Source organism: Leuresthes tenuis, unplaced genomic scaffold (assembly GCF_036924035.1).
Source record: "Leuresthes tenuis unplaced genomic scaffold, fLeuTen1.0.hap1 SCAF_7, whole genome shotgun sequence".
NCBI lineage: Eukaryota > Metazoa > Chordata > Actinopteri > Atheriniformes > Atherinopsidae > Leuresthes > Leuresthes tenuis.
In genome coordinates this window covers 23097869-23219764 of record NW_027325361.1, presented here as the reverse complement: position 1 = coordinate 23219764, position 121896 = coordinate 23097869, and the positions used below count along the sequence as shown (strand labels likewise).

General features: G+C 41.6%; 5 protein-coding genes across 9 annotated transcripts in view; 3 read left to right on the top strand and 2 right to left on the bottom strand.

The window, feature by feature from the left end:
* Nucleotides 1-1602: 1602 nt before the first annotated feature.
* Nucleotides 1603-38025, bottom strand: prdm5 (PR domain containing 5). Of its 2 annotated transcripts, XM_072388738.1 has the most exons (17): nucleotides 37805-38025; nucleotides 37023-37106; nucleotides 35398-35520; nucleotides 34021-34186; nucleotides 33702-33879; nucleotides 32270-32362; nucleotides 32018-32139; nucleotides 31282-31361; nucleotides 26716-26800; nucleotides 26470-26627; nucleotides 25972-26065; nucleotides 21904-22064; nucleotides 19677-19770; nucleotides 11025-11110; nucleotides 5756-5860; nucleotides 2620-2823; nucleotides 1603-2437 (listed from the first exon to the last, which is right to left on the bottom strand). In XM_072388738.1, exons 1-16 carry the CDS (start codon nucleotides 37901-37903, stop codon nucleotides 2659-2661), a joined length of 1893 nt encoding a protein of 630 aa, XP_072244839.1. In that variant the 5' UTR covers nucleotides 37904-38025; the 3' UTR covers nucleotides 1603-2437; nucleotides 2620-2658. The 2 variants fall into 2 exon arrangements, with proteins under 2 accessions (XP_072244839.1, XP_072244838.1); XM_072388737.1 differs by having other exon boundaries at nucleotides 1603-2823.
* A 14834-nt stretch (nucleotides 38026-52859) lies between these two features.
* On the bottom strand, nucleotides 52860-62934 carry ndnf (neuron-derived neurotrophic factor). The gene is made up of 4 exons (XM_072390017.1): nucleotides 62483-62934; nucleotides 56663-56857; nucleotides 56233-56357; nucleotides 52860-55052 (listed from the first exon to the last, which is right to left on the bottom strand). The coding sequence occupies exons 2-4, from the start codon at nucleotides 56854-56856 to the stop codon at nucleotides 53656-53658; spliced, it is 1716 nt and encodes a 571-aa protein (XP_072246118.1). The 5' UTR covers nucleotide 56857; nucleotides 62483-62934; the 3' UTR covers nucleotides 52860-53655.
* A 22154-nt stretch (nucleotides 62935-85088) lies between these two features.
* cpeb2 (cytoplasmic polyadenylation element binding protein 2) lies at nucleotides 85089-99147 on the top strand. 4 transcript variants are annotated; one of them, XM_072390013.1, is made up of 11 exons: nucleotides 85089-86482; nucleotides 87805-88074; nucleotides 91595-91685; nucleotides 93395-93445; nucleotides 94380-94403; nucleotides 96459-96632; nucleotides 96750-96839; nucleotides 97054-97172; nucleotides 97281-97395; nucleotides 97533-97714; nucleotides 97965-99147. In XM_072390013.1, exons 1-11 carry the CDS (start codon nucleotides 85550-85552, stop codon nucleotides 98190-98192), a joined length of 2277 nt encoding a protein of 758 aa, XP_072246114.1. In that variant the 5' UTR covers nucleotides 85089-85549; the 3' UTR covers nucleotides 98193-99147. The 4 variants fall into 4 exon arrangements, with proteins under 4 accessions (XP_072246114.1, XP_072246116.1, XP_072246117.1 ...); XM_072390015.1 differs by lacking the exon at nucleotides 93395-93445; XM_072390014.1 differs by lacking the exon at nucleotides 94380-94403 and having other exon boundaries at nucleotides 85090-86482.
* Nucleotides 99148-105602: 6455 nt separating this feature from the next.
* On the top strand, nucleotides 105603-109962 carry c1qtnf7 (C1q and TNF related 7). The gene is made up of 3 exons (XM_072388736.1): nucleotides 105603-105794; nucleotides 107365-107601; nucleotides 109234-109962. The coding sequence occupies exons 1-3, from the start codon at nucleotides 105773-105775 to the stop codon at nucleotides 109860-109862; spliced, it is 888 nt and encodes a 295-aa protein (XP_072244837.1). The 5' UTR covers nucleotides 105603-105772; the 3' UTR covers nucleotides 109863-109962.
* An 863-nt stretch (nucleotides 109963-110825) lies between these two features.
* Nucleotides 110826-121896, top strand: part of cc2d2a (coiled-coil and C2 domain containing 2A) — a 15675-nt gene continuing 4604 nt past the window's right edge. The window contains exons 1-24 of the mRNA XM_072390010.1: nucleotides 110826-110980; nucleotides 111117-111198; nucleotides 111413-111466; nucleotides 111648-111728; nucleotides 111840-111990; nucleotides 112386-112477; nucleotides 112662-112763; nucleotides 112844-112924; nucleotides 113008-113202; nucleotides 113308-113464; nucleotides 113555-113691; nucleotides 113792-113923; nucleotides 115736-115945; nucleotides 116090-116196; nucleotides 116274-116414; nucleotides 116603-116759; nucleotides 117745-118019; nucleotides 118131-118308; nucleotides 118409-118562; nucleotides 118693-118840; nucleotides 120004-120142; nucleotides 120254-120457; nucleotides 120578-120670; nucleotides 120760-120851. Of these exons, the coding sequence (XP_072246111.1) occupies nucleotides 111461-111466; nucleotides 111648-111728; nucleotides 111840-111990; nucleotides 112386-112477; nucleotides 112662-112763; nucleotides 112844-112924; nucleotides 113008-113202; nucleotides 113308-113464; nucleotides 113555-113691; nucleotides 113792-113923; nucleotides 115736-115945; nucleotides 116090-116196; nucleotides 116274-116414; nucleotides 116603-116759; nucleotides 117745-118019; nucleotides 118131-118308; nucleotides 118409-118562; nucleotides 118693-118840; nucleotides 120004-120142; nucleotides 120254-120457; nucleotides 120578-120670; nucleotides 120760-120851 (3032 nt within the window). The 5' untranslated portion in view covers nucleotides 110826-110980; nucleotides 111117-111198; nucleotides 111413-111460. The remainder of the gene's footprint in view (nucleotides 110981-111116; nucleotides 111199-111412; nucleotides 111467-111647; nucleotides 111729-111839; nucleotides 111991-112385; nucleotides 112478-112661; nucleotides 112764-112843; nucleotides 112925-113007; nucleotides 113203-113307; nucleotides 113465-113554; nucleotides 113692-113791; nucleotides 113924-115735; nucleotides 115946-116089; nucleotides 116197-116273; nucleotides 116415-116602; nucleotides 116760-117744; nucleotides 118020-118130; nucleotides 118309-118408; nucleotides 118563-118692; nucleotides 118841-120003; nucleotides 120143-120253; nucleotides 120458-120577; nucleotides 120671-120759; nucleotides 120852-121896) is intronic.

Genomic DNA, 121896 nt, shown 5'->3' with positions numbered 1-121896 from the left:
TTTCTCTGGTCAGTGGAGGGGAAGGCTACCTGTTGCTGGGCAACGCCAGCCAAACACAGGGGTCAGACAAGCGTGTCTGTGCCATTCCTAACGTGACAGCGGTTCGCCATAAACCCGGGCTGGCGTGATAATGATACTCCTGTGCAGTGGGCGGGGCTGGCGTTCGGCTCTGTGGACGCTGGTCGGGGCCCAGTCTGGCCCACACTCACAAATGGGGAGGCAACACAGGAAACTGGGGCTTCCAGTAAAAACATGTAATTAGAAACACATTGACTGGGAGCTTTGGCATGATACATCCGTCAGGAAAGCAGAGACACACGCATGCAGGGATGCACGCGGGGTTTATGAAAGGAATGATTGAAGTGAACAACCATAACAACGGGTCGCTGCAAAAGTCCCGTGATAAAATCAAATGTTGCGGGACTATAAGGGAAAAGCATGGAAACACGGACGGTGACAGGCAAGAAACGTTGATACAGACAGAAGCTTAGGAAAGCGCAGCGATGATCAGAAGCAGGCACATCTCAACACTTGGTCTGTGCTGTCAGTCACTTCAGTTTGACACGTGGTGGACAATGATATTGCACTGTTGCAATTCTCTACTTCCCCCTTCTGTTTATAAGATGCCATATAAATGCCACTGTGTTTGAGAGTGCGTCAGTATGGCCAAAAGGGCCTCACCACTAAAGAGCAGGCAGCTGGCAGCACAAGCTCAGCGGGCAGAGCGGGCCTCAGCAGGGCCGGGTGGCTCAGGCCGCGCCCTGCGCTTCCATGCGGTGAACCGAGCTCCAGAGGAAGGGCAGGTTAACCCGGCCGCCTGTCATGTAAGAGTCGTTGCAAATCATGTTCCTCGAAAAGCCCGACTGAATCCCAGGGACATCTTGCAGGCTTTGATTTCTGCGTTATGCGCTGAACACCCGAACATGAACGCCCGAAATGAGTTAATCGTTGAACAAACAGCACACGCTCAAAACTGAAAAGAAAGACATACTGTAATAGTTATGTTTCTAGGAAGCCAAAACCACACATGGCAAGATTTAGTGAGTTTGAACAGCAGCCCGTGTGATGAGAATAACTCTCAGCCCTCCCACTTCAGTCCATCACTGACAAGATTCTCACAGTTTAATCCGGAGATACCGGAGAGCCTCTGTGGGGGATGGATGTGAGAAGAAGTCCTCGGTTCTACAGAGAGAAACCATCAGAGGCACTCTTTGGTGTGTGGCTTTACAGATCAGGCGAGTGGTGACTGTGGTCTCAGAAAAAGAAAAAAAACGCCTTAATTATCCTTCGTTCCCATCACACTGCCAACCTAAGAATAGGGTTAGATTAACAACAAGAGCTGAACGCTTTTAATCAACTCTCAAAGCCATTTTTTCCCTTTGTACCCCCTTTCCAAGGTCAACAGTTCACAAACACAAATTAGAGTGAGTGGAGGAAGCATGGATGTTTGGTAAGTGATGGGGTTTTATACATTTCAAAATACAAAAGTGTGAGGGGACAATTCACAGTTTCCACATGAAGAATAAACAGCTGGGAAATGGGGATTAGAGGGGAACTAAATGAGCATGAATAGAAAAAAAGGACAGAATCGCACTTCTGATGAAATCCATAAAATTCTGTATTGAACAGTGATTAATATAAAACAACATTAACACATACTGGAAAGTACAACGTGAAAACGCTCAGCAATTCCTTATGAAAGTAAACAGAGACAGCACTTTGGCTTTTCTTCTCATCCGTAGTTTGGGACACATTTCTCCACAAACTTGTGACAAAAAAACAGAAACATCCTTTGAGCTCCACCGGTTTCCATACAGTAAGTCATGGGAAAGGTTTTCATAACTGAAGCCATACATCTTAAGCTAACGATGAAGGTCCAACAGCTGCATCGGCAAATGCTACCGAAAACAGACAAAAAATACATGAAATTTGGGTCTAATTCAACTATCTTGCCCCTACGTAGGTGTAGAAGGCTGCATGAAAGACTAACGACGGCATGTGTATACTATCTGAATATCACGTAAAACAACAGCAGAAACCTGTGAGCTGTGTCAGATGATGTAGCTGGTTGCTTTTTTCAGAGCTCCAGTTCTCCATCTTCAGATCAACAATACTGTTAGGTTGCATGCATAGTATACTCCTTCAATAATTAAATACGACTGAAGATGCCTAAAGGTGTGAACACGTGGAACACAAACAGGTAGAACTAAGAAAAAGTGCCCTGAAAGGTTTTTTTTGGTCGCAGGTTTTCTTCAACATTTGGCAACTGTCCACAAATGTTCAGAAACGTCTTCAAACAACAGTGAAGGAGGTCAAGTTGAGACAGTCTGACGTTCGGTGACACTGATCAGCGCTGAGGAGGAGCGGAGGTGAAATGGAAGACATTTCTGTGAGCAGACACAGTGGCTCCAGAGGCAGGTCCAACGTATCTGGAAATCTGTTCAAATATCAAAAAACAACACGGCTACAGTATGATGAAAAAAATGACAAATGTACAATCTATGTTTCAATTTCAAAGCGCTCGCCTTAATGTTTCCCATGTTCTACATGTGTCTGTTAATGGCCACATTTCTGCTATCTATCCATCTGTGTATACGGTACGCATGTACTTTACTGAACTTTATCTGAGGAATCTCATTTGTGCTCCTGTAATTGGCTCTAGCTCTCCGTCTCCCCGTGGACATTCTCCATATGTACTTTGAGGTAGTCGTTCCTGGTGAACTTCTTATGGCACAGCTGGCACTCTGCCATGGGCCGGTTGGGGTTGTGCGTCAGCTTGTGTCTGCTGAGCATCTTCTTCAAGCTGAATGACAGGTCACACACCTTCAAAACACAACAAACACTGGGTCATTTCAGTCAGAATAACGAACGTGCTTTATTTCAGTCTCATAACCACTGACTTTGTTGGCCAAATTCGCCTGCTGACTGCAGAGTTTAGGCTTATCGCATACGCAACCAATGACGCAGACTGATTTGTGAGCAAGACACTCAGTGATAGACATTCGCTTTTTTTCTCTACCAAAAGTGGGAGGGATTTCTTGCAAATTTAACGTCCATCCTAAATGAGTCATTTCATGCTGTACAAATGACTCCTCGCCCCTCCATCAATCAGGATAATCCACCATTGGCTGGCGCTCAGTTTTGACATAAAGCTTTGGGAACTCACAGCATGCGTCCTCCTCGCCTCTATCTGTGAATTACATTCAGAGACTCTAACAGACAACATACATCTGTGGGTGTACAGCATAAAACATAAGCTGTGAAAGACAGCTTACGTTGTGCGACATCAATAGTTTTTCTGGTAACTTACTGCAGACATCTTCATTTATCTGAAACCCTGTTGTTGCTGTGCATGGTTCAGCTATCTTCAGCTCTTGTGTCAGTAAAAACAATTGAAATTTTACAGCGTAAAACAGTGAAAGGAGCAGAGGAGAGAATGGCCTCGGCCTCTCGGTGTAACCCAGATGTTACTGGATGCTTCTGCAACATTTTAATGCTGTTAGGACAGACGCTGCTGATCGCCACAGCTCCGTCAGCTCATCTGGAAAATGTTCCTCAGAGTGTGCAGCCCTTTTGTCTGACTCAAAACAAACCCCCAAAACAGAATCCATGTGTTATTTCTATTTTCTCTATAAGTTTAGACTCACATTAATTGCATGAATATGTCTCTTCCAAAGCTGGGAAAAAGAACATATTGGGATATCGTTGGGAGACACTTTCCGGTGACGCTTCACTGACACTGATTTTAAACTACAACTGTAGATGGTTCTCTGGATATATGTGTCCAGAATCCAGAGTCTGACTTTTTAAATTCTAAGAATTATTATATTCAGTATTGTTCATGACTGACAGTCCAGAACAAAGGTGTTCAAAGTCTGCCATGTTCATTGATCTTCTTTCTAATTATTTTCTTTGACTTATTCTGCAGATTAATTGAGTTTTGAGTTTGTAAGGTTGCCATGGTTTCAGTTAGTTGGCCATTATCTACTAATCCCATGCAATTAGATGGTTACCCTGAGTCCTCAAGATAGTCAGATAGTTGTGAAGAAAACTGATCGGAAAAGGGAAAGTGGTTTCAAAACAAAGAAATAAGGAATAGTCGGGAGCAAACATTAACCAATTGAATCAATAAACTACTGGCAGAGGAGCCAGTTGATAAAATCAAACTTTGCTTGTAGCCAGCTGGAAGGAGAGCTGTAATGTTCTCCAAAAGCTGCTCTTTGCTTTTCATTTCTTAATTTTTCTGAAGGAAAAAAAAAAAGCTGCAATAGAAAAAAGAAAAGAAAGAAAGGAGAACAACAACACATGTGTCAGACACACTTTTTAGTCCCTTACATCAACAGGTTTAAAGTAAAAGGACTGGCCAGGAAAAAATAAAGAAATGAATACTGCCATGGACATCCACTGGAGGGAAATGGGGAACCTTTTATCTCTGGGAATGTCTGGGACATCATATCATATCTGGGAGGATGCTGATCAGTCAGTTTTCTTGACTCAGGCAGCTGGAGAGTCGTGTTGATTTTAGTCTTCGCCAGGTCAGGCGCACTTTGTAAAGTTTTTTTCTTAACAGATAAAACCACCTCAAACAAGTTTTTTAAACTTTCCTAAATGACATTTGCATCAAAAACAGCAACAGAAATCCAGCTGGTGTGAACCGGCATCACACCTAAAACCCACCTGTACCTGTCAGTGGAAGATCCTGATTGGTCCAAACTCCTGTGACTTTGTCGCAAATGCATAGCCTGAAGCCTGGCAACATGGATTCTGTGATAATGATGATTATGGTGACCTTTCAAAGAAATCCAGCTGCCTTGTAAGGTAAACAACTTGGGCCATGCTTTTAGCCTGTATTTATTTACATATTGATAAACTGGATCCACTAAGTATGCAGATTTGGCTATTGGCAGCTCCTTTGTACAATGCTATTATTAATAAGCGGGGAAATATCAGTAAAATGCAACACTACAAAAGAGAGGTTTTTTGGGGGGGACTTTTCCAAGATCTGAAAGTAGACTCCTGAATTTATTCACGATGAACATCAGAGATAATGATGTCCTTGGAAAATGTTAGTCACGCCGAATATAGAAAACATCTGTGGGTTCAGATTTATCCACGCTATGACTCCCAGAGGTAGTATCTTACTGACATAACTGTGTTAGTGACTAAATGTGAGCCGTGCTTAAACCATCCATTTCACCTCACACACCTTCCTCCGTCCTAAACTCTGCAGCATAAAATTAAACCAAATACAAAATGACAAGAATCTCCTGTCTAACTTGTAGCGACTGGTCTTTGCTTTATTTTTTATCCATTACAATAAAAAGTTTAATGATTTAGATCAAATTTTATTCAATTTAAATTGAAGAGACTTTAATAAACACAGTTGCGGTATCTAAATATAAAACTGAGAATTCAGAACAATGTGTTTCCAATTTTCACAAATGGTGAAGACATTGTAAAAGTTAGTTCTGTCACATGTTCCCTCCTCCGGTCTCTGAGAATAATTATTACTCCAGCAATATTATAAGCAGCATTTAATGCATCCCTCTGAGTCTCTCAATGCGTCTACATGAGATCAGCCCACTCTGCCCCTACAGAGAAGCAAGATCCCTATCTACTTCTAACCGAGCTCCGCATCTGGCCTCGTGCCGGAGCTCTGTCACATTCACACACACACGCAGGCAAAAATAAGCAAGAATCAAGGAAAGATAGCGTCTGCTTTTAGGAGGTAGCGTGAAGGCAGATGGAGACTCACATCGCACTGGAAAGGCTTCTCTCCTGTGTGCGTCCTCATGTGCTCGTCCAGTCCTCTTTTCTGGCTGAAGGCCTTGTTGCACTCGCTGCATTTATACGGCTTTTCCTGCAGCAACACACAAGCACACGTACACATGCACTGGATTTAAAAAGGGCGCCCCATCTGACCGTGCACAGCAGAACTTCCACACAAATCAATCCCCCAGTTTTGATCACATATGGACAAAACCTGGAGGAAAAAACTGTAATGACACACACGTGTTCGTGCAAACACACAGAGCAAAAACAAACAGGCACGCACAGAACAGAGGAGATGTGGAAGTATCCCTGCAGCACACACTCATTCACTTTCACACATACATGCTCTCTCACTTAACACCACAGAGGTCTCCCTGTGTGTTTCTGAAGATATGGAATGAAAGCCTGCACAGCCCCTGCAGTTGGGAGGAAATGGCCAGCATAGGGGCCATCAAAAACACATGGATTCCTAAAAAGAGAAAGGAAAACAGAACAGAAAATCCTTTTGAACGTGTATCAGTGTGCTGGCACTGTGGGGCTGTAGAATATCAATCCTCTGTCTCCACACCTCATCAGTTTACCAAAGAACATTTCCTCTGTGCCTTTTAGAGGCCTGTCCCAGAGCCAGTCAAAGCTTCTATCTCTCTGTTGGTGTGTTTTCACAAAAATCTCCACTCCTTCATGAGTGTGTGTGTGCATGCACAGTGTGGAGTGGAGTGGGCGAACAGTAGGCGTGTGCTGCTTCGTCTGAGGGGAAACAGTGCTGACACCTGAAAGACTTGAGGAGAAATGAGAAGGAGATAGCAAGGGACTGGTTCCCAGTGGCACTCTTTGGGAAGCTGTTTTTGACAAGTCTGGCTGATAGCAGAGGCTCTACCCATTTTAGGCTTAGTTGTCATGGGAACAGGGTGAATGCAGGAAGTAAGGGTCCTGGGAAAGGCGCTATCGTGTGGGCTGGGCAAGGAGTGCCCAGTGACACAGGATACAAAAGGAGGTAAAGATCAGGCTCACTGCATGTCTGCCTGTGAGGGGCTTTAAGGATGCAACTGTTTGTGTGGATGTGACAGAATAAAGGGGGACAATGGAACTAAAGCCTTATATGTGAGAGAGAGAGACCCCCACCCCCCCACACACACACAGAAACAGATCCTGTGCTGATCAATGTAATGCAAATTTCAACTTAAATCCTGAGCCTACACAGGGATCATCTTTTTCGATCAAGAAAAAAAACAAAAAAACTGTGAGGGCTTAACGTTTAAAGGTCCCAAAACACATGGATGGATGTGGGTGATGGGGAATACCCAGAATGCATCACTGTGACCCCTGGTAACATCGAACATCTGTACCTGGTGACCTTCACTCTTCAGCAACTGTTCAGCCCCCGACCTGTGACCTGACCTTTCCTCTGAATCTGACCACTCTCCACAAAGAACACATAGAGAAATGTGAGGATGGAGTCTTGTTTACTCACTCCGGCACAGAAATATCTTCTCATATGACATGTTAAATATGCAGGCATTTGTAAAGCAGCACGCCAGCAGGAAGTTGCTGTGCACCATGAGCCTTCAGGCAGAAATCAACAACCAGCAACACAGTCAGTTCAAATGATTTTTAGACATTTGAGTGGTTGGTCTGCCACTTTGGTCTAAATTGGAATACCTAAACAACGATGATTTTATGGTTTCTAGAATGATCTGATCACGTTGTTTCTGGTTCCACCTTGAAATGGTTTCATCTGATAACAAGAACAAGAAAACTGACTCTCTTTAACATTTCCTTTTGATGAATCTCTGAATTACTTTTTGTCCAGAACCAAAGATCAAAATATTAAGCTTGTCCAGCTTTGGTTTATGACTAAATTATTTTAAAATGGAACACGTTCTCATCAGCCTGGAACAAAACTGCTTTCACATATGAACACTGGATATTTCCTGGAAACTGTGCGTGTAATTTGGTCTGAGCTTTCTCTGCAGCTACCACTAATGCACACACTTCACAGCAGGAGATTGTGTGCTGGAGATGCGCTCTCACGGCTGGAAATACAAGGAAGCTGAATCTGAGTAGAGCGTAAAAGAAGCAGGACATGAATGCTGTTTTGTTAACGAGGTGCATTTGAACCAACGGCATCCAGATCTTAACCCCCCAGGGCCTTTTTTCCCCCCCATGAGCTAAAAGATTATTTCAGTCTTGGGTCTATTGCAATTCCTTTGAGGTCTAAGGTTCAGGGTAGGTTAGACAATTTAGGTCCACTGAAGTGTGTCACTCCACCCCATCAGCGCTTGCCGTAGTTTTAGCGCTGCCACGCTGAGCCTGCAGTAAAACCAGGAATCTGTAGTATTATATCAAAACCTGTCCATGGTCCACATACCATGTTTGGGGTTTTATCTGTCTTATAGCATCACTGCCGTGAAAAAATCTAAGATTAGTAATTCATTGTTGGATTCCACTGCTTCCCTGCCACAGTCAGAACAGCCTCTCGGTCTGGAGCTCACTCCACCACCACAGGTTGCTGTCTTCTTGGCTGTCTCCCACTCCGCAGCAAAAATACAAAGAAGTACCTCAGCTGCAGGGTTTCAGGTGGTTTTATTTGTGCCTTAAAGCACAACTACTATTAAAATCTGATTTAACTGCATTATTAACACAATCTGAGCTTTGTCTCCTCATTCATTCTGGAGGTCCCATAAAGAATGTCAGTTGGAATGTTGTGTTCACGAACCGTAATAAATATTCCTGAGGTACAACTTAAAATCAACTGATTTTATGAGCTATTGCAAATGTCAAACCTTTAACAGAAAGGTGGAAATAAAATGCTGGGAATACACAACAAATTAGAAACGTTCAGCTGTGCAAGCCCCACCCCAAAGAGTCAGGATGATCTTAAAAGTCCTACCAGGGTCCTTTTTGGGGCTGAAATTTCTCCTCTGGAACTCTTTTTAGCCCCTGGTTTCTGTGGTTGAAACAGATGGGGCCAAGGAAACACAACCTAAAAAAACACTAGTATTTATGTATGGAGCAGCAACTCTTACCAGCATACGTACTCACTCGCAGTAAAGGCTCCAGAAGGTTAGCTGCTACATTAACAGTGTCAGTCTGCACTTTTAGGGTGGTGTAGCTAGGAAGCTGACTGAAGTTCTCTAACACCTCCTCCAGAACATTTCAGGATTGCAATACATGTGTGAAAATGGCTGCAGAATACCTTGCTCAGTAGCAGATAGCAGAAGATGTTCTCTTCACTAACTCAAAGCAGAAAGTTCAAGGGATAATTGACTTGATATGATAATAGCATTATGACACCTGAGTCAGGAAACAGACCCACCATCATGGATTAATAATTCTACATCGCTGTTAAGGGCTGAACTATAAGTTCTGTGTTTGAAATAACTGTTCTTGGAAATAATTCTTATAAACTGTGTTTGAAACTAGCTTAAACCTGGCCCAAAACAATCAATTAGCTTCTTTTTCAAAAACAAATGTCGGAAATGAGACAGATGTAATCATTTATACTGGGGATTTAAAAATATTTAAACATCCAAAATGTCAGCAGTTCATGTCCGCATTAGATGTGTTTTTTCTTTTCCTTTGGTTCAAAAGGGAAGTTGTGTGTTTTGTGGTATAAACACACAAACTCCAATCGCATCCACCTCGAATCATCTGTTCGTTAACTGTGAGCTGCAGCTACTTCGGCCAAATGACATTGTTTTTTTCTCAACTGTGACTTCATCTGGCTCTGCTGTTTGTAACTGTTCAGCCCATGTTTCAGAGCACCGTGAGCAAAGGCAGATCTGGGAACATTCGGAACAAAACATCAGTCAGTTTAATCAGCAGCACACCAGGAAATTATACCTGCCTGTTTCTACAGAGACACGGCAACCTGGGCAGGACCTTCACTATCCGCTCACTGTAACAGCAGAGCGCTGCACTCTGCTCAGCATTAAAAGAGAACAGAGCTTTGCAATGAACTGTGATGACAGGCCCTGACTGTTAGAGTCATCGCTGATGACGGAGTTCTGTGATAAAAACAGAAGTGACACAGTGACACACATACCCAAAGAGCCCACAGAAAGTGTCACTTTGCTGAAGAACTTAGATGATTTGAAAAAGTTTCTTTTCTCCATGCCGAACACTGCTGCACTTTGCATTTACTTTACATGTTCAACGCGCAGTTTTTGCTATGAAATTCTGCTTCCTCGCACAGTTCATAAAGAGTAAAAAGGTGAGAGAACGTTAGAAGCCAACACTGTCCAAGTTAAATGCATTCGATTTAATTCCCACCTGTAACGGATGTCTTTTGTGTCAACCCATAAAACTGGAACACAAAGTGAGAACTAGCAATTACAGTCATTAACTCATGATTAAATGTGAAGGGAGTGGTGCATACGTGACCCAGACACAGAGGAGTCTTTTTGTTTCTAACAGGTGAAGTGTGCCAGTTTCTTCACGCACGCTTTTTTCTAAAAGCTCAACCATAACCCACCAGATCACACGATAAAAATCTGTGGGTCACCTGGTACAGAGTTTGAATCTCTTTTCATCTTTCTCTGCTCTACCTATTCGCTGTCTTGCCATTTTAATCAGTGTCTGAATTTGGCAGACACACTAAATAATAATGATGTTTGCACTGACACTCGTATATCTTTATCTATCGCTTTATTTAGCTTTTAAGGTCAAAGGGAATTTCATATGGTCAATTATAGTTGCTGCGATTCAAGGCTGATTCATGCTCCAGCAAAGATCAACGTATACAAACTCAGAAAGAATGTGCAATATGAAAAGTAGAATTACCACTTCCCGGTTGTATGCCTTCATCAAGTCCCCAACTCACATCATTCATTTCTTTCATGTCCACAAACAGTGGTCGGTTTGATGTCCAGTGGCAGAAACAGCTGACTGCTCGAGTGGTCGGTCATGTCACTAACAAGATCCCATCAGCACTGGTGTGCTTTAAGAGTTCTGCACTAACTCACGTGGGTCACAACTCCTGTTTGACAAAGGTATCTGGCCTCGTGTTACTGTTTTATACAAAACATAATGACGCCACAGTGAAGCGGACCGTATAAAAATGCTGTTGCATCATTAGTTTTTCTTGTTGGACATGGAAGGAAGGACGTTTAAAACCAACAGAGCAGCTGAGAATCCGACAAGGCATCCATTTTCAACTCTACCTGGAACGGATATGTTTTGTGTCATCAGATAATACAGGAACATAATGAGAGAGCTTGAGTGATACACGGACAAACAGAGAGAAAGCCTACCCGGGTGTGAGTGCGGATGTGCATCTTCAGGCCATCGTTCTTGCTGAATGCTTTGTCACAGTAGGGACACTGGTATGGACGCTCACCTGGGAAATGAAAAGCATTAGTGTGCATGACACAAATAAAACTGAAACTACAACATAGAGGAGTAAACTTGTTTTTAAGCTCAAATCTAGATCTTGGAGATATAACAGAAATGTATGAATGTGGCCACGGGCCCACTCAGAAGCCTATAAAAACATCAAAAAAGATTTAAGCTGTATACTAATTCACAGGCAGATCCGCCTCTGTCCCTGTTTCCTGATGTAATGGAACACAAACTTGACCTAACCTCCAGTGGAGCATGTATCATTCACCCAGAGTTGTTTGTGTCCACACATTGACTTTCCGCTGCAGAGCTAAAGCTTGTATTGGCTACACTTGGTGGCTCTCTATCCGAGCTTCGACTGGCTAACGGCACTTTCGAAAGCAATCTGGCTTCTCCCGGCTGGATCAAAAACAATCCAGCCAAAGTTTTGCAGATCCTATCTGATCCCACACTGCTCATGGCAAAGAGAAAGTGACGGGCTGTCAGTCAAACGCTCCACTGACACATGGATCTGTTTACCGTGTTCTGATCAACAGGCTAGATAAGAGCCCCTGAGTTGATTACTGATCTACACAAAGGAGGTGAGGTAACAAGCTATCGGACTGTGCTGAAATGAAAGATTTTGATGAGAAAATTCAGTAAAAAAGTTGACCCCAAATATCAGGATTTAATCATTTTAATTTTGTTTTATACTGTAAAGATGAGATGAATTCCTGTGTCCAGAAAGCTATATTTTCTAACGCGTCAGGCCTCATGGGGGCCAGCTACTCTCTGCTGAATTGATCTATATGCCTGCAGGTAAGCACTGTGCAATTTAACCAAAACAGTTCCAAAAATAGAAATCTAAAGCTACACACTGTTTCTCATTCCTTCAGTAGAACTATCTAATCTCTTATCCTCTTTACAGTAACATAATCTGTCTTCAGTGACTGAGTGTTGAACAGGCAAGCAAGTAATTTTATTGGTGGGGGAGATGTGTTGCCCCTTTAAGTAATAAGGTTAATTAGCTGTGTTTCCTTGGGATTCAAAATGTGAAGATGCTCATTAGAACAGAAAATCCATCAAGGGAACATATGAGAACAGTAATATCAGCTCACTGCTATAAACACAGTTGTGTAGGATGAACATGTCTCTCCTGTTTCTCACATCAAGTCCACGTCTGGTTAAAGGGCCGACACGTGAAGCCTTGTTCCAAGTGCACAGTAAGCATTTAATGGACATTTTTTATACAATTCTATTAAAGGTTGACTTGCAAAAACTTATGCTCAAGAGCTTTATCTTGACACTTTATATTTATGTCCCATAAACCGTGCGTCTGTCAACAGAAAAGCTACAACAGCTGTCATGTAGCAGATATACAAGTCGGGGTCTAAACCCACCATAAACCTCCCACAAGAGGGCTTCAGAGGAGCACAGGGAGGAGCAGTGACACCAAGTAATAAAACCTCTAACCTCAGTTTAGTGTGGAAAGGGTTAACATGACATATGTGGCCTGATCGTACATGTGCACGAGGACAGCTCGACATTCTGTCCCTAACCCCCCGCCACCCTGCACAATTTCAGCCTCTAGGAGGCCTTTTGTTGACAAACAGGAAAATCTGAATCCCAGATGTGTTTTGAGAAAGAGGAGAGCAAATCCTGTGTCTTATGTAGCATGTGTGGTATCGGGTTAAGACTCAATGCTAGCCTTGGGGAGTCCTGGAGAAGGCATTAGTGAGCTAATAGCACTGGGGCGCAGTGTGCTAGGGTACTCTGCGGCTTGGAACACATCCCTTCCAGGAGCTGGCTATTGTCAGTTAATACCAGCCACACCCTGCCACACTGAGGCTGCACACCAATCCACCTACTTAACCTATACACTCTTCTGTTCTGAACATGTGCGATTCATCCAGAAAATGCTAACAGAAAATGATGGTATTCAATATTCTGAGGGAGGTCAGTCATAAATATAGTCACTTTTAGTGCAAATAACCAGCACTTAATGAGTTGTGTTCAAAAGTCATGGCTCTTCTTCTGTTCTGGCCTGCTTGGAATAAAGCAAGAGCAACTCAAATAAGCAAATGCTACTTGGAAACTGTAATTGTAACATTCCTTCATCATCGGTCTCTGTTATGCGTGTGAGTGTCTGTTCTGCTGAGTGTTACTGTAACTAGAAACCCCCCACTTATTCCCCAGATTGAGCCAGATTGTTTGGGGATTATGAGGGGTGGCTGCAGCACTGAGCCAGGGCTTTATGTGTGTGGAGATGGTAACTGATTTAGCATGTGCTGAAACAGTACACCGTCTCTTTGACCCAGGGTGTCTCCCCCCACCCCCCGCTGTGGCCCTCACACTCCTGGTCTGCTAATCGATCCGTTTGGCACCCCTTGTGTGTCGTATATGTGTGCACATACGGCCATGTGTCTGGTTAGCAGATGGTCGGCTTTGTCGTTTTGCCTGCTGCACAGCATTCGAGTTACGGAGAACTCTTTGTAGCTTCGGGGCTCCAGTCTGAAAGACATTAGCGCTGTCCGTCAGAAATTAATTCCTGGCTTCCTCCAGTTCAGGCAGACAGTGGCCCTCCACTGTCCTTCTCTCCACCCTGTGCCACATGCCAGCGGGGGCCATGGAGGTAACGTGATAGCAGCGTTCCGAAGATGATAAGACATTGCCTTTGATGAGCCCACGGTACGCCCAACAACTTTTACACTTGACCTTTCCATTATAGCCAGGGTCTCAGATGATTTCGCCACTTCCTCAAACAATTCCTTACACAAGTCTGAAGTCGCCGGTGTATGAGACAAGTCCGTGCCCGGGCCCTGCCACACATGCTGCACATGTGAACCTGACATATCTCAAAACCAAATCCTCCATATAAATCATGCATCTCAGCTCCCTAAAGCAGTTAAAGCTGCAGCGGCCAGGCCCCATTCATCAAAGAAGCAGACAATAATTCAGTACATGGTGATTTTGCTTTACAAGATTGTAACCATGACCACAGTTAAGACAAACAAAGTCATCTGTATGTAAACAGGTTCAGTGATTCCAGAGTTCTGCCAGATGTCAGTCTGGGGGCAGCTGTTCTGTCTTGAGTTCACATAAAGCTACAACTTAGCTTTAAAAAACACCAAAATATGGCTTTTTAGAAGAACCACAGTAAATGACACTGCCAACCAGACAGTTAGTGCAGCACAGTGTCAGGAATAGGTGAAAAACATTCATTTTACACTGCTCCTCCATCACCTCTTTTCTCACTTAGACACTGATATTTGCACAAAGAACAAGAGTCCTTTTTATCTCGTGCCACAAAACAGTCCCAGCAATCCCACATAAAGCACACGCCGTGAAATGCACACAGAATATTAGTTTTCTGCCAGCGCCATTTATATAATTAGACAAATATTTCAAAATTCACATGGCAACGATTTACTGATGTTAAAGAGCTACATGTAGTACATAAGTGCAACACGAGCCTGTGGCTTGTTGAGGTACATATCAGAGCAAATGTCAGTGAGCCACCACTCACTCAACACAGCGTCTGAAGAAAAACAGACACTGGGATTTCCCCTGGATGTATAGGATCTAGTGAAAACAACCTGTTAATAACAGCATATAGGGGTTTTAATAATTATTACCTGGCGGCCCAGACCAGTGAGAACTCTGCCCTTTGACTGTATCTTTGGGTGCAAACTGTACATGTGGGATACTGTAAATGCAGTGTTTACATGAAGTAGCATATGGCTTTATTCAGACATGACAGGACCTTTTGTGGAAAGAACCACATGTGAAAGTAGCAGCGCTGCAAGGAAACTGCAGCAGTATGAAACGTTTCAGTGGTCACTGATGGACTTGGAAGCTTAAATTGCCTTTGAATCCTGATGTGATCATGGGACACTGGATCTCTTTTTTTTTCTCTGGAGGATCTTTTTTACATTTTATAATCAGTTCTACTGTTTCCAAGTCAGGAAATCCTGATGCCTCACACTACTGTGTAAAAATAAATGGAAATACGGTCTGTAAGGCAAAAACAGTGTTTACAATCCAAACGAGCTTAAAAACCAATATTTGGTCTGAACACCTTTATCCTCCAACACAGCCTGAGCCCTCTTAGACAGCTTTCTTGCCATTTCTTTTAGTAGTCTTCAGGAATAGTTCTCCAGTCTTCTTGAAGGACATCCCAAAGCTCTTCTTTGGATGTTGGCTGCCTTTTGTTCCGTTCTCTGTCAGATGATCCCACACTGCTTCAATAATGTTTTGGTCCGGGCTCTGGGGAGGATTCATCCCTCCATAAGACCTGTTGCCACTGATTTTCAGTCCACTTCTTGTGTCATTTGGCATAGCTCAGCCTTTTCTCCCTGTTTCTCTTCCTTAAGAATGGCTTCTTGACAGCCACCCTTCCATGGAGACCTATTGTGATGAGGTTTCGGCCAACAGTAGATGGATCGACTGAAAGTCCAGATGTATCTCTCAGGTCTTTGCTGGATTTCTTTCCTATTTAGGCTTGCTCCTCTTATTTTGTCCTCCCAGTTGAATCCCTTTTTTGAGGAACACACCGCACACTATGCTGAGATATACCAGGTTTTCGGCTTAATCTCTTTGGGAATCCTTCTGCTGGTGCAAAAATACTACTGTATGTCTATCATTTTTTTGTAAATCAAACGAGAAAAAAATCACATGTCTCTGCAACAGGCTGCAAGTGTCATTCAAATTTGTTCTATTTTTTAAGTTATGTGTAGACACAACACTGGTTCAACCCTTGAGTTGAGTGTTTTAGACTGAATATTGCATAGGTCAGTGCTACTTCGCTTCATAAACAAAAGACATCCTGAAAATGAACCAAAAGGTCTGCCAATGTCAAAAGAATAACTTCAGAAGTGTCTGGAGAACTATTGCTCAAGACAACTTCAAAAGAGCACCAAAAAGTCGGGCATTTTGGAAGCTAAATACAAAGAAATGAAGGGCGGCTCAAGACTTTTCCACATTTCTGTCTGAAAAGATTCTTTGAGTCAGCATTCAAGTGGGGAGAGCGTTTTTTTGCTACATATTCAGTTATTCCTCCGTGCATCTGGCAGCGACTAAAGCTGAAAACATAACAAAGGAGACACCTGGTCTCATTATTCTTGAGGCTGCCTGAACCAAATCGCACTGCAAGAAAAAAAATGTTTTTATAAGGTGATCTGATATGCAAAGAATCCCCATAACAACCTCCCTCAAATTGGCTCATTCACATAGTTTCATAGTTTACTGAGTGATTTTATTTTCCTTGAGCTTACTAGATAATACTGCATTGCACATTTCTTTATGGAATCTGTCTGATCTTTCTCCATGCAGTGAGGCTTCTCCAAAAACTGACAGCATTCACTACAAATGGCTGTTGTGTTGGGGCTTACTGTAGGTCCTGTGTTGCTTTTGACTCTTTCATGCCTGGCGACATAAAGTGAAATTGATACAACAGACTTCAAATCACCCTGTCTCATATTGTTCAGTTTGCGGAAAAAGTGTCTTTACATGTTTATCCGTTACAGTGATCATTTTGTACAGGTAGCTAACTCTATACGTTTACAAATGTTCCTTTTTGGGCGACTGAACATGTGTAAGCATCCTGCAAACCCGCTGGCCTCATCGCAAGTGAAAAAAACACCGCAAAGCTTAATTTTTCCAAGGCACACACCAGTTTGTTGTAACACAACTCGTGGGCTAACGGCGATCATTGCTGCCAAGATGACATGTCCTATGATGTCAGTATGACACGGAGTCACTGGGTTCTGTCAACGTTTCCCTTGGAACAAATCCTTTTCATGACCCCACCATGGTTATTTGCCGCATCATGGCACATATGGTGGGAAAATCTGCTCTCACTGCGCTGCGATGTGGAGGAGGAGATATCTGCCGCATCACGGGGCCAAAAAGAATCGTTTAGAAAATGATAGAAACATCCGTCACGACTGCTGAGTTCCACAAGGTCTTCCTCCAGCTTTTTGACAGCTTCAATTTTATGGGTTGTCTGTGATCTCATAAAGGCTGCTTTCTGAGAACACGCCAGCCTTTGTGGCACTACATCTAATTTGTTTGAGCTCAACATGATGTTCTAACCAAATGAAACTGAAACTAAATCCAACTCAAATACACAGTACATGCCTTCCCTACTGCTTAATGCTGTCGCATTGATTTTCTTTCAAATTTCTCTTTAATCTGCTTCACACTTTGGCCTTTTTACTCACCGACTTTGCTCATAAAGCTCTATTGTGTTAGGGGTAAAATGATAGGGGAAGGAAATCTCCGGGGAATTCTTACAAAGTCCTCAGTATTTAGCGGGTAAATAATCAATGCTGACTTTTTCCTGTGAAGCAGGAAGACAAACAAGATCAAGCTTTCCTGTCTGCCATCCAGCGAAGCTGCCGATTTAAAGGCCTCCACCTCGGCTGGTGGCCTTCTGTAAGAGTGCGTGGTGTGAGAAGCAAGACGGCCTTTTTAAGCTGGCTCTTACATTAACAGGGTCATTTTACAACTTGCGAAAAGTTAATCTCACAAGCTGCATGTCCACTGATGAGTAACATGGGCTTAAATTACTCGTCACCGTTTGACAACAAGGTGTCAGGGGTTGTCGCTCAGGGAACGACTCGCAATGCACATCTGAGCTTTTTTTTCCCCTCTCTCTCACAGACACACACACACACACGCACACACACACACAAAATCAACAAACAAACAACAACAACAAAAAATCCTGACTATAGAATGAGGGGACAGATTTACAGCCAGTCAGGGTCACAGGTCATCCGGCTGGATGCTTTCTTGGAGTAGGCTTTTCTTTATTTGCTCCTTTCTTTCTTTTAGGTGTCCCTTCGGCTCCCACCCCTCCCCCAACATTCCTCCCTTTTGTTTATTCCATATAAATACATTCAGACTGGCCTGTGGACCACACTGGTATACATTCTCTCTTTCTGTTGGTTAGTCCCTCACACATACACATGTACGCAAACACACACATACACACAGATACAAAGGGAGCTGTTGACAAAGCGTGGTGGTCTTGTTAACAGACCACCACTCAATACGCGTAAACATTTTGACACACTAATCTTACAAGTGGCTGCAGGGTATCTTTGATAAGTTCTCATAAATACTGTTGAAATCATTTTGGGTTTGATGGAGCTCTAATGAGGCTGACCGATAACTCAATGGAGGGAGACGTCACAGCAGGCAACATTTACTGAGACTATGAGACTTACGGCAGGTGAGTCTGTAGCCACAAATGGAAAAAAAAAAGAGCAAACAAGACAAGAAGAAGAAGTTTAAGAGGCAGTGAGAAAAAGAGGAGGTTGAGCAGAGAGACAGGAAGAAGAAAAAAAGAGGGACAGAAGCCAAGAAGTGGCAGTGTGGCTGTGCCAGGTCTCTGCACCAGTCTGTTGGTGAGGAGACGCACAGGAATTTGTAGCTTTCCAGTTTAAGGCAGTTTAATGAACATCCAGGGCTCTATTTTTGTGGCGCTGCAAAGGCCGCCGCAAGCTGCGCTGCAACATTTTCTAACATTCTAACGTGCTCCATCCATTGATTATGGTTTGGTTTTGCTGTGTGTGGCAAGATGGTGGACGCAGAGGTGCATTCAGATGGAATTTGTACTTAAACGCTGTTGTCAGGGCGTTGATACTGTGCTGGTTAGGATCAGGTCTGTTTGTCATGCTGAGATGATGATACTTTAAAAGAATAGTTCATTGTTTCGGCGAATGTATCTATTTCAGACCGGATGTTGTATCATCAACAGGAAGAAACAGGAAAAGCAATAATACAACTTAAAGGAGACATCAGACCCTAAAGTCCTTTTCTTCCAACAGGTTCTGAGTACTCAACAACCTTTAGCACACAGAAAACTGATGCAAACATTCTTGACAAGCATTTTTATTCTCAAATACTTGCATTTCCATTGTAGACAGTTTGGTGAAGGACAGCTGGTACTAATTGCTCTTTTAGGCACATTTTTGTCGCCGGTCACAACTGGTTCAAGTGTTAAAACATCGCACCAGCCGTTAATGTGAATACATCAGCCAGAAACCACAACGTAATCCCTCCACCGCATATCGACTCCATAAATCCTGAACCTCAGTTCTCTTGACTGTTGCTTCATTTCTAAATGACTAACGATAAGAACTGTTGCTTAAATGAACAGAGTTTTACTGACGAGTTTATGGTCGACATAGTCCTGCATTCAGTGACAAATGGGAAATTGGAATTTCCCAAATCAGACCGGAAGTCAGTTTTCTTGCTGGGATATGAAATATTAAAACTGTTGGAGAACAATTAGTTCATTTGTTTCTTATGTTAAGGGAACGATATAACTAATGATAAGAAGAGAAACTCTTAATGATAAGAGAAAAATCATTCTACTTTCAATGCAGTGTGAGTTAGTAGCAACTTTAGAAATCCAAACAAATACTCCCATGCACAAACAGCTCTCAAAGATGTCCTCTTTAAGTAAATTGTACTCATCTGTTGATTCACTTGTGAGCACTTGATGGATATTTGCCAATATGCAGCTGCTGTAAGGTGGATTTTAAAGAGGCGCTGAATTATCGAAGGCCACTAACCTGTATGGCTGCGGATGTGAACCCTTAGTGTGCCGTTGCTGGCGAACTTTTGTCCGCAGTACGGGCAGATCTTCTCCTTTTCCCCCGTGTGTGTCTGGTTGACAAATGATAAAACAGACGTGATGGAGGTTAAAAAAACAAAAAAGCATTCACCCTCACATCGTTCCTACATTTCAATGTGTGATCTTGATGGCTTTCAGGGTCAGAACGTTAACTTGTCGGATATTTAAAAAAAAAGAAGCTTTTTAATACCAAATCCTTAGATAAGAATTCATCCAAACATAATCACGTTTTTTCTGAGGTAAAAGCAGTCCCAGAATCTATATTTCACTTTGTTCTAGCAACTAAAACTAGCAGCATTGCAGCCTGTATCATGCACATCACAGTGAATGGAGATAAACATCAGCTCTCTGGATCAGAGAAGACAAACAGGCGATGAAGCTTTAACAGGGTCCAGAGCCCTTGGGACCTTAAGGTTAGGGTGCAAATATGCATTCATCTCTTAATCCTGCACCCCCCCTTTTTTCCTCTCCTTTCAGTTCCAAACAGTCCATGATGTTGAGCTCAATGGGCCCATAAGGGCTGCACATGAAGCTCCTTTCCTTCCCTTGCCTTGTTGAAATTAGCCTCTGAGTTCCTCCTCCTGGCCTGCTGTTAATTCTCCAGAAGATTTGAGAGTATGAAAAACTCAAACTCAGAGCGACAGTTTCAACAGCAGTACAACAATACAGGAACACCTCCACTCAGGGCCCCCGTCCTTCCTACCATCGCCCCAATGTGTCCCTCTGACACCTCGGGTGTTTCGTTACAAAGCCCTCCATCCACACTCTCACTCACACACACACACACACGTTCACACAGAAACAGATACGAGCACCCTAACAACCACAAACTCACACACCCTCCCACACACAACAATGCACAAACAAATCCACTTATACGAACACATGTGTCCCAGATGGAATAAAGTTGTTGGCTGTTGTTTGTACAACCGAGAAAATATCATTGGTGTGAAGCAGACAGTCAGGGGAACGCTTGCAATTTCACAAAGAAACACCACAAGAGTGTATGTGTGTCTATATATATATATATATATATATATATATATATACACATTTGTAACATATAATTGTAACATATATGTCTATCTGCTCAAAAAAAGCTTATTTGTTCCGTCTTCCAGAGGTGACACTATCTTGTACAAAGTGCTACACATACAATCTAATGCTTGCAGATGGATGCTGACACACACTTACACACCCTCTCATATAACATGAAGCCAGGCTCAATGAGGAGAAAGCATTTACTGTAACACAAGAGCTCTTCTCGAATTACTCCGGCCTGTTCTGGCAGATATGTGCAGCATTGCTGCTGCACATCCACATAGTGTGTGACATCTGATGTGACACAGAAGGATTAGAAAGCATCAGAAAGTCTACTTTCCAAAATCATTCAAATTCATCTTACACCCTGAAATCTTCTTTTCTTTTTCTAAAAACTACATATGTATAAAATCATATTTCAGGTGAGATGCAAATGTTTACTTTTAACACAGAGCAATAGTGTCAAAGTTTGCGTTAAACTAGATTTAAACAATATTGCAGTCAAAAGGCAGTTAACTATGCCGTGTCAAAACAGCCAGCGAGTTGTCATCTCCTCGGCAACCTGACTTTGATCAAGGACAGATCTCTCAGCGGCTTCCAGAAACCGTCGGCAGTGAGACACTTCAGCATGCCTGCTTTCGTCCTACCGCTCTCAGACATTTTCTTTTGCTGCGTGCCAAGAAGCTGCTTGGTTTCAATCTTGATCCGAAACCACACCGGACGCCGTCAGATTTAAAGCTCATAATCTACAGAGAGATCTGTTTGGGGGCTTTGATACCCTGCGGAGCTAATGGACTAACTGCCATTTCTAATCGATAAAGGAATTTATTTCAGATGCGTCAATAGTCAATGAGACAAAGAGTAAGACAAGATGCAAATCAATAGAAATATTTTAGTAGAGGGTAAAGCTGTCATTTATTTTCCAGCAAACTTTGTTTAGCAGAAGACTGGTGATGAAAAATCAAATCATTTTTTGCCTTAAAGTTCAACCTTAGGTTTCATAAGTTGTTTTCTAACTTTTCTACAACAACACCAATTTTCTCTGAACTCAATTTCAAAGAGACTGCAGACCTGTAATCACTGTGTGTGATTGAGGCCGGCTGGCTCGAGCCCTTTTCATTCACCTTCTTGTGGCTCTTGAGGACAGAAGGAGTGACGAAGGCCTTCTCGCACAGGTCACACTTGTACTTCTTGTGGCCGTCGTGCACCACCTGGATGTGGACGTTGAGCGTGTCCTTCCTCTTGAAGGTGGCGTCGCACTGGTCACACTTGAATGTCCTCTCACCTGCAGCAAGGATAGAGCATCATTTGTGGGAGCGACTTTCTCTCAGCCATTGTTGTGCTTCTAAACACACAACCATCACGCACAGCAAGACGGGACCCAATTTCACTGCAGTGATTGTGTGGACAGAAAACTACATAAAAGAGGGTTTTTTTGCACCAGACAGCCCACACAATGGTCTTTAGAATGGTCTGGCTCTGCTTTATTTCTGTTTAAGTGTGAAAAACATGCCCTATTTATTAATCATTCCACTGAACAGCGCTGTAATGCCAGTCAGACTGTCCGCAGACGCATTCATCAGGGCACAATCTCAGCTGTTCTCAGAGTGAAGCCTGATGTTTCCTTCACGCCTCTGCTCTCTGCCTCCACACAACAGCCTCTATTGTTGAAGAGTCGATGTTTCCATTATATGGAGATCATTCAATTTCCACAGAGTAGTTTAGTTTGGAGGCAGCAAGTGGCTACAAGCTTGTGCTCGTTCTCCGATTACCAAGAGTGATGATGGTCAGCTCAATAAGATGGAACAGCAGTGGAAGCTGAGGTTCACTGTGTTTTCAATCAGCCCCGAACATTCACTTGATGATAATTAATGTCAGTGGCACCCTCACAGACAGATTCCATTAATATACAGCTTCAGTCTGATATTAGGCCATGTATGCTCCTACGCAAACGGGGACAGTTACACAAACACACACATGCACAGGGTTATCCTCAAGATCTTAAAATAGGGTTGAAACACAGCAGCTGACACATAAATGTGCAGCGCTTCATGCGGGAACCACACGTGCTGATTTGAGTGTGAATGTTGCAACTTGTTGCACTCTATCTGAATGCAATTAAAGGTTACATGTCCAACCAAATCAACCAAAACAATATCCTAATCACCTGAAAAATAATGTATTTTAGGCACTTTTATCAAACAGTTGTGCCATTGTGAGGAAAATTCTCAATCTCTGTCAGCTAACTAGGGTAATGTGACAGTACAATCATGGTATAACAGTTTCTCACTGATTTCAATCACTATTACTTGGTCTAAACTTGCAAATTCAAATTGCAGTGAGAAATTCCTCTTTTGACTCCACTCTCATTTTTGGGAGTTAAACGTGCACACAGAGTGGAACACGATCAATTATCAGCAACCTTTGTGGGGTTTCTAAAGTGCAGATGTGCTTCTGTGAGCTCAGGTGCTCTTCCAGCTTTAGAGACCATTTTATCTCATGGTGCAGTAACTTATTAACAATTTATTTAAGTCTCTCACCTACAGTAGAGTGAAATTTCACGCTTGATCCCAAAGCCCCAGATACACTGTCTAGAACTTGATACATAATACAAGAGCTTGTATTATGTTGCCTGCCGCCTGGGACAGCGGCAGGAAATGCCTTGAGCTTTACAATCTCTTTTGTTATCTGGCTCAATTCGAAGACTAGAGCTGCATCCTGCCAAGCCTCAACCGCAGCTCGACTGTCCACAGACAAAGTTTCTGACAGAGTGTGTCAGACTGATGTCCTTTTGGAGAGAAACTGTGTTGTTAATGGAACTGGGTAAGTAAGGGATGACGGCAGATAAAAACATAGGACTATCGGCAATAAAACTCACTCAGCTGGTTTTAAAAGTAACAATTCTAGATGACTTAAGGAAAGCATATGGACACGATGACTTGGGTCATTTTTTCTAACACTGCTTAAGCTAACAGTCATCAAGATAGTAGGGTTTGTTTTGGTGTTCTTCAGTTTCAAATTCTGAAAAATCTGCATTCAATTCAAAATAACAAAGCTAAATAAACCATCTTGACATTTCAGTCCCTTTTAAACACACAGCCAGGTCTGAATATAAATATTTCAACCCTGTAGAACTTTACAAAAATGTCTTCCAGAGAGATTATGTTCCTTTTGAGACGAGAAGCAACACATTCTTCCTCTTACAGAACAGTTGAATTCAGAGGCAATTACATGCATCATTACACCATGGAAATACACACAAGAGTTTTGCAGCTGCAGCCTTTCCTGGTCTGGTACAACCAGAGCCATGTGGTAGCTACTGTTTGCTAATGCGGGCTAACTTAAAGCTGGGATATACTTTACATCTTCAGACTGATAGATTTTGTACAATTTACAGTTAAAAATGAATTGAAACAATAACTAAATCTATCATATATTTGCCAGAAAGTTCAACCCAAGTCTGCAATATATCTCTTTATCTCATGTTTCCTGTCATAGTGAGCTAATTGGAAGGCCATCCCACCCATTTAGCTCACTGTGTTCTGATTGGCCAACCCCTCCGTCAGCTCTCGTCAGCAAGAATCATCATTACTGGTTGCTCTATAGAGGTAGCTATACATGTACGTGTTTGTAGAGAGAGAGAATCGGGCTTGCAGGGCAATCCCAGTACCGGCAACAACTGCATCCACGGAAAAAGCATGTTAGAAAAGGAAGATGGCATTATTAAAAAGAGAGCCAAAAAGACAACATTGGCACATCCTTTCAGCGATGGAGAGATCTCAGTGATTCCACTGAACTGAAGCTGGATCCTGAGCCGACATGCTCTTCTCCTGGATAGGCAGGCCTCTAACGCCACATCCTAGTGATTTCCAAGTTTGTACTAGTTGTTTATTGCGAGCTGATAGCTACAATGAGTGTCAGCTGTTTCTGAAGGAATAGTGTTCTGTTGTCCACAAGCCAAGGTTATGCTGCTGTGGTGGATAACGTGACATTTTTCCTCACGTTTAGGTCACAAACATCAGAAAGTCGATCCGCGGTAATCAATCTAAAATGATCTAACCCTATATAAAGTATCTGAAAACAACATGGCTGTATTTATACGAGAGCTCCCTAGTGTGATGTTACTGTGATGAATTCAATACATGACCGATGAGCATGTCTGCTGTCCAGAAAGCTACACGTTGTTTTTTTGACCAGTTTAGTTATCCCAGTTATCTAATGACATGCCGGAACTATAGTCAAGGGTCGCAGTTTTCACAATCATTTGTCAACAGGATATGTGAGATAAACGCTTTTTCATCTGGGGCTTGGTATGGATCGACCCATCATAAGACTGTTTTTGTACCAGGGTTGCAAGCAGCTGCCTCCAGTCAGCTGTAGATGGATCAGCTGAAGGGCCAGATGCATCCCTAAGGTCCTGTGTCAGGTCTTTGATTTTGATTTAGATTTTTTTTTCTCCAGGATATCCCTTTTAGATACTGTTTTTTTTTGGGGGGCCCTACACTTCTTTTGCCCTCCACCTGTTTTTGTTTCTTTACTTTTTTTAAGGACATACTGCACATCATGCCATGTTTTCAGCTAATAGGTTTTTGGCAATCTTTTTGGTTGCTAAAATACTATTTTCTGTCTGTGAACTGTTATCTTTGGCATTTTTTTGTAGATTGAACTAAAAAAAAAATGGTAACAAATTATGTTTCCTTGCTTCAAGGTGCTAGTAAAAGTGCCAAAAGAAGGAATTCAAAGTTGTTTTTTTCAAAGCAGTTTGTTATACGTAGGCACAACACCGGTTCATTCCTTGAGTCAGATGCCTTTTCATGCTTAAATGGTTCATAGGTCAGCGTTAAGCGGCTTAAACATAAAGACAAATTCCTCTGAAAGTGGTCAGGTAGGGCAGGGCTGAAGTCAAAATAAGAGTTAAAAAAAAAGCAGCCAGTAACCAAAAAAAAAAAAATAATTGAAAGAGCTTCCTAAAGCCCTGAGAGTTATTGCTCAACACAACTTTAAAAGAGCAAAAGAAAGTCTGGCTGCATAGAAGCAAAATATAAAGAAATGAGGGCAGTTCAAGACTTCTGTACAGTACTTTTAGGACACTATAACCCAACATAAAGTAAATGTCATATAATCCCAAAATGTGTGACATGGCCTCTCTAACTTCCCAGTGAGTGTCGAAGAACAAAGAAATTGATACTCACTGTTGTGGATGAGAAGGTGGCGCTGTAGAGAGAAGGGGGTGCGGAACAGCGCCTTGCACTCCTCGCACTGAAAAGGCCTTTCTTCAGAGTGCGTCTGCAGAGAGAGCAGAGCAGCAGTGTTCAGCATGTGTGTGCTGAGCTGCCTCCTGCCTCAGCAGGGAGGTTAGGGAAGCTTCATCAACTGGCTCCACTTCCAGCTCCGTCTGTTTACTTGATGAAGATGAGCAGCTTAAAGGGTTTTAGTTCAAAATGCCTCTGTCTATCTCTTCAAATGACACCTCAATTCCAAAAGTAAACAGAACCTGAGGGAGGCGGGAGGGCCACCAACAAGACAGTGATTGATTACAGCCTGACAAAAGGCGAGCTTTGAAGTGACAGAATATCTCCTTTAAAAAAAAAACGTTAACAAGCTTGTGGTATAAAGACGATAATTACAACTCCCACTTAACTGCAGTAACAGATAAATGGATCATTTGGTGCGATGCAACATTTGCTCACCTTCTTGTGGTTCTTGTAGACGTTGCGGTGAGCAAACTCTTTCCCACACAGCTTACACTTGTACGGTTTGTCCTCGCTGTGGATGATCTTGTGAGCCGTCACCTGGTCCAATCGCTTGAAGGATCGGCTGCAGATCTCACAGGTGTACGGCCGCTTCTCTAACGAGTGAGAGATTAAGACAGATCCTTTCTAGTAAACCGCCATGACACACGAAGGATGCATTTGTTTGCTGCCGCATGCTCTTACCGGAGTGTGTGATCATGTGGCGTTTCAGCTGATTGGTAGAGATGAACTTTTTATCGCATGCATGGCATTCAAATATTTCATGTATCTACAACACAAAAGCAAACAAAAGTGAGCTTTTACACTCTGGTCTGGCTGATCTTTTTTTAAAAAAAAAAGAAAAACAACTCTGCAGAAGTTCGAGGACAACGGTCTGCGATGGTCAACTGAAGCTAAATCTTGTCTGTTTTCATTAGACTGATGTCGACACACAGAAAAGCAATTAAAGTGATGAAAAGTTTCAATCCCCTTTCTGCTTCGCAGCATACTTCCAATAATTGCACACTGAATAGTTCCCCAGCGCACGGCTACAATAGCATATGCTAATGTAACGCAGTATAATCTTGTCACAGCTGCTTCTGCAAGAGCTTGTTCAGCTAAATGATGATAATGGAAGCTCTAAGCCTCTTTTGAGCTAAATTGTCATTATGGAAAGTTTGATTGCTCCTCTGCGTGAAATATACTTCATGCTCCGATGGTTTTGATTGTAGCTATAAGAACATGTCATAAACGTGTCATATTTATAATAACACTTTAAGTTTAAGTAGGAAATAATCCTTTGATACATCCTGATGTTTGGTTGGAAAAAAGTAGCTTGTCAAAACTTGATGTGATTGCAACCTAAATTAGGGAAGCACATTCTGCCTGTCTGATTTCTATTTTCTAACAGACAATAGCTCAGACGTAGCGTGTGATTAGACTAGAATTCCGGTCTTCTCGGTTCATGCCTTGGCCTGCAGTGTCAGTCAAGGTGCAATCAACATTTATGTCTTTCCAGACTCTAATAAAACACAGCATAAAAAGGGAATTTAATAAGATCTTAAGTCAAGCTTGACAAATAAAGCCAACTGTGAGAGAACACAAAGTTGTTGGTGTTGATTAATGTAAAAAAAAGGGTTTTTTAGAGGCCACCATGACATTAAAGTGGAGCTGTTTTGCACATAAAATGTATACTTCATCAGACATTCCCATGAAAATTTGGTCAAAATTAGCCTTTGAATTTTTGAGTTATGCCCAAATATGTGTTTTATGAGGTCACCAAATTCTTTCATCTTTGAGTCCAAGTGGATGATTGCGCCAAATGTGAACAAATCCTCTCGTGGCGTTCCAGAGTTCTCCTGTTCATAGAAAGGGATGTATGCACGGAAGGACAACCGGAATACTATATATGTGTTTAAAATCCCATCCAAAACCATTTCTTACATAATAGTAAGTCTGGCACATAGACACTTTAGTAAGCCACACAGAAATATCACATATTCCCTTTCAAAGAGATCTGAAACAGGAGGATATTAACTCACAGGCAGGTGAAGTAGGTTAAATGATTCACAACGTACGTCACAACTTCCAGGCTGCATTAAAGGTGAAATGTCATATATTATATATCATAGCATCCTTTTAACTGATTTTTCAGGGCATATATTTGGGTGTCTGAAGTCAATACGAACTAAATTAACTTTTTGTTTGGGGCTATTCAGGACCGAAAAACATGTCATCCAATGAGCTAATCAGTCTGGTTGTGGAAACTCTGGTGAAATGTTGCTCATTTATGCAACAGTTCTTAATGTTGGCTGCTAAAAACGTCAACAAAACACAGAGGAATGGAACAACAGTGAAGTCCAGAGTTTATGGAGCCGATATGTGACGGCGGAATTACGACGTGAGTTCTCAATGGTGTTATTAACTGGGAAGCAGCCGTTACATTCTCTGCTGTTTTAAGACTTTGGGCCGGTTCAACACATGACTCGCAATAAGATTGTGCCCAAAAGAGGGATCAGTAGCCCACCAGCTGCCCCTGGTTAAATGCAGATGAAAGAAATGCAAGTATTCAAGGATAAAACTGCCAGTCAAGTATTTTTCTATCAGTGTGTGGTCTGAGCTCTCAGGCTATCTACTGTATGCTCACCCATAGAGACCTCAGACGGACCCTGAGGAAGAGAGGGACTGAGCGGAGTCGAGTGAGCCAAGCTTCACCCTAAAATGAACTGTTTCAATAGAATTGTACCTTTTGGAAGAGAAATGAGCTGCTGTGCAGTCTCTTTGTCTTATTTTGACCAAAGTATGTCTGAAACATTGCATTAAGGAGGGTCAAAAGGGCATATCATGTCTCAGTGAAATGTCACACAGTTTGTGGCCTGATGATAAACAAGCTGACGGGGACACAATAATGTCTGTAGGTTAATCTGGATGATAGATTCTGCCAGCAGAAAATTAAACTCCACCGTTCTCTGTTTGAATGAATGTTAATGACCGACACACAGGAAGATATATTACATGAGACAACCTGAATACTAATATAATGCCCAACATTATCCAAAGTGCTGTGCTAAACTGGATGGAGAGCAGAAGGGATCACAACGTTGACAAGAAAATTTGCTCGACTAAAATGAAGCTATTGACCCGTCGTACTCAAACATAAAGAGTAATCATAGCTCTGAACACATTTCATTCAGTGTTAGATATTAAATCCAGTAATTTACTGTAGCAGACAGCAACTCACATTTTAAATCAATATATTTCTGTCTTTACACAAAAAAACCCCCAAAGACTGTTCAACAAAAAATATAAAAGCAGGTTTAGATGCTGGCAGCAGCAAAGACTGATTTTCTGTCTGGCACTTTGGTCCAACAGACTCTGCCTTGAGCTCTATGTGAAAAAAAAAAGGCAGCTTCCCCTCTCATTCATCTGAGAGGGGCAGCACATTAAGGGTGCCAATACTAGGGGTCGGAAAAACAATGCTGTCTCCAATGGTTTCCTATGGTGATTCCCAAATTCCCAATGGTTTGAAGCATGATCGCTTCACTTTTCCAATGAGACTGACATAACAAGGAAAGAAGGAAAAAAAACAACCCAACAATATTTGGTTCTTACACAATGATTCGGATGGGGGACTAATTAAGGGAAAAACCAACATAAGGTCTCTCGGTAAGGTGCAAGGTGCCACCTTGGACACCCCAACAGCTTTAAATGAATATTGGCATTGATTCGACAAGTCTCCAAAAGTCTGCCGGAGGGATGGAACATCATTTTTCCACAAGATATTCCCACATTTGGTGTTTTGATGAAGGTGGTGTAGACTGCAGGCTGACGAGTCGGTCCAGGATCTCCCACTGCTGTTTAACTGCGTTGACTGTGGTGGCTGTAGCATCTGAACCTCTTTGTTCTATCCATCAAACCATTCAGTGAGCTCTCAATGCTACATCATCCCTGCAGCAACATCCATGTCTCCATAATATAGTAACTGTTGACAGACTGTTCCAGCTGACACAATCAGATCACTGCGCTGACATCGTCAGTACGCTGAGGAGGAGCCGCTCTTATGTTTTTTCTTTCACTTTCCACCAGTGCACAAACATCCCAGTCACCCAAACTGTCGACTTTAATTTCCAAACCCTGATTTCTGTCTTTCCATAAGTTGGAAATGCAGATGTCATCTCATCCCTACTCCACTGGAAACACCAGTCAGTTGAGCAGTCTCTGTGACTGAAGCGCTTGCCAAATTTATCTTTTCCTCCTGCAATGTTGATACTTAATCTGAATCAACTGGGCCTGCTCAGCCTTAATCTATTACATGCCTCAGAGTATGACTGTTCAGCTGAGTCATGGAGTGCACCTTTGTGGAACCATCTGCCTTTGCAGTGCTTCTCCACCCATTTACACAAGTTCATCCCTTAATTTGTCACTGATTTGACTGTTTGTGACCAAATGAGCAAATCTCTCATCATGAATATGAATAAAAGGTGAACTTTGACCTTCAAATTTGCCAGTGCCAGAGCAAAGGAGAATGGGAGGGCAGGAGCAAAAAGTTGCAAACTGTCATGTGGCCGGTGCCACTTCTCCGCTGTTTAGTTTGCGATCGTCATAGCAAAAAGTTGAATCACCATTCATACATGTCAGCTACATTAATAATAATTATTTAATGCTATTAATTTAATAGCAGGTAATTACAGTGAAATTACATGAGTGAGCAACAGAGGAATGTAGCCTGGAAAGGACAAGTCGAACGCAAGTGACTAAAAAAGCAAACGCATGAGCTGAGAATGAGACGATACGCACAGTAACAAAGCAAACAATTATCTGTATGAGAATAACATTCAAACAGCCGTGTTCAAATCTGCAATCCATCAATATGAGGGAGAATTCTGACGCCAAGGTTAAAACCTTATAGTCTGCCAACAGAGCCTCTTAAATTTCACAAGACCTGTGGGATGAGCTAGTGAAAAAGAAACCATCCCTCTGCTCTGTGTCACCCAGAATACATTTGCAACAACTTGATCATAAAGAGGGAATAAGTGAACTCAGAAGCACGTGAAGCAGAGGAGAATGTGAGATGGAGAGGTTAGACCGGGTTACAGAAACAGAGGAGTATGATGGATACCACCGTGCAGCAGAAAAAACAGCACCGAAGAGACGTCTCTGTAAAAATGGAACATGCAAAACTGCGCGAGCTGAGTAAGTCCTCGCAGATCCCATGCAAAGTATGTGGCTGGGATTAACTGAGCCGTGCAGCAGATGTTGTACAAGCCTCACCTTTCTGTGTTCCTGAAGATTCAGAGAGGAGGAGCACTTTCTGTTGCATATGGTGCATGTGAGTTTCCGTCGTGCGCTCCCTGAAAAATTCAAAAGAAGACGATTACAAATTACAAATCCCATCTATCTATGGAACTGACAACGTCGAGCAACAATTTCATGAAACATAATTGCAAATTAAAGGAAAACTGCCGGTAATAATCACATGCTCTGTGATCACACCATTTAGGGACCAGTGACATCCTCCATTTATCTCCATCTAAATTACACGATCAACATCTGTTGCGTCTGACCCACTTCCCCCCCGCCCACACACAGACACACACTCACACACCCGTTGTCCTGACCACGTTTGGGAAAAACATAAAAGCTCAATCGGCCTCTCAGAGTCTTAATCTTGGCTTGATATTCGATTCACATGTGAGGCTGCTCAGATTCCCACTGCCCTACATCCCATCGTAAATAGCTATGGAAGTCCAATTATCCGGCAGTCTGAGCCGCCCCAGAACACGCAGGTCAGCAATTATCGAGCTCAAGTAATTAGAGATGTGTCTTAACATTACCGAGGTTTTAACTGATCAAGGTCGCTGCAGCAGTTCTTTGAGTGCCGAGGCTGCTACTGGACAATCATATTCCTTATCCTAGGTCTTGAAAATACAAAACACCTTATGCTTGTGAATGTGTAACAGTCCTCACAGAGAAAAACAGCAAATGCAGTAAAGACAGAGATTCCAACCTGTGTGAACGTTGCCTTTATGCTTCTTCAAAGCATCCTTGCTTTTGAATCTTTTGCCACAGCTCTCTGCTTTACATATGAACCTGGCATCTCCTTTACAGGCTTCTTTGTGTTGTTCAAAACTGTGCACATGAGATAAAGAAGAAGAAAAAGCAGGAAATTAAGCAAAAGATTACGGTGCAAGAACGTATTGTAGGGACTATTTAAGCAAATTCACGTTGTTCTGTAAACATGTTGGACGGTGCATGTTACCTTGATTCTGAACTGAAGCTGTTGTGGCACAGGGAGCACTGATGAGCTTTAGAGTCACCTGATGGATCCAGAGACTCAGAACAATGCAAAACACTGAGGAAGGATTCAAAATATAAACAAATATGAGGCCAAATAGAAAAACCCAACCAGTAAAACAACTAAAACAATTAGAAATAAAGAATCAACTCTAAAAAGGTGATATTTTGTGACGTTTTTCTGCAAATTTTTTGAAAAAGGAGGTTTTCCAGAGGACCAAGTCTGAGTACTTTAACTTTAGCTTGCCTGTCAGGAGAGATTCTGGTTCAGCAAACAGAGCACACTGACCACTGTCTACTGGAGGTAAGACACTGATTGCTCATAAGTGCTGCACACAACCCCACATAAATTTTTTTTTAAAAACATCCCTTTTGTACAAAAAAACTGTTAGATGAAAAAAAATACTCCTCCTCGTACTAGAGATGGCCACCATATTAGCATTTAGACTGAAAACAAAGCAAAACAGTAGGCGCTCAAAAGCCCTCTAACTATTACCCATATTTAATTTGTTTAGTTAGCACAACTTAATGACAAATTTACTTTAATATGTAATCTGTTTGATTCTAACTCAAATTAAAACATTTCAAATGCAAATATGCTCCATACAAATGAGCTGTTACCTTCCCCTTTAAGAAGTTTGCATTACGGGGTCATGACCCTGGGAAGGGAGACAACAAAACAGACCCGCAGCTCAACTCACAAGCCTGAGTTTCGTAGTGCCTGTCATCTATAAGTTGTTCACCTCATTCAGTGTCTCCGAGGTGGAGATAAAGACCTGACTGATGCAGAGTCGTGAAATAAATCCGTCTTCCACATACTGGATTTTTACTGATCCACACAGTAAAAAGAAAGTTAGCTGCCAGGCTTTAGTAAAGACAAACACTGCTAGAAGCAGCGCTTTCTGAAATCGTTACAGTATGTTACTCTATCAGATAACCAGAATACGACAATCACTTTGCTGTGGACGTGTCTCTCACAAATTATAAGGGCTAGCACTGACAGTGTAAACATTAGCTTGGCTGGGGTGTGATATGTCATCAGCTGGGTGTTTATGGAGGACAAATGTAGGACTTTCCTTGGCTATGCACAGTGACACCGCTAATTATCCACAAGGCATGACAACAAGACTACTAAGCTAACCAGCTGCAGGCTCAAGTTATGAGACTGATGTCAATTAACTCATGTCATTCACAGCAAGGAAGTAAGTGAGTGCTGTTCCCAACTATGACTGACTTCTGCTTAACACATTATCAAAGTTACCTAAGATACCTAACAGACAATCTGGAATCTACATTGGACTGATTTAATGCATTCAGGCTTCTCAACAGCTTAATGCCGACTGTTATAGGAGAAAGTTGACCATTAAACCGGTCAAGCGATGTAACAGTAAACCCACTGGCGCTGCAGAGCTTGTTTGACGGGGAACTTCTTGCCACAGTTCCTGCACTTGAACTCCTTCTCCTCTGTGCTGGGTCTCTGGTGCAGACTCTGGAGGTGAGCAGCCAGGATCTCCTCGCTGGGAAAACTGCTCTCACACAACAAGCAGGGGTGGTCCTCCTTCTTTATTACAAGTTCTGCAGATATTTGGCGCACACAAAGAACATGCCACGGAAATGTGAGAGGCAGCTACAGCAGTTTTCTTTCACGTGGGTGTCATAGATTGATTAATTATGACTGGAATATTCAAGAAAACAATGAAGGACCTTCCACGGTACCCATTTCTACAAGGTGCTTGGCCTCTTTACTGTTCTCATCTTCATCTTTAATGACTTCTTCCTCCTCTTCCTCCTCCTCCTCCATATCACTGTCCAGGTAGCCTATCAAGAGCTCCGTGTCAGTCTCTATGTCATCCACAGCCAGGTAGAAGATGTTCTCGCCATCCTAGCAAATAAAACTTTGGTTATCACACAATGAAACGATGCTATGGAGCACGGGCAGAAAGACAAAACACTCTGACCCACTGCTAAACCAGTTCCAACCTTTTGACCAGGCGCACTGCGTAACTATTGAAGTTTGAACTCTGTCCACCCGGACAGCAGTCGGTTAAGGTCTGATTGAGGCCACAAGTCAAAGGCACAAAGCCTTAAAAATGTGTTCATTAACTTCCTTGTCCTTAAAGGTCATGTTAATGAAATCAAAACGTCATTTTGTTTTAATTATGGGATTCTAAATGTACATAAATAATGATTAGGAAGAGGAAGGCTAAACAATAAATGTCATTGTTGATGAAACGCAGAGATTTAACTGCATGACCTTTAAACAACCAATCACTTTGTGTGTTTGAGTATTAATGGCAGGAACTTGGCCCTTAGACCTGAAGTGGTCATATTCTTCCCCTTCCACTTCTATTTTTCTTCTCCAACATAAGAGAGCAATCCTTTTTTTTAATCTTTTACTCACAAGTGCAACGGGGTGAAGTTTCCCAGATCCAGAACGTTCAAAAATGTGTATGAATCTTCATTTTCATGCTTATAGGGACTCGTACACCTGGCTAACCATTGTTTAACATTAATTCTAATTCTTTGGGAAAGAAAAAAAAAGAGTAAGAGAATTTCTCTCCTTATCCAATTTTACACCCTATTAACACTCATTCGTAAAGATTAGAACGCTTTAAACATCTGGCCACCGAGGGACCGGAGCCAAAGGGATGTGTTTTGCAACATAATTGAACAATAAGAATCTTTTAGCAAGCAATTTTATTTAATGGGTTTTCCCCTTTTAGCTCTAACCTATTTTCATAATAAAAACAGTCATAACTGTCAAGCGTGTTTACTTTCCAGTTCAATTTGTGCGGTTGCAGACTGGTCTTAGCCCATGCTATTATCCACTGTGTTCATTTTCTCACAATTACTAAAACTCACACAATCATGTTGTGTGTTTGACTAAACAAACCCCCCAAAAAACAACCCCACTGCTTTCTTTTCCACCTTCCATCTCGCTCTGGAGATTTCCGTGCCAAAAAGAGATTTCTTGATTTGTCTTCTCCGACAGATGTGCGTTGCCTGTACTATTTATCCTTTACTTTTTCTCTTTTTTAGGGGGTGAGTGGGGTTAAGTCTGAGGGATTCATTGTCCACAGAGTGGAAATGTACCTGAATTGCTGCCAAGTTCTTCTGCTCTTGTGAAGGCGCCTGATGGACAAACCGCAGCCAGTTGGCATGGCGAGGATTACTTGCATCCAGAATATACAGCACATCTCCTTTACTGCCACGGACCTAAGAAAAAAAAAAGTAGTAACTGCAAGAGCTGTCAGAAGTTAGCAACCGTTTCTTCTTCTCTCGTTCCCTTGAATGTTTGTCTTCTCTTGAAGTGTGCTGGCCTCGCACATGAACACCTACTCACATGTACAGCTCTGAACCTCACAATGTGACGGCTACAGATAACTACATGACTTGTCTTAGTGGTTACCATCAGTGGCTTCTCTTCATCATGAGATGAGAGTTTGTTTATATCAGCTGCGGCGGCTCATTGATCTGCAGCGTAATGAAATGTCGCCTTTATCACAGAGTAACAGAGAACATATTACATGTGATAAAGGATGCGCTTTCCGCTGAATTGCAAAAGAATGCTCATTTCCCTCTGTTAATTACAGCTGCTGCTTACGTGGCTATAGTTCGTTCTAAAGAAACTTACAAATGTTCCACGACTTTAGTACAGCAGTCGCAGCCTTCAAAGCGGGCCTTTTACGGACTCAAAAGATAAATCCGAGCGGTTGCAAGATTACTAAAAGGGAGCGAAAGTTCTGCTGCACAGTTTAGTGTTTCTTCCTGGACTGTTGATGAATCATAAATTAATTCTGGACTGCGTTTCCCAATCCTTTTAAGTTTGGTGCAATTCTGTATAAACTGATGTCACGAGGCTTCAAACGGCAGTTTACATTAAACGGTAAACAATGTTTTTGGATTTATATACCGTCTGCTGTCGTAAATGTAAGACGAGATTTGTAACTACCTTCTCACCAGGTAAAAAAATGTTTTTGCAACCTTACATTGAACCCTTTAAACGCACAGACACTGTTGGTCTTCCTTTTTGTGCTCTATCATGTGTCTACGGCATCCCAGAACAGACAAACCAAACACTGTCTCAAATAGCTTTTTGTGTGTGTGTATTGCAGCCACCGCAGCTTCTCCTGCATGCCTGGGAGGGGGGACTGAAGTTCTTCTTGACTGAAGTTTAAGAGCTAAGAAGGAGCCAAATGTACGCTCTCCAATATTTTATTACATCAACAGCATTTTTTCCATTGTCACTGGCGTTTTTGGAGCTAGAAGTGACCTAATTTACTCAAGTGGGCGGAAAGGGAGAGTGATACTTGACATGTGATTGGACAAAAAAAGGAATATTTCTGAAGAATATCTATTTTATAATGAAAGTTTTGTTGTTTTTGTTTTAATGGGAGACTGTTGGAGCCACAGATGCTTTAAGAGTCACTCCCTAACAACCGTCGGCACTATTTTACATTTTGTTGGCTTCTCTCACAGGAACGAGTGATTCTTCCGTCTTTTATGCGCAGTCTACTGTCTTTACTCTCGCTGTATCGTGGGAACTTTAAATGTTTGATCAAGCTTTAGAGGTGTTACATGAATGGCCAATTAAAAAAAAATGAGGTCAACTTTGAATGAGACCTTCTAAAAAAAAAATCACCACCTTCATTCACTCTTCCTCTAAAGGTGTGTGCCTTGAAATGTGTTGGAACAATGCAGGATGCGTGTGCATTCACCTCCCACATCAGCCTGGTGTCGGAGCTTTCATCCAGCTCACTGGGCAGCTTTTTCTCACCAGCAAAGGGGCCAAACTTTTCTCCCTTGAAAACAAACAGAAGGATCACTTGCCTTTATAAAACATACTGGCAGCCAAAATTAATTATACTGAAACATAATACACCTCAGCCAAGGACATGACTTCTGCACTGCTGATCAGTGTTGAGTGGCAAATAGGCACGCCTACTGCTTGATGTGACATGTGAGCACATCCCTCAGTACTGGTCATTTTTATTCCTCTGACCTTACAAGGGGCGTGCTCAAAATGTGTAATTCATGTTGAATTCATATTCATCTTCAGCTAGTGTTACATATTTGAATGACAATGCGAAAACATCCCGCCTGACAAAAAGCCCAGTGGTCCAATGAAGCATTCCATAGCTCCATACGCCTTTCCCTAAACATCTGACGAAACTGGGACAATGTGTAAAGTTCGGAAGAATGACGTGAAAAAGTTCAAATCCCTCATATAAATCTAACGTTTCTGTGGGTCCACGAGACCGACGCCGCGCGCCTGGTCTCTGCCGACATTAATCCACGAAGTGAACTCAGAGAAACCACTGCAGTTACTGTAGCTACGTGGCACTTAACGTCACAGAAGCCTTGGGTTGAGACTGAGCTTTTGACAGCGACTGCAAGGGAAAAAGCGACCAAAGAACGTTTCTAACTTCTAAAAAGTAGCTCTGAACGCTTCCGGCGATTAACCTCGGCTTCAAAGTTGCCCCAGTCAAAAACAACAAACCTTTTTCACTCGCCTCGCCGTGTAAAGACCGATTCCATCCTGGACCTTAGACGATTTCAGAGAAAATCTGTCTGGCACGTACATACCCAACATTGTCATCACTCGGAAACGTTTCCTTCAATGACAAATGGTTGGCTGTGAGGTATGTCAGCGGAAGTGAAAAAGCATTGTCAGTTTAAATTTCAAGCGGATAGTTTCTTCATTAAGCAGTCCAGGTTGAACTTCTGTTGCTCCTGCTGTAGGAAAGCAAAGCGGCGTCCTGATTGGTCCAAAGTTTGTAACCAGAGGCTACCTTTCTGTCGTACAACACGCTCCAGCCTGCGTTTCATTCAGGCTGCTCTGCCTGCCTGTTCAGGACGACAGCCTCACTGTGCTACAGCTATACGTTGCAATTTGTCCCGTAGTGGAAATTTAGGCCAATAGAACAGCGATATAACACTTTACACAACCCTATTTCGAGTTAAACTCTTGCATTCATAACTCAAAGTGGAAACCTGTCAGAAAAGTCCAATCATAACATCAAAGGTTAACTGTGACATAGTGGCACAAAGTATTCAATACATTTTAATTAAAATGTTTTAATAAAAGTTATTAATAAAACCATGGCTGATTGAAGTGGAGGACATCTATAGAGTGAATTTAGACTTAGGCAATAGCCTGCTTTATTATAGGTAGAATCTTCATTTTTACACTCATCGGTAACTCCAACTTTCAGATGAGAATCCATCCATCCATTTTCTATATCCTCTTAATCCATCGGTCGTGTCACGGGGGGTCTGGAGCCTATCCCAGCGGTCATCAGGCGGGAGGCGGGGTACACCCTGGACAGGTCGCCAGTCCATCACAGGGCCACACAGAGACAAACGAGACAAGCAACCACACACACGCTCACTCTCACTCCTAAGGACAATTTCAGAGACGCCAATTAACCTAACATGCATGTTTTTGTCAGATGAGAATAGTACAGTTAAAACATACAATATGTCCCATTAAAAATGAGCGGATTAGAGGAAGCATAGAAAGTAAGAAAAAACAATCATTCAAAAATTGGAAGTAGGCTACGTTAGATTTATACTCATGATGGTCACAGCACTTGAGTAAATGTACTTAATTTCAATTCAACCCGTGAGTTTTTCATAGATATTGCATAGAAAGTCGCTGGCTCTCAGCAACCCTGCAACTAACAGGAGGCAGGGACAAACATGTTGTTAAAATAGTTGTTAGGTTTGTTATTGTCTGTTGAAATGATCTGTGAAGTAGTATACATTGTGTGACTAGTTGATTGATAAAATACAACAAGGTAATTGTTTATTGTAAATTGTTCTTTAAATATACTTAATTCATTCTCATTTCCCCTGAAAAAGCATGTATGAATGAATGAATGAATGAATTTATTTATTTATTTCAGACAATTACCACAAAAGTGATTGGTAAACAGTATTTACAAAAAGAACAATCCCAAACAACATATACATATTCACCAGTATTAGCTCAACATTGCATTATATATTCATATATAAATTTGAACATAAATAGAAACTAATAATATAAACAAAATTCCCAATTGAATAATCTTGTAAGTATGAATACCTTCATATATGACATTAATTAATGCAAATTGTCTGAAAGGGGGTATGAAGAAGTAAAACTTAAAATCTACTGAATACATAAATGCAAATGTACAAAAGCTGTCTCTTTATCTATGATTTGGAAGCTCTGAAAGCAAACTAACGCTACCATATAACATAATTTCTTATTGTAGATTGTAAATGGCAACTTCTCGATGCCCTCCATGGATGTTTCAGCTCAAATCCAGACGGGAATATCAGAATGAACACAGCAAACATGCACTACAACAAATATCGTAGCAGAATGCGCCTGTTAAGTAGATTTCAGATTCATTGCCTGCTTATTGATTTGACACATGATTTAGTCTTTAAATCATAGGCTCTGTGAAAAACGTATTCCTACTTGTAATCAATCTATCAAGTAAGCTTCAGTTTGATGCAGATGTCCACTTGCTCATCTGTGATGAGCTGGTATCAAAATAGTCTCAGAGGCATTACTTTACCTTACCTTACCTGATCATCACCTGTGTTCATGTTTAGTAATATGATCTGACATGACACCAGTATATTTAGATATGGCAGGAAACAAGCAAAGCTAAAACAGCTCCCCTTTACAACATCCATCCATTTTCTATACCCGCCTAAACCTCCAAAGGAGAAGTGTACAGAATTTGTAGAGTCATTCCCAAGAAGTCTTTGATGCCTTTTGTTGTCAGAAGTACAAAACTATCCATCCATCCATCCATTTTCTATACCCACTTAATCCATCAGTCGGGTCGCGGGAGGTCAGGAGCCTATCCTAGCAGTCATCAGGCAAGAAACGGGGTACACCCTGGAGAGGTCGCCAGTCCATCACAGAGCCACACAGAGATAAATGAGAGAAACAACCAGACACACACTCACATTTATATTATTCACAATTATAGAGACACCAATTAACCTAACATGCATGGTTTTTGAAAGGTGGGAGGAAGCCGGAGTACCCGGAGAGAACCCATGCATACACAGGGAGAACATGCAAACTCCATACTGAAAGGCCCCAGCCAGGAGTTGAACCTGGAACCCTCTTGCTGTGAGGCGACGGTGCGAATGATGCAAAACTAGAAACCTTCAGTTTTTGGTTTGTAGATTAAGAAAGAGAATAATTAAATTGCAAAATGTGGAAAACTTGGATGAGGCTGAAACTATCCCAAAGTCACTTTCAGTTAGAGTAATATGAACATGACCTAATGTTTTTTTTTGGTTAAGCCAGACAAACTTATTATTTTACAGGATGAGAAAACTCCTTATTGTGAACTCTCCAGTACAGTTCTGAAGAACAAACTGAAGAAAATGGATGGCCCAGGCTGATCATCATTGCAGATGCAGACTCGTTAATTCTAGGTTATTACACAGGAAATTGTTGCACTTAACTGCGTTCATTCAATTCAAACTACCTCAGGAAACCACCATGATCAGTTTCCCCATTTACAATTAGTCCCAAATCCCTTTCAAAAACTGAAATGTTGTGTGTCCCATTGTGAATTTATTGGTTTGCTGCCAAACCTTGAAACTGTCCACTCAGCAGAAAAGAGAAAAAAAAAATCACTAACAGTCTACGGCTGCTGGAAAGGATGGTTCTTGTGGTTCTGGCCTAAAGAAGGCAGCACATCAACCACGTGAACCAAACCTTCCTACAAGACCCTCTTTGATTTAAATGGATAATGACACAATGTAATATGCAGTCTTGGTCATCTTACTTTTAAAAAGTAATTAGTTACAGTTACAAACTACTTCCCCCAAAAAGTAATTGAGTTAGTAACTCATTGTACCTCATTGTAAGAGTAGTTACCGTAATTTTTGGACCATAAGGCGTACTTAAAATCCTTCAATTTTCTCAAAAATTGATAGTACGCCTTATAATGCGGTGCGCCTGGTTGTGCTTTCTGACCTAGAACTGATTTTATGTGGTACACGGCGCTCAAAAATCTGTCAAAATGTTTTAGGACAGCCTTGGTAAGCAACGAAGCTGCACTGCTTGATGGATTGAGCATTACAGCCACCGTAGTCACCAGCCTCGCGGAGTAATACGATCTGTGCTTCAACATTAAGGTGTGTACATTAATTCATTCATTTTCTAAACCCCCTGCCCTAAAAATGTCTCCTGTTAAGAGATATGCTTACAAACCGGATTTCAAACTCAACGGTATCAGTCACGCAGTACAACAAGTGAGTTGAATAAAGTTTGACTTATCTGAGTTTTGTTTAATTTAATGCACTTTAGCAGTCACAATTGATATTGCAGCTTATAACCCGGTGCGCTTTATAGCCCGAAAATGGTAGTTACTCAGAAAAGTAACTGTGACGTTATTTTTCATGTTCTATACGCTATTACGTTCTATAACATCTTTAACCTTTATAGTAGCTGATTGAAGAATAAAAACAGTATTTTAGAACATTTGGTATTTATTTGAACACAATAGATTGCAGCCTGCCACTTAGCAGCAGCAGCAACAAGTGTCATGTCTTTTTTCCTGGGCATAGCGTGCATGTTACATAAACAATCTTGCCTTTACTTAAAATGGGCGAGAAGTACTGTCAGTACTTCCAGTTTGAGGACTTGTCGCTGTCTTGTTGTGTTTGGCAGTCAGAGCATGCAGTGAGTGAGACAGCGTGAGCCACCCAGCCAATCATCATCGCAGTTGCAATGGCGTCATCATCCCAACCCCTGCTCTCTTCAGGCAGCTGATGTGTGGCCAAAATCTGACACCTTGCGCTTCATTCAACCAAATTGTACTAACGCGCCACTTCACATTCTCAGTAACTGGAACAGCATTGCAACGGTGGGAAAAGTAATTAATTAGATTATTCATTACTGAAAAAAAATAATGCCGTTAGCAACGCCGTTATACTCTAACACCGTTATTACCAACACTGTGTCCAACAATATGTCACACAATGTAGTTCATCTGTGGTGGAACCTACCTCATTGTAAGACCTGGTAAGGACCAGATTATTCTTTTATGATGTCTTGACATATAAAATCTTCAAAGATAGTATACTGTCTTTTCCTCATGACTGTAAGTCTCGCTTTATGTGGAAGGTTTTGGTTACGCTGCCTGCTCCAAAGAAGAACCATGAGGAACCATCTTTCCCAGCAGCCTTAAAACATTAGTAAATTTTGGTTCCTGGGCTGTTGATTGAGCTGTTGGGGGGGTGAAAACCTCTGGTTTCCAGCCAGTTGGCATCAAAGCTCCTGTACACTGGAAAACAAATTACTGGGGTTGGGATAAAAAAAAATAATAATAATGTTAGTTAGATTTATCAAAGACCATAGGGCAAAATAATCAGTCATAATTTATTCTCATGATCACATCTCCCAGGAGAATTAATATTTAACCTGTGGCTAGTCCCGTGAAGTCAGTGGCAAAAACCATGTGACACGGATACAGGAAATGACTCATTTCTGAGCTGTGTCTATCAGTACACTATGGTTTCTGAAAAACAGATAAACTGCAGCCGCGACTCCTGCTTCCTAAGTATATTCTGAGAGTTTTGAGTTTATGGGTGAGTCAGGAAAATGATGCAGATTGTTTTTCCTAAGATATGAGAAATGCACGCATGTGACATAGTGCATGTGAGGTCTCCATCTGAAACAATAATTAATCCGACACATGCATTTTCTTAACCTTGTATACAAACTGCATCAGAACCTCTTCACATACCACAGGATGTAAAAGAACACACTAATATTATTTTCCCATTGTTTTGGAAATTGGGTTGAATTCTGTATTTCATTCACATTATGTTCAGATAGTACTGCATTTTTATTTATTTATTTTTGAGGGATAATACTCAGTGAGAACATGGGGGATGCTGGTTTCTTTGCTAACAATATGTACTTTTATTGAGTATGACCAGCAATACTGTTCTGTTCTCAAGAATAGTCCCTCTGGGAAGGGGATGTCCTCGAGAAAGTGATCCAAGTTGATTTGGCACATCAACATTTCAAAAGACAGAGATGAAAGAGTACAAACTAGAGGGGAAAAGAGTCATGACTTGTCCAATTAAAAGCATGTAAAGTAAAGCCAGATGGCTTTTCCTCTCTAAAATGATTAAAAGTATAAACAGTCAGCAATGAATGTGATTTGAACGCACTGTTGCAAAAGTGCTGAGACTATCAGGCAACCAACAGACCTCACATGAACTCCGTTATATTCTTTCTATCTCCGCTCACCTTGATTTGTTGACTTTCACCCTGAGAGATTAACATCATCTCTAATCACTGATTGTTTGTGTATATTCCGTTTTCAGACACCTCTTCAACAAATGTTCCCTCCTCTTTAATCAGCAGTGTGTCAGCGTTCTATTGCTGTTGTTTACTGTGTTTATAGCTTGTGTTTATGCCAATGGCTTCCTGTTGTGTTGTGGCCCTTTGCCTAACTGCTCTGTGATTGGTCCAAATCACAAGCATTGGTTGAAAATTACGCCAAAGACTGGATCACGATGTACATGTTTACATCAGAGTCAATGAGCCAGTGTGACTGAATGTCCCAATTGCTGTTTTGAAATAGCTTACGTCTTAAACTAGTGGTAAACGTGTCCTTCTAGGGATTTCTTCTTCTCAGACCACAACTGTATTTGAGCTGCTGTAATCAGTTGTCTGGAGTCAGATTCTTTTTTTTTTTTTAGCCAAGCCATGAGAGAGGGTTACACTTGGGCGACAAGCCTGATCACAGGTCCTAGAGGGTCTTTGTGTGCATCTTCCCCACCCATGTCCTTTGTGATCCATTTCAGTGTTTCCCCGACTCTTCTGTCAGTGACTTGGCCTGTCAGGGCAGGACGATCAAATGTCATGACCCCTTTTTTCCTCTGTACCAAACCCTTTAACTTTCACTCAGCTTTCACTAAAATTCCTGGATTATCCCCACCACCTCTGATCTATAACACCTGCACAAGAAGCCACACATATGTCTTCTTTGAAAGCAGGGAACCCATCACATAACAAAATACTATAATAATCTAGCTTTGGTCATTTTAAGATCACAGAGGTCCTGCACTGGTCAAACTGGCAAATTGGAGTGTTTGGAGAATCTAAACATGTTTGAGTCACAAACTGAGAAAGTCAGGCATTCACTGTCATTTACCAAATGTTTGACATACTCTCTTTAAGCTCATACATACAAGTGTATGACTGCCAAGTGTGTCATTTAAAGATGAACGCCTCACATTGGTAAAATAAAACAACAGTTTTAACAAAGAGCAATGGTCCGACAGTAAGCCCTAGATTTACCAATCTGACATGTGGTATTTGCATGCCATGCAACTAGAGAGAAAGGCCATCACGGTAAGTTGTGCTTCAGAGATTCTCCATAACCCTCAGCAATCCCTCAAAACTGTTTGGTCTGAAAGCAGCTTATGGGTCTACAGCCCATTCTTTTACTAAGGCATCAAATTTCACAATGTTGTCAGGACCTTTTGGCAAACGCTCTGAAGTCAAAGTTTCTTACCAAGAACTATTTGGGATGTCGTCTGTAAAAAAGGTTTAAAAAAAGGCCCCTCAAAAAAGTTGATTGGATGAAGCATCAAAGTCATGAGTGAAATTCAATCAGTCAGATGAACCAAGCTTGACTCTTTGAAGAAGTAAGTAAAGAAGTGTAGTATAGAATGCAAATGAACATGAACATTTGCATTCCAATTCAGATACTGACAAGATGGGTAGTATAATGTCTTTGTTAGATTTTGGTAATAGACATGCCCTCAGGAACTAAAACTAGGCTACTCGTTTAGGTTTAGGAAAGAATTTAGGTTTGGCTTGTAAACCTAAATTTGCCACTTCATAAGTTTACTCTTGTACATCAGATTTTGACACAGAAATTTACTGTTTCATTACGTTTCCAGAGTGCACTCTCAAGAAAGTATGTGCTTCTGACTCACTTTGAAGTATACTGACATTTGTTATGCACATTTTCCAGGTCTAAAACTGTCCTGAAAACGCCAGGGGCGTTCATAACTTTGATTTCCTGCCCCGCACTACAGCGTTTTGCTTTATGGTCCGTTGAAATTTCTGTAAGCTTTTGATGGTACTTTTGCAGCTTCTGCAATGTGGCAAAAAATAATTTGTAGGGTTGCACATTTGCTGGACTCACTTTGCACTTTGTGTAGACAGTGAAGTTACATCCCAAAAACTGGAGGGGGTGCTTAAGGGCAAAGAATTAGCCAAATTCTCGAGCATCACTTTAAAATCAATGCTAATAGTTTCAAGTGTGCTTAGTCTCAAAAGCAGCACATGTGAACTGGTACGCACAGAACAGTATCCATGAGTGGAAAGCTGTTCATGGGAGGGAGAATTTCTTCTCTTCAAGACCACAGAACAGTTTTCATTAGCAGAAAAGCATGTTTATGAGGGAGCATGCCTTCTTTGTATCATCATATCAGTTTGACCTTTCATAACTTTGAGGCGGAGACAGTGTCTGAACAACAATGGTGGAACCAACGAACCAACTGATACAAACGAGCAAACACTGATGCATGAAAGACTTAGAAATATGGGATAATGTTTTTTTCAACAAACCTTTTCAGTTTTTTTGGATATTTTTTTACACTGGCTTTTAAAAGGGAAACAGTTTGAGCCACAAGCTTGCCGTCCTAATCAGGAAGCAAGGAGTTTGTTTATTTCCTGATTACACAGGTCAGACACTTGATGGAGGCGGAGATAAGGCAAAAAACATGATGACGGAAGACCTCATCAGACTGCGATTAGGGCATTAATTAGGGTGTTAATTTGAAAAGTTTTCAGTTTTCCAGCTTTATACTCCACATGTAACACTGCAAACAGGGTTTCTGAATGTCTTCAACCTGGATAGAGCCAAAAAGATATTTTGTATAATGTTTGTATGTGGACGAAAAGAGGAAACACATAGGAAAAAAATAGCTTCCAACATCTACGATTTGCAATGAAAACACTCAACACTCTAAATGTCCACATGTTGTATTCTATCTTGCAAGAAGAAATTTAGAGATGAGAGAAATGGTATGCTCTTAATTTTAACTATGGAACTGAAGTCTATCAATGACAATATCAAAACCACAGGTTCAAACAGCAAGAGTTGTATAATTGGTACATTGGTTTGTGAACTGCTGTTCTGAAGCCTTGAGTTTACCATTTGACTGTTGCCATGTTGGCCTTTCTGGAGCCAGAAGTGACAATATTTGGACAGGAGGGTTGGGGCTGGAGAGAGATCCAGCGGTGATGGTGTTTTTTTAAACTAAAGGTTTGTCTAACATGATTGACACATCATAAGCCATTACCTAATACATTGTAGCAGAGGAGTCATGCATGTTTGAGCAGAGTCAAAGTTTGCAGTTGCAACAAGGCAAGTGGTGAAAACAGGCAGGGCTAATTTGCAAAGTTAAAATTCCCACATGTTAAGGTATGTCAAGGTATTCTGACACCTTAAAGGATTGTTTTCAAGGAAAAAAACACTTCTAAATATGCCATTTTGATCAACATAGCTGAGTTTTAACAGGTTTAATAAGGGAAAGGAGGAATCTTGGAAAAATATCTTTGTGGGTGTGGACAAGGCCAAAGACGTTTAGATGATCAGCCCTACAGGTTGAAGACGTAGAACCTGAGCATACCCATCTTTGGAACAGACCCACTCGCTGGCTATGCTGCCAGTCTCCGAGGGACATAAAATACAGAAACCACAGTTAGGACGTGGCAAAGGGAAAGGATTGCATTGAAATAAATACTTTCAGTGTTTTTTTTCAAAGTAAATATTTTCACTGGGGGAAAACCTCACTTTGGCAAACATACAAATGGTTCCATACAAGATTTTCCAAATGGATGTGTGCATTTTTCTGAAATCTCCCAAACCTGATACTGTAGATTGAAGGGCCAGACCACCTTTTGTTTCATGTTTCACAAACCCCTGCAGTCCCTCACCACAGCTCCTTTTTTTCAAGGCTGTCGCTGAATAGCCGGCAAACCATTTCCTGAAGCTTCGAGGCCACTGGATAAACGATGTTTTCATTTGACAACCCTAGGTCGCCACTATAAGGAGGGTCTTCAGAGGGAGCCTTTTGAAATTACTGTACTGATGAAGCGTGAGAAATTACAGCCACTTAGATGTGATTTTATGAGCACAAGAAAGCGGAGGGACCACCCCTAGGCAGCTCAGGCGAGAGGGAGCGATGGCAGTGAGTACACAAACACACGGCCCTGCATGTGCACAAGACTATCACATACGCATGTCAAGACCCACACACGCATGCACAGAAATCTTGTTCAAGTGCAGACATATCAGCAGAGTAATTTCTTTACCTCAAATGTGTATCATGTGTACAGGATTACTTTAATCTGGTGATATGATGATATGATAATAAAAGTGACCTTAAAATTGAATATACAATGGAATCAAATGAAAGTTCAGGAGCCAGTCAGTGTTTTTATTCCTCCACCGTTTGAGTTATCCTAATGGAGATCGGCTGAGACGAGCAATGCCCTAGGGCCACTGGTCCCTCTCCACCCTTCCTGGGAATGGGCTCTTGGTCAGGATGGGTTTGGAAGGAAGCCTCAGATTTTTTGCTTTGCTCTCTGGTAAATCAGAGCTGTGTAGAGCTGGTTTGGACCTGATCCTCAATAATGATCTCTCCCGAGAGCAGCTGAAGTGGAATCATTTTCATTTGGTATACTCCTTTCTTCCAAGATGGGGCTCCCTGTCTGTATGCAAGATTTTAAGTCTCATGATTTCGTTTTACATTAATTTCTTTGGAGATTTCTGCCACACTGCACCAGTGTTAGTATGAATGGTTTGATTTAACCGCCCTTTAGTTTTGTGCCGTCCCCATATATGACAAAAGTCCTTTAGTCAGTACAAAGCATTTTGCACACAAGTGGTGACCTGCCTCTCTGACACAGCATTTTTGCACTTTACTTTCTGTCTGTTTACTGTCTGTCTCTATTTGGGTCCTATTTGAGCCTCTGCTCTCTTTTCATGAATTCTATCCAAAAGTGTCACTCATTTTTCTATTGAGCAGCAAGTTTATTCACCCACATATACACAAAACACCCACAAATACCAACTGCAAAAGCTTACAAGGAATGAAAGAGTGATGTCTGAGCATAGTTACTGTAAAGTTTGTTAAGTATTTTCTTTTTTGCATCGCTCCACATCTGCTGTAATGCATTAACAATAGTTTGGAATTTTGCCAAATGCCCTTTTTTTGCTCTGTCTTGAAAGTTAATTCAAAAGATTTATCACCGTCATCTTTCACAAAATGCAAAGCTAAACATCTTTCACTTCTTAGATAGAGGTCAAAATGTTCATTAAAAAAAGCTTAAACAAACAAGAGAGCAAGTAATGAACATGAGAGGTACTGGTGGGCAGATTTAGGACAGAGCAGGGTTTTATCGTTTCACTTCTGTTCTTCAAACCAGATTAAGCTAACTGCTACCTAATAAAGCTAGCAGATATATTAGCTAGCACATACGGGAAACATTCAATGCAAAAATTCCCCGAAGGGGCTGATCATCATGGGGACAATAAGCTAATTTCTCAAAATATTGACCTGTACATTAATATTTGAGAATAATGATTTCCATGTACAAATGGGGTTCAACTGAATTCAATTCAGTTTATTTATATAGCGCCTAATCACAACAAATGTTATCTCAAGGCACTTCAATGACATAGTCCAATTCAAGCCGATTAGAGTCCAATTAATTGTAATAGATCCAATTAATTGAAAGTTATATTAAATTTAATTCAATTAAGGGTTAGGGTTACATAATAGTAAGTGACACTGAAAACACAATCAATCAGCCTGACTTGGCCCTTAGAATGGTGGCAAAAAGAAATGCTTCAGGGATCAAACCAAACACCAAAGTTAACAACGTTAAAATATATGTATTGTAGAGATGAGAGAGAACCGGCTCCCAGTAGTTCGATTCTGTGGAATTGTTAATCCTCCTGCCTAACGATCCCGTTTATAGGTTCTGCTAACGTCTGACGCATTTGCGCGATTATGTCATGTGCGCGCTTCGTATTTTGGCTCAAAATGTTTCCAACACGGCGTCGAGGCAGAAACACACCAAAGTTTGGTTATATCTCACCAAAAAGGACAATACTAGGGCCAGTTGCAACACCTATAAAGGTTTGATCACATCAAAAGGGCGAAATATCTCTAACATGCTGAAACATTTGATCACAGAGCATGCAATTACTTTGCACAAATGTAAAGTCTTTGACAGCTGCTAAGCGATGTCAAACTCTTGCGGGGAGCTCATGGCACCACGTCTTCCATCTCAAAAGTCCCAATAAAACTTCCAGGTCCTGTTGATTGTAATAATGTTAGCGACATACTTTATGAATGCTTTCCATCTGATATTAACATTTAGTTGACGAGGACTGCAAGAGTGAGGCAGGCTCTTGCTCACAAGCAAAGCCATTTGTACTATATATAACTGGATGAGAATCGATAAGAAAACAGATAAGGAACCGAATCGATAAGCGATATCCATAATGGAACCGGAATTGCTAAATTCTTAACAATTCCCATCCCTACAATGTATTGTGTAAATCTTTACAAGAAGTGAAATGGGAGTAATTAAAAACAATTGGTATAACTTGAGCTGCAGGCTAGCAAATTTTTGGGATGTTGCTTCGCCCTGTTTTTAGTTTTTGTGCTAAACTAAATAAACTTGCTGCATTTACCATGGGGAGCATATTTCCTTGTCAAAAATTGTTTAAAGTGCTTCAAAAGCTGACTTGTTTCCATGATACACTTCATTGTTCATTTTTGGTAGGACAGAGCTGTGATGGTAAGTTGGGTTTAGTCACTAAAATTATCTTATTGGTTTTAGGAACTAAATCTTGTGAGATAGCTTAAGGAATATTTACACTGCTTTTATTATATATATAGTGACACTATTTTACTCTTCTTTCTGTGAAACTCAGTGAAACCTTCTCTAGAATCACAAAAGGAACTCATACATAGGCTAGCAGTCATAGTAAATTAAGACTTTCTCACCAGACCTCCTTGTTTAGAGCAACACACTTATAGGCTTTCTCAACCCTACCTATCTTTTCTCTTTGAAGTACCTTCAGTTAAAAACCAAACTCCAAATTTTGCTAGAATTCTTTGACTTGCTAATTAGCCAGTACAGACTTGGACACAAACCAGCAAAGAGAAAAGCCAGACATACATCAGTGCACATGTGTACTGAGCAGTCTCAGGTACAAAGAAAAGTTCTCAATGTCTGATGTGGCCAAGAAAAGCAGCTGTTTCTTAAGAATTGCCATGCTTCCATCTTGACACTGATTCTGGGTAGCTTCACTCCGATTTACCACCACGACTTGCTGTCATTCAAATGCTCTCGGTTGCAGGAAATGCAAGGAGGCTCCACCTGGCTTCCATTAACCTGTCGTTGCCCTGGAACAATGTGGAGGAGCTTTCAGAGAGCTGTGGGAGTGTCATGGGTATCCCCGTAAACTGCCACTAATAAAGCTGGCCAGACCCACTCAAATGATATCCTACATGTGTGAAGGATATCAGCTGTGAAGCTTTTAAAAACGGCCTGCTCTCTGGTCAACTCAAGAGGTCTAGAATGGGGGAAAAACAATGTACAGACGCTTCCATTTTTCAGCGTGCTTCAGGACATCATCTCACAAACAGTCGTGCAAACATGAACATACAAAAAGAAACCTCTATCTGAGAGCTAACCATCTGCAGAACTAACTCTGTTTATCTTTTGTGTAGTAATGAGTGTAGTGCTTTGATGTATAGGTTTTGTATATATGTGTGTGGCAGGGCAAGGAGTGGAGTCAGACATGTGGGACCATGTCATACCCATAAGTGGTGGAGTAATCACAGCAGTGCACGGAAGAGTTTCTTATGATTTCTGGTGGTTCTTTTCATTCGCCACTAGTTCAGATTTAGAATGCTCAGTGCATGAAACGACAAAAAGTCATTTGTGTATGATACTGTTTTATGAATGTATCATAAATATAATATAGAATCTACAATGCCTGGGCTTTGAGCTCAAACTATCTTGATGGCCTATTCCAACTGCGCGCTATATGAAGGAGGAAACACACCTAAAGCTAAATGATTCTAAAGCTCCAACTCCAAAGGTGTCATGATAAATGCACTTTACTCAAACACGTATACAGATATTGAAGATGTGACTTTATGAACCGGTTTTTAATAAAGTGAATATAATCTATATGGACTAATTGAATTATCATATTCTTGTTTTTCTAAGGAGAAAAGCTATGCATGAACATATCTGCATGTTAACTTTGAATGTAACTGAGTTCTTCGTCTGACTAGGAGAGGCCTAAAGAGATGTGTTCAATGTGTTTCAGCAAAATAACAACAGTGTGAATGATCATTCAAATAAAATTAGAAAAGAATCAAATTTTTCACAAACAAAACTCTAAACAATTTTGTTGGCATAATAAAGACATAAGTAAATATAGACTTATGGTGGATGATTTTATTTAATCTTTCGGATTACTTTGTTATTCAGCATTTTTATCACTCGAGTTAAATATTCTTTTTTATCATCGTTACTGTGCCATGCTAATTATAAAAACAACAATAAGTGAATTCTAGTAGTTGTGGTTGTCAACTCTGAGTAAATTAAAGTCAATAAATGATTATTGAATGAAAATATCACTATATGTTGTTTGTTTCAGTAAGGTTTGCTTTAAAATGCTGTTGTTTTTGCCTTGGAATAAAAAAAGAGCAGGATATTCTCTCTGAAATTTTTTTTGGATCACATTTCAAGTGATTCAGGTCAGCCTTATTTTCACATTGTAATGTACCCTGCTTACTAGAAGTTACAAAAGGATTGCATTGCAAATCGTGTATAAAATAACACAAATATTGTGGGACTGGATGTTGCTAATGGGCAAATATTTAACTCCCACCTCATTACACAGTGGATCTCAAATTCTCCTAAGAAAATGAAAATAAAAATGATCAGTTAGGCTGTATATGACAGGAACATTTTCAACAGATTATGGTAAGAAATTTTCAGCGTTGTTGACCCCTTTCATCAGACCTGTTATGCTTCCTATTAAGACACTGATTTGCCTAATTTCAAGTATCAATTTACAAATAATTACCAGGGTCTACAGTCACATTACTATATTTAATCACAGCCAAAATAATCTAACATATCAGTGATGTTACTGTTTAAACCATGCCAAAACAAGTTTTCAACTTTGCAGCACTTTCATGTGCATGAATGCTATGCTTTTTCACTTTCATCTACACATAGAATTAATGAGTCGTGGATCTTGGGCAAAAATGAAGAAATGCTCCCAAATAAGGAACCCAAATAGGCACTTCCCATAGATCTATGAGAATGCCAGACTATCAGTTCTGCTTGTGCAACCTTGCTTTAGGTGTCTGACTCTACAGACATAATGGTGCAGTGTGCTTGTTCATCTCAATTGTGAAGTTGACTGCTTGGCAAAAGAACATGACACCCAGGGTGACACAGGGATTACTTGTTCTATATTTAGTCTTTATGTACATGAATATTGGCAGGACAGCTCTGTACATGTGACACATACACACACCCGCGCGCACACACACACGCACGCACGCACGCTCACACAGACAGAGCGATACAGTGATAATAACACAGATCTCCAGCACAGAATACATTTACAAGATGAGCTCTAGAGCAAACACTGGCTGCGATACATAAGGGAATGTCTGAACTACGATAAGTTCCTCATAAAACTGGAATTTTCTTAGAACAGTTATTACTGCCATCAATAAAACCGACAATCAAAAAAAGATAGACGAGAAGTATAAAATAATTTAAATTCCTCCTAAAACATGTAGCGAATATGCAGTGAGCGATCTATACAAAGCGGGCAGCCACTGGATCTCCTCCAGCCGTCGTGATCTGTAACTGAAGGAGGTGACAAATATGACAGACAAAAGCAAATGTCATGCAGCAACAAAGAAACGTACGAGATGAAATATGATCCTCTTCGAAGTTCTGCCTCCCGAGTGGCAACATGATGTCAAGATGACAAGCCTGGTAACAAAGCAGCTCACGCTATGGGCCACTCAGACGTGCCACAAAGAAATGTAAACATAAATATACAGGTTGATATCTCTCTCTACAAACAGTTCAGTCACTGCCACAGGCTCACCAGCTGCGTGAGTAGTCAGTCTGTATACACTCCTTAGTAGAATATCACTTAGTGTTAAATAAACTTATTTAATATATTTATATATTTATATATATAATAAATTTCTTCTTTGCAGAGTCATTTAGCAGTATTTCCTCGTTTTCACCAGTTTGCTCTGGTATTTCACTGAGTGACCACTGTGTCCCACCACATAAACGTCCAGCAGGTAGGTCTTGCCCGGTTCCAGACCTGTGATGGTCTCTGTGGTCACAGCTTTCTGCAGGTTCGGGCTGTGGAAGTACTTGCACAGGACCTTTTCTGACTTCCTGCGGGTCTCTGGCCCGGCACATTGATTTTGCTCCCGGCGCCGCTGCTCTTCGCCGTAATTGTCGGCCACCTCCTTGCGGTAAATGCAAAACTTGTTGCGGTCCTGCGTGCCCAGCCAGGCAACCGTAACGGAGGAGCAGGTGCGCAGTTTGTCAAAGGCCTTGATGCGAGTATCCTCTGGAAGAGAAGGGAAAGGCTGCTTGCTGCTGGGTCGTGTGGTGGCGAGCAGCTTCAAAGTGGAGGCCCCTTTTCGGCTTCCTCGCAAGCGGATCAGATACTTGGCTTTCGGCTTGCCCCGTAGCTGGAACTGCCGTACCCCCTCCACATTCTGAGAGAGAACCAGCTTGCCATCACGTCTCACCTGTACCTGCACTGCATCCAGGCATGAGTGGACAAACAGAGTAACCCTCTGGTGGGAAGACACAGGAGCAAAACGCAGAAACTTGCTGCCCTTTCTCTTGATAAAGACGTCTGATACTTTGCCATCCTTCAACTCCAGGGTCTTCTGACGAGCTTCCTCTTTAGTGCGGGCAAAAGTTCCTACGTATGCTGTGCTGGTGTTGGTGGCAGAATTCACAGCAAACACATCAAAGTAGTACTGTGTGTCTGGTTTAAGGTCTGACACGGTGAAAATGTTTTTATTGCCAATGCACACCTTCTGAATGTCTGATACTTTGGGCTTGGCTGTGTACGCCCGTGAGATCTTGTTACTTGTGAGGCCTCTGTCCCTGCCAAAACCACTGTCAGGGGGAACGAAGCCAAAGTGCACAAAGTCAAATGGGCTAAAGTCTCTGCCGGGTTTCGGAGCCAACATGAAGGTATCATCAGCACTGATTTTAGCCTCAGCGGCACACATGCTCTTGAAATTGTGCTCTTTGTTGATCACCACACAGTACTGAACAGGCTGACCCATCAGAGAGCCTGTTGGTGTCGGCTTCCAGGCCAGCGTGACAGTGGTGCGGCCCAGTGCGGTCACATCAACACGGGGGTCGTATGGAAGCTCCGGATAGGGCTGGTCTGACTCTGGTGTTGTGGTGGCGTACACCTTGAAGTTGCTGTCTTTCTCAGTGGACAGCAGCTCCAGCTGGTAGAGACCAGAGGGCGTGCTGGTTGCCACATAGGACTCCACATCGTTCCCCTTGTAGGTGAAGAGCTCCGTGCCCTCGTCTACAGTCACCTGCTGTTTCTGCTGGTCCAAAGGTTCAGGCTCTCCTGGAAAGAAACACAAACACGCACAACATGAGCTCTTTGCTTAATATAACATCCAAATTGACATTACCAACCTTAAAACTGCAGCCATGGCTTTCAAATATATTTTATGTATTATTTGTCTTTTATTAATAAAAAATGTACCCCCCAAGTTAAGAATGTTTAATGCTATGAGATCATGATGAAACTCAAAGCTTCATGGTTGATTAACGCCCTGACATTGCAGCCCTGTTTTTATACCAAACATCCCAGAGGATCAGAGGCCAGCATTCACTTGGTCTACCCGGGGAAGCTGTGCTACAAAGAGGCGCCTTGTACCCTCTATGTGAGAGAGACAGTCGAAGTTCTTACTTCAGCTTGAGCAAGAAAACATAATATTATGTTTGTCAACTAAAGGGTGTTCTCTGTGGTGTTCTAAAAATTCATGTTCAAAGATCTACTCCCACTGGAGACATCTAAGCAAAAGGGCTGCAAAGGCGGCAAGCGGTTCCCTGCCTTAACCTTTGCTGCAGCCCATCTTGTGAAGTCAGACTTACTGTATGCAGCTGGCACTCTGTGTGTTGAGGTCATATTTGTCATTACTCTTTCAGTTCAGGATGAATTCTTTTCTCTTGAGGCAAGACTCGAGTCAACTCAGCAGTGCAACAACCCAATAAATCATTGGGGAATATTTGATCTGACAAGAGCACAATTATTAACACACACACACACACACAGGTGCTTGTGTATTGACATTCAAATATATGCTCACATCATACATCTATGCTCTAAACCACTGCTTTAGTCATCTGGCAAGATCTCATGTGCTGAAAGGACAGCCTCCAGATGGAGAAAGTTTTAATGTGAGGCAAAAAGAAATGTAAGGGGAAAGAGGAAGGAAGACAGACAGACGGAACAGCAGAATTTACCTTAAGAAGACCAAGACAGCTTAACTAAAGGGATGTAATGGCTTTGATTCAGTAGACTGACTAGAGTACAGCCCTTCTCTGAAATTATAGACGTCAGTTTGGGCCGAGTCAGACCTCATTAGTGGTCAGACTAGACACTACGACTGTGACTTAATTAAAACCTACCAAAACACAAAGCCTTACATCACCGTGTAGGTTAATTGTGTGGGGGGATAGTGATATTTCCACATAACATGTCATTAACCTCTTCCATTGCTGCCTGATGTCAGTTATACCTGATCCCTCTCCACTGGACTCCTCTGGCAGCTCCTGCAGGGTGAGTTTCCACTCCAGAGGAGCATCACAAGGTGTCACTGTCACAGACAGGGGTGTGTTGTCTTCTTCCACCACAAAGTAGTACCTGATAAAATAATAGGTGCCATATGAACACTGATATAGTTTGATGTTAACCTAAATATTGTGCATGAATGAGTATATGCATGATTTCAGAATTCTATGTTTTTCACTTGCCTTGTGCATTGACAGACTATCTCATCTATTATTTAGTTTCTGTCTCAACATAAAAGGTCATATTACAAAGAAGCACCTGATCTTTTTTGTATTTGCAAGAACAGGACCTGAGCTTTTTTTTTTGCGGTTAGGACTGTGGTCAGTTTTAATCACCAGAATAATGTCATTCATTCAGTCTGTCTCCAGTGCTCTTACCTTTTGGGTGTGTCCCTGAAGAGGAAGCCACTGATCTCGGCTCCATCTGGTATGACAGAGGAGTCATGGAACAACGATTTGTCTCTGATCTGCATCTGAAAGAGCCCTTCATCTCTTGTAGGCAGCTTTTGGGCCAACGATCCCAGCCCCAATAGCATCAGCAGCACCGAGTTCCAACCTTTACACTGCCTCATTCTGAAATACACAGATAAAAACACTTAGATTTAATTAAGAATATAAATATGCTGGACATTTTGATGTTTTTGACTGGTTAAAAAAAAAGTCTTCTATACCTGTGTCAGAACAGTAAACATACATTTCTGGTCATCAATCAGTCAGCTTAACTGGGAATGAAAGTTAAACAAGTAGAAAGAGTCCATTATGGACACTTCTAAAATGCACAAATGTACATGTTATATCTTTTTTAGTTTAGCTGCACCCCTGTAAAACCATCGTTTGTCATTTAAAAAAATATTTTTTATACTTTTTCTACAAATGTGTTCATTTGTGAGTGTTTAAAGTATGAACAAGTACATATTTATTAAACACCAATTAGAGCCTGGCTAAGCTAACTGGCTCCAGCCCAATATTTAACATATTTTTACAAAATTGTTTGTTTTTATTCATAGCTAAACATGGCACGACCAGACCTTGCTTTCAGTGTTAGCATGCTAAATTAAGCTAAGCTATTCAGAGTCTGGTTGCAGCTCAACATTTAGCAGACAAACATCAAACACAGTTCTCATTTTCGCAAGTAACTCAGTATGAAATTCATCAAGGGTGCTTCAAAAATGTTAAACTATTGTGTTTTCAAAAAAAAAAAGCCACTGGCCAGTTCAGCTTTGCAGTGATAAGCTAAGTGACTACTGACTATAGCTAAATATGTTGGAAAGATGTGAGATATGAACATTCTGCAAGAAATCAGTTGAGAAAATGGTTTACTTCTGCTTTAAAGCACAATATAAATAAATAAATATTATTTGCCAATGTGTTCAAAATGTCTATTTTTTGGTCACTTAAGTTCTCAATAGCATGTTTAATCTTTTCCCTCATTTGAGCATTCGATTGCAATTTTCCATACCGCCGTAATCCAGTTCAGGGTCACAGAGGGGCTGAAAACTAACCCAACTTCCATCAGGTGAGAGACAAGGTACATCTTGGACAGGTCCCCAGTTTTCATTTTATTATTGTCAAACAAAATGAGTTTCCTTCTGAGTTATGGCTATTTGGAATTACCCAGTTTTTAATAATTGCCTTTCATTTTTCTCCATTACAAATCACATTTCATGTTGAAATGTATTCTTGCCATACTTTGCTTTTCGTTTAACCCTTATTTGACATGTAACAAAACCCTCATTATAACAAATCACTATCTGCGAGTGAATGAGACAGTGAGAAACATAAAGAGAGTGAATGAGTATCCCTAGCCACATAAAGGAAGGAGGGATTCGATTTAAACAGTAAAGTGTAAAGGAAAAGACATTGCTGAGTGCCCCAGGGAACCACACTATGGTATTTCATAAAACTCTTAACATAAAATCCCCCAATTCATGTCGATTAAGTTTTATTGATGCTAATATAAAAATGTTTGGTGGTACAGCCCACAGTTGGAGCTGCGCTCAGGACGAGGTGCAGCTGACCGTGCCTGAGAACCTCTCACATATCCCCTGTCTATTGATTTTGCCCCATTGATTGCAGCTGATGGGAATGCCAAATCCCTGGTGATTTAATCAGTGTAATGATGGCAGATTAGCCAGATACTTTACTGCCATTTACTGCAAGCAAGATGGTGTCCTTTTAATGACCCTTCTCCCTCTCCCTTTCCCTGCTCACCCTCTGTCTCTTTCTGTTGATCACAGTTTTTTCATCCAGCAAATAATCTCTTTCACACTTGTGCACACATACCCTTCCCTTTCAGTTCCTCTTTACATTTGTCTTCCTTCACTACCTCCCTAAACAAGGAGAGATAAGTAAAACCTGAAGACTCAGGCCTGGATTGACTTTCACACAACAAGTGTAGGTTAATTTCTCCATTATGGACCTTTAAAAACACAAGCAAGGGAAAAATCCCTTGACAGCTTGTGTCAGTGTCTTGGTCTCTGCTGTTGTCTGAGCCAAGCCTCCTGTCATACCGCCAGACATCAGAGAGTAAAAGAAAAGCTGCCTAAGTGGTACTTTGAGGTTTGACTCACACAGAGAGTTGAGATCCTTATCGCCTCTGCTTAACTCATTCCACTTCAAAAAACATGTCAGTCAGAACAAAGACGCAGCTATTAATACTCAAGACAGCTCTAAGGTGGTATGTACATAGCTGCTCAGAGCTGTCTTTCATTCCGAACTTCTCAAAACACCCCACGAACGCAGCAACACAGCCTCATCTGGCTATGGTCACCGCACTGATGTCACTACCCCCATACACCAAGGGTTTTATCACCCCTGTCGTTAGCACATTTGATGGGTGCCTTCAATGTGCTCCTCATATATGACACTTCTGCCACACATACTGAAGCACTCAGTCCCTCATACTAGTATTCTGTCTATTGCAGATAGATGACATCTGAGTATCAGAGCAGCTGTGCTGGGTCGCCGCTCTCACACGGACCTTAGCAGTGTCAACACGGTCACAGAGCCTGCACTGGAACTGCTTTGACATGCAGGCCAGCACTACTCTCATGCCACACAGTTACCCCAGCCAAAATAACACACTGAAATAAACTGTATCTGGAACACATAAAATTTAGTGTTTAATTAGAACAGGGAAGAATGTATGATTACATCCTGAGGACGGGATTATTTTGAGTTAGAGCAGCCTGGAATCGTGTGAACTTTGTTTTGTGGTTGCTTTTTATCAAATTATTTTAATGTTTTTGTTTGACTTTATTGGGATTTACTGAGGATTTTGCATGGAAAACCTCTTGTATGTTCTAACTGGCCAGCTGTAGAACTGTAGAAAACTGCATATATTAAAGGACCAACGCAGCTCTTTACAGTGTGTGGAAACAGTCATAAGTTGTTTCTTTTCCCATAGCTCTTTTTTAAAAAATCAAGTGCACAACAAGAAAAACCCAACAATGCCCGCAAATCCTTCTGAGGAATGGCATCCTATCAACAGAATTTCTGCTTTAACAGCTTTGACCCAGCTCTAATTTGGGGTCATTACAGGCAAATCAAGTGCAAAGCCAAAACACAATGTTCACACTTTGTATCTACATCCCCCAGATGGATGCAATCTTTTCAGCGACAACAATCCACTCCAAAATGAAAATAACTCACAATCCGCCGAAGATTAAAGCAAGTAAATATCTATTACATGCTACAATTTTCATCCACCTGATCTCTGAGTGCACGTGTGTAAAGAGTGTGTTTCTAGCAAGAACATACTGATTACAGACACACAAATCCCATTTGTGGGGTGCTCCTGAACATAAGACAGACCACATCCATGCATCTCCAGTCCTGCCATGCGTGAATGTACGTATGTGCCTGTGCGGATGAAACTGCCCCCAACCTCCTCTTTCTCCCTTCACTTTGTTTAACTGGCCTCCTTCTCCTTCCCTCCAGCTCCATGTCAAGATGGATAAGCCTCCTGCCTGCTGCCACATGGAGCTCATTAACAGAACAGGAGGGAATAAAAGACAGTTTAATTTCAACACAAATAAAGAGACATTTCAGATTCCACCCAACAAGACGCCTGGCATGGGCTCGCAAGACCTAAGCCTCAGTGTGTTTTCTTAGAACAGTCTTGGGGCAGATTTATGGTGAGTCCTCGGTAGAGTTCTATCACCGCTGTCACTTCAGGGCCAATGTGGGGATTACAGTTTAGGGGGACCTGGAGCCAAGCAATAGAACCACACAGGTCCTGGACCTGTGCTATAGGCAGGCCAAACCAAATCAGGTCTGGATCTCTTGGACAGTTAAACACCTCATTAACGAGCTGGTAGAGACTGTGGTAAGAGCTCTGGTCCAAAAATGAAGATTTTTTATCTGGTGTTAGCGTGTCCAAACCATCACATTCCTCATTCCCACTCTGTGCGTAAGTCTAAATCATCACTCCGGACCTGTCACCTCGCCATCCACAACATCGCTGGCTGTTTGAGTTTTTGAGCTATATCCACATCATTCGAACCATGAAGCCTGGCACAACGGCATCGTGGAAAGGAGAGCCTAGTTTGCTAACCCTCCCCTCCCCTCTTCGCACCCTGGACATTGCTTTTGCATCCTGGAATGTCTCTATGAAGAGGGTCGGGTCGCAGGGCCGCTCTCTGCGTAAAACAACCATTCAGATGGAATTGAGGGTGGGGGAGTGGCGGAGGCTCTGACTGATGTGCGGGCATTGTGACTGTGAGGGTGATTATAGATTACAAGAGAAAATGCCCCCCCTCGCCTTCCCTAATGGGAAAGTCATCCACCCACTGCCCATCATGCGGGGGGCACACACGCACTGAGCCCCGGCTGCGTCGTGGGAAACGGGTCCATCGTGATCCGAGACGTTGTGCTCGGCTGAAGCCGAGAAGAGGAGCACAGAAAGCCTGTTCAGAAGTTCTGCTTGTGTCCGTCTAGGGGAGCATAATGAGGGGCTTTGCAAAGTGAGCGTGCTAGGGAGAGGAGGGGGGAGGGGGGGTAAGGAGCGCATGGGATATGATGAATAATTTAACGAGGAAATTAAAACCTGCGCGCTGACTCTGGATATGTGACAAAAGACAGCAGCGCGGAGTAGACTGTATATATACAGTGTATACATACACTGAAGCTTGTCACCTCTCAGGACGCAACCGGCTGCAGCTACACTGGTGGAATTCTTTCAGGCAGAGAGTTTTCATATGCAAATCACGGTTTAGTTACGGTATGCGACGCAGACCTTCCCATTTCAAGACTTTTTCCCCCCTTCTTCTTCTTCTTGTTCATGATTCATTCTCCTGAGAAAGTAGAAGGGAAGCAGTGAGGCTTCACCCGGCTGCTAAATACAGTTATTCAAATCCTCGCTCCGGGTTTGTCTCATTAAGACGCCGACTGAGAGGCTCTGACATAGACCGGATGAGGAAAACAACAGCCAGCACGAGCTAAACTGTGCTTTTTAATTTGAACTAATAAAAAAACCCCACACATATATATGTGTTTATATGTTTTTTTAATTTGCTTTCTTTTTACAAATGTTTTGTATATTTACGTCTTAGTGTTCTTAGTTTTCATTTACATAAAAATTATCCTCAGTAGGCGCTCCGCTGCTCTCCAAGAGGGCCCTTACAGGTGCGTAAAGCACCCACGAGTGACACGGTGACACTCAAGCCTGGAGAGAAGTGTCTCACTTTGCAGTTAAAGTTGCGAGTGAAGAGTATAGCTACCAAACATTGGGCAAACATACTGTACAGATAAAATCTGTGTCACCTCTGGGAGCATAGGGACCGTCCAGGTCTGAGGCTCAAACGCAAAACGATTTCCTAAAGTTTATCACGACCTCTGCACCGCGTGTCATGGCTATAACCACAGCCAAGAAATAAAGAAAAGCCCAAATAAAAAAAAGAAAAGAAAAAAAACCGCATGCGAGTTGAGGCTTGATTGAAATGTGTTAGAAACTTCCCGGAGTTGTAAACCGCAAAACCTCTTCTTCCCCTCAGACGTTTCAAAGGAAGAGTCCCGTCGGCTCTGATCTTACAGAAGGCTTTTATGCGTGTCTTTGAAGAAAAAAAGAAAGAAAGAAAGAAAGCCTCAAAAGTTTTTTTCAAATTCAAAATTCTCTTGAATCTCCGGATCAGACGCTAAGACGCAATAAGGAAAACCGTGCGTAACATAAAACATGATCTTTAGAGGAGACAGGCTTACCTCTCGGAATATGAAGAGACGGAGTTATCTGAAGGATGCTGCCTCTTGTCGTCAAAACTCCTCTGAAATAAAAGAAAATGAAAAAAAAAAACTAAAGCGATTTCACGGGAAAATTAAAAAAACAAAACCCTCCGGTCGTCCTCTGCGGGTGTCCGGTAGTTCCCTCCGCTTTTCACGCGTGTTGCTGGTGCCTATCAATCGGATTAGGCGACTGCTCTGATGCGTGTTTGCAGTTTTCTTGCGGATTTAACTGGTCTCTAGTGGGCAGGAGCGTGTGTGAGAGAGTGTGTGAGTGTGTGTGAGTGGGTATCCCGAGTGCTGGCAGTGCGTCCCTCCCCTGCCGCGCCGCTGCTATTGAAACCTCCACTGGATTGGAGGCAAAACTGGTGCGAACTTCTTCTTCTTCTTCTTCCTTTCACTTGAGACTCCAAGGCACAGAACCAGCCCACTCCTTCAGGAGCACGCCACAAAAAAAAAAAAAAAAAGAAGCCAAACAAGGACCAGACAGAATGTTCCCTTCTGGCCCTTAAAACGTCAGGCGGGGAGGAAAGAAAAAAATATTCCTCAAAGATGATAAAATCATATTAAATTTAGATCTATTTGATTTGGAGGAGTGTGTCACCAGAGTGTTAATATAACGTTTATGTGTTTTTTGGGTTTTTTTGTAGAGCGGGGTTCCCCCCTCAGAATTTTATATCCTCGCTGTTTACTCTGATGCTCCCTGGAAATTATTGGTTTGAGCACTAGCACCCTTCCAGAGTCACGCAACCCTCGGGGCTATATGGCGCGCAGGCAAGTTTTATCACGGGCCCTGATACCTGGGAATAAGTGTGTGTGCGCGCGCACAAGCTGCAGTCTTTGCTCTTTCACACAGCAACCTTTCTGCGAGCAGTTGGAATGTGACACACACAAGCTCACCAACACAAACTTTTTGACTGATCAGCCGCGGAAATTCCCAGCGAGGCATCGTTTGTGTTATTGTTGCCTATTCCTGTGTTTGAACCCTGCGAAGTAAATGTTTATCCAAGATAAGAGCCATTGACTGTCTCAGAACTGAATTGTTCCCCACACATTTATGGCTTGATTGGGGACCGCCTATGATGAGCAGGTCATTTGGATTTAGGGGATGCTGCTTCGTGCCGTTTCCTTTGCAGGAGCACCGTTTCTCATGTGGCGTATCCGCAGATTTTCACACATCATCAGGCTGCAGGTTGCGTACAGCTTCCTGCTGGACTAAAGAGGCCATCTTCATCCAGCCTGTAGGTTGGACTAGTCTCACCAACAATACACCAACTGTGTAACATATTTGCATGGACCCTAACCACAAGTGGTGTTCTAATAACAGTACGCATCTGAAAACTGTGGCATCCACCAAAGAGAAAACAAGTCATGACATCATTTCAACGGGTAAAAAGAAAGCAGGTAAATGGAGAAAATGTAAAGATGCACTGGCAACCACAACGTTGTGTTCTGAAGATTTTAAAATTCATTTGCCAAAACTTAGAGCACTGCTATTGGATGTGAACTGGAAGCAGTGGCACAGTATTAGTACAACAGCGTCATCTAGTGTTTGCAAGGGTAAAGTCAGCTTGTGCAGTGTTCAGTGTGTCCTCGTTGAGTGGAGTTTACTCACTTTTCTGGGTGTGTGAAGTCCTTACAGATCGGGACACAGGTGAAATTAACCCTTTTTTTTAAATATATATGGATCTCTGAAATTGGAACCTGTTAAGAAATTGTGAAAAAAAAATGCAGCTCCTATTCCAAAAAGTTGGGATTTGTTTCAATGTAAATAAAAAAAAAGAATGCAATGGATTGCAAATCTCATGAACCAACATTTTATTCATAAAATAAACTAACAAAAACAATGTTTCAAATGATGAAAGTGAGGTATTTTACAATTTCATGAAGAACATTAGCTAATCTAAAATATAATGGCAACAAGTTGGGATGGAGGCAACAGAAACCTGGAAAAGTAAGCGGTACTCAAAAAAAGGAATATTTTTGAACTAACTGAAGTTAATTGCCAACAGCTTGGTAACATGATTTGGTACAATAAGAGCACTTTACAGAGGCAGAGTCTCTCAGAAGTGGATAGGCAGATGTTCAGCATTCTCTAAAAAAAAAAAAAAAAAAAAAAACTGTCTACAAATTGTGTCTCAATTTCAGAATAATGCTTTTTCAACCGAAACTGGAAAGCCTCTGAATATTCCATCATATGTGGTACATAAAATCAAAAGATTAATTGAATCTGGAGTCATCTCTGTGATCAGTACTGGATGCCCATGATCTTCAGGCCCTCAGGGGCACTTCATTACACTGTGTACACCACACAGGCATGATTATGTCATGGAAGTCTCTTTGTTTTTCAAAAAACATGCACACTGTGTACTCCAGACTAAAGAGGACACCAGACTTGCTTGTTATTATCTTTTAATTAAAAAGCCTGCATCTCTGATGGTGTGGGGCTGCATTAGTGCCTATTGAACTGATAACTTGCACATCTGGAGATTTCCCTCTGTCCTTTCTGTTTGCCACATAATCTGCAACTCATAATTGTTGAAAGAAAAGAATACTAAGCTTTCACGTAGTTATTTTAGCCCACTGGATTTAGTTTTTCTACCTAAATGTCTATGTAACTTCCAGATAAAAGTGTAGTCCTTTTTAGAAACTGTGACCTATTTTAACTTGCTGGTAATGTGATGGGTTGTAAAATGTTAAACAGTTATGATGTGCCAAACCATCTTTGGTCCATCCAGATAAGCTTACCGAAGATTATTGACAAAGTGCAGCATCCAAGGTCCAAATCACTTCTCTTTGGTTTATTAAATTTAATGTTATTTTTCTTTCTGGAAAATAGAAACAAACGCTTTTGATCTTCTTGGGCTTGAGACTTGCATGCAGGTATGTGTGTGCTTGTGTTTTGTCGTGGGGTTATTGATGATTGGTACTGCTGTGACCTCAGAATCTGCCGACTTGCAAAATATGCCAAATTAAACGTGCTATTAGTAACACCACCGAGTCGTGAAAAAGAATCCACTCTGGGGATGTGTTATTTCCACAATAACCCAGTTAAGTGCACACACACGCATACACACACTCATGCACTAACCCAGCTCCATGCCAGAATGTTGAAATGATATCTACATCAAGAACAGTTTGGTACAGGCGTAGGGAGCTCGGGAAGAGGGAGGTCTCTGCGCTCTTCTGCAGCAGAGACTGAAAAATCATGTTCTAACAGACTTACAAGGGGAAAAAAGTGCACCACGCACATTTTTTACTTTTATAGAGTCTGAAACATTTATGCTCTTTTATAGCACAGTCCTGTTTAATACTTCCACTTATACAATCACACTGTATGCACAAGTGGCAAAACTTTATAATAAGGGTATAAATTGTGTACCTGGGAAATCTTTAGTCAGTGCTTCACCCATGATGATTTAATGCATGCCATAATTCAGGATAAATAAGTCCTGTTTGTCACAATGAACTAACAATTAAATCACAGTGAACACTTAATAAATCATCATAATGAACGTTAATATTAATTAATTTATAGATCATCACAGTGCATCACCCACTTATTGGAAGATAAACTACAGGCATAACCAATGACCTGAATACTTCTTATAATCAGTGGGGGATACCAACATGTAAAGATCTGCTTCTGACGACCGGTTAATTTTCAAATACTAATGTTTAACATCAGGTACAGATCTTCTTGCATACAAGTTTCTACATCATGTTAAAAATCTAATCTACAGATGTTTCAAATTAAACTGATATCCAAGAGTCTAGACCGTTTGCCATGTTCACCATAACTTTGTTATAACTTATTTCAAGCATAAGTGCAAGACCCAAATGTTTTACAAACACGGAAACACAAGCAGAAGAGAAATAAAGCAGTAAATAAAAAGGACTTTAAAACATGCATAGAGCCAATACACAAAAGGCAGTAACATATGTTTTAAGCAATAAAAACAAAACCCAAAAGGTTGAATATACTAAAAACAAATGAGCATGTTGAAACAAGTAAAAACCAGAGGATCCATGAATTAAGTAAAAGCTTTGGAAAAAGTTTTTTTTTTTTTGCTTATTCCTAAGGCAGAGACTGTTTCTACATTCGATTTCCAAACTGGGAACCCGATTCCAAAGGAGAGAAGCCTGAAAACTAAACTCTCTGCCTCCCATTATAGTCCTAGAAAATCTAGATCCTACAAGGAGATTAGCATTCTGAGAATGAAGAGTTCTTGTGAGGTGATATGGAATGAGGACATTTTTCAGACAGGATGGAGCATGGCCATTGAGGGCTGTATGTATGTGATAAGAAGGATTTTGATTTCTGTTCAAATTTTTACAGGGAGACCGTGAACTGAGGCCAACACTGGAAAAATACACTCTCTCATGATGATACTAGTCAGAATTCCAGCCACAGCTTTTCAGATCAACTGAAAGATTTTCTGTGGATTATTTGGACACTCGGACACAAAACGGCATTACAGTAGCCTGGAATGGATGTGATTAATGCATGGACTTGTTTTTCCAGCATCAATTTAAGGAAAGGAAGCTCTTGATTTTAGCACTAAGATAAGAAAAGATTCAGAGGGAATACCACCTTTGTTCCATTTCTGTGACACATGACAAAAGAAGATCTCGGCTGCAGTTATGGGAGTGGCTAGGTTTGGTCACCATCTGATAAAATCCTGTTGATTTTAATGAATGCAATAGCAAGGATGTCATTCATAATGTCAACATTAATGTCGAAAACTCCCCCTGTAATGGCATTGTTTAAGATGTTCAGGTAGGCAGGGTCCATGATGGAAGGGAGGGAGTGTTCTTCTCTGGTCCATGAGGGAATAGACTGGTTAACAGAGTACTTGGAAGTAGGAGACTGGAACCTTGGAAGAACAGAGTACTGACCAGTGGTTGGGAAGGAGGGAAACTTGAACTGACTTTCCTGATGCTGCTTTAAGGTGAAATGTTGGCGGTGCAGAGTGGCAGTCTTTGAAAGCACACCATGGCTGCACAGTTTGGCTCCTTGAGACTGTGAGTATGACACACGGTGGAAAAGAAGCAGTAAACAACTTTACAAAGTGTTTCCACATTTCAAGACTTGAAACTAGAGTGACCACGCGTAATTGGCTGGTAAAGTTCCTACTGGTAGTGAACGATGATCTGGCATCAAAGTCTGGAGAGACTGAAGCTTAAGAAGAAGAGCCGCCTCCATCGCCACAGGTGGAATGTATCAAGGCAATCAGCAACCACCAGACCCAAGGAGTAGAGGAGGAGGAGGAAGTGACATAAGCAAACCAAAACACACACACACAAATTCCCAGACCCTGACATTGACAGTATACAACACCAATTCAGTGCAAAAGCAAGAGAATTCAGACAAAAATTCTGTGGAGACTGCAACAAAGAGATGAGGTTTTTGTGTCTTCTAACATGGTATAGAGGGGCTAACAATGAGCCTCTCCAAATACGTATAAATGCTTTTTGCTTTCATAATGTGGGATATGTTTGTATTTAGTGGAATTGTTGGGGTTGCTATGACTGCGACTCCTCTGACACTGCTATGAGTGCTTTTAAGTTAATATGATTACCCCAAATAGATGAATTCAAAGTGACAAACTTGTCTTGGTTGAGCCAGGTTTCTGTTAAACTAAGTCTTTTTTTTCCTTTAGCTAAGTTGTTCAACAATAACGACTTTGAGGTGAAAGACCTTCTATTTAAGAGTCCACATTTGATTATCTTTGGAGTTTGCTGAAGCTGAACGTCGGACCGAGTGTTTATTCAGATGAGATTTCTGGAACGTCTCCCAAGTTGTCAATCTAAATGCTTTGTGAATTCAAAATAAACAGAAGTGGGAGTGCAGATGCTTTCTGCGAGTCATTGTAATCCGACCTCAGACTGTTTGCTCTGGGGGATAAGTCTGTCACGGACTCTTGTCTCGCAACCGATCTCCTTACACTTCCCCAACTGCTCAGGTAATCCATTAATGCGGGTAGGATGGAAAGTACTATGTGGTTGGTCTGAAATGCATTCACACAATGCTAACAGGCATCACACACCTCATATCCATTTATGCATTACTGAGAGGCTTCTTGTCACCACTGCAGAACAGCAGAGCTACATCTGCCTTTTAGCAGTCTACCTACTTAAAACTGAGTTCATCATTAACTCACCAGAGCTGAGAGCCCTTTTCAGGCAAACACCCTCTCTGTAAACAACTCTCCCCATCATTTTTCCCCTTTTGTCTCTTCTTAAGTGGTGTTGGGAGGACAAACAATGTGTGAACTCTGGCCTAACTAAAGCCAGAACACATCTTGCCATTTTCTCTAATGGATACACTGGTCAGCGTAAGCAGTTTTTGCACACTGTCTGAAACTGAAGGCATCAACCCTGATGAAAATGGTAGAGACAGAGTAGGAGGATAGACAAAAGGTTACAGTTCAAGGAAAAGAATGAGGGAGGGAAGGACAGTGATGGGAAACTGGGCTGTGGTAGCTTTACCCCATCATGTACCCACTTGGCCTTCAACAGATACCTCTGTCAGCTCATACAAAAGGAGCCTGTGAGTGGAGATAAGGCAGGCCTGGAGGATTGAAAGGTTTGTGTTGTTTTATAGAGTCTGTGTGGCAGAGGGATACCCATGATGTTGCAGAGATAAAAAGAAAAAAGAAAAAGAAAAAGCATAAACACACAGGGAATTCAGGTTTTATGGGGGCTTCAGTATTTCTGAAATTAGTCCACAGGCCATCCTCCAAGTCATTCATTCACTCATCCTCTCCTCTTCTTCAAAAGATGTTTAAGAAGACTAAAAGCCACAATTGAAACCAGATGAAAGAGGACTCTAGTGAAGAGCGCATGTCGTGTCAGCATCTAACTTCCTCTCATTATCCAATAAGGGAGCAGTTGTTGTCAGCATTCAGCTTCATCCTATTATCCAGTGAGGGAGCAGCATGTCAGTGGTGCCCAAAATACTCAGGGGATTGGGGAGAAATAAACAAAGAGCAAAGTTTGAGACCCACAATCACTCAAACACGGGCAAATTCAGACAGGAGTCTGTCCTGGGCCTTTTTAGTGAAACTCTAGAGTGTAGCAGCTCCAGGCGCGGTATGTCCACTGTAAACACAGCCATGAGGAGGCAGAAACAAGTGGAGGAGGCTCTGCGCTCCCTTCTCTGCTTTCCATCTGCAAGCGAAAGGAGGACAAACCAGGAGGAGCATTACATCATGTGTAACATATTACACAACCGAGTTTCGCATGTAAATGATCCAAAAAGAAACTTAAAGTGATGTTTCAAGTATTTAAAGTAACCAGATTTAATTATTATCAGCTGGTGGTTGTGTTTTTGAAAAAGTAGCTACTAAAGCAAGTATTGAGCTGCACTTTTACCACTATAACTGTATTTGTTATAAATTAATCAAGACAGTTTGCCGCGCATACATGATCACAATATCCGATGCTGGCAAGGAAGAATCAAATATTAAAGAAGCTCAGGGGATTTTTATGGCAGCTGTGTCACATCGGGTTATGTTTTACTGCAAGCAGGCATAGTTTGTATGATTATGGAACTGTCAAGTGAAAAGGAATGTACACTCACCTGTAGTTCTGGTCCTACATGTTAAACACATCATTTAAAAGATAAGCTGGTCCTCACCAGGTCTATACCAGGTAGATACAAACCCAGATGGACAACAACACATGGTGTTCAGGTGTGTGTTAAAACAATGCTGAGGAGGAAAGACATTAGCAATGATCCTTAGACAAGCAATTGCTGCTGATCATTAATCTGGGAAGGTCATTTCCAAACTATTGAAAGTTTCTACAGTGAGTAAGATTATTCACAAGGCAGTTGTCAATCTTCCTAGCAATGGACGCCCCAGCAAGGTCACCCAAAGATCTTACAAAGCAGTGCTCAGAGAACTGCAAAAAACCCAAGAAGTACCACAGATTCTACCAGCCTAAGTTAGCATGTTAAATGTTTAAGTTCATCTCAGTATAGTCAGGAAAATACTGAACAAGTATGGTTAATTTGGAAGGCTTGCACAGGAAAGCATCCTCTCTCTAAAAATAACACGGCTTTACAGCTTAGGTCTGTAAAGCTGCATCTGAACAAACCACAACACTTCTGGAACATGTCCTTTGGACAGACGAGACCAACGTGGAGATGTTTGGTCATAATGCACAGCAGCACATTTGGAGAAAAAACAAACAGCATATCAGCACAGACACCTTCCGTGATATGCTGATGATTTGGGCTTGTTTTTGTCATGTCACATTTTGAGTTTTGTTTCTGTCTTGTCTTGTTTTCAGGTTTCAGGTTTATTTTTTGTCATGTTTTTGTCACGTTAGGTTCACTCAAGTCACCTGTTTTTGTTTCACAGCTGCACCCCATCACCAATCACCTCCCCAGTATTTAGTTTCCAGGTTTCCCTCAGCTCATGGCAGAATCCTCGCCACCTTTCTCATGATTCATGTTAACGGTTCCCAGGTTTTGTCAGGTTTTTGCCTTTTGTTACCACAGTCATAGTTTTACTTCACAGTTTAAGATTTTTGATATCCACCTCAGCCGTGCCTTTTGTTCTCATTTTGAAAATAAATCTAGTTTGTTTGAAGTTCTGCATCTGGGTCCCCCCTTCCACACCACGCCCTGACAGTTTTGTACCCACAGGATCTGGACACTTTCTTGTCATTGAGTCCACCGTGAACTCCTCTGTATACGAAAGTATTCTAGAGTCAAATGTGAGGCCATCTGTCTGACGGCTAAAGCTTGGCTGAAACTGGGTCATCAACAGGACAATGATCCCAAACACAGCAGCAAATCTCCTACAGAATGACTGATAGAGAAAAGAATCAAGGTGTTGTGATGGTTATATCACTTAACCTGACTGAAATGCCATAGCGGGGTCATAAAAGAGTGGTGCAAAGAATAGCCACAAACCTCAATGAGCCAAAACTGCTCATAATTATGTAACAGAGTGGTAGTACAGATTAACAATCATTTCAAGTTATGGCTGCTGCCGGTGACTGCCCAAGATGTCGAATCATGGGCAGTTTTTGGTTTTTCACTTATTGATTCTGCGTTTTGTTTTAATAATCCATCTATCCATCTATTTTTTTTATACCCGCTTAATCTATCGGTCGGGCCGCGGGGGGGCTGGAGGATATGCCAGCGGTCATCGGGCGAGATGTGTGGTCCACCCTGGACCATCACAGGGCCACACAGAGACAAACGAGACAAACAACCACACACACGCTCACACTCACTCCTAAGGACAATTATAGAGACACCAATTAACCTAACATGCATGTTTTTGGATGGATGGAGGAAGCCGGAGCACCTGGAGAGAACCCATGCATACACAGGGAGATGTTAAATAATGACATAGTGTAATATGTTTTGTTGTTCATCTGAGGTTGTATATTTGTAACTGTTGATTTTTTTTATATGCTCTGATAGTGAAAAACCTTAGACTTAAAAGAGAAGGAACTTTTTTTTCACATGACAGGATGAAGTTGATGTGGTTTTCTGCACAGGAACCTTTGAGGACATCATTTTTTTGGGAATTTAAAGGGATCTGCTGCAACATTCAATACAGACTTATGTTAGATATCTTGCTCAGTACTGATAGACTGTGCTCATGCTGTGATATGTTTTCACAAATGTGTTAAGAAAATCCTGTAAAACAGGGCAGCCACCCAAGCCTGATTTTCATCCCACTGATTAAAAACACCTGATTCTAATTCAACATCTAAATGAACTGCTTGTCCCGAGAGTTTCACATACGCAGATCCTCAAATATATTTATTGGATCATGTTCCTCTATATTATAATGATTGAAATCACAAGCAAGTCTCAGTGTATAATCTGTCACAGTTTATATTTAATCTATTATCTTCATGATTACTGAACAGCACTTTTCGGAGTACAGTGGTTATCAAAACAGACTCTAATGTAAAAGGAGTTAAAGCTTCCCTCAGCTCCCTCAGTAGCAGAGGCAAAGCTGGTCATGTCATGTGAATATTTGAGCCACATTATAAATGTTTGTGATCATGGATCTCTGCAAGTCTTCCCCTAAATATGGTTGTAAGGCCATCTAACACTAACACACTGAGATTGTGATTATAGTGATGATTAGCGTTTTAGCTTTTGTGTGATTTTAAATCAAGACCACATATTACATTACCATTCCTGTATAAACCATTGATGGTGCCTTTCCAGATGTGAAAGTTTCCAGTTCCATCGGCACTAATGTAGAACCATACCATCAAAGATGCAGGCTTTTGAGCTGAGTGCTGAAAACAGTCAGGGTGGTTACTAGCTCTCTTTAGTCTGGAGGATGCAGCGTCTATGATTTACAGAACATTATTTCAAGTTTTGATTAATCTGACCAACATTTTCCATTTTGCCTCAGTCCATTTAAAATGGGCTTTCGCCTCGGGGAGATTTTTGAATCATTTTCAGATTTTCTGAATCATGTTTTCATATGTCTTCATCTTTGCATGATAGAGCTCTGACCTGCATTTGCGGATGGCACAGAGAACTGTGTACAAAGATAATGATTTCTGGAAGTGTTCCTGAGCCCATACGGTGATTTCCATGACAGAATCATGCCTGTTTTTAATGCAGTGTTGCCTGAAGGCCCAAAGTACACAGGCATCCTATATTGATTTTCCTTAGTGTGACCTGCACACAGGCATGCCTCCAGCTTCTCTGAATCGTTTAATGATATCAAGTATTGTAGATCATGGAATATCAAGTCTTTGCAATTTCTTATTGAGAAACATTTTGAAATTACTCCACGTTTAGGAGGCGCTGTGTTTTCACAGATTGCCAAAGCACTGCACATCTTTACTTCTGAGAGATTCTGCCTCTCCGAGGTGCTTTTTCAAATCCCAAATCATGTTACTGACCTGTTGGCCATCAGCCCAACTCATTGCAACACGTTCCTCAAGCTTTTTCTTTCAAGTACCACTTTCTTTGACAGCCCATTTTTATACTATCTCAATTTTTGCCATCAAATTCAAGATGAGTTTATATTTTTTATGAAATAATACAATATCTCACTTTCGATATTTAACATTTGTTGTTTTTTTGTTGTTGTTCTTTTGTGAATAAACAATTGGTTCATGAGATTTGCTAATGACTGCATTCAGTGTTCATTTACATTTCACACAGCTTCCCAACCCTTTCGGAACTGGGTTTGTGTTAAAAGAACTACAACCCAGAATAGCTCTGAATAATCATTTTCTGGTAAAAACCTTCTGATCAAGGCTTAGGGACAGCAGCCATCTGCCTCAACTGTTTGGTATTATTTTTCTCGGCTCAGTGTTACTGCAGTAGCATATCAATCTGAAACTGTACATTATGGTACATTCAGGCTTCAGGCTAATTCTTTCCCTCAAGACTGATACGGTGCATAGTATATTCACCTTGTATTTGCATCAACTCAGACAAACTATAGAAGTTACATGATAAAAAAAATCTAAATCATTTACTTCTATGTTTGGCTTCTATGTAGCCAACTCTGTGTTTCCTATGAAGTCAGTTTTTGCATTAAATTTATATGCACATGTATGCACTAAAACTAGGAGTTCGTACATTTCTTGCAATTTCTGTATTTCATTACAAATTTTCTCAGACAGTCTGGTCAGCCAATTATCATCCTTTTATGGAACTGCTGTGTAAATTCTGTATTTCTTATTTCAGATTTTTTGTTGCCTCCACAAAAGAGAGGCTAAAAACCTGCATTACATCTAACTCATGCAGATACATTTGTGCTGAAACATCCACTTGCACATTTCAACACATAATGCTGAGCTGATAATGATGATGGGCGTAATGCATAACAGTCTATACAGTGGCTCACAGTGTTTCTATCATGTAGGAAAAGAATGTTTCACTCATCGTGAGAAAGCCCAGCTAAGTCCTTAGACTTTATTAGATTTGTTCTGGGGTTGTCAGGGGGCATTTTCTACAAACATAAAGAAAATTCTGACAAGGACTTTCAGTGCCAGAGGAGACTTTACCGAAGAAAAAAAATCATAAAAATCATGTCAAAGAATATTCCAGCAAAAATGTCACAGTCTACCGGAGCAAAAAATAAGTTTTTAGCTCAGATATTAATTTCTAGAAAGGAATTAATTTACTTACCACAAGCACATACAGTTTCTTATAGCCTTGGAGAAAAAATAATAGGCATGAAAAATGTATTATTTAAATGCATTAATAAAAAAAGGGGTCACATTGACTTTATTACAGGCACATTGAGAGTTGAAATGGGATTAGAGTGGCTTGAACAATTTAGTCCTCAATTCCCAAGTATCGTGTCTGTTAGGTCAATATGAGGGAAGGGTTCTGGGAAAACTGAAGCACTATGAAGGGAAACGCTGCGCCCTCCTGGCCTGAGATACATATTGCTGCTGGTTCTGCACGATGATCTTAAAGAATCGTCAGTGGTAATAGATGGCTTCCCCCCTGAGTCAATCAGACACATTTCTACACACAACGTATAACACTAACTAATAATCAAATCTACTGACCTAATGCAAGTTACCCACTTCCAAACAAATCTGTCTGAGAACCCATCCTTTTTACATTCTGTTGTGTCACCGCAGTACACAACAAAAAATTGTTGGGGTAGATTCTCAGTCATTCAGGTCATGGTAATCCTAAGAGCTTCAGTAAGGCTGTCTGGACATCTTTTTGTTTATCAAAGAAACAAAATTGGCTTTTCATGTTAAACATAAATGGCTTCTTTAACTCCTCTCTCACACCATCTGTCTTAACAGTTTCTGGGGAATTAAAACTGCACTTAAAACCCAACAACACCCTCAGTATCTGTCTGAGGGTTTTGCTGGGTTTGACGAGCCCCCGTTTTGAATGTTGTGCTTCGAGAAAATTCTTCGTAGTTTCTCAGACGCTCCTGTTACATATGCAAAGACAATATTCTTAAGTCTGTTTGATGCTGTGTTGTTCTTTATATCCACATGTTCAAAGTGTTTCCTTAATGTGTTTGTGTTCCTTTTCCTTTCCTTCAACCGTTGTAGGGAAATTCTCAGCCTGGGGTTGTGGGGAAATTATTTCAAATTTAATACAGGAATTACCCAACATTTTTGGAAAGTGGGTCATATGTTGAACATGCTAGCAGCTATTTCTCCTCTTTTCCACACATGTTGATCTTTTCATAACGGAAAGGGATTGTTGTGACTGTCACCTGGACTGATGATGGTTAAGGTTGCGCAGGTCTCTTTAAGACATTTTAAAAATCCCAAATTCAAGGTGTTTTCTTTTTTTCCCTGTTTAAGAAAAGCTTGCTTTTGCAAGAGATTTCTCCTGCCTCCCAAAACATCTTACTCAGAAAATAAATTACCTTTAAGAAATACTATGGGAATAGAAATTGTACATTGCACTAACAAACACAATTTACTATAACTTAGTAAAAGCTAGTCAGTAGTAGATATTCTAATAACCATGTAAAGTCAACTAAGTTATATAAACTTAGGCCAAAAATATTCAGTAAAAGCTCAAACTGTTGGCTGAAGATTCACTGTAGTTACAGATTAAATACACTCAATAATCAGTGCAGATGGCACTCTTACCACTGGGTAGCAGTAATGTCCAAATCTTACTGCTCTAACCACTAGGCAGCTCACACAGTGTCATCCTCTGATTGGAAAAGAGGTGGGTTTTGGTAATAAAGAGGGGTCGATGGCTTCCTCAATCATTTATTCAACAAAAATATCTATGGATATAAACTGATTCTGTTTATATTCTGACAATATTATTGCACCCTTCTGTAGAAAAAAGAATTCTGGTAGTCATTGTGCATAACTGCTCATCCATCTCAGATTTCTGCTTTTTTTTTCCACCCCTCTGAGAAAAATTCTCTCTGCAGCAAGGTTTTTTCTTCCATGCACTTCCTATTTCAGCAGCATTTTTTACTAGCATCCAAATCTATTTACTTTTTGGGAGCAATTCTTTGGTGGATTTGTTAATTTGCCGAAGATCGATATAATTTGAAATGCTCACTCCTTGTTAAAGGTTAACTGTTGACTGTAAGCTGCTCAATACAGTAAAGACAGTCCAAACCAAAACATTTCCACCATTATGCTTGAGAATTGAGAAATATCTCTGGTTTTAGCATTAATTCGTTGGAGCAGCCAGCCAAAACAAATTGTATGCAACTTTATTCAATCTCTACTGTTTCTCAGAGGCAAATGTTGTATGTTTTAGTGTAGCAAAATGCAATATACACATTAATTCAAAAGTTATATTGATCTAAAAATGTCCAGTAAATTATAATAATAAAAAAAAGTTCAAGGAACATTTTACAGTATGGTGTTGGTACTTTTTACTAAAGTCACTTGAATTATGAGTATATTAATTGCATGTACAAATATATACAACTGTTGTGAGCAAACGTTCAAACTCTACCATTGGATGTTTTGACTTGTTCATGTTAATGTAATGCTGAAATACAAAATTAAAATCACACTATGATTGAATTTCTTCTAACTCATCCATCCATAGTAGCTGCTGGAGGCTATCCCAGCTGCCACTGGAAGAGAGATGGTTGCCAAACAACCAGGCATGCTCAGACTAACCCCAAAGGTAAATCTAGAACCACCAGTCAACCTAAGACACATGTTTTTGGATGTTGGGAGGAAGCGGGAGTCCCCTTAGAACCCATGCATGCACAGGAAGAACATGCAAACTCCACACAGAAAGGCTGAGATACAAACTGGGAACCTTCTTGCTATGAGGTGGCGGTGCTAATCACCACAACACTGTGCAGCACATCTTATAATCCATATAGAATCAAATAATAATAAAATGTTTGCAGCTGTTTGTCTTTTTGTTTTTGCGTCACTCCAGTAGTTATTAATCCCTTAAAAACTCATCTGTTTCATGACCATGAAACGGCTTGGGTGTCATTCTACAGCTCTTTCCTCATTCAGTAAAAGTGGATCAAAGAATATACTAAAAGCCTACATCTCCACTCGCCAGCAGATGCCATTGATCTTCTCTGTTCTGCTCTGCTATACAATGACCAGTTCTATTATTGGGGGAGTTCAGGCGTACCTGTTTGAACCACAAAGGATTCTTGAGAAGAGAAAGAAAAAAGTAAAATATACAAGGTTAAATGCAAGTGGAAGCATCTGAATGCTAATATATTCTCTTTGTATTGACTTATATAAAATATCAGGAATGTAACAATGTAACAACGTTAGAATAATGTAGCAACATTAGAGGGGCAAGCAGCGCTGCAGCTGTGTCCCTCAGTACACACCTGCAGCCAGGTTTACTGAGACGCATTGCTTGAGTGCAGGAATTATGAACAAGAGTAGGACAAAGAGAGAAAATACATTTTAAAAATAGCCTACAGGTTGCCAGACGCGACTGCTCATAATCACAGTGTCGCCAAGATAGGTGGTTGGAACAGTGACACACTCTACACTTTACACGCCCTGGCCGAAAAAAAAGAGCTTCCATCCGGATCAAGCTAAGCAAGTGGTCTGTAATTGCTGCCATTGGTCTGGTTTAGGTTGACCAGCGATGGCACAGAGACCTGTTCCAAACTGACAATGACAGGATTCATTAGAGTCCTTTTGTGAAAGGGTGGTTCTGGGATGTTCAAGTCTCATTTTCACACATGAACCTTCCACGCTGCACATGCCATAACTCCATTAAGAATCTTTGTAATGTGCAAGACTTTACACAGCAGTCCAGCTCTCCCATCATCATTGCAAGATCTTAGCAAAAATCCAAAGCAGCTCTGGATGCAAATGAACATTGGGGCATTGCAGTAGCTTGTCAAAACCAAGCTATGATCAAAGCCAAAAGTGGAAAATCAAAATGTCAGAAATTGTGACTTTACTGGGCCAGGCAATGTAATTAGTTAGGTGTAAAGTTGTTTTGGGTTTGAATGCTACAAAAGCCATGAAGAGAACATGTCACATCTGTCATCTTCACAACAAGAAAAAAACACATCAAGTAGCTTTCCTGCCTTGCTTTCATTGTCTTCCCCACCCAACTTAAGCTTACTTCTTGTAGCGGCTTGTTAACTTCTCACGTCATCAGTTTCCCTCAGCGCATGCAGTTGTTAGATGTACAGCCCCACCCCACAAACTGTCATTCCTCCTGTCCTCTACTTGGAAGATACAGTTAGCCTGTGTTTGAATTGCCTGCCAATTCACTGTGTGAAGTAGTGAGCTTGCCATTAACTATGCAGTCAACTATAAACTTATCACACGAAAATATGTGCACAAATGCTGTACAGTATATTAGCAACAACAGACTTTCAAGCATTGCAGCCTGGAGCCAGCAGCTAGCGGTGGATGCTAATGCTAGCTGGCACTAATGTTCTCAGCTCATTTATGTGGTTTTCTTAGCCACTGAGAATGCCTGGTGAGCAAAAAAAACCTTCAGATATTATGTGTGTGCGTTTGAGTGTGTGTTTGTGTGTGTATACATATAAAAACATATATGAATACACACACACACCACATTTGACACCTAGGTTTGACACCAAAGTGTCACATTTGACACCTAGGTTGCTCAATCTAAACTGTAAACATGTGAGGATGAGCTCATTTTTTAATCACTTGCATGAAAGCTATAGTGATGGTTCAACCATGGCTCTAAAAACAGTTGTTACCAGTTATTATGTTTTGACATTTTTAATTGCTGTTTGTGGGTGCTATTGATTTATTATTAGTATATGGGGCTGCACAGTGGTAAAGCGGTATGTGCTTTTGCCTCACATCAAGGTTTCCAATTCAGATCTTCAGCTGGGGCCTCTCTGTTTGGAGTTTATATATCCTCTCTTATATGTCCTCCCACATTCCATAAACCTGCTCGTTTAGTTCATTAGTGATTTTAAATTGACTGTAGGAAGGACCGTGCATGCTTGTGTGGCTCGTTTGGCCCTGTGATGGACTGGCAACCTGTCTAGGGCGTACCCTGCCGGATTGTATCTGGCATAGGCTCCAGATAAGATGAAGGAATATCCTATTATTACAGCTGCAGATGGTGATTGTGCAGATGGATACAATGCAATTAAAGTAATTACAAGTGCACATATATTTGTGTCATAAAGTTTCATGTTAGAGTTGTGGAAAGGTGTTAATTACAACATGTTCTCAACCAAAAACAGCAACCTTGTGCTGTCCATTGGTTCAGATATAGCACATAATTATGAAGCATCACTGCATGCAATTAGTGTCCGAAATTCATCAGCAGCTGTCTGCCCCTATCAGCTAGCGAATTGTCTATATGGTGAATACTATATAGTGTGTGGATGAACGGGCAATTCGAACACAACCTTTGTCTGACCTCCCCTCTCAAAGACTGCAGGTGGTGCTCCATAGATTCAAAGCAGAAATGCCCGACCACAGAGTTAATGACGGATTCTTCCTCATATGTCTTGCAACACATAAAACGCCTTTCATTGACACATTAATAAGGTTAAAAACTTAACTGTAAGTGGAGGGGGACTTTAAACTAAGGCAATCAGCCTGTTTGCGGCCTTACTATTCCTCTTAGATGGAATAATACAACCTTGCCTGGGGTTATCTGTCTGCTCATTAATAAATTAACTGATCTAATTGTACACACTTTACAACAAACTATTAAAAACACATTACAAGACCTGGATTTTAAATCAGCATTACCTTACAAGACTGAAACAAAATGCAGAAGGCGTTCAGTCAAGCAGATCTATGATGAATCTACAGTCTCGTAACGTAGACCTTTGGCTGCTTTCAAAGGTTGGCAGTGCAGCCATGGTTGTATTTAAGATGAGGGGAAAAAAGAAACACATCAGACAAAAATACGAAAAAGACACATTCAGACAAAAACGCTTGTGCAAAGGAACATACTCCTGAAAACATCCTAAATTTTCATCCTAATATCCTAATTAGAAACCATTCTGACTTTCAGTGAAGACTATTATTTTATTTGACATGTACAATATGGATACTTCTATTTCAAAGGTCAGTACACCCAAACACACACACACGGTCTGACAGAAGCAGCACCTACTCCTGAGTCAGTTTGCTCAAAACACTGCTTGATTTCATATAGTATGAAAGTTTAAATTGCACATTTTCATTTTTTTAATCTAAGATTATTGTCCTGAACTTCTTTGATTTGTGTAATAAATGATCCCACTAATCTAACTAGGATGTAAGAACGAATTCTTTAACTAAGCCAATTTTCATCTTAATCTTACATACTACAAGAACATTACACAAAACATGAACATGATTATCTCATTATATCTTTCAGTTGATATATCCCTAAATAGAAATCATCCTGTTGTTTTCAGCAGTATCCGCTACACCTGCCTTCTTTCAACACGGCATCTGGAGGCCAAAAAACACCTGTCAGTGATGATCCCTGACCTCCAGCTGCAGCTCTGCTCTGAAGAAAATGAGATGCCCTTTAACAATGCAGAAGCACACACAAACAACCCCATATGCATACATATACAGGGAGAGAGGCACACATCTAATTGCATTACCTGCAATAATGCATTGACAAACAGGTGCTTCCGCAGATTTAATCACAAAAGACACAGCCTGTGTGTGCATGAGTGGTTAGAACTGTGTCCTCTTTGTTTCCCCTTCATACAGTATCGTAGGCATCCTCGTATGTTTTAGGCCCCCTGTTAAAGCCTGACATTAGTGTCTGTGGGTGTGCCCTTCGTGTATTTGTGTGCAAATAAACTGCATGTGAAAAACAGAAGGCTTGAGGCTGTTATCTGCTCGTGTGATTGTTTGCTGTTGCAACAGTGGTCTGGCTTCCGTGCGACAACTCAAGGAAATTTTCTCCGACAATAAGATAACACCATCTCTTCCGCTCTCACGTAAGCTAAAGCCAAGACAGCAGGCAGATGTGACGCTGACACAATCTCTGGAGAGCACTCATGGGAATATTGGGGATAGGATTAGAGACTAGAGACACGAGTCAAGAGAGCACTATTGCAACGAGGACAGGATGAGGTTGATCAAAGATGATGAAAGCTTGAATAATTTAAGCATGACTGATCTTTTGACTTCACTACAGTGTTGTATGGTCTCATACAGCCCAACGTAATGAAACAGGATCACACCACTGTTAAAACATGTAAAACATGACAGATGTGCCTGCACAGTAAGCCCTCCCGTCATGCAGAAGCCAACCACTTAATCAGCCATAAAATGCAAATATGAACCATTCTTGATACTCTCAGAGAGGCCTGGTGGACTTAGAGGAAGCATAACCTTAATGTGGGTGTGACCTCTGAGAATGAGCCCCTGATTGAACATTAGATAATCTTATCTGGGCATGCGCTGTCAGAGCGGTTGCAAGTTTGCGATCTGACGTGGCTGTAACATCGTTATCGACACCTCTGACAGTGTATCTGTGTTTGTGTGTGCGCACATCTGTGGTGTGACCGAGATGACTGTTTGCAAAGGCTTTATCAGTCAGCAAACACAATGAGCCATTCAGTGCCCAGAGAGACACAACAAAGGGACAGTTTACTGCAACAAAGACCCCTCCGTCCTGGAAGCCATGCTGGGCGCAAATTGGAACAAAAACCCACCCGTGAGCCTGTTTTAAAATGCTCTGCAAAATCGGAGCCAGAGATAACACAAGACTCATTGGCTGTTAGCTGTGATAGAAGGTGACAAGGGCCAAAAATACCAAACATGGAGTGGAAAAAATGAAGATTCTTTTGACTTTACACTTTAAAACTGATCACTTTACACAATCCAGAAGGTACAACAAACCTTACACACACAGAAGAAAGGCAGGTTAAGAAGCAACGCATTTTGGCTTTCTTGTTAAAAAGGCTTGTGGCAACCCCTCCCCCTCAAATCCCCAACTGAAGGTTCCCATTACCCAATGATACACAAGCCTCACTGTTAACAGTTTCAGAAAACAGGCTTTATTGGTATGTAGGATTAACGAAATCCTTATTCTGAAAACAGCAGCTACTTTTTATTTTTGTTTACCTTCACCACTGTGGGCCTCACAAACTTTATTCCATACGCTTTCGTTATGTTGTGGTGAATGAACATATAGCAGTAAAAGCTATACTATCTAAAGAGGTAGATCATTTGTGAATCAAGACTTTGATTCTAACCTACAGTGATTCAGCAGATCTGACTTTGTCACTCTTTGTATGTCAAAAGGTTCCCTCTGAGAAAGTAGGTCGACACCACCTCATTCCAGTGACATCTTTGCAACCCGAGCGGCACGCAGGAGGCACACCTCCCGTTTGCTGAGATTGGATTATAAGCGACGGAACACACCCTGTCAATCCCAGAAGAGAGTCATCACTACTGATGGATGGTCCGTCAAACAGCTGATCAATGCTATCAGCCCAACCCTTCAAAACATACAGAGAGAGACAGAGCCCTGAGTAGAACAGACTAATCAAGCAAACAAAAGGAAATGCAGATTACCTGTTGCTATGACAACTGCAGCTGTAGTGAGACAGCCAGCTCTCTGACAGAGACCTAAATAGATTTGGCTTTTCGAGCCCGGTGAAATTTGATACTGCTTAAAAGGCCAGGTGTTTCCTGATAACCAAGAGGAACAACGTAACCTGATTAAAGTGAATGTGGCTGCTTTATTTCAGACGCTTCACATGACCCAGCTCCGTGCACGAGGAGACAATGTGCACATATGGATATGTCTGCTCTCATGTTTGCATTTCTTCCCCCTCGGGACAATTAATAACAGAACTGTATTAAAAAAAAGAATATACAGAAGTCTGATCAGGTTGGTCATTTGGATTTATGTGTCATATTCTGCAGGGCAGCTGGGAGTCAGAGAGTGGACCCCCACCCCCTCTCCCTCCACCCAGGCTAACCCCCAACCCACCCGATCCCTAGCTCATCATCATCAGACACCAGCAGCTGGTAGCATGCCCCCATTGAACTCCCTCCAGCACTTACTGGGCCTGGCTAATCACTGGTGCTCGCCACCAACCGCAGCCACCACACCTGCCCCCCCCCTTGCTCCTCACTGATGGGACTGTCCCATCTGGGTCCTTGTGATGGGGGTGTCTTCTTACAGCTCAAAACAGCTCAAGGTGCAAGTGAGAAGCGAGGAAACATCCACGATGTGGGAATGTAATTACCAAAACTCTGATACAGCAGACTTCAGTAACAACACTGTGATAGTAATAGTAATGAGTATGATTGCTGTGTTCACTCTTGGCAGACTCTTAGCAGTCATAACAATCAACTTTAAGGGCTTTTTTTCACCAATAATGCTCTCTGGGTTTATGTGAGGTTATAAAATTTCCTGTGTTTTTGTAATCAAGTCATTTTGATTTTGAAAAGGTATTGTATAAGTGACAATGCAGGGCGTTATGCTGATTGGAGTTTATTCTTAGATTAGTCATCATCATTAGCAGGCACCAGATGGTAGATTGATCACGCACATTGCTTTGCTGCTCTGATATCTGTTTTAGTCATTGGAATCCACATTCACGCACAGATACCGGAGTGAGTTATTTAGCTTTGGGCTGTTAAAGGAGAACAACCCGTGTCTGTTGATGTTATAAAAACAAATAAGCTGCTGGGTTCACACAACAAAGGCACTGAACAAGCAAAAATAAAGGTGGGCCTTTTATTCAAACCCAGAGACAGAAGAGTTACTCATTTGCATCTCTCAAATTTACAGCTGATATTTGTGTAGTTGTTTAGAAGGGAAGAGGGGAGATTTACTCAGGGAGAGGCAGATGAAACCCCCTCTATTAATTTCCTCTTGAGTCCTCACAGTCAGATAAACTATAGGACGTAGAACCATCTGACTCTTTCATCCACATAAAAATAGAATATGCCTGTGGTCATGTAGTGCTGCTGCTGGTGGTCATTTACGAGACACATCATATGGTAGGGTTGCCTCAGCTTTGCGTACAGAACAGGCGATGGAGATTCATCTCCCCTGACATGCGCTGACATAGAAAACTATATTTAGCTGATGGCGTCCGTGCGTAAAGTGACGTTAGACGCACGGACAACGGTTGTGTTCTGAATATTGAGGCTTCGAGCCCAAGAAAACTGGACACAATGTAGGCTGCTGATGTTGAGGCTCATGGCAAAACAATGTTGAGGGGAAGCACAAAGAGGACAAAATTGTACAAAAGGACAAAATCTGCCACATGAGACATGTCAAGTTAATCATTTAATTCATTACCAGTGATGTAGATATTGTATGAGCTTAGTCGCGATATTGTTTTTTTTTTGTTTGTTTTCGGGAATTGAACTTATGGGTTTACATGGATCATAGGGGCATTAAATTCTAAATATAACAAAGCTGTCGTGCCCTGTGAACTTTCATCCTACTAAACAGCGCAGTTAGCTGCGTGTAATGCTACAACAGGCTCATTAGCAGAATGAATTAAAGAAAACTATGACTGCAACAGGCGCACGATGCAACTCACCCTACCGTAGGCTACTTTTCGGAGCGTAGTGAGGGTGTAGGCCTACTGCACTTTATGAATAATGAAAAAGTGACGTAAACAATGCGGTCCTCTTTGCGGCTCGGGCTCGAGGCTCGAGGCGGGCGCACAGAGGCGTGATGCGGTCGTGACGTAGTTTCAATCGGGGACCTTTAATCCTCTGCCGCAGCAGCACAACCGGTTACCAGAGGAGGGGGTAGCACGGTCAGACAGGAATGGGCCGCACAGGCTAGGTTAGCGTACAAGGCCGAAAAAGCTCGGTCTTTAGATAGAAGATAATATTACCGAGTAAAAGAGATTTTACAACAAGAACGAGGCGAATATTTGCATAGGCCAGACCCCCTCCTCGCTATGCTTTAGCCTACAGCCTATCAACAGACATTCTCCTGCTGAAAAGACCTCATAGAAACGACGGTTAATTATATTTTCAAGAGCATATTTGCTTCATTGAAAAGCAGTGTTTGGTATTTGTAGTCGGCGTAGGGATACTGCGCCTCGTCCGGCCGGTTTTTCTGCGAGCAGTGCATTCCCCGGTTCGCCCTTCAGAAGCGTCGCCGCGTCCCCGGTTTTCCTGTCAGCTGCTGCGCATCAGCACAACATGCAGGATGAGCCTGTGGGGGTGACAACCACGCAGTTACCTCCGTCAGCCGAAGAAGAGGACCGCAGCATCGACACAGTCAGACATTCTGCAAGGCAACCGAACCAAACCGACAACCAGCTGAGCTCGTTCACGTCGGATTACAGCCACCTAAACCAGAAGATAGCTTTCCCTGTTTTCGATCGAGAGCGTTTTTGCCCGACGCAGTCTCTCCGTGACCTTCAGCACAGCCGAATAATACATCAGCAGTTAAGTCAGCACACTGAGTTTATCCCAGCAGCGTTGCCCCCACCCCAGGGACATTTCAGTCACCTGCCGCAGAGGCAGCCCTTCTCCAAACCCGACCGTAGCGTTGCTGACCCCTGCGGCTCTCCTGTGGAAGAGGCTGAAGCCGATGCTGCATCGCCATCCGTAAATATAAGCAAGATCCAAATGGACTCCCCCATCGCCCACCATTTAAATAACGGCAATGGCAGCAGCAGCACCGGCAACATGTTGTCCGGAGGTCTCGGCGCCGCTTTCCCGAACCTCCCCAGCCAGGAGATGCAGAGCGCCAGCGGTGGCTCGTCTTCACCCTCCCTCCCCGGGTTCGGAACCCCTTGGTCAGTTCAGACCAGCTCCTCACCCCCACCAGTGCCCAACTCTATCAATCCCATCCACGCGAACGCCATCAACCAGATGCCCAGCACGGACTCTGAGAACAGCTTCTACCCAGGTATCCCTTCCTCCATCAACCCGGCCTTCTTCCAGAGTTTTTCGCCGGTGTCAGCTAATCCGTGCGCCGGGATTAATGTGCAGGGCTTCAGCGGTCCTTTCTCGCCTCAGATAAACGTCCCTCAGCAGCCGCAGAGTCGCAGGTCCCCGGTCAGTCCCCAGATGCATCCCCAGCAGGGCGCCTTCCTGCAGCAGAGGAACAATTACAACCAACACCAGGTGAGTTGCTGGAGAGCATAAATCACACGAAGGTGACACATTGTGAGGGCTAATCTACCATCATGATTACTTACACGGTAGCTAGTATGTTCATTCAGTGTTTATAAATAGATATCAAGCCCCACCACAGCCCCATTCTCTGCTGCCTATTTGAATAAAAACGGTAGGGCTCTATACGTTTACGTGAAGACCAGCACTTGGATGTCTTTAGATTGAAGATCACCCTGTGACGTTGTAGAGCTAAAGCCTGAATATGTGCGTGTGATTGGGCGCATGCATGTACAATCTCCAGCCACAGTCTTTGAAGGATAAACAGTTCTTTTCATAATCATAAAAAAAAGCATGATGCATTATGCAAGGGCTCAAGTCACTACTCTTGAGGCAAAGGGAGGGAGGGCTGAACAGGGGAACAAGGGAGCATCGCTGAATCTAGCTGTTGTTCTCTCCTGGAAGCTGGCAGTGGGATGCAGTCACATGGCACCGGACCATCCCTGTCTTGTGGTTCACTCGGTGGGAATACAAAGGCTGGAAGGGTTCTGTGTCCTAAATGGGTGCTTATTTGGGTGAAATGAAAGCACCCAGTATGTTGGTTGGTGTTCCTGCAGACAGTTTGGAGACCCTGAGGAGAGACGGCAACAGCAGATGCTTAGATGATTGTTCCGGTTATGCAGCAGATGAGCTGGCAGCCTTCAGCTTCAGGTTTCTCATGTGATTTGCACACTGGGTGTGTGCAAGGGATCTTGTGTGTGGCTGGGTGTGCCTGTAGTGCATCTGCAGTGTTGTCGTTTCACCAACCTTTAACCCCCTCGCTTTGACTCCAGTTTGAATAGATTTGCATGAAACCATCAAACATAGTCGCACGATTGTTGTCTTCATGACCATGTGATCAAAAGTAGATTGAAACAAGAAAAAACAGAAAAGAAATGCAAGATTTTTTTGCAGTCGGTCCTTGGTACAGGGGGATGTAAATGTAGACTAGATTGTAGAGAGTTGTCTGTGTGTGATTTCCACATCAGATTAGGCATGATGAGATTGAATGTATGATGCTTAAGAAGGGGACACAAGGTCCAGGTGGAGGGAGAGTGTGTAAGTTACATTGGTGGTGTCGCAGGGCATGGGATGCTTAGTATTAGTCTTAAAGCCGTAAATCTTCTTATCTACCCACCCGTTACAGGAGCAGATCAAGTTAGACAGTGACTGATTGGGGTGTGGTGGGGGGGGGGTTCAATTATAGGATAGGATGAAATGGAAATAATCTACATTTATACACGTTCGTGACATTTCTAACCCTTTCTGTGTCCCTCTCTTTGTCGCGCCTGCAGCCCATGGTGAAGCCGTCTCCATGGGGCAGTCACCAGGGGAACGGCTGGGGCTCCGGTGGGATGTCTTGGGGCAGGGACCACCGCAGAGGGAGTGGCATGGGTGCACCCGGCTCGGTCAGTCACGTCTCGCCCCTGAAGAAGCCCTTCTCCAGCAACGTCATCGCCCCGCCCAAGTTCCCACGCTCCGGAGGGACGCTGGGGCCTAAGTCCTGGATAGAGGAGAACATGTTCCGCACAGACAGCAACAGCAACTCCTTGTTGCCCCTGCAGGTACGTGGTGAGGAAGGGCTGTGGCTGCATTGGCTGGTGTCGTTGGTTTTGTATGATGATTTCTTTGGTGTGTGTGTGTCTGTGTGTGTGTATGTGGGTGGGTGACAGAAAGGTTTTGTTTTACGGCGCGAGGGTCCGTAAAAAAGAACCAGTGACAGAGGCGGGGTCAATCAGATGAATTACAGATTAGACCAAAGGGCATAATAAAAGTTTCTGATAGGCAGAATTTACGAATTTACTTAGAGGAGGGGAATTCATCCTTATGTGTTTTTTTCCATGTTATATGTTAGTCAATGTCTATCAAAGAAAGGTGAGGCTATTTCATGCAAACAAAACTGCAAGGATTAAATTGGTAGAAATTCAAATCTATGTAATTCACTTACTAATAATGTGTATAACATATGAAAAATCCCCGAATGCTAGTATTTTGCTTGTTTATACAATCCAACTGGATTCTTATCCAGTATTCATGAGGCTGCGTTATTTTCTAATACTCCTCACGTAAGCTGTTTTCACTCACGCGCCACAGTGCTGAACTTCTCTAGACATCACCCAGAGGGGCTGAAATGTGACAATAGAAATGTTCATGAGTGAATAGTGCAGGTAACTGTCCTGAAAAGAGTAGCAGCAAACGAGTGGGCGTCTCATGTCCTGCCTCCTGTCCGCTCAGCCCAGCTGCCAACGCTGGCTCCAACTGAAGTCCATTAGCATGAACGCAACTGACTCTGCCAATCTTTTTTTTTTTGGTCTGAGAGAGCAACTCCAGACAATGTACATTGTCCTGAACGTGTCTTATGATATTGGCTGGAGCGTCTTTGTTAAAATGATTGTAGTGTCACCTCCTCAAAAGCTTACCGTTGGGAATACAGCTTTTAGCTCGAGAGCTCAGATTAACTTGTTTATTTCTCCTGTGAAACATTCAGACACAGTGCAACTCATTTAAAATGAAATATTCTGCATCAATTGTTTATTAAAGTGTTGAGAAAAGTACATCTGTTGATGATAGATCTTATAATTTCCTGAACACATAATGAATACTTTGCAAAAACTGCTAAAAGCTCTAACTCGGTCAGTGTATTATTGTGTCGTAATGACTTCTTAAATTCACATAAATCAGGTTCTTGGATCGCGGCGCTGTGGCTGTGACTCATTCAAACTGTGTCACTAAATTGTGTGACTGTTGCTATGAGCTCAAATTATTAGTGGGATGCTTCCTATTCCAGGAAACAGGGCTGACTCCATGGATTGTTAATTTCCATAAACAGTCTCGGATCCAGAATTTTTCAGATTCCAAGTCTTTTCCTTCCTTCCTTTCTGTTTAATGTTTGGCAGCCAGTGACAGACTGTGTCTCTGCTGTGTCATGTTTTTCACATCACACAGAGAGAGCGTATAGGGTGTGTGATAGTTTGTTTCTGAACAACAGACAGGCGTGACATCATCTGGAAACACTTTTTTTTTTGTTTAAAAAAAGAATATCCATTTTTAACACGAATCTTTTGTTTTTTTAGACTTTGAGCTGCCATGAACTGACTCATGTCATGAATCAGGACGGTCTGGTCTGTACTATCTGGAAGATCAGTTCAGTCAAAATGATAAATACAGGTTTTGTCTTGAACGCTGGGTGAAGCCATCACAATGTCAACAATGCTGACAGCGTGTTTACTCAGAGTCACAGGCACAGTAGTCTTTTGGGGAGGACTTAACATTTCTCAGGACTCCTTTAGGGTAAAGATTCATATGGGAGCTCCTACAGGTTCATCAGGAGAGCTGAAGTGACGTTATGACCATCAGCTGGTTGGCAGAAGAGTGTATTTACTTTTAATTGCATATAGGCTCAGCTTCATTCTTTTTTAACATCAATGTTAAAAGTATTTGACATACAGCCAGTGTTTATGCTGTGAGAGTTATTCTTTTGTTGTTGTTTTTAAAAGGATGCTGATGCTGCCGTCATATGATTTAACCACTCAAAAGACTCTTGGATGCAATCCTAATTTCCAGGGGAAATGTATCCGTTTTCTTTTTCAGATCAAGTATTGCTCATCTCACCTTACATCTGTGTTTTTAAAGGATATTTGGATGGCTAGAGAAGTGGCAAAACCAAGTGGGATTAGGCCAAAAAAACTCAGAGGACAGTCTAAAAACATGGCTGGCTTCAGTCCCTTTAGTTTGGATGGGAAAAACATGGGTACATCCTTTGAAACACAACCAGATGTCGCTGGAAGGACACGTTACTGCCGAGCACCCCAACTGAAATGCCATTTAGTTCCATTGTATCAATGAAAAATCTCCTAATGTGGACTTGGTAATGGAGAATAATCTTCATGAATAGAAACTAATTACAGATAAATAACAAAATGCATCTGGTGGAATTTCACAGACCTAAAGACACAAATGCTATAAACACTTTCAGTCATTTCCAGTATCTAACAGGCTGTCTATAGTTAATCAGTGATTCTTTTAACAGAGTTTGAAATCCAGATCATTTCAGCCTTAGTTATACACTGTTTGATGTAATTCAACCTCAGCTCTCCATTTTCTGATTTACTTTCATTGTTGCACTGAAAACAAGTGAAACCAACACCGAAGTGACATACAACCACAGCAGTGACATCATCGTGTGGCAGCTTTAGCTCAGGAGGGATAGTGGTCATCTGCCAATCAGAGGATTGCCTTCCCCAGTCCATTTGCTGTTCATGGGCAGGACACTGAAGCCCACTTTGCTCCACTGAGTCAATTTGCATGTGAATATGTGTATGTGGGTGAATGTGGCTTATAAGGAAAAGGTCAACAAGACCAGAAAAGTGCTGTTGAAGTGCTGTCCATAATCGCCAAGTTGCCACTATGTTCAGTGTAGATTAGCCGCTCTGGTGTATCATCATCATCATCATTATTATTATTATTATTCACCAGAATATTACATTAAGGCAGGATTTACAGATACGTGTTTCAGGCCTCAACAGTCCAGCTTTTCATTCGCTTTGAATGGGAAGACATTGTGTGCAGTCAGATTGAAATAGGGCCCATTGCTTTGCTAGTGTCAGGTACAGTGGAAAGAGGCAGCGCAGGCACCAGCCAATAGAAAAACGTGTCAGATCTTGTGACGGATTGCCCTCCTTTCAGTATTAACCCATCTGTATCATGTGAAATCTACCTAAAAACAACCATCTTGGTGGCCCGTTGATGAACACAGACCTTCATCTCAGCTGTGCTGGTCTCTGTTTTCACTCCCACTCTGTCTCCCTGTTCAAACATCACATGGAATCTATCATAGGCCTTTTACAAGCTTACCTTCAGACTTCAGAACCAAATAAATACGGAAAGAATGTTAATCTGAACTTGAGGTACTTGCTCATTTAAATCGCTTACATGTTAAGCCAAGTAGCTTTACACTCAGAGGCTTTATTAATCATATGCAAAAGCACACAAGTGTGCTTGAAATGTGAGGGTTTGGCCCTGCACCGTGAAGAGCGTTTGTTTTTCTCAGACCTTGATGTAGAACCTCACACCTGTGTTTTACAGGACCGCTCCCGAATGTACGACAGTCTGAACATGCACTCCCTGGAGAGCTCTCTGATCGACATCATGCGAGCCGAGCAGGATCCCATGAAAGGTAAGATGGCCTTTCCCTTTCAGCCTGGGTTTGCAAGGTCAGGGGAAGGTGATCGTGTTCGGGGAGGTGACCCAACATTGTGCAGAGCGACTCTTTGCAGGGAAGTGACAGGCCCAATGCTCGCAGAGCTGAGTTGTTTTTCCACACACAAGCTTATTTTCTCCCCGCTGTGAGCTTAATACTTGTGCCACCAGCTGCACATTTACATGACCTTAAAGCTCTGATCCTGTTGCTGCTTAACCTGGGCAGCACACAGATCTGAGTAAGAAGTGAAGAACAGGCACAAGTGGAAGCGTGGTGTTTTTCTGCGTCGTGAGGGTCTAATTACTGCTCGATCATCCACGTGTATCACACCAAACTTTAGACTATTGAACTTAAAGAGAGATGAATGAGCCTGAGTTTCTTCTGAATTATACCTCGCAAGTATGCAGTGGCAGGCAGAGAATGTACTGTCATGTGACACTGTCCTGGCCCCCTGCGCTCAACTGCTGAACATCAGAGGAGCAGTGTCAAATGACTGCACCACTCAGACTCTCCTCTCCCACTGACGGCTGCTTGTAGCTCATTTTCAGCCGAGCAAGCCAGATACACTCTCACTTTACAATATTACAGAGAAAGAACAGCACTGGAACAACCAGACATGACTTCAGTGGTTACTGGTTTGTACCCGTGTCACGCATCAAGCACCATCCTTAGTATTTTCCGATTGTTCAACCCGCGCTGTCGTTTGCGGGGTGAGTTTCTTGTGTTTCCTGGCTGAACAGATGGAGAGGACATGGCCTAATGTGCACAGACGGGGGGTGGGGGGGATCTGGACTAATTTTAGACGCGATCACACTTCCACACACTGTATATGACAGCCAAGAGGGGAGATGAGAGGGAAAGTGGGTTTGCAAGGGCCATTTATAGCATTGGCATAGTTAACACATGATAGCATTCTGGCTAACAGCTTCAAAATATAAAACTACATACACATGTTTTTGTCAGGGATTCCCAATTTTATATTGGCCTCTGAAGGCCTCTAAACTTCTGTATCTTATTAATAATTTGTGGAACTAAACCGGCACAAGTTTAGATATATGCTGTGCTATAAGGAGAATATATTTCTATTCATTATGTTTAAGAATTTTGACACTTTTACCATTAACTTTTACCACTTCAGCAATTTGTTTGGAAAAAAATAAGGAGGATATGAGATGGAGACATGTTAAGAACTAGCCCATGAGAGAAAACCTTTTCTAACCTCAAAACTGAAAAATAACTAAAAGTTAGTAAAGCTGCAATGGATTATTTTCCTCTTTCATTCACTGTATGAAATGTCAGAAAATAAAAAAGGTCTTTTTTCCTTCCTTGCCGATAAAAGCTCCCGCCGCCACCCCTGCTCTCAGTCATCTTTGCTTAAAAAACTGAGGCAGTCAGTTAACTGAAGAACTGTTTTAAGTTAGATTGAAATACAAATAGAAAACTGCAGTGAAGGTTAGTGTAAAATCTGACACCAGCGATACTTTGGGACAACTGACGTCTGCTCTATAAAGGCACGATGAGACATTTCTGACCCAATCCCAGGCGGCTTGGGTGGCTTTTTATGTGCGTCTATTCCCATGTTGTGTTTGTCCTGTGCTCTCCATCTATTTGGCTTCATTCATACTAGTGTATTTCTGTCTGGATGTATGTATAACGTCTGTGTGTGTGTGTGTTTCTCATGTCAGGCCGTGTGGGATGCCCTAACCCAGGGGCTGACGGCCTTCTCATGCTCAATGGTAATTATCACTTAGCACCACGACCCTCGGTGTCTCATGACGCTTCCTCTGTCACTTATTAGCTCAGCATACACGCTCACGTGACTTCATACAACAGGACCACTCTGTGTGAGATGCTTTTATTCTTTCTTTTTTTTCCTTTTGTAACAGTACTCTCATGAAAGGATTAGCGCCATTGTTACACTCAGTCATGAGGACTTTGAATGCACCTCAAGCAGTACTCGGTTACATCCTCCCATTAAAGTTTTAATGCCGGTCAGCATTATTGTTTTTCCTGCAGAGACCTTTTTTGCCTCACGCGTGGACACATTCTATTGGTATCAAAAATGAAAATCTAGTCTCAGCAGGACATAAATTCAGGTCAGACAGCATTCCCAAAAAATTCTGAGCATGCTTTTTTTTTTCTTATCCTGTCTGGCGTTTGCTGGCTCCTCTTGAGACACTGCGATCAGATCATTATTTTTGTCCTCCTTTGGAGGTAGTTTTTGGCTCACGTCTCTGAGGCCACACGTGTTGCTGTGTGTGATGAGACCTGCTGTCCCTGACAGAGGACATCCAGGACTTTTGAGTAATGTTGTTTGCCTTTAATCAGTGTATCTCTCTGATTTTACAACAGATCAGAACACTTTTATGGGGGAAAAAAGATAGAAGCATCTTTTCTTTGTAATAGGAGCATGAACATGGTTCGTGTCCTCAACAAAAACATAAGCCATGGGCAGCCGTTGTCTTCTAGTTCCTGCAAAGTTTTGTTGGAACAAGATTTAAGACGCTTCAAGTATTGAATTCCATTTAGCTTAAGGACACTGACTCAGCTGATGAGTGGATGGTTAAAGAGGTCAAGAGATAGGTGCATATTTTACTCTTTTGTCACAAATAGCCTCTGAGAAATGTTTGCACAGCTGAAACTTGCACTCTTGTACTTTTCTGCACGCAGCCAGGAGCTATGGGAGACGTCGAGGTAAATCCAGCTTTCTCCAATGTGTTTTTCCTCCTTTGTTTTATTTCCTTGTGGCATGTGTTGTTGCTTATTGTAAATGAATGCCAAACTGAAGCCTTGAGTCTGGAGTGAGACTTCACAGTCATTCTACTCTTGAACTGTGGATCACGTTCATATTAACTTGCAACATAAAGTTTTACATTCTAAATTGTGATTGGCGATTGAAAATACACCACAAATACTTTGACTTTATTGTCTTAGTATCCAGACATGCATGATGGCAAAGGTTTCAGGGTTGGCCATGTTAATCTGAGGCACTATGGCTGTGCCTCCTCCTTATAGATAAGTGTAAAGACTTTATTGTTCATGACGGCTGTCTGTACAGAGGTGTAATGGTACGTGTTTTTTTTGTGTGACAGTGCACAGCTCTCAGCTCAGTTGGAAACTTTCTGTCCCAGAAGGCACAATCGTGCACATTTGCTATGACTGTGCATGTCTGTTAGCTCTGCATGGACTGATGACCTGTCCTATTGCCCAGGCTCCAACCTTTTGAGAGCCTTCAGAATAAAGTACTGTAGCTAACAGATGGACGTGAGGCTGTGCTCTCAGTACTGATAAAAAGGGAGGGAGGCAGCAAAAATAAGGAGCTGAAATCGCACCGCTCATTCATCTTAAATCTGATCACGTTGCACCTCTCTTGATGGACACTTTTTTTCTTGTTTATTTAGGACTGAAAGTGCCAGAATGTACAGTTGTGACTTTCTTGCCTTGAACAAGCTCATTATTGTCAAAAAATTACAACGATTTGACTTAACTTATAAACCTGGATCAGGATTGCAAAGGCAAGTTAGGAATGTGATTGAACCGTCCATCATGACATCAGTAATAAACTGAATTTGAACACATTTGAAGCAAACGTCCGTACAAGTTCCACTTGCAGAATAGAGCTGTTCTTCTTCTTCTAAGGTTTTCAGTACCAGCTAACATCTAACCTTGCTCTAAAATTTGTTTCTAAAAATCTTGATTTATTTTTTAGAATTTTGTTTAAAAAGACAAACAAACCCTGGCTTCTTTCTGAATATGTTGGTACAATAGATATCAATAGCTCTTCACCATTTTACACATGTTTTCTGGGTTTTCAAAAGTGGATGTAGCCTGAGTACGGTCACATGTCTTACGACATGCCGTTCATTCCCTCTATTAGTGTCGGCACTGCTAGCTTTCTCGTCTTAGCCACAGCAGTCAAAGAGAAAAGTTCCTCATTCGGCTCACAAATCATGTGTAAAGTAACCGTGAATCAGCCAGCAAGAGTTGCTGCTAATCCAGCATCGTTTTGCTAAGCTCATGACAACCACTTAGTTAGCTAGCTTGGTATGTAGCAAAAAAAATGTGATGAGCTAAAAAGTTTTAATATCAGTTTGATTCAGTCAACAACCACTTTTGCCATCACTGCCTAACACATGCCAGCTTGCTGTGAACGTATTTATTGAGCATGACGCAATATGTCCCTGTGAAACAAAAAGCTGCATCAAAGTGATTAAAAATGAATCGAAGGTGTCACGCAATCTTTTTGACATTGAAATATGAATGATAAAATGACATGAGTTTTGATCATTTCCTCAGTTTTTCTTCTGTAATTTGGACAGTTTATTGGTATTGGTGGTTAAGTAATCCCTTTTAAAAATCTGTACCCTTTGGGGTTCTGCGTGCCTCTGCCATTTTGTTAACAGCTTTGCTTTGCTCCACCTGCCCTCCCAATCCTGCTTCATCTGCCACGCTGCTCAGAGTGGAGCGCACATGACTGAAGTCACAGTCTCAGATCTGTAAAAACAGTGTCCACAATCCTTACTTTAAGCTGCTGCTCTCTCACAACCATGCAGCGTTCAGCTGGGATATGAGCAGAGAGGTTCATTCTATCCTGTTTCATTAGTAATATTTACTTCACCTAATGGGGAAGCTAGTCTAATCATTTGACTGGGGATAGATACGTGTTTGTGTTCTAAAGTGTTTAACAATGTTGTCACCACCAATGTTTGACAACTGCTGTTTCCTTATCTGCCTTTTTTGCTCTACCAGGCCGCTCCTCCCTCTTTCCTATTGATGACAATCTCCTCGATGATGGCCACGGCAACCAAGGTGTCCCAGGAGTTCTTGGCTCCCCTAACTGTTACCCCCACCAAAACGGGGAGCGCATCGAGCGTTTCTCTCGTAAGGTGTTTGTGGGAGGATTGCCTCCTGACATAGACGAAGGTGAAGACAACTGAAAGTTTGCGGTGATGCTGTTGTTCTGCTTGTCCTTTGGTGTTTCTGTTCCACCATCTGTCTTTCTCTCTCATCACCCATCTGTTCCCTTTTTTTTCCCCTCAGATGAAATCACCTCGAGCTTTCGTCGCTTTGGTCACCTGGTGGTGGACTGGCCACACAAAGCAGAGAGCAAATCCTATTTTCCACCAAAAGGTACTGACAAAAGCAGTGAGCTGCAATAGACACGCAATTTATAGTTTACTAAGCTCAGCTGCATTCACTCTGAGCTTTGATGGTGTGAAGCTACGGTGCAAATAAAGAGACGTCATCTTGAATAATGGTAACCCAAGGAGAGTCGTAAAGCTCTAAAGGTCTTCTGTGTGTTGAACGCACACATTGAGGCTCTGTATGTCTGTGTTTGTTCTAGGATATGCATTCCTGCTGTTCCAGGAGGAGAGCTCCGTGCAGGCTCTGATTGAGGCCTGCATGGAGGAGGACGGGAAGCTCTACCTGTGTGTTTCCAGCCCCACTATCAAGGACAAACCCGTGAGTTCACCATGCACTGTCTCACAGTAGAAAGCTGTGGTGTCACTGACATTTTATGTGAGCAAAAAGAAAGAAGTTATTTAGTTTTTAATATGACTTTGACTCCAGGTGCAAATTAGACCTTGGAACCTCAGTGACAGTGATTTTGTGATGGATGGATCTCAGCCCCTCGATCCTCGCAAGACCATCTTTGTGGGAGGTGTCCCTCGCCCTTTGAGAGCAAGTTAGTGCACTGGTTTTGTTTGACAGACATATAGCCTCAGATGGACAGCTTCTGCTCTGCTTCTTCTCACATCCTTCCTCCTCACCTCCTTTCACTTATTTCCTTTTTATCTTCCCTCTTTTTCACCCTATGATTAGTTGAGCTGGCCATGATTATGGATCGCCTCTATGGTGGAGTGTGCTACGCAGGAATTGACACAGATCCGGAGCTCAAGTACCCCAAGGGGGCCGGACGAGTGGCCTTCTCCAATCAGCAGAGTTACATCGCTGCCATTAGCGCGAGATTCGTCCAGCTGCAGCATGGCGACATTGATAAGCGGGTACGACCTCCCTCTCATTATCAGTTCCCACAATCCCTTCTTTTCATAATGTGTATCTGAAGCTATCATTATTGGGCTGACTCATTCACACAATTTCTGTATGTCTCTGTGCTTTAAGTGTTCCTTCTGTTGCTTCAGAGCTTTAATGATTAGTTTCCTTCTCCGTCACTGTTGCATTATGTTTCATCCCTTCATCAGCATTCTAATTCTATGCATTTATTTCTGTCTCCTCATGAATTTGTGTCTGCAGGTGGAGGTGAAGCCCTACGTCTTGGACGACCAGCTGTGTGATGAGTGCCAGGGTGCCCGCTGCGGGGGGAAATTTGCCCCCTTTTTCTGCGCTAATGTCACCTGCCTTCAGTACTACTGCGAGTTCTGCTGGGCCAACATCCACTCCCGCGCAGGACGAGAGTTTCACAAGCCCCTGGTCAAAGAGGGCGCCGACCGCCCCCGCCAGATTCACTTCCGCTGGAACTAGAGATGCGACTCCACATGATTACACAGCCAGAGGAAAGGGAAATGAAACACTGGCTAACAGGAAAAAGAGCATCACTCTGCCTCTCCTGCTTTCCTAAGCTATCAGTATAATCAAGTGCGTAACACTATACAGTATATACTATATATAGCTATATATCTTTTGTAGCAGCCAAACACCACAAGCCTCAGTTTTTCACCAAAACCCCCCTCACATCTCAGGCTCTGACAACTCTACAACTCTTTTGTGGTACTTTCATCTTTTCTAAGAGAAGATTTAAAAAAGAGATTGATTTTTGTAGCTTTTTTTATTATTATTATTATGATTATAATTATTATTATGATTACTATTATTATTTTTGTATGTGAGATTTAAAATAGAAACGGGAATGTTTTTTGCATGGGGGCAGCTTGTCTGTCTATTTGTCTGCTGCTAGCAACCACACCGTGCGTTCAGTGCACACTTGTTTCCGGGAAAAACCTTGATTCTTTAACGTTGACGCCTGCCGCAGGTCATTAACCAAAGGTAGCAAAATGATAGGAAGCGCAAAATTGACACATTGTCTGCCGCGAAACAAATCTTGTTTTCTAACATCTTCTTTTTTAGAGAGTTTATTCGAGGAAAAGAAAATATAGGGTTATTTTTTGCGCTCATACTGACCTGTAGAGTGATACCTCAAAATACAAAATCTGGTTTCTGCTAACTGTATACAACATTTATACTTAACAAGCTACTTTAGAAGCTTTGCTGCTATATATACATATATATGAATAGATATGTTGGCATATTTAATGCCATTTATGAACCCGAATCATGTAAAATAAAATGCAGTATGCACTCAACCACTTATGGCCCACGTTGCCATAGAAAGAGTTAGAGTGCATGTATCCACAATAGGCTTAGCTACACGAATAGCATGCAGGATAGATGTGGGGGGAAAAAAAGATTAAAAAAGAAATACCCTGCAATCATACTTAATGGCGAGAGAAAAACTCTATAGTGATTCTATAGCATGATCAATTACAGAAGCCTGAGAGGGAAAAAATCTGATGACGTTCAATAAGTGAAAATAACATATGTAAACTTGCATGCATTGATGTGTCTCTGTTGTTTGATCTGTTTACATACTTAGAAATTCAAAAAGTGATATTGGTTCACCTGTAGACTTAGTGAATGCCATCGTTTGGTGACATGGTGGCTTACATGGCAAAAGAAAAAAAAACCCAAGAAAAAGAAGAAAAAAAAAAAGCAAAAAGGTGTTGAAAAGCAGAGTGGTGTTCAGTGGTTTGTGTTTGTGTCGTCCATGTGCTGTGTGACTGTTGCTAGTGTAGACGTAGGCTCTAGTTTAGTTGCTGACAGATGACATAGAGGAGAGTCTATCAACATGCCTTTACCCTTCCTACCCTGAATCTTTGTACGGCTCCAGTGGTTAATCTGTTAAAGCGTCGCAGAGCAGATGCAAACTCAAGACTTTCAGTTTGAAAAGAGTGAACTGGGTCACAGTAATAAGCCTCCTTAGAGCACGTCATTACACTGCTTATTTTGTAATGGAACCGTCACACTTTCATGCTGCGTGGCTACAGCTCCATAAATCCAAGGAAGCTCTGGCCCGGTTACTGGACGATGAAGCATCTCTGCATCTCCTCACCACACTTTTACAATGAGGAAGATGGCGCTCGGCCTTTTGGCGTGCTCAAGGTGAAGCTCTCTTTGTTTATATACCGTTTTGTTTGAATTCCACCCCGACTCTTGAAAGACTCTTTCAGAACTATTTAGGGACAATCTCTCTGTAAGGATGGCGGCCCGGCCGTCCGTTCGGTACTGTACAAGTGTGTCGCTGTGGTTTTAGTGTTCCATGCCCCTGTGTGTGCTCCTCAGTATCAGTGTTAAGGCGTCAAGTGTGTGCTGTTACAAAACCTTAACGGGATGGAAACTCTAAGCTTAACTTCTTCTCTAGCTGGTTTGGTTGATTTGACTTGTTTGTGTCGACTACTTGCTCATCACTGGCCCTTCAGTATGCTTTTTATAATATATATATTATGCACTACTTTTCTATATCCCTGCTTATTTTCCTTCTTTTTCGCACCTTCAAGTGGTTTCAGTGCAGATGCGTGCTCCACCTATTTATAATTGTATAGATGATTTATTAAATTTTTATTTTTTCATGATTACGTATTTAAGATGTAGCGTGAAGCAGTGGTCTTAAGTTATCTATGTTTTGTGTGAATAGAGCAAGAATCCAATATTTTCTAATATATTCTAATGTAATCTGTCTGTTGCGAGGACCGGGAGTCAGAATGGCATCGCAGGCTGTGACTCGATTAGAGGCAGAAGCTAAATCCCCTCCTGCTCTCCTCCCCCTCGCCTCCCCTCTCCTCTCCCTCCCTCGTGGCTTTAGTTCTCATGGCGTCTCATGATGTTTGGATATCGTCACCTGTAACACTTGACTCGTGCTGTTTTTTGTGAGGTTCTATTTTCTATGTTCAACACTGTTACTTTGTCCTGTATGTGTCCTTGTTTTTGTAAAAATCATATTTATTTCACTATTTTTGTAGACAAAAAAGAAAAAAAAGACTATTTGATTTTGATTGTATTTTTCTATTTAAATAGGACTAATATTCCAATTTACCCCCACCCCCACCCCCCATAATGTCCAAAAGTTCTGTTCAAAGACAAAGAATCATGTCATTCGTGACATCATCAGAGTTTTTGATACACAGTCGATTCTTATTTTGATACACATGACACGTTTCATTTGAAGGAAGGAAACATGAAGGTTTTATTTCATTCTGGGAAGACACTTGAGATTCTCCCCTGTTGCATCGAGGCCTCGGCTGCCTGTCCTCGTAGATGCTCTGAAACTTGAATATAACACATTTTGAAAGGCTGACTAACCTCGAATCTGTGTTGTGATGTGCAATACTGTTTCTAATGTTTGTATAAAAGTAAGAACTACAGTGTAAACCTTTTTAATGCAGATTTATTTTTTTCATTGCATATTTTGCAGATTTCTGATCCACAGTGTCATTTTTTACTGTCAGAAAAAGAAACCCCGTTTTTTCATTGCAAGTATTTTTAAATCCAGATATCTTTGTACTGATGTAAATGATTGTAGTTATTTTGGATAGTGTTTTGCTAACAAAAGGAGAGACTTTTTCATGCATATTTCTATTTCCTTTCATCTTGTTTTATCCCGCATTTTTATTTCGTTTAATAGTAGCAAAATTCTTGGAATAATTTTTTTCATATTTAAACCTCATTGGTATTATTTTGTATTTTTATGTGAAAACACACTATATATAATTTAAGATGCTAATTGCTAAGATATCATTTTGAGTTTGATTATTTCTAAAGCTAAATATTTGTAATTTTATTGTTAAAGTGACTAATTTCTAAATCAGAGTTTGTGTATAGATTCACTGAAGTGGTTTATGAGGTGTTTGGATTGTAATTATTACTGAATGGTTCTTTGATATGCAAAATGAATATCATGTTTATTTTTATTTTTGTTGGTTTTGTATTTAAATGGGGTGTTGATTACAATCTTCTTTTTTTTTTTCTTTTTCTTTCACTTCCTGAATAAAGACCCATTCTGTTTGGACACAATTTGGCTGTATGCATTTCCTCTTCTTCCTTATTGAGCTGTAGTTTGTCGGCTTCATACATAACCCAGTTTCCAAAAAAACAAAGCTGAAGACGATGATTTTGAAAGTCAAATATGCCCACGGTTTTATTGGCATTGGGACATATAAAATGTCAAAATTGTCACATTTTTTTTTATATTTGAATCAAAAATCGACCTGTCCAGGGTGTACCCTGCCTCTCGCCCGATGACCATCGGGACAGGCTCCAGCCCACCCCGCGACCCGACCGACAGATTAAGCGGGTATAGAAAATGGATGGATGAATCAAATATCCTCAGTTCTAAATGGCTGCCAGTTAAATTTTTCAGAACAGCTTGGTTGGAGGCAGGTTTATCCCTGTGTTGCATCACCTCTACTGTTAACAATACCACACGTTTTTCAGAACCGAGGAAACTGATTAAAGTTTTATTTGTTCTCACCTATTTTAATCCCAACAGTTCTGGGCTGTATGTTTGATTACATGCAACTAGGAGGTTATGTAATAGGTTTGGTTAGTAGATCTTTTTTCTATACCTTTTTTCTATACCAGATCTATACCTGAATCCAGAATTTCTTATTAAACCTTGGCAGATGTTTGCTATCGCGTACTAATCTTGTTCCTTAATGTGCCAAATGTCTTCAGTGGATGACGGGGCTGAACTGCAAGCAGGTCAGTTTAGCACCCTAATACAATGGCCAACCCATATGTGCAGAATGATGTCTGGCATCGTCTTGCTGAAATAAGTTGAAACGTCCCTGAAAAAGATGTTATTTGTATTGATTTGTTGCATGACATAGAATAGAACAGAGTAGAATAGAAAAATGTCAGCAGTCACTGTTAAAAAACCTTTTGGCTGTGGTGACAAAGGACCTCCTGAACCTCTCAGTCCTAGATGAGCCTCTGACTGCAACTGCTCCTCTGTCCTGCCAAGATGCTGTAGAGGGGATGTTCATTGTTCTCCAAAACAGAATATAATAGCCATGTGCACTGATGAACCCCTATTTGTAATCCGTCCCTTTTTTGACAATGCAATGATAAACTAAGTGATCTTGCCATGTTTAGCATAAAGTATATAACATCCATGTTCTCTTAATATAATTCACAATTTCATATGTCCTACCACTGGACTATTTCTGTCATTGACAAAGTCTTAAATGAACATGGACCCAAAGAACACAGAAGCCCTTCTTGATTTTGTTTAAATGTAATTTATTGTTGTTGCTATTTTCATGTTAAGAGTTTTCATTTGCATTTGTGGATCCAGTGAAGAAATGTGCTCACCACCAATGATCAGAAGTATTCCTTAGGCTGAAATCACAAGCAGACAGCAAGGCAAGGGCAAGGAAAGTTTATTTGTAGAGCATAATTTGTACACAAGGCAATTCAAAGTGCTTTACAGCTACATAAAATCATGTGAAGGCAAATAAAATCATTCCAAAAAACATAAAAATAATCATTAAATTAAAAGCGAAGAGTTCAGATAAAATACTTTCAGTTGTCATATGTACAGCTAAATAGAACTGTTTTCAGCCTGGATTTATACATTGTCAGAGTTGAGGCCTGTTTCACATCTTCTGGAAGACTGTTCCAGATTTTAGGAGCATGAAACTGAAAAGCAACCTCATCTTGTTTAGTCCTGACTCTGGGCAACAACAGGAGACCCCTCCCTGAGGTTCTCAGAGTCTATTCTCTGAGCGACAGGAAGCCAGTGCAGAGACCTGAGTACTGGACTAATATGGTCGTATTTCCTGGTTCTAGTCAGGACTCGAGCAGCAGCATTCTGGATGTACTGCAGCCAGCTGCCTTACAGCCCGTTTCGAGAGCCCAGTGAGCAGGTTGTTACAGCAGTCTAACTTGCCGGAGACAAACGTATGGATTAGTCTTTCTAAGTCTGGTTTAGACACTTTGATCCTGGCAATGTTTTTTAGACGGTAGAAAGCTGCTGATGTTATTGATTTAATGTGGCTGTTAAAGTTCAGGTCTGAGTCCAATATTACCCCTAGATTTCTAACTTGATTATTAGGTTTTAGAGAGAGAGTCTCAAGGTGACTGACAACACTTTGTTTCTGTGGGCCACAGACAATGATTTCAGTTTTGTCTGAGTTTAGCTGGAGAAAATTGTTCTGCACACACACACTGATCTGTTCGATGCAGTGACACAATGTATCTACAGGCAAATGATGACAAATGGTGATTTGACAGCAGTATGCTGCTACTGTTGGACAGTGCTGGTGTTTCACTGACCCAAACAGTCGCCTGCCAATCAGAAAGTTGGTTCAACTCCAGGCTTCTCCAGGCTACATGTCAAAGTGTTGGGCAAGACACTGAACCCCATGTGTCCATCGGTGTGTGAATGATTAGAGAAAAAGCACTGTATTGTGTGCTGTATGAGTGAATAAGTGAACGTGACATGTAGTGTGAAAGCACTTTGAGTTGTCAGCTTGACTAGAAAAGCGTTATACAAGAACCATTCATTTACCATATTTCTAGACAGCTTTATCATAATTTCCAGATAATTTATTGGATGACTCAATCCCTGTTATTGATAAGAAGGCTAAGTGGCTAGGCTAACCTAAGCCAAGAGAAGCTCTAAAAAAAAAGATAATATACATGTTTTTACTAAGGTTGTTGTGGTACTTTTAGTGATTGTATTAATGTTTCCCTGTTTCGAAAGCATAATCCAAAATTTCAAATAAATGTGTCCAACACTGTATCTATTAGATGGCTCAAGCCCTCCGCTATCAATGAAGCGACTTAGCTACGTGACAAAGCCAAGGCACCTGTTACATCAAAAAGAATATAAAGGTACGTCATCTAACTTTTCTGAAAACACTGTGTTAATCTCTCTAGTTTACACCAAAGTGGCAGTACAGTTACACATGCTCTGATGAAAACACTCAAATGTTACTCAAAAAGAAGGGTCACATAGTGCAACTGTGCAAATATTTGCTATTATATATATTGCTAGTTGGTTTAGCATGCTAAACCCAGCTGATTAGCAGTAATAACAAAGGACAGCTGAAGATAATGAGAATGAATTTAACTCAGAAGGCAATTTTGTAGGTCAGAGTTAAGGGTTCTTCCAGGGTTTTGCATTTTGATTTCGAAGCGCCTTAGTTTTTTTTTTTTTAGTGTTTTCCTAGGTGTATGTGCTTGCTCTCTCTTCACTCAGCACAGTATTAATGACACCCAGTTTACTTTCCACTTGGCCAGAGCCTCGTCATTGTTTTCCAGGTTTGCTCGTACTTTGTTTTCTACCATCCTCATCGGAACTCCTCCCTGATAGGTTCATTCTCTGGGGCCATCTTTTCATTCTTGTCAAGCTCAAAGAGTGGTACAGGATTCAGCCTGTGTGGACTATACATATCTACCCCTCATTCAATGTTCAAAATTTTGCTTTGTGATGCTTTGTTTGTTTGTTTTTTCCTATGTGCTATCTGTAAATGGAAAACCATTCTTAGTATGTGAAAAAGAAATTATCCCTGATGTCCACCAATGAAACATCACGTCACTTTTGGCGCCATCTTGGGGTAGATATCAGAAATGCAAATAAAATTTGCATGCTGAGGTCAACAAGTCACAAATGAGGTTTGTCATGCATTGATCTCTTTTCATTTTAAAATATCCAAGTTGCTGGCATCTACACTAACCACATTAGTCTTCATGCATGACATAATGGAGATTATTCTGTGTGCACATAATGAGTCTGGCCTGATGACAGTTGTTTGAGAAGTTTATGAGGCAGAGAGAAGGGAGTGGATAAAGGAGGGTGAGTGGAGGGAGGGAGGGAGTGCAGGCTGCTGCTGCACTCGGAGAAGCTGTCAACAGCGAAGCAGCTGAGCTCTGCACGCAAATGTGTGAGAGTAACATGCTCAGCATAGACTCGCATCGCGCAAAAGACTTGAATCTGAGCAGACAGGAGGACAGAGGCACACAACAGTGAGAATTCTGATCTGGAGATGAACAGCAGCAGGGTGTGGGGTAAGAATACGTATGTCTGTCTGCTCTGTCTATTGACTCTCAAAGGACATCTCTCACTGAGAATGACAAACATTACAGAAACTTATGCATGCAAGCCTGATTATGTGGTCTGTTACATTGCACCTAGTTGATTGGAAAAACAAAAAAACAAAACAAAAAAACAGGAGAAGAAGTTTGATGTGTTAAAAGGTCATGTAATAAATTCTAGTAGGAATCACTGCTAAACTCTGACTTCAGTTAAGGATTATTTTCTCATCGCAGATGCACACATCTTCTGTGTAGGATAGCCAACCAGCAGAAGTTGCCTTGTTCTCCCTCTTCAAGAGCAAAGTAACACGTTTTAAACCTTAAATTGGACATAGATGTCTTTATATTTCCATCATTCAAAGAACTATTGTGAGACTTTTGATAAATACCCTTGTGGAACTGTTTCATAGCCTTTAAAGAGTTTTGCTTGTAATAGCACATATTTGTGTGCAGCTGTGTTTGCATGCATGTACTGGTTGTCCTCACTGGTGTGTTGTTAAAAAGAGGATCTTTTTTTTAAAGACAACTCTTTTACCAGCGCTGACATCATCACAGTTGAGCGGAACTGAGGGGGGGGGGGTTTCTCTCTCACAGGACCTCTCGCTGGCTCTGTGACCATCTCATTTCCCTCGAAATCAAAAACATGCCGCACTAATGAGGTGGCGGATCAGTTCAGAGCAACGTGTTTCGTGTGTGTCTGATGTGCCAACAAGCTGCACATGTGTAACAACGACGAAAAAACCCTCACTTTCTGTGTAAAGTCTCTGAAGGGGATCAGCCTTCTGTATAGCGCTGACACAAATGTTCCAACGCCCCCACCAACCAGAGACAAACAGCAGATACATTCTCACACCTACGTTGGCAAATCTGCCAAAAATAAGCATGTGTATTAATCATATCTGTAAATCCCTCTGCTGAACTCCCTAGAGATTTCCCCAAGGAGAGCACAATTTGTCAGTATATGTCCATATGACTTCATCAGTGCGGAATGTTTGATGTGCGGCATCCGTACAGTTTGCTGAATGAAGAGAAACATGGCAGTTCACCACTTTTGGATCATGAGCGTTATTTTGATTTAATTGTTTTCTGTTATTGAAACAGGGCTGAGGTTATGCCCTGGACTTCCTCTCCAAGTAACATGATTGTAAAATATCTGCTCAGTTCCATTGCTTCATGTTTAGGTCCCTCTGACAGAAAGTGTTCTTGCTTGTTGTGTCATAAGTAAGGAATGTTTTGGCAGAAAGAGAACTTGGAACAGAGACAAAGATTCTGTTTGAGGTTTTTCTCATGTGATTCTGTAGCTGGATGGGAACGTTAAGAACCAAAGGCTCCAAATTATGAAATCACATCTGGCCTCATCTTATAACAAATTAGCTTCACTGACACGATTTTGCTCTGTCTGCCACCCAGACAACAACTCCGTGAGTGCTTCATGGTGGTGTGAAAGGAACAGTCTGGCACCACAACTTTATCCTGTCAAACAGAACAATTTCTGAGAAACTGACGCTGAACATAAAAGGATACCTGTTTTCTTCTTCTACAGATTTGAAGATATGGTTGTTGATGGGAGTGATCTGTCTTTGCCACTGCGTCTTTGGACAGCTGTTTGAGACCAAGCACAAAGGAACGCCGCGACTGATCTGCAGTGTCCCCGGGTCACCGGGCCTGCCAGGCAAACCAGGTTCCAGTGGCCCTCCGGGAGCAGATGGGAATGTGGGTATCCCAGGAAGAGATGGCAGAGATGGCAGGAAGGGGGAAAAGGGAGAAAAGGGAGACACAGGTATAATATAAACATAAACAGATAGTTTATATGTGCTGACAAAGAATCCCTACCAAATCTGTGCAAGAAAATAAAACCTGGCACAGCACAGATTTCTTATCTAATGGCTGGCATCAGCTGGAGCAAAGAGGAAATGAACTTGTGTACCCCACAAAGGAATTTAGTTATTAAATGAAATGTCATTCAAATTATGGAGGACTTGTCTAAATCAGCATCTACTACAGGCTTAAAGATGAATGACAACTCAGCGTAAACAAGCTTCAGGCCACTGTTTTCTAAAGAAGAACATGACCATGATAAACAGCTGCGAGCAAACATGGACAGTGTGCTTTAAAACAACAGCCTTTGAGCATACCAGTATATCTCGCTAACAAGCAAGTGAAAACAACTTAAAGCCATTCTAAATTTCACACACCACGCTTCACAATATGTGCTAACGGGCTAAAAGCTGCTGTCTTTACACAAAGGATCAAGTAGATCTGAGTTTCAGATCCAGATAGCAGTGGACAGGAGCCGCTTTTGGTAGATACCAAAAACAGTTCCAGTGTTTGCTCTTCTTTTAACGTTCTGGCTTAATGTAAGCGCTCTATGGCTCTTTATTTAAGTAAAAATAGTCCGCAGATAACATATGACCTATTTAAATAAACTGATGAATTCAGTTTATTTCTGTTAAGTAAAGTTAGGGCACTTTAAAAAAAGTTCAAGTCCACTTAAGTACAAAGCAGTTCAATGCATTTGAATTTGTATTCAATAAATTAAGTCCACATCAACCCATTTGGTTTCCTTCTATGTAGCTTATTGTTAGCTTTGATGTTAGCTGTAATGTTAGCTGTAATGTTATATCCTCATTTGTAAGCTGCTTTGGATAAAAGCATCTGCTAAATGCATAAACATAAACTATTATAACCTAACCCGACTTATTATATTATATATATTATGATATTATTATTATAATTATAATTATATCATAACCCAACTTACTCATGACTACCTTCCCATTAAATAAGGTTGGATTCTGTAAGATGGTAGGCTCTGACCTTTCCCAAGATTCCCACACAACATGCAGTTTATCATGATTATTCACCAAATTCACTTCTCACGATTGCTCAGGAGCTAAGTCTTTCACACAGGAAAAGGATGCTATAACATGCCAAAAATATGTGGAAGGATTGTGCTTGTTTGCCTCACCCAGCAGGAATATCATACTGTTATCACCTATGAAGTCTTGACTGCAGTAAATCTGTCAGGGATAAACAATTGTCACACACCAAAGTTTTCCATTATGTGTCAAACCACACCATTAATTTCAGCACATGCTCAGGCTAACAGAGCCTGCTCAAACATGCAGTGTGTCCTTGCTCCAGGGTATTTGCTGTGTGGATGGTGACAACTGGTTAAGAGGTAGTGTGGAAGAATCAAGACAAACGTTTGCTGCTCGTATGTCAAGATGGCTGTGTTCCAGTGGTGACTTCATACATGACAACTGGGTGTGGAGTTCAGTTTCCACTGATTCAATAGTCTGCTTCAAGAAACTGAAAACAACTCTTTTAATGGAGAACTGATCAAAAGAGAAATACTTTTTGTTGATGACAGTGCAGAATTGATGGTATGGATGTGATGTTTCTGTTTCAGGCCTAAAGGGCAGGGTAGGCCCAACGGGCAAGATCGGAGAGCGAGGTGAACGTGGCCCTGCTGGGAAACGAGGCCCTACAGGAGAAAACGGAGATGTGGGCCTTCCCGGTCCTCCGGGCCGCGATGGAGATAAAGGGGACAAGGGCAAACGAGGGCCCCATGGAACTGCCGGAATCTGCAAATGTGGTAGCCTGCTGCCTAAATCTGCTTTCTCAGTGGGAATCACCAGCAGTTACCCTGCAGAAAAGACCCCCATCAAGTTCAACAAGGTCCTCTTCGATGAAGGCGGACACTACAACCCGCAGACGGGCAAGTTCATCTGTGCGTACCCTGGCATTTATTACTTCTCCTACGACATCACACTGGCCAACAAACACCTAGCCATCGGTCTGGTGCAGAATGGTCAGTATCGCATCAAAACCTTTGACGCCAACACTGGAAACCATGATGTGGCTTCTGGGTCCACTGCCATGTACCTGAACCCAGAAGATGAAGTTTGGATGGAGATCTTCTTCCCCGACCAGAACGGTCTATTTGCAGACCCTGGCTGGGCCGACAGCCTGTTCTCTGGCTTCCTGCTCTATGCAGACACAAACTACTTTGACACACTGGCAGAGGACTACTCTTAGAACCCGGAAACACAAAACAAAAACCCCAAACTGCTAGTCACTGTTGTTTCCATTGTTTTATAACACATATAGTATGGTTTAGCTATATTTTTATACAAATGATTGTAATTGGCTACTTTTGTATTGCTACTTTTGTAGCAATACTGTATTTCTACTTTTGTCATTTTCTGTTGATTTGAAATTATATTATTTGATAAACTAAATGAAATAAAGTTGTTGTTTTTTTAGTGAGAGTTGTGTTAATGACATCTTGAATAAATATTCCTTAAGGGGAGAATTTGTTTTGGAGATTTACATTTTTTTTCTTTCAGTTGTCTGCACAAAAGATCAACAGCAGTCAAAAATCAATCAATTTTCTCCTGATGTTGCAGGAATTGCAGAATACTTTGGTGAGGTTTGGTTACATTTATTTTATTCATAGGAAGTGCAGTCTATGCACCTGAAACATGCTAAACTAAAATTAATTATAAAAGTTGATTCATGTAATGATTCACGTATAAAGTCTGTAATGAATTTATCTTTCTGCTTTTATTTTCAACAGCATCAATTCAACTCAGTGCTAATACCCTCCTTTTTTCTCTGTCATTTAACTTTTGATATATTTTATTTTTTATAATTAATTTATAATTAATCTATCAACATATTTATTTTTTGCATTATTTTTATTTTCATTTATCCTTTATGTGTTTCCCTAAACGTATTTTTTCATTTAGTCTACTCTTATTTTTACAATGTGTCTTTCATTAAATATTGATAATCGAATAATTACACACACTATATGTGTAACATCTGATTAGCGCTAATATGCATTAAAGGCTTCTCGGACACCGTAGTGGGCGGACTCAATTATGAGTGAACACTTGATTTACAGACTTCCTAACCAATAGAAACAGGTTTGATTACTTTGGTTTCTCTTTCATTCATGGTAGGTAGAGGAGTAGTTTATGGCGTTACTAGGCAGCGCTAACGGAGTTGCTTAGCTTAGAAAACATACTGCCCTGAAAAATATCAGGTTTTTTTTATCCTCACAAACGTGTGCATTGTGTCAAAGTTGCGCTTTTTATGACAAACCTATAATCAGTGAAGAAAAAAACTACCGCCACTCTGGCTTCTTCGAGGTAATACTTCTCAGTCTGGTTAATGAAATAAGTCAGTGATGTAGCTGTACCGTGATGTAGCTGTACCGTTCGCGTGTTTTGACGCTTGGCTCTTGTTTGCCTTGTTTTTTTAAACGAGCTCCTATTTCTGTTTTAGTGAGTTTCGGGAAAAACTGCAGAAGAAACGACGCGCTTTGCAAGAAACTTTGGTGAAAAACAAAGATGAGGACGACGTCCAGGTAATGTAAAATAAGTTTTTTAGCCCAATAAATCCTCAACATTATGTAAAACGTTACATTTTGACCGCCTGTAGCCTTATTTAGCCCTCCCAGACCGATGGGACCGAGCTCCAGTCTTAACGAGTCACAACATGACTCGATAAGCATAAGGCACGTTTTATAATCCGGGTAGAAGAGCTGCTAACGCTTTGGTAAATCTAACTATACCCGATAGGCTCTGGTTCCGTCTGAGGAGTTGAGTGTGGGGAGGCGACAAGCTACAATGAAGGTTGGTTTGTGTTTTGTAGCTTAGCCTGTAGGCTGGAGTTGCTTTCCTCTGTGTGCTGCTGGCTGCTAACATTAAACTTCTCTCCTCATCCTCACGCAGCTTTCGTGCGCTAAATAGCAGTGTGGATGTAGATTTGCTGTTGCTGTCTGTCTGTCTGAGCTGTTTACCTCTTCTATACCAGGAACCTGAAGACAGCGAGGAGGACCCAGGAGAGACTCTGAAACGCACCTTAAGGGCTCAGAGACAGAGGCGAAGGAAAAAGGTACATTTGAACTGTTTAACTGGGCTCTCTCTCAGTTATCCTCATGGAATTCTATATATTTTTAAACTGTTTACACCTATCAAGTCTAAAACCACTAATTGTGCTTATTAGCTGCTTGAGCGGTCTGCAGCTCAAGAGTCTCATGACGATGAAGAAGTGGAGGAGGTTTCTGCTGTGCAGTACCACAGTGCAAGTGAGGGATCAGCTGCGAAGGCGGACGACTCAGTGGTTTTGTCAAGACCTCCAACTGGATCTCAAAGAGGTTTGTGGCTTTGTCCCGGTTTGCAATAGGCATTTAAATGCATCTCCACATGCGTTTCAGCTTACCATTAATGATCAGACATCACTCCCCTGTTCTGTATGCAAAGAAACGCAGACTAATGTTTCTGCTAAGGTGCATTCATCACTGGAGCCTCATTCATTACCCTGTTTCACATCTGCTTAGTGGCTGCATTTTCACAGACTGTCTAATAAGTTATATATGATATATGTGATATAAGAGAGAGGTAAAAGACGCAGAGAACATGAAGTGACTGATTTGAGATATCGGAATAGTGGTTTTGAAGACCAGAAATGTGTTGGTTCCTATGCAGTAAGATGCAGTTCCTTAGACCTGCATGACTGTAATTATGTTTCAAGGTGTGCTTTGTTTTCTAGGTCTGTCCTTGAGAAGTCAGCCTTCTTCCACCTCTCAGCAGTTAGATGACTTTGTGACACGGCACCTGGAAGAGAAGCTGAGAGCTGCAAGGGTGATGATCTTGTTGATTTCACAAAAACTTTGAATAAAGCCCTGTCCACACATACAGACACGTATTTTGTGACCCCTTTATATTTGTAAAAAAAAAACTCCAGCCAGCATGAACATATTCATAAACTTCAGTCTATGAGGAAAACTTTGGGTGTGTCTTATACTGTATGAATCTTGGTTTCCAGTCTAAAGTTGAGAGCCCGAATCAGCAGGAAGCCTCTGCAGAGCCAGTCAGTCGCCTCCAAAGCCTCAGAGACAGAGACACTGTAACAAGGTTTGACAGAGAGGTGAGCAATTACCTGGGTCTAACTACCACTGGACTCGTGATCCAGTCCTGCAGTAAAGGCTAATTCCCAACGTTTTACAGGTTGATCCAGTCAGAGCAGGAAGACATGATGCCCCTCCAATCCTAAGCTCAAGGGTCAAGTTCCAAGAGGCAGCAATACGAGTAAGGCTTCTATTCTCCTTCATATACAAACTGTGATTATTGTATTTATTTATTTGTCATTTGTTCTTTTTTTGCAAATACAGGTAGGAAAAGGCCTCCCAACTGCAGAGGAGGCATATGATTTCTTTACGTTCAACTTTGAGCCGGATCCTTCAAATGATTCGGAGACACTTAGCAGGAAAAGACAAAAACGGAGAGATGAAGATGGAGGAGAGGAGGCTGAAGAGCAGCAAGACGCTGAAGCAGAAGCAGATAATCAAGATGACAATGAAAACCAGGTACACCCGAAGCAGTAGTGTTTGGATGATTTTTTTTCCTACCTGTCCTGTAGATGCAGCTGGAAAATAATGAGCGAATGCCTCGTGTTCTCCACTCCGCTTTAGGGCGAAGAAGCTCCTCTGGTACGAAACGAAGAAGGTTTGTTCATCATTGACCAGTCGCCCCAAGACTTCCTGGAAGTGAGGAAGACCGAGTATGTGGGGTACCGAAAACGCATTCAGCGTGACAATGAACTGCTGTTTAAACCGAGCTTTCGACCAGGTATCATATGCTCCAGTGAAGTATCGCATCCACAGCTTTCATGTCATGATGAAATTTGTCATTAACGAGAATTATATAAAATCCTCACAGTTCCAGCCTCTGTTAAACTGCCTGAAAACATGAAGCCTCGCTATCTGGAGGACGAAGGTCTCTACGTAGGGGAGAGGCCCCCCGTGTCTCTGACCAATGAGAACATTCTTGAGAATCGCATTTTGAAAATGGAGGAGGTATCGTCAGCTAACATGCTAAACTGCTAAAATATCATACATACATACATTGTAGTTTTGTTTTCATACATACGTTTTTTTCTGTTTTTAATTCGATAAGGGAAAGAAGTGGTTTGGAGATGATGGCAGGATCATAGCTCTGCCTGACCCCATAAAGGAATCATCCATAAGACCCCCTCTCTTCCACATGGAGGGGGACCTGGATCCTGCCCTGCAGACCGTGTACAGGAAGGTCAGACACACGCCCACTCCAGCTCTCACTTAGACCACTCTGTCCATTTGCCACATCCTACACCAAAAGCAACACGACATCTTCGAATTAGAGCACTCTCTCATCCTCTTGCTCTCCTAAAAAAGAAAAGAAAAAAGCCAAAGGGCAGTTTGGCATTTGGTACAAAGGGGTAGCGAGGAGGTGGGGGTTTGTTACCAGAGAACAGAGCAGAGATGGAGGCCGACACATCAGTGACAGATTTACTCTTCTTACAATAAGTTGCACCATCAAAACTCCCAACTGCTTTAAAAGTTATGCAAGTTGAGAATATAGCTTTGAGGAAGAACTTGAATTAAAAATGAATTTAAATACTTTCATCTTACTCTAAACTGACTAATAAGATAACAGAAACGCACATAATCAAAACATGCAGAGAAAGAGTAGAGTGAGCCAAAGTTTGCTTTCCATTTATGACCCCAATCAACCTTTTCTTTAACCTTTGAAAAAAGTACTTATATCTAACCAAATAAGTAAAAAGTTTTGTTTTTGTTCCTGTGCAGACGTGTAGTGATTTAAAATGCTATTTTAATTACCTCTACGGTCTCATGTCATGATCTTTAAACACAGTTTAAGAATGAGCTATGGCAATCGAGGGCATATGTTTATTAGCAGGGCGCCCACTGTTGTTTATGTCAAGACGAGCTTTGGGATGTGGAAATCCTGTGAGAGCTGGTGTGACTTTAAAGCACAGTGAAAATGTTTCATTTGTGCTGGGTGTATAGTTGATTAATGTGGATGGAATAAATGAGTGTGAATGTAATCAAACAGCCTCTGTTACAGCTGGTTATCTTACCGTTTGACTGATAAAAGATGGATGGGTTTTAATTTATCTTTAAGTGAAAACCAATCGGCAACCTTTGGACGTGAAAAATGAAGCCAGTGACGAATGAATCCCCCAAAAACTGCAGTTCCTTGAGTGACTCCTAAAGCGAGTCAAATACCCAACTTGACGGCAGAAATAACATGTTTAAAGACTCAAACAAAGACTCAAACAATGCTTTTGTTGTGAAGTGGGGGGAATTTTTTATTTAGCTCCGATGTAAACTGGAATTTCCTTAAAAATTGTGAATTGTATCTTTGAAGTGCCTTTTGAGATGACATTCGTTGTAATTTGTCGCAATATAAATAAGATTGAATTGCGTTATTAAGGGAGGGGCCTCTGCGTTGTTTGGTGGCAACTGCATTTGCCTGTCAGACAGATTTATCCTCAGCACAATGCTCCATCCTCCACATTCCTGAAACTGGCACCGGCAAAAAGCCAAACTACATGCTTCAAAAGATTAGTCATGGATTCGGCGGATAATGCCACGGTGGCTACAGCTGTCTGAGGTGAACGCAGCTTTTTCTATGTCGTTTATCTTGGGAAAAGTTTTCTGCTTTTGATGGCGGCGGAAGAGAAAGAGACAGGAAATGTGGGGAAAGAGAGAAGGGGAATGACATGCAGCCGGGAAATGAACAGGGAATATTAACATGCACTATCACATATCTACATGCACTTTTTGATTTTTACAACCGCACACAGCTGTCATCTGTGAGCATCCAGAGAACAGAGTGCTAGTTGTAGTGTAGTAGGTGTTAATAGTACATCCCTGTCATGCATAACTTTTCATTACTGCGCTCCCTGATGGTGCCATTCATCTTGCCAGCTATTTAATACCCTCTTGCAGCTTGCAGACGTGCATATGCTGCGCTAGCAAAAGTGCCAAGTGTGTTTCATGGTGATTATCGCCTTCCAGGACAGCGGGTGATGGACGATGTAATTCTGTCCAACAGGCGCTGAAGTCCAAGTATGCAAATATGTATATTGGTGGTGCAGCGGACCCCGAGGGAGACTATCAGCTAGACGTTGATATCTCCGGGCTCATCTTCTCCCACCACCCGCTCTTCAGCCGGGAACATGTCCTGGCAGCTCGTTTAGTCCAGCTGTACGATCAGTACCTCACCAGGCAACACAATAATCTCACAGGACACCTCACTGACAAGGTAAACTCCACCAGACAGCCGTCTGTTTGTTGTAAAGCTGTCGTCACCGCAACCTAAATTTCCCTTTGTCGCTCCCAGAGGTTTCATACAGTCTATTTAGGGTCCAGTTTTTCTGCGTTTATGCATGTTTCCTGTCTGCTTTAGTTGAACGGTTTAAGGAATGCACTGCGGAATATTATGAAGATCCACGGTGAGCAGAACATCACTCGGGCCATGCACCAGAGGATCTCTGAGTACAGTCTGGAAGTGAGGTGAGGTCCTCCTTTTTAAGTCCTGCCCAGTCAAGAAAAGGGAGCCGAAAACTGACCGTGACACCTGAACGTTACAGGAGCACTCGTCAGCTCCGAGACGCCGAGCAGGAGAAAGACAGGACTCTGCTGAAGAACATGATTAAAGTGTGGAAGGAGATCAAGGCGATAAGAGAGTTCCAGAAGTTCACCAACACCCCGTATAAGCTCTACCTCAGAAGGTAAACGCTCAATTGACTAAATCCTGAACTTGAAAAGTCTGATATTATATACACGATTTCTGAACAGTTTGCTCCAACTTTGTACTGTGGACACAATATTTTTGAGTAGTTTGATGTATCCAGAAATCTATTCACTGTAACATTCTGTTTATTTTATGTCATTCATTCGATGTTCATCTCTGCTCCAGAGAGAATGTGGATCGGGCATCAGATGAGCAGCAGTATGAAGACGAAATCTTGTCAGAAGTTTTGGAATTGGAGGCAGAGAGTGAGGAGGACTACCAGAAGAAGCTGGCCGAGTACAAGAAACAGCTGGAGGAGTGGAAGCTCTGGAGAAAGAAACAGGTGCCTGTCTACCACAGCTTAGCTAATTCTAACAGGCTTGAAAGTTAGTAGTTGGTATGAACACCTGTATTCTTCAACTTAGCCTGAGCCCTCTTAGACCTCTTGTTGAGGTCCAGGCTCTGGGGAGGATTCATCCCTCCATAAGACCTGTTGCCACTGATTTTCAGTCCACTTCTTGGTGGTATCCTGGTGGATACCTCCACCCTGTTCTTCCCTTCCTTAAGAATGGCTTCTTGACAGCCACCCTTCCATGGATGAGTCTTCAGTGAACAGTAGATGGATCAGCTGAAGGTCCAGATGCATCTCTCAGCTCCTGTGTCAGGTCTTTGCTGGATTTCTTCCTCTTTCTTAAGGACTTCACTTTCAGATACTGTTCATCTGCTGTAGATAGTTTTTTAGGCCTGACACTTTTGTCCTCCACTTGTCCAGTTTTCTTAAATTTTTAAGGACACGCTGCACATCATGCTGAGATATGCCAAGTCTTCAGCTAATAGCTCTTTGGGAATCACCTTGTTGGTGCAAACATACCAAACTATGTCATCAACTATGTCATCTTTTTATATTGATGCAACTAAATAAATGGAATATGGAAATAAATCGCATGTCTTTGCGACAGGCTTTTAGAAAAAGTGCCTAAAGATAACAATTGAAATGGTTTCTTTGCCAAGTTGTCTATTATGTGTAGACACAACACCGGTTCATCCATTTAATTCGGTGTCTTTTTATGCTTGAATGATTAATAGCTCTGTGTTGAAGTAACAAACAAAAAAACTCATTCCTCCTAAAATGGTCAGGTACAAGGACTTGACCAAAACTAAGTGAAAAATCAGCCAGTGTCCAAATAGACCTTCAGAAAGCCTGAAGAACTATTGCTCAAGGCCACTTTAAAAGATTACAAGAAAGTCTGGTTACAAAATATAAAGACATGAGAGTTAGCTCATCACTTTTGCACAGAATTATATATTTTATCGTCCACTGTTTTCAGAAAACTAAAAGGAAAAAGAGGAAGAAGAAGAAGAAAAAAGGTCAGGCACAGGATGACACAGAGGATGAAGATGAAGAACAGGAGGGGAGCGAATCAGAAGGGCCCCTTGAAGAAGGCCCTCCAAAGCCGAAGCCTCCTGAGACGCCAGACTTTGACTCCATAGAACATCGGGTGAGAGAGAAAGCCTCAAGGATACGTAGGAAGCCAGGAGAGGCCATCCTGATCCCTGAGCTGTCTGCATCAGGAAACATCACCGCCAGTGAGCTCTGCCCCAGGTTAGAATTTTGCAGTTATTGCAGACAAATCCACTTAGTTCCACAATGTTTACGTCAAGTGATACCATTCCTCTCACTGGCAGTTTTTTGTGTTTGTCTTCACTGTTTTAGGGCTGAAATGGCTCGAAGAGAAGATGTTTCCAGGCGCTCTCTTTTTATCAAGATCCTGTACAACGACAAGGAAGTTTCCCGAACAGACAGCCGCTCCCTGAGTACTGACTTCAGGGTGCACTTTGGTCAGATTTTTAATCTGAAGATACTTAACTGTCCCCAAAGTATTAATCTGCAGGTAGAGTGGAGACAGCCTGTACTGCTACACCATAATTTACGGAATTTCTTTTCTTTTTTCACCACTTTTCCTTTGTGTTTGTGTGCACGGGTATGTGTAGGTGTTTGAGGAGATTGGATTGTCGTGCCCCCTCCTGACTCAGGTGTTTGTTCCAGTGCCAGAGCCCTCAGTCGTGACGGGCGACGTCCCTCTTGAAGAATTTGAGTTCAGTAGCAACCAGAGAGTGATGTTTGACCATGAGGCAGTCGGGAGTGGTAAATGTCTTCATTTGACACTGCAGACCCTTTCCAAGAGTAGATTTAATTTCACTTGCATATTTACGTGTCATTTTAATCTCCCTCTCCCTGACTTCCTGGCTGTCACTTACTCCATATTCCCTCTCAGATGTGCCCCTCTCCTTCGAGGCTGATGGCAGCAACAAAGTGATGCTGTTGACCTCTGGGAAGTTGTCGTGCTGTGTATCTTGGGGAATTGGGGAAGATGATGTCCCACTCGCACCTCCTGTTTCCCAACAGCCGGGTGGAATACACAGGTAGTTTCTCTCATGGAACAGAACTGTTTTTTGGTTGATTTATTTTTTTTTTGCTAAGGGAATACTACAAATGCTTATATCACTGAAGAGTCAAAAGGTAAATCTGCTCATCGACAGAACTGGAAAACCCAATGGCTATGATATTATCTAAAAAATGTCCTATACAGCTGAGATATACAACTGAGTTACTTTTTTGGATGGAATACCACTTTGAACCACTAGATAAGAGTCACCACATTGTCTAGTCTGCCCTGAAGCCAGCAGAAGAAGAACATGAAGCTTTAGCTGGTGCTGGCAGATGCATATAAACAAACTGGCACCAAACAGAGCACAGGCACCAGTAAAAGTAATAAAAAACACAATAATTACTGCAATGACAGAAGCTCCTGGCAAGCGAACATTATGTCCCCCACAAATAAACTGTATTCAGCAGCAAAGATACCAAATGACAGAAAAAACAAAAGGGCCAAAACAAGAGTAAATACTCAGGTCACTGAAGACAGCTTTTGTCCTCTAAAGAACTGAAATTTGACGTAAAACCTTTCTTAAGGACTGGTAAGTAAAAGGCTTGTACTGTAAACGTGGATGCAGCTTATGTAGATTGTTGCTTGTGTGCACACGCTGATGAAGTGCTGAGCCACCTCTGTTTAGTACAGGCAGGTTAATGAGGAGGTCTTTGCTCTGATAAAGCAAAACTCATGTGCGAAAAGAGCTACGGGGATAGTGCGTTTTCTGCCATGTTTGTGCTATCAAAATAAATGTGAAAAAAAAAGCTAATTGTGTAAAGCAGACTGTAGACATGCCAGAGTAGCTGGGTTACCATGACTGGCCCACATGGTGTCAGCAGTAGGATCAAAATTGTTATTGTTCAGTCCTTAGTCTAAAAGTGACCAGGAGGGAATCTAAAGGCAGCAGAGCTTTTACAAACTTACAATGAATAAACAGACCTTGAATCTTACATGGGAAAGGAAACCTACACCTCTTCTAGTAAAACTCTGCCCCCTTGTGGTGATAAGTTTTGAAGACCGTTAAAGAGCCTGCAGTTGTGTGGGCTCCTGAGTCCAGAACTGCTAAACCCTAAACTTTGTGCTTTAGCTACAGTGTGAAACAAACTATCCAAAGTGTTTGTCTAGTATTAAGCACTGTATGTCTCTGGGTCTTAGTGGCATGGGCCGTCTTGATGCTGTCACATACATTGGGGCATCTGGACTGTACGACATGAAAAAAATTGGCGAATGGGCCACACAGTCGCGACTGGATCCCAACGATCCGAAAAACGCCTCCATCATGCAACTGCTCAAAGTGAGTATCTGAATACTAATTTTTTAAAAACTTTTTTTTGAATATTCACTAGAATTTGAAAAAAATAATAATAAATAAATCAGATTAGGAAGCTTTCTTTGTGTTTGACAGGTGGCCAGCAGTGGAGAGGTCATGGCCCCAGAGTACTTTCGTCTTGAACATCTGCAGGAGGAGTTCAACTTTGTCCCTGATGGTGATCTGGAGAAATCCAACAGATTCCGCCTGCTCAGGTTGAGGAACCAGGAAGTTGCGGAGTTTCGCAATTACAGATTTGTTCCCGCTCTTGAGAGGGAGGTCTCTGATAAGATGTTCCAGGTCAGCCTTTCTTAAATGTTCTAAGTTATGTATATAGGATGGAGACGGCATTAGCTCAAGATTAATTCTCTTTTCTTTTCTTTTCTTTCCTTTGGTTTGATTATTTTTTGTTGTCGTTAGGAGTATGAAAAAAGGTTGAAAGAAGGAGAAATAATTGACACCAAAGAACACTTGGATTCACACAGAGCTTTAGTGGCCAAATACCTTCAGAAGGTGAGCAGACACATCTGATGTGAGGAACATTTTTTTCTCCGACACTGACCACATGATAGCACTAAGTTTACTGTAATGTTGTCCCACAGATCCGGGAGTCGGTTATTAACAGATTCCTTCTGGCCAAACATGACTACGTCCTGTCTGACTTGGTGGTGGAGGAAGAGATACCAAGCATTGGGTAAATGCTCCACCCGGCATCATTAACTGACCAAACAGTCTGTCTAACTTCTCCCTATAAGAGCTTACACTCTTTTCTGTTTGTTCTGTGCAAGTCACATGTTGGAGGGAGTTTAATTCTTTCTTGGAGGCACAAAATAGTATTCCAACCACAGCTACTTTCTTTACTGTCATTAATAATTCATGCATAACCTAAGCCTATTCCTATTACAAAGACTGCCAGCTCCAGTTGAAAAGGAAAGATTAGATAGCTTGGATTACCATGAACCGTGGGTTCAGCAGCCGTATCGGCTCATCAGAGACAGTGGCAGGGCCAACAGAATTCACAGGCTGACGTAAGTACGTCTCTTGGCCTGGAGCTGCTTTGATCTTATTTGATCTCAAGCTCAACACCGCGTACTCTCTTCTCTGGAAGCAGCCATGGCTGTGTAATAATGCAGGTTTCATATCTCAGAAAGCTGCAGTGTTTTGAGCAGATTCACAGATGATCATACACACCCGAGCCAGTCATGCTGTTGGGTGTTACCCTGCACATTTCTCCATTGCTAAGATTGAATGTTCTCCTTTTTCTTTTCCATGTTTCCTCTGCTGTACATTTTTACAGTGGTGCAGGTTCTGGGTATGTTCTTAGAGCTTTATTTTCTTTCTCTATGTTTTTTTTATTTTCATTTTTTAGTTTGAACCCCAAGTGCCAGTGCAGTAGTGATGATAGACCTTCTGCAGTATTCAGTCCTCTCAGGAGTTGTTGCACGGTTTCAGAGTATTTTTGCTTTAAAGGGGACATATTATAGAAACAAAATTTCCCTTTTTCTGTGCTTAAATGCACATATTTGGATTTCTCAAGTCATTACCAACTCAAAATTTAGTTTTGGGTTCCCTGGAACTGAAAATATGTCAGTGAGCCGCTCAGATTTGCAGTGGAAACTTTGTGTCCCTCCAAAAGGATATCCAGGCTTCTCCCGTTTTATCTCCACCCAACTTCAACTTTAGATCTTGTGGATTGATGCCTGCTCAGTGGTGTTATGAACCGGCCAGCGACCATTACA

What these genes read in the sequence shown, in the direction of transcription:
- prdm5 (XM_072388737.1), bottom strand. Translation starts at nt 37,903, where the DNA reads ATGACAATGTTGGGTATGTACGTGCCAGACAGATTTTCTCTGAAATCG. An exon ending in CAAGCACCTTGTAGAAATGG is followed by an intron (nt 33,880 to 34,020) that starts GTACCGTGGAAG and finishes AAATATCTGCAG; the next exon opens with AACTTGTAATAAAGAAGGAG. An exon ending in TCCTCAAGAGCCACAAGAAG is followed by an intron (nt 19,771 to 21,903) that starts GTGAATGAAAAG and finishes TTTGTCAACCAG; the next exon opens with ACACACACGGGGGAAAAGGA.
- ndnf (XM_072390017.1), bottom strand. Translation starts at nt 56,856, where the DNA reads ATGAGGCAGTGTAAAGGTTGGAACTCGGTGCTGCTGATGCTATTGGGG. An exon ending in TTCAGGGACACACCCAAAAG is followed by an intron (nt 56,358 to 56,662) that starts GTAAGAGCACTG and finishes TTATTTTATCAG; the next exon opens with GTACTACTTTGTGGTGGAAG. An exon ending in GTCCAGTGGAGAGGGATCAG is followed by an intron (nt 55,053 to 56,232) that starts GTATAACTGACA and finishes GTTTCTTTCCAG; the next exon opens with GAGAGCCTGAACCTTTGGAC.
- c1qtnf7 (XM_072388736.1), top strand. Translation starts at nt 105,773, where the DNA reads ATGAACAGCAGCAGGGTGTGGG. An exon ending in GAACAGCAGCAGGGTGTGGG is followed by an intron (nt 105,795 to 107,364) that starts GTAAGAATACGT and finishes CTTCTTCTACAG; the next exon opens with ATTTGAAGATATGGTTGTTG. An exon ending in GGGAGAAAAGGGAGACACAG is followed by an intron (nt 107,602 to 109,233) that starts GTATAATATAAA and finishes TTTCTGTTTCAG; the next exon opens with GCCTAAAGGGCAGGGTAGGC.
- cpeb2 (XM_072390013.1), top strand. Translation starts at nt 85,550, where the DNA reads ATGCAGGATGAGCCTGTGGGGGTGACAACCACGCAGTTACCTCCGTCA. An exon ending in ACTCCTTGTTGCCCCTGCAG is followed by an intron (nt 88,075 to 91,594) that starts GTACGTGGTGAG and finishes TGTGTTTTACAG; the next exon opens with GACCGCTCCCGAATGTACGA. An exon ending in GCCTCCTGACATAGACGAAG is followed by an intron (nt 96,633 to 96,749) that starts GTGAAGACAACT and finishes TTTTCCCCTCAG; the next exon opens with ATGAAATCACCTCGAGCTTT.